This window comes from Rhipicephalus sanguineus, chromosome 10 (genome assembly GCF_013339695.2).
Source record: "Rhipicephalus sanguineus isolate Rsan-2018 chromosome 10, BIME_Rsan_1.4, whole genome shotgun sequence".
NCBI classification, from domain to species: domain Eukaryota; kingdom Metazoa; phylum Arthropoda; class Arachnida; order Ixodida; family Ixodidae; genus Rhipicephalus; species Rhipicephalus sanguineus.
In genome coordinates, this window is record NC_051185.1 from 3,247,483 (window position 1) to 3,388,500 (window position 141,018).

At 46.6% G+C, this 141,018-nt stretch overlaps 2 protein-coding genes and 1 long non-coding RNA gene across 4 annotated transcripts; 1 reads left to right on the plus strand and 2 right to left on the minus strand.

The window, feature by feature from the left end:
* Nucleotides 1–3,622: 3,622 nt before the first annotated feature.
* On the minus strand, nt 3,623–6,447 carry LOC119406264 (translocation protein SEC63 homolog). Its single transcript, XM_037672994.2, is given in 4 exon segments — nt 3,623–4,047; nt 4,082–4,274; nt 4,276–4,748; nt 4,751–6,447. Coding segments are annotated over 3 exon segments (2,301 nt in total). The 5' UTR covers nt 6,387–6,447; the 3' UTR covers nt 3,623–4,047; nt 4,082.
* A 205-nt stretch (nt 6,448–6,652) lies between these two features.
* LOC119406265 (probable phytanoyl-CoA dioxygenase) lies at nt 6,653–49,112 on the plus strand. Of its 2 annotated transcripts, XM_037672995.2 has the most exons (10): nt 6,665–6,809; nt 9,513–9,608; nt 18,717–18,811; nt 28,525–28,688; nt 33,811–33,973; nt 36,691–36,772; nt 37,860–38,041; nt 44,067–44,222; nt 45,781–45,915; nt 47,000–49,112. In XM_037672995.2, exons 2-10 carry the CDS (start codon nt 9,527–9,529, stop codon nt 47,051–47,053), a joined length of 1,113 nt encoding a protein of 370 aa, XP_037528923.1. In that variant the 5' UTR covers nt 6,665–6,809; nt 9,513–9,526; the 3' UTR covers nt 47,054–49,112. The 2 variants fall into 2 exon arrangements, with proteins under 2 accessions (XP_037528925.1, XP_037528923.1); XM_037672997.2 differs by lacking the exon at nt 9,513–9,608 and having other exon boundaries at nt 6,653–6,809.
* An 11,403-nt stretch (nt 49,113–60,515) lies between these two features.
* LOC119372273 (uncharacterized) lies at nt 60,516–74,206 on the minus strand. The gene is made up of 3 exons (XR_005179504.2): nt 73,932–74,206; nt 66,526–66,622; nt 60,516–61,028 (listed from the first exon to the last, which is right to left on the minus strand). It is a non-coding gene; the product is annotated as an uncharacterized LOC119372273 (long non-coding RNA).
* Between the last annotated feature and the right edge of the window lie 66,812 nt (nt 74,207–141,018).

Below are 141,018 nucleotides of genomic sequence, written 5' to 3' on the forward strand. Positions count from 1 at the left end.
CACAAAGCCATCACTGTAATATGGAAACAGCATGGCTTCTTCGGAGGGGGCAAGAGCCCAATCCCCCTTAAAATGAGCTTTAATGCACATGAAAGGGTGTTTTCCTGTACTGAGAATTTAGAAAGAAGTGGTCAACTGCAACTAGTGAAATCGACAACATATGGCTTGCCGTTCTGTGGCACTGGTTAGGGCATTTCTTAATTTTAATTTTTTAGGTATTGCATGCTATCAACATATTGCTTATCAGGGACGACGGCGCTTCCTTGTCGTGTCACCGTCAAAAATGCTGACGTGCTGCGAAGCCAGTGCCTAGAGCCGCGGCCACTCATTTCGCCATGTTCCGCTTGCACAGTGCATCACTGCAGTCATCAGGTTTTATTTCATATTTCGCGGGCTTTCTTTAAATACCGGAAAAAAATCGCCACGCATTACGTACGTTGCCCCGAAAAAATTTGATTGGTCGTTTTGGAATGCCCCTAAAATGTAACGAAACACGCTTGGCCCTAAAGTGAATACTAAAAAGATTTCCTGACTGACCTTGGTTAATTAACCAATTAAACACAATTTAAAAAATACGCTAACAAGCACAACATGTTGGCAAACTGTACGTCGTTGGTTTCATTCAGTTGCGGTTAACCACTTTTTAAATACTTTCATCTCGTTATGTGGAACACCTGTATATGTTGTGGACCAGCAGGTTAAATCATGCTTTAATGTTTTCCTGCGATAATTATTTTTTCCACAACATATACTACACCCCTGTGAACTTGTTCATTTTGCTGCTCCATCTCGCTGCTGTCCTTGGCTGTGTTTCCCATTACTCTTCATCCATTCCATTGCTTGAAGTGTGCTATGCATGACGTGGTCAGCCCAATTCCATTTTCTCTTACTCAGTGTCAACCAGGGTGCCACCCACCCTTGTTTGAGCCCCCACCCCAATCTTTTTATGTGACACTCATATTCTTCCATAACATGGTGTGCTGCGTGGCACAGTTGAACCTCATTCCTAACGAACACTGATACAGCCAATTATTGGTTATAGAGAACTAAATACAAGCATTGGATGGCTGTGCTTCATTTCAGTGACATTTATTCTTTTACAACAAAACCGAAAGCGCGAGAGCCATCGCCATATCGGGTGTAACGAAGAAATATTTCGTTTGTGCGAGGCTCAAAACTCGAAAGGTGGCATAAAAAGCATAATAATTATGGAAAGGCAATTCACTAGCACATATTTTTTAAAATGTGGCTTTAACATTAAAACTGTGGTTAAAGCAGCCACAGTGGAGATGATGGTGAACCACCCATAAGTAATGTGGATGTCGCATACAGGAGGCCGAGAAGCTACTACACTCGGTAACAACCTGAAAAAATGTCACCTCCTTCTGCAGAACCGCAGTGCACCTACTCTTCACCCGTGAAAGACAGTCGTGCCGGCGGTTACCACTCAAACCTTAGGCACTCTTTCTTAGCTAATGTAAATGCTACGCATATGAGTTCAAGGCTCATTGTTACTACCTAAACATTACGTTTAGCTGAACAGTGATGTCAGAATCCCTGAAGAAATTTACCAGGGCATTTATGTTTCCATCCTAGAACTAGCAACAAAATTGTGGGTCTGTATAGAAAATTTAACTGTCCGAAATGCTTGAGAAGTGCTTGACGTCATAAAAATGAGAGATTTGTGGACGGAGCTGCCATTGTTTCTCAGGTTGTCACCGAGTGAAGCAACATAGACAGAGCCTCATTAAAAGCCACCTGACGAATATCGCATCCGTATAAAGGCCCCTTCTGTCAAATGAACTAGTCTCCATCGTAATTTCACCTCATCAATTCGTCATAATTTCCCCTTCAACAGTCAATTTAGTTTAGAATGCCATGAGGAAAGAGGTAACAATTACCTAACAGTTACCTAATTACCACCTCGTGCAATCATAAGATCATCCGAATTAACCGGATTGCAGCCAAATATAACCGAGTTAACGAGAGCTTGATGACATTAAACAATGTATATGCTGGCTGGGACCAGAGAACACGTCCTAATAATCCGATTTTCTAAATTAACTAGTTGAATTAACTAGCTTTTACTGTACTTCCTAGCCCATATGTTAGAGCTGGTGGTACACAACGAGAGTGCACTTTTCGCTTTAAGGACAGTGGCAGATTGCCTGTCATGATTATTCTCTGTTGAATTCCCTTTCCACGAGTACTCTGCCCTGTTGGTAACTGACCAACATATACATTTTCTTGTACAGACTACAGTGGTTTCCAATCGTGAGCTCTTTCGCCAGGCTATGAACCATTGTCTTCTGCGTATTCATTTTTCGCCCTCTTGTAACAGTTTCTCAGTTTAGGTCTTCAATCATTATTGGCGATTCATTATACTGTAGCAAGTTTGTGAATATTTTTCGTATATTTAGTGAAAGTAAACTGATGGGTCTACAGCTACTCATGTTTAAATTTTGCATCTCCCTTCTTGAGTATTAATACCCGCTGTAGTAGCTTAGCTTACCACGTAAGGTGCTACGCTTCCAAACTATAGTTTGATTTATTCCTGGCCACATTATTCTGACGGGGCAAAATGCAAAGAACACCTGTGTGCTTGCACTAGTGCATGTTAAAGAACCCCAGCTGGTGAAAATAATCCGGTGTCACCCAACCACAGTGTGCCTCATAATCATGTCATTTTGGCCCTAGCAATTACTGTTATCTTGAGTGTTAATATGATGGCATTTTTACAGCTCATTGGCATGTTTCAAGTTTTGAGGCATCGAGTGGACTGTGTCGCAAGTTTCCAAAATATATCTCTCCCATATTTGGTTAAATCAACTGTTATACCATCTTCTCCAGCCATTTTTCTGCACGGCGCATGCCTTTCCCAACCTTGGCAGTAGAAATTTGAGCGTCTCGTTCTACTCCGATTTCATTTGAGGATGGACGACTTATGTGCAAACTGTACAGTTCTGTGTACAAGTCTACCTTCACTATGTAATCGAAATTGCTAATAATATTGCCCTGCTCATCTTTCAGTGTGCATTCTGTACTGCCCTTAACTTAAATGTGAACAAGGCTACCATGCGGGGTTACTTAAATGAAAAATTGCATAAAACCACCTAATAGTTGCAAGAACGTAGTGTGTATCATAGTGCCGAACTTTTTGACAGCTACACAGATCACGCAATTATCAATGCTGCTGTTTGCCTCAATGTTAGCTCATTACCATTGCACATCACAAAAGTAGGTCCTGGATGATCAAGGTGCATCACATTAAGACTCATCTGGTCAAGCTGTATGAAAGAAGGGAATTTTGAGGGCTAGTGTTTTTGTTTGACACAAGCTGAACGAAAGCAGCAGATAATGAAGCAAAGGAATGTCTAGGGGACGTTAATTGTGCTGTTTTAAGTGTATTGAAGTAATTGTGACATAGATCTGAAGGTGAATGACATAGAGTCACCTCTGATATTTTCCCTTTCTGCTCTACACACAGTCCAGTTGTTGCGAGCAGCGCTGCATGTCCCTTGTGTTACATCAAGACTCCTCATGACTGCAAACTTTTCCAGTAAAAATAGAATTCCCCGGAGGAAAAAAGGCCAGGCATGATAAATGTGGAAACAAGTGGGACACTTCGAAAGACCACTTTTAATAGAAAAATAATGCCGACGATTCATTGATGAAAATCCCCTTTAGTGTGACTTGTGGTAAAATGCAATCTTTGTAGCCATTTCAGTGCAAGTGGGCAGAGATCAAAGCTTAATGACAATCACTTCCACCACTCGGCAATTTTGCTCTTCCAATAGGATTGATCTAGAGAAGCAAGTAATGCCACCACCAGGGAAGAATACTTGCACGAATTAAAACAGACGCTGGACTTCGCATTTATAAGAATTATTCACAACAAGGAACCCACGCCAAAGCTTGCCTTTGTACCAAAGGCCTTTGTCCTGAGAGCCCAACATAGTTTCTCACAGTGCAACGAGTGCCAAAATCTGTTGCAGCTGCACTTGCCCTAAGGCATCGAGTACACACAGTATTCGAGGACACCGGCAGCTCAAGAAAAAAAAATCTCGCGATTGACTAACACCTCAGTCGTCATCAGAAGCCTCACTCGCTGCTAGGTCAGAGTCCTCCACCGCACTGTCTTCTTCGTCCGCCCTGTCCTCCTCGTCTTCCGAGATGTCCCACTGTGGGTGCGATTCTTGCACCTTTTGCGCAGGCTTCACATCAAGCCGTAGGTTCTGCATGACGTCCAGGTCACGGTACGAGTCACTGCGCACAATGTAGTGTGTAATGGTAGATGCCGGGCCGAGATGGAGCTGTGAACTTAAGAACCACCTCCTCCGTATCCACCAAGTTTGTTACCAGGAAGGGCACTGTGGACAGGCTCCTCTGTTTCTTGTCAACCAGGTACACCCACCAGAACTCCTGTTTGTCATCGGGGAACAGTGGGCAGTGGACACTGTGTGACCGCCGGGATTTCTTCTCGAGGTTCTTGTCCTTCTTGGAGACCTTGTGCTGGATGCTCTGCCAGTCGTCGTCCTCCTCTGCAGCTGCCGATGAAGCGTTCCGGTTTGCCGCACTGTTTCGTCGGCTTGTCTGCTTCTCGCTATGCCTTTCGTCATCACTGTCCTCGGAGTCGCTGTCCTCGTCAACGTCGACTGCGTCGTGCTGTTCTTCGTCTCGTGCTGGCTGAGGATGTGCCTCTTCCTTAGTTTCCGCCACTTGTTGTTGCTTCTTGCCTTTGTTCTGCGCGGCATTCTTCTCTTTCCCTTTCCACCCTTTGCTCCTTTCTTCTTACGAGACTTGTCCCAACCCTTGTGCTTGTTGTTTGCAGTGCTCCGCACCCGAGGCGAGTTGTCCTTGAGATCCCCAGCCGCGGCGTCCACTTCTTCCGTGCCAGATGCCTCCTCCGCCTCCGGCTGGGCGGCTTCCTCTTTCGCATTGGACAGCAGGGGCCTTCTGGTCAGCGTTGCCGTGACTGTGACGATTGACTCTGCAGTGATGACACCTTCGTCTTCGTCGTCCAACACTTCCGTGCTCACGCTGAGCACAATGAGAGGCATGTTCTCGAGGCAGGTGAGGATGTCCTCGTACTGAGCGTCGCTGAGGTTTCGGAAAAGAGTCCGCCTGTCGGCTGCCGGAAGAGCGCACAATTGGTGTAGGCTGCGAATGGACCTGCGCTTGCCGCTCAGGTGTTTCAGCAGCTCCTCCGTGACGTGCGGCAATTGTAGAAACGGGTGGCTGTGCTCCCACTGTGCTTGCACCAGCAATGCGCTCAGTCGCATGGCCGACTCGAGCGTCTCCAGGCTGGGGATTCTGGAAATGCGACCTGCCAGGCCGAGCATGGTGAGCTGCGACGCGCAGTGGACAAACTCGGCCAGCAGGGCAGGGCACTTTCGGAGGACGTAACACCTGTCCTCGTCCAAACCGGGGCTCAAAGGTATGCGAAGCATGTGCGCGTACAGCAGGGCGCGCGCCTTGATGCTGTACTCGTAGCAGAGCGGCCGCTCGCGGTTCTTCTCGTTAAAGTTTGGCAACATTTTGATGAGCGCGGGGATCTCGACGTCATCCGTTGGGCGGAGCACAATCTCCGGGTTGTGACTCTTCTCAAATTCTAGGGAGGCTGCTAAAACCATGATGACACGGCGCAGAATGAGTAGGTGACACTTGTTGATGAAATACAGGTACAGGTGCGAAGTGTCCAGAAGGACCTGGTCTTCCCCGTACTTGGCCGAGCGGTACCACCAGACACCAACCGCCACTGGGAGCGCTATCATGAAGACCGCCGCGTACAAACCGAGTACCCAGAGCGAGTTCTCCTTCTCGACGATCCACGAGGGAAGAGCAATTCCAAAAGACGTGGCCCCGGGCCCGTCCGGGTTGCCGTACGTCTCCCAGTTCTTGCGTGCCTCTTCGTCGGTGAGCGCCGCGTACGCCTTGGCGATCATCATGAACTTCTGCTCGTCGCCGGTGTCCTTGTCCGGATGGTAGACCAGGCTGAGCTTGTGGTACGCCTTACGTATGGCCCGCTCCGACGAGGACGGGTCGATCTCAAGGATCTCGTACGGGTCCCACTTGACGAAGTCGTGCTCTAGGTGAGCCACCTTGTACGCGGTTGCGGCCATGGCCACCCACCCAAGCACGAGCAGTACGCGGACGATGTTCTGTTTGGTGCGGCGCCACGGCTGGTTGACGCGCAGACGCCGGCTCTTGTCCACGCACTGCGGGCAGCGGCAGCTGCGGCCCCCTTTCTTCTCCGAGTCCGCGGCGCGCTCATCCTTCGGCCAGAAGTAGTACGTGCAAGGGATCACCACGAGCGCAAGAAACGACAGCAGGAAGTAAAAGAACGTACCGCCGCTCTCGTCGTACTGAAACTTCGCACCGGCCATGTTGCACTCGCCGACACAACCGAAAGGAGCACCACGTCTTCAGCGTTTCCGTCAATCATGACACGTGACGGTACTGCAAGGGGGCGCTATCGTCGCGTCCCTTAGCAAAAATTAATAGTCTAACGCAGACAGTAGTGCAGTTTACTTTATTTCTTGTTGCTGTTTTAGGCACGCGCAGATGACATTCGCACGAGAAAAGCTTTTTTTTTGGACCTTCAAAACTTACGACGACAGTAGAACAGGCATCATCATCAGCGTTATCGTCTGCTTGAAGCGCGTAAAAGCGCGACTCTTCCTCGGCGCTGTTGTCAGAGCGCTGCTGCTGGCAAAGACGTCGTGCTGTGGCGTTTTCGAGCGATCTTCGAGAGTACCGACGAGTCCACTGAGAGTCTGCCGACGCTCCGCTGATACTTTCTGATATCGGTAAGATTTAGTTCACTTTCATGTAGGGACAAAACGAGGGACGGTGTAACAAGGAAAGCCTTCGCGATTGGGGTCGGTGGGTCACTGTACCACTGCGTCGCGAGAAAAGGAGGAAACGATATCTTTGCAGTGCAACGGACTTTGACAGCTCAAGATACGCCAGGGCATGCGCACCTGTGCCGCTTTAGGAAATGTGCTGCACACCTGAATGTTTATGTGGCTGCGTAAAGTCATTCTGCTGGCTCTGAATGAACTTGGTGAGGTGTTTGGCAATGACGGCCAGCGCGCAGCAGTCTTATCTAAAGCGCGCAGTCGATCGCCTCTGTCAAAGTTGCGCGTATTATGCGCGAACTTTAGTGATGCGCAGAATGTGCTTGTGGCACGTCGGCGTGCCACTGCAACTGAGTGCGTAAAGGCGTTTTCTCAAGCAAGTTTTCGCGAGCATGCCTACGTGCGTGATCATTGTTTCCTTGATCAAAAAGAAAGCGGTTGGTGGGGCAATTAAGGGGACGCCTTATTTTTGCGCTTCCTCTTGCGTGCGGAGCATTGTTTGCCAGCTCGTCTGCTGCCACTTTTTTTCCCGCGTTTGTTCATGGCGACTGTCATTAAGTGCGTCAGAATTAAAATGTCTTTTCATGATGCCAGCAGCTACAAGACGTACGCTATGTACGTTTTGTCCAAGTATGCACAACACATTTATTTAGACAGGCCTCGATTTATTTAATTAGCACGTATAGATTGAGTGCAGATCATGCAAGAACTGTTTATCAGAATTACAGTGTAAATAAGTGAACGCGCAGCTCACGCGCCTCGAGGCGCACGATTTAGAAGAATGCTGTTTTACTTAGAATTGCAGAGAGCTGAGGGTAATGTATTCATTCTAAAAGACGGGGCGTGCAAACGCTGATACAAGAACTTTATAGTCACGCGAACGCTGCAAAGAGGGAACGTGCAGCTCTTACACCCCGAGGCATGCTTCAGAGGAACCCACGTTTATTATTATTTTTTTTAGTCACACAAATGCCACAAAGACGAAGTGCATAGACAGCTTCAGTTGGGCGTCCGCAGCAACCTACGTAAGCAGCTCGCGAGGTCGTGCTTACGCAGCAAAGCCTGCCCTCACTAAACGGCTGTAGCTGGATGGACGTAAAAGCTGCAAAGCGGATTGCTGCGTTGCATGCTCTGTAGACGGTATTGTGCTATGCAGCGACACCAGACGCCAGCTTCTGAAACAACCACCACCACGGCCAGGTCAAAGGGCTGTTCGCGTGTCGAGTCTCCCAAACAAGGCGCGAGAACGACACGCAGAGCCCACAAACAAACGCTACGCAGCTTTTCAAAACCTGCAGACGGCCGCAAGAAACCGTGCGTTCTCCTGCATACCGGGCATGCGTACTGTCATCTCCATTCGTTTCATGCGTCCGCAGAGCTGCTGCAGATGCCCAACTATAACGGTCTATGTTCAGCTTGCGTGCCTCAAGATACGCTTCAGAGGAACGCAGCTTTTTTTTTTTTTTTTTTTTTTAGACATGCGAACACTGCGAAGACGCAATTAACACGCAGCTGGTGCGCTTCGAGGCACGCTTTAGAGGAATGCAGCTAGCTTTATTTTAACAACGAAGCTGTTTAGCAAATCGTTCCTTGTCCGGTGAACCATAAAATTAACACCATCACAAACGGGTATGTGCCACAGAAATTGAGTAAATCCTACTACTCGCCACTGGTCCACTAAAAATGAAGAAGGCAACAGTTAGCCCAACAAATGACTGCGATGAGACGGTGGCAAGCGGAAGAGCCCGAGTACGTACAGCGAGAGAACACCAGGGAATTGGAAAGGCAACGGCGGCTGCGCGAAGACCCCGAAGCGATGGAAGGCCTACGCCAACGATGACGTGCACGTAGATCTGAGAGGCGCGAACGCTTGGTTTCACCGGGAGGTTCTGTATCTGGAGTTTGGACATCTGTGTCGTGTCTGTGACTGTCTGTGGTTTAACTCTAATCTCTCTGTGCTGAGAATCAATGTAGAAGCAACCAAATTAGTCTTCAGAATCGTACAGTTTCGACGTACAAGCCTTGCGCAGCTTAGTGCAAGCTTCGCCAATTTTTTTTAGTCATGTGAATGCCGAAAAGACTCAGTGAATGTACAGCTCATGCACCTCAAGGTACACTTCAGAGGAACGCAGCTTTCTTTCTTTTTTTTCAGTCACGCGAACGATGAACACTCAGCTTGCACACCTTGAGACGCGCTTTAGAGGAACACAGCTAGCTTTATTTTTTTAGTTGCGCAAACACTGAAAAGACTCAGTGAATGCACAGCTCGTGCACTTCCAGTCAAGTGAACGCTGCAAAGACTCAATGAACGCGCATTGAGACACGCTTTATATGGACGCAGGTAGCTTTATTTTTTTAATCACGCAAATGCCAAAGAGATGCAGTGCATGCACAGCTCGTGCCCCTGAAAGTGCACTTCAGTGGAACACAGCTTTCGTTCTTTTTTTTTTTTTTTAGTCATGCGAATGCCGTAAAGTGAATGCGCCGCTTGTGTGCCTTGAGCCATGGTATTTTTTTTGTACCGTTTTGTGATCGTGCCGGATTTTTTGCCTGATGAGGGATCTTTCACCTTAATGAAGTTCGCGTGCTCAATTCTGTGCATGCTTTAACATTTCACGATTCCTTAACCAGCAACCTTGTTTCCTTGTACAGACTGTGATTTTTCTATGCTCCATTGTCTTGGTGGTGGTTCAGCAATGTGGTTTGTCCCAGCTGCCCTGAGTCGATCAGCGGCCATGTTTAGGCGTGGTAGGTGACCTGCATTCTCTTACAGTACAATTTTTTATCATGCATGACAGCAGCAGGTGTTCTAGCTGTCTTTTTCTTCGCATATCACTCGTAGGAAAAACAAAAAGAAACGTTCCTTGGGATTATTTGTTGTCCGTCACTCTGTACAATTAAATGAAATGGTGAACACCCACCATTACCAGGGAGGATGTCTTGCGTGCAGTGATGCCTGGTTGTCTTTCATTTGGCAGAAGAATAGCGCACAGTTGGTCATGGAAGCAGAATATTTTCTTGCAAAGTTTGTATTTAGGATAGAAAGAAAATGGAATACTACAAGATGTGAATAAAACAGCTCGTTATAGTGGGATTGTACGAGATACATTTTACTACTGTTTTGAGCAGCATATATGACACAACTGAATGAATGAATAAACTCTAATTGATGACAGTCTGGCAGTTTCTTTTGTGCAGGGAGAGAGTGGATTAACCCCTTCCGTCCATGATGATGGCGGTGCCTCGGGTCCTGGGACCCGGGCTGCAGTATTTTTTTATTCTAACCTCATTACAATGAAGCCACATCTATCTGGAAAACTTTTTATTTCATTCACACGTATTGCTTACATGCTCATACGGGAAAAAGATATTTTAGGCTCAATTTATTATATTATAATCGAAGTTCATTATATCGTATTCCAACTGTGTCTACAAAGAAACATATTTCATTTTGGCCATGTTTTATCTTGTCGATTTTTTTTTGTTAGTCAACTGGCATGAGTTCTTACTCTATAGAAGTCAGAATGCTCTAAATGATAGAAAAGAGTGTACCAGTAAGGGTCATAAGTAATTAACTATGATACTTGCTTTTACAAATGAGTTTTGAGAATGCATCTTTATTCCTGCGATCGCTGCAGCTGCCACATATGTGACTTGTACATCAACTTTGTTCATTATTTGTGGGCACTGTCGTCATGAGCCGAATTGCTGCACATCAGTACATTTTGCAATGTGTTTCGTAGTCCTGAAAGTGTCGCTGATGCCAACTAGTGCAGCATTTTAACTGGGGGGGGGGGGGGTAGGGGGCGGTCAATCCCAGTGAAGCACCAAGTCTTTGAGAAAAGGCTAGTGTTTCTGACCTGGGTTTTTTAATGTGCTTGTAAATCTAAAAACATTAATACTTGTGCATTTTACTCCTCCGCCCCAACTGGCAGTTTAAATCACAATGTTGTGCTTAGTGCAGAATGCCGGTGTAATGGTAGGGCCAGTATTTTGAGACCAGCTCTAGTATGAAATCAAAATATTCCAATTTTCCCATATTTTATACTTTATGAGCTTGCCGTGTAATTTCTATAAGGCAGAAACTGTGTTCCTCCGACATACATTTTTGATGTAGTACCATGAAAATAATTAGGAAGACAAAAATGGGAGGTAGGACGACATCTTCGTATTTGTGATGGCAGCATGAATGTAAAGGTTACTTCCATATCTGGGATGGGTTTGCATGCTTAGGTATACCAAAAACATCTTTTTCAGATTCTTCCTTCTGTACATGAGCGAAATCATTAACAAAACTAATTCCTTCTGGTAGTTGACATATTCTGAAATGCATGGCAACATATTTTTGTCAACAAGTATAAGCACAGGTGAGCATAGGCGTCTGTGACAGTACCTCGTGGACTCTGTGACATGGTATCTGTGTAGTCAGTCCCAAGTGGTTTGAGGCAGTCCAGTGCGCATGAAAAACGAAGTTTGTTTGTTTATTTGTTTGATTATTGGCCACTGTGAGCCTTAGCAGGCCCGTACAGAAGTGAACAATAAGCACTTAGGTATAATTATCAACACAACATAAGAAAACACTTAAAAATAGTTATCACACTTAGCCACTATGTTCTATGTGACAAGGTTCTCTACATATTTTTTGAAGAAAAGCTAAGAAAATTTGTATTTAAATGACTTAGTGTGTTACACACATACAGATCTAACAGTATAGGAACGAGCTTAGCAATCTAGCAACGTAGCAATTTCGGGGTATTGCATAAAAAAAGTCTCGTTCAGTTCTAGCGGTGAATGCCTCAAAGGATTCGACATTCATGCAAGCACGTGGCAGATTGTCCCATTTTAATGCGATAGCGTCAAAGAGTTCGTTTCGTATGGATTCCAGTGTCGGCATCATTGGTTGTGAGCGAAAAATCGGCATTGTCCGTGAGCAAAAATTTGAGATAGATGCAAGTAAATAATTAATAAAAATCTTTGGTTCGAGTGGGAATTGAACCCAGGCATTCAGCATGGCAAGCAGGTGTTCTACTACAGTGCTTCAAATGTTTCAGACAAAAAAAAAAGAACCCTATGTGAATGTCGCGTAGTGCGAGGAGTCTCTTTAACGCGTGTAATATTGCGTCGTCAAAACCTGGGAATTGCGCAACGAGTGGGTGGCTTAAAAGCCCAGCCATTGTCGGGCATAATTAATCATCATGATCGGGAGCAGCATTGACAAAGTGTGCGTGTGGCCTTGCGCATGTGTAGTGGTTACTTCGCCAATTCGCAGAAGCAAAAATGATGGCTTAGTGGCCACTTCACAACTGTACTTGCAGTAAGCATTCTAGGATAGTTTGAAATGGCCAATGTTACGTACACATGGATTCCTTTCCTTGCGGTATGGTTGAGGTGTCCACGGAGACGAGAAGCCAGACGAGATGGTGATGCGAACGGGGGCTGATTTTGCCATCGTGGTCTACTCTTGAAGGCGAAGCTCAAGCGTCCCAAGTTTTTTCAAGTGAAGCTTGTATTACCTGACTCGTATTGGCGTCGGTGTTATGGGTGCTCGCGAAAAACTCGTGGCGCATATGTGCCTCACTACTCACTGCAGGGGCGTAGCCAGGGGGGGTTAAGGGGGTTGAGCCCCCCCCACGAAATTTTTCGATTTTGCACGTGCAAATATACACACACATATACAAACGCACACACAAACACACAAAAAGGATGACTGAACCCCCCCCCCCCCCCAAAAAAAAAAAAAAAAGTTTCTGGCTACGCTTCTGACTCACTGGTGCCCCTCTGGTGAGTGGGGCACCAGTGGGTGAGTATGGGGCATGTTGGTGTTGTGAGTGCTTGCAAAAAACTTGTAGTGCGTATCCTTAATGAGAACGAAGAGATAATTGAGCCAAGGAGAGTATAAGGGATGTTAATAGTAATTATAAGTGTCTTCGAAGAAGTTAAAGTGAGTCTTCTAACCATAGGCGGAGAGTTTTCATTTTACCGGAGGGGGCGGGGGCCCGACTTGCTCTTCCACATTTGTCTCTCACTCTCCATATATATATATATATATATATATATATATATATATATATATATATATATATATATATATATATATAGAGAGAGAGAGAGAGAGAGGAGTCCAACTTCCAAATTAAAGAATTTAATGTAACTTTAGTCTCTTAGGTGCCCGCGATATCATAATGAAGATCTGTAAGTGGAAGACCCTAGATTTATTTTTCAATTTACACAAAGACATCGATCCACATCGTAACTCTTGGCTCGAAGCGAAATTTTCGTTGACCGCATCGCTTAAAATCGATTCACGCAATGCGTGGGGCTAGGCTTTACTTTGTTAAAACATGCACCACACAGGAGACAGTAGGCTAACGCTATCACGGGAAGCTTTAATTATATGCCAGTGAGTTCACTTCAAGATGGCCGAAAGTAATTCTGAGATGGTAGCAAATACCATTTGCTACCACTACACCTTGTGCGAAGCTGCGGTTATGTATCTGGACGAGTAATGGAGTTGCTCACTGGTGGCCGAACTTTTAGTAAAACCCTTTACTGATAAATCAAAACGGCGTACAATCTTTTTTTCGGCACTTTTATAAGCAGGCATGTCGAAGGGTACCAATATGTATAGGCAACCAAGAAATTACCCGTTTTTTTATTGGCGAGTAAGTTTGTGCGAAAGCGTTCAGTGGCTGACTGTGTCGGGATTGCTCATTTTTGTGTTTTCAAAACCATTCACTACGGGGTTCAAGACAATTAGGGCGCAGCTCTTTGGCGTCCGTTCCTGCATTGAGCGGCATCGCCGTTGGCGTCGGCGGCGTAACCGATAGCACGAACGAGGACGAAAGAGAGCGAACGCGGAGTCTGTCGATATCACGAGATACTGGCCTCTAACCTCGCTTTCTTCCTCCATCGCGCGCGCTGGCCCCTCGGTCGGAGCTCGCGCGCATGCAGGGCTGGCACGTGCACTGCGGCTGGCTTCGCTTGTCGTAACGGGGCTGTGGGCGTTTCACTTGGTTCACGACAGCTGCAATGCACAGAGTATGTAGTGTGCGTAGCACTCGAGCGCTGGCAGTTTCTGTGGCAATATGTAACGAATGTTACACTGCTACAACTGCGGATAGTCAAAACTTCAAACAAAGCTGGCGTTGCCCGAACACGAGGCTGCGCTCAGCGAATTAGGCAGTATCGTAATCGCCGGTGAATTTTTCAATTTGTCGTAGCTTAAGTCGTCGCTTCAGTTGTTCATCAGCACAACATATTCTGCACGTGAAAATCCGTTTGAGGGGCATTTTTCCATTGAATGTTTGGCTTGTCATTGGCCCATGTGCTGAATGGCTGAAATGAAAAAGAAGCGGGCATAAACAGCCTCCTGTGAAATAGCTGCCAGGCAGGACGACCCGGGGACCTAAGCCAAGCTCTTAAAAAATACCCTGGGCCGGCGCCAGGGGGGGCTCTGCCCCCCAACCCCCCCCCGTACTTTCCGCCTATGCTTCTAACACTTTAATGTGATGTCAAAAAACTTGAATCCATTAAAAAAAGAGCTGTGCATTTTGTGTGAAAAAGATATGCCAGGGATTTTTCTCCGTCGAATTTTTTCCCTAGCATGGTCTCGCTACACTTGCAAGGCATCGCCATTTTGAATGCCTGAAATTTCTTTACACTCTAATCAATTCTCCCCGCCTCAACACTCTAGACAGTTATCTTAAGTTTTCCAGACCTTTATCTACGAAGAGCGACCACACCCTTAACATTGGAACCTTTTTCACACGCACTGACATGTTCAAATATAGCTTTTTTTTTTTTCCCTGAAATTTGTTTCCCACTTAAAGAATTTCTGGAAGCCTGTTCATGAATGTTCATTTGTTGATTTCTTCTTTTCCCACTCCTGCAATAGCCTCATTGAGGCTGCAGTGTGTAAATAAAGCAAAAACGATAAGACAACTTGCTGCCAGCGGGGACCGAACCTGCAACCTTTCAATAACGTGTCTCGTGCTCTACCAGTCTGCCTTTTTCACGCCGCCCTGCTGCATGCGCTCTCCCCTAGCGGAAAAGTCGCGAAACGTCTTCCCATCTCGGAGGCTTGGCTTCTGGCAATACCAGTTCTCCCGGCCCCTGCCAAACACCTACCAAAACTGCAGAGGGCAACACAGGAAAATGAAAAAGGCGCATTGAGCTACAGCGGTGGTCAGAAAGGAAGAAAGTAAAGCTTTGCTTGCCCCATTTTCTCGATGGGGAAGGGCTCCCAATTTTTTATGTGGTAGGCAGGAAAAGAGTATTTGTTAGTGTCACAGCGTGTTCTACATGGCCTGATACACTTGGTCCGATTTACTCTGGACGAGTACCGAGAGGGTGGCATCCCATAGTCGTTTGCTTCATCCTATTTGTCGTCTGCTTGTAGTGCCGTGTGCTGCAATTGTTCATTTTTTTCTTTTACCTTGAAAGGAATGGAACATCCACAGAAACGGAGCTGGCTGCACTTACAGCCAACTTTATGGCATCTTTTTGTCACTGCAGGATTTTAGGGCAGGAGGGATGTGGCACCAAAGAGAACTGCAGAAACTGTGGACTTGCATCAAGAAAGTAGCACGAGTGTAGCTGCTCTTGTTGCTAACGCTTCAGCATTCTAATTTAAGAGCTGCAGAAGATGTGAAAGTTATCACTTGCAATAGATCTGTCATACATTCCATTATTGTTGATGATGGGGACATCGTCTCTCTGCACTGGAAAATGGCCATTCTGATGGACAATGGTGCAGGTGGTGTGAGCAAACTAATATGATGAGCAAGCATTAAAAGCTTGGTAGAAAAATCTGACATCATCCACTAGAACATGGCCACATGCATGATCAAATTTGTCGTCTGCTGGCTGATCGAGCAAACACATTCCAGTAGTGAATCAGTGGCTGGGTCCGAGCTAGTTGTTACAGTGACATTTTGAAACCGGTAAGCGTACGAAGACGGGGACAAGAAGACGACAGACAGAGCGCTACTTCGAGCCAATATTTATTGCGACACAAGCCGGCCATATATGTAATTCCTTCGCTCATCACGGGTAACAGAGCATGCCTTAAAGCCAAGCTATTGGATTTTTTCTTATTCTTTTTTCCTTACGCTCTTTTATTCACTAACAATTAGAGGCATTGTTTATGTACGCACGGAAACTGGGCAACGAAGCAAAAAGCACTTAATACCATGAAAGAAAAAGTTTTTGACAGAGTTCATGAATATGCTCTCTAAGGCGAAATCGACAGGGTGAAAACAGGGACGTGAAATGAACATGGGTTTTAACGAAAGCTGGCCAGGATAAATGAATAGGAATGAAGAACAACTAATTTCGCTTAACAACAGAGGTCGTCAAAAGGTAAAACAGTATAAACAAAGAGGACCTTTAAAATATTAAAACTTAAAAGGTAAGAGCACAATAAAATGCACTAGTTTTGCAAAAAAATTCAGCAGATCCTATGCGTTATGGGAATCGGTTTCATGTGAACCAGTCAGCGAGTACTTATATGCTGTATTTTATAGCTTTGAGCCAAGCATTACAAGGTGGATCGACGTGTTTTTGTAAGTGTAGTAGCTGTGTGCACATTGCGGGCTTACCAGGCACATCGACAACACAGGCGTTTAAAGGGTAAGTTATGGTGCGACGTAACGTCAGCCCTCACGTTAAGAGTACATACGTCAGTATTATTGAAACTAAGTGCACCTTATGGTGCAATCATGTGAATATCATACATAACTTTTGCTAATGTGTTCTTCCGGGGTCGAGCAATGCTTCAATATAGCTTGCTGAATCATAGGAATAAAAATGTAATGCTTATTAGATTGTTACTTGAAATACGTGGCGCAAGGTTGTAACTGCGAAGAAACAAGAAGAGACAGAAAGAACGCCAACTCACAACTAAGTTTATTTTCATGAAGGCTTCACAATATAAAGGCTCTTGGAGGACATGCGCAGAACATTCCACTCACCGCACGTGCAGGCATGAACAGAGGAGATTTTTAAAAAGAAGATCACAATCATGGTATCTGGGAACCAGCAACAAACAAATATATCCAAATGTAAAGACGCCGAAAAAAAAAAAAACCCGAAACACAAACCTGCGGAAGGGTCGAGAAAAGAAACCAAAAAGACTGACAGATACTCCGTAGCAAAACCATCTAAAGTACATCGAGATCCAACAGTTGGAGTTCACTATTACGCAGCGAAACTGACGGCACGCTGACGCAAGAATCTCCTTTCTTCCTTATGTGAAAGGCTTGCAGTAACCCCCGCACCAGCATATCTTGGCTCCTTCCAAGTAGTCGCGTGCGATTGAACTGCGGTGTGCAGCCACACGAAGCACAGTGGAAGGGTAAATGAGACCCTGTTCCATTCCTAATTGATAAAGAATGTTCCCTTAAACGGTCATTTGTACAGCGTCCTGTGTGGCCTATGTAGACCTTGCCACAGCTCAGGGGAATTTCATATACACTGCCCACGGCACAACGCAGAAAAGGCTTTGCATGCTTCTTATCGCACGCCGCCTTGGCACCTCTCGAAGAGATGCGGGCACAGAGCCTTGAAAGGTTATTCGGAGCAGAGAAGACCATCGGCACATGGTGCCGATTTGCAACCTTTTTCAGGTTGTGGGAGATTTTGTGCATGTATGGCACAACATGCGGTCTTTTTCTCGGTCCTTGCAATGGCTCTGGCCTCGTGCGTTCCCCTTTCAGCCTCTGAAGCAACGTTTCGGACACACTGACTAAGACCGAATAAGGGAACCCGGCTGCAGTAAGCCGCGATAACTGACAAGAAAAACTATCACACACTGTGTGCTCGCATGACTTGGACAGTGCAGAACGAAAACACATAGCAGCTACAGCCCTCTTTACCACTTTCGAATGCGCAGAATCACATGAAAGAAGTCCTTTTCTTGTTCTAGGGCTGAACTTCCAACAGACATATTCTGTTTTGTTGGAGTTTTCCCTTCTCTTTAGCGCTAAATAAAGCCCTAGATTTTTATCGGTTATTATTGCAGCCTGCACTATTGCTACTGGCATGGCTTGGTGCTCTCGTAAGCACAAGAACTCTGACTCATGCTGGTGCATTAGTAGAGTTCACTTGGATGTTCTCTGGAGAAATTACAAAACTGCATAAACAAAGTGAAGGAGCTCACAATTGAACATGTCAGCTGATTCAATACGTGGACTCGGAGTTTTTGGCGCGTGTCTGTATGCCTGGCTATCACACTTCAAGGCCTTCTGAACAACTGTATTCAATAAAACTTTTGTGTGCCAGATGCGAGTTCACATTGGATGATGAGAAAAGGCAGGGCATGCAACGTGTCTGGAATTTCTAGCCTGGCGTATTGCCCATATGCGACACGAGGGGTAGTCCAGTAAGCACATAAATCACAGTTGCCACAGTGTGCTCTTCTCCACTCAGCAGTGCAATGCAAAAGTGCTGGAAACAGGTTCTGGCTTGTTTTTCATGTAAGTGTATGCTGTCTTATTCTGGTGTGATTTTGATTACACCCTCCTGGATGGCTGATCAGCTAGGAAGCATGGCCAGCAGAACAATTTTCTAACAATTGCAAATAGTTGCTTTTTGCACAGCCATCTGCATGTAAGGTGACACAGACATATACCTAGTTGTGCTTGCAACGCATGCCCACCGGGGACATTGCATGGGGCTTCTTGCAAGTGGCCCCTAACACTTGGTCAGTGAGGAGATCACCCAAAATAATTCCTTGTTTTGATTGTCTTGATTAAGATTGAGATCGGGACATGCCTCTTAGATCTTCTCTGGCATTGCTTGTCTGATTTTGAGTATTGCTGACAGAAAAATCTTTTCACGCATCTTCATTTGCTCTAGGTGTCATGGCCCAGGAACGACTGAAAACCATCGTTGGCCACCTCAAAGGTGGTGGCATTAATAACGTCATTAGCATGTTTGAGGACAAGAACATCGTAAGCCTGCTTTGCCATTTTCTTTTCTCTGTAAATGTTCTGTGCTTTGTAGTGAGCCAAGAGTGAAATGCATCATGTTGTCACAAGCGCTGTACGAGTGCATAGTTAAGCTGCCCCTTCAAGCGTCATTGATTCTTGTGATAACGTTATCCTATTGATGTCAAACCCAAATGCTGGTGACTCCTCTGACTTGTACAGGAGCTATGTGTGATGTTGTGTAGGAAACACCATATCTGCCATCTGCAATGCCCACACTCCTCGGTAGTGTAGACATTCACCTGCATAGCAGTATGTGGAAAACTGTGCGAAAAACGTAGACAAAGGAAGAAACGGACGACACAAGAGCATACTAACAACTGAAAGTTTATTGAAAAAACACAGAATATGAGGAGCAATAAAACCACGTGTGCAAGATTAAACAGCAGACAGGAACTACATGTGCGCATCAAGATACGCAATCTCCGCCTCCATCGTGCAACGCCACAGATGGCCTGGCAACACAACTATCTCCAGCTTTGAAGATAAAATAAGCTTCGACGATCTCACATATAGTATGTTCCTTGTGCCGTGCCAGAACTTTTGTTCCATGGAAAACCGGGCTGCACTTACAATCACGACAGTGTAATGGCAGATTTGTAGAAGGCTGTCCTTTCTCTGATAACCTGTGGTCATTCAATCTCTCATTGAGACGGTGGCCGGTCTGCCCGATATAACTGTTTCCACTGGAGAGAGAAACAGAATATACCACACCCTTGCCACGTTCTGATAGGCCGTCCCTGTGTTTGACTCTGCACTTAAACCACTGTGGAAATGCTCCCTCCACCTTTCTTTCAACAGCCCCGCAAATTCTGCCCAACTTATTCCTCGCGGAAAGTACTACGTGTACTCCGTACTTCGCGCCAACCTTCTTGAGGTGGTGTGACACACCCTGCAGGTAGGGGATGCTGACCAGTGCCTTCTTATCCGGATCACTCGCAACGGGGACTGAACCTTTCCGCTCGGACTTCAGGTTGCGCAAAACCTTTTCACAAAGGCGAGCCAGAACAGGCGCAGGGAAGCAGGCCTCCCTAAGCCGCCCCACCTGCCTGGTGAAGCTTTCTGCAAGAAGGTGTGGGCATGTTTTCTTTAAGGCTGCAGTCAAACAAGAAACAGCCATCCCGTTTTTCACTAGCGTAGAATGGCTGGATTGAAAATCCAAAATTTCCAACCGAATGACCAGATCCAGAAACTGCATAGCACCTTCTTTTGGAACCTCAAAAGTGAAATTTAGACCAGACCCTTTCTCCTTGAAAAGTTTCAAAGCGTCCACTCTAGCCCCAACACATTGACGGGAATCTACGAGAACAAGGTAATCGTCAACATATCTAAATTTTCTTACTGCAATATCCGTTAGGTCTGGTTCAATTTCCCTGTCCACTCTGCTCAAATAAATTTCGCTTAATACTGGGGCAACACTGGAACCAATACATAGACCAGACTTCTGAGTATAGACATTTTCACCCCAGCCGATCACAGTGGACCGTAAGTACAAGTCCAACAATTCCAGAAAAGCACCAACAGCAGTACCACATTTGTCCTGAAATAATTGCTCGTCATTATCCTTAACAATGCAGTCCTGCACATAGGAAAGGAGTTTATCATGCAGCAATGAATCAAATAAGTCCTCAACATCAATGCTAAAACCCGAAAGAAAGGCTCTAACATCAGTCTCAAGAAACTGGATCACTTCAGAAGAGTTTTTCCCATGATACGGATCCACGATGCGCAAAGACGACAGGTGCTTTTGCAGAAACCCCGAGACGTGATGCTGCCAAGTCCTACGTTCACTCACAATTAGACGAAATGGCGCACCAATCTTGTGGGTCTTCGCAGTGAAGAACATGTGAAGCAGGGGACACTTTTCATTCTTTACAGAAGCAAGAACTTTTTGCAGATTCAAATCGTTCAGTAGACTCGCCGCTTTCTTCTTAATAACAACTGGTTTCACGATCACCTTTTTCAGATTCTTGTCGACTGCCTCCTTCACTTTTTCCAAAAACGTTTCTTCTCTCATCAAAACAAAGGACCCTTCCTTATCCGCTACCAAGGGCCGGATTCCTTTCGCAACCAAGTCATTCACCAGGAAATTCAACAGTACACGAGAATGAACCCGCTCCTGCACTGAAGCCATAATATCAGCAGCCTCACCAATGCAACGTGGGCGCTCATTTTCGGCCACTTTAGCAGAGACGGATCGTGCCATCCCTAAATGCTCCGCCGCTCCAAGACGAGGTTCAAAGCAGAATTTTGGCCCTAGGCCCAACACACGCTTGTGCCTTTCATCCAGCATGCAGTCTCCCACTGTCAGCACTTTTCCAGGAGGGGGCTCTTCTTTTTTCACTTTCGGCAAAGACGGACGTAAGCCATTCCACAGGACGCATGACATTCCACAGCAATGGTCGGGCCTAGTGCCCGACCATTCCTTGTACGTGCGACTCACCCTCCCACACCTGCAGGGTGTGTCGCACCACCTCAAGAAGGTTGGCGTGAAGTACGAAATGCACGTAGTATTTTGCGTGAGGAATAAGTTGGGCAGGATTTGCGGGGCTGTCGAAAGAAAGGTGGAGGGAGCATCTCCAAAGTGGTTTGAGTGCAGGGTCAAACACAGGGACAGCCTATCAGAATGTGGCAAGGGTGTGGTATATTCTGTTTCTCTCTCCTGTGGAAACAGTTATATCGAGCAGACCGGCTGCTGTCTCAATGAGAGATTGAATGACCACAGGTTATCAATGAAAGGACAGCCTTCTACAAATCTGCCATTACACTGTCGTGATTGTAAGTGCAGCCTGGTTTTCCGCGGAACAAAAGTTCTGGCATGGCACAAAGAATGTACTATACGTGAGATCATCGACGCTTATTTTATCTTCAGAGCTGGAAATGGTTGTGTTGCCAGGCCATCTGTGGCGTTGCACAATGCGGAGATTGCGTATCTTGATGCGCACACGGGGTTTTATTGCTCCTCATATTCTGTGTTTTTTCAATGAACTTTCAGTTGTTAGTATGCGCTTGTGTCATCCGTTTCTTCCTTTGTCTACGTTTTTCACGCAGTTTTCCACATTATGCATTAACAACTCGTCCAACAGTATGTTCTTCTAAGCTGCATAGCTCAGGGCTATCCTACATGTGGGGAATTAACAGTTAGTATGAACACACAATGCAAACGCACACTGGTGGTTCACATATGTCAGTCAACTTCAAGAAGCACAAGAGAGCTTTTGTGGCCTTTTGCATGTATGAAGCTGTAGGCCAATATCCCAGGATCTTGTTCTGCGGAAGTGGTCTTGCATCAAGGTGATGGAGTTTGGTTTCTAGAACATGCCATTGAGTTTGATAGGATGGGTAGTGGCATGGAATGTGCTCAGCAGTCTCCTCACAGCTGCATACAGTGCTGCATGCCGCACTGGTGGCCATTGTAGTGGGAAAAGAATATGCATTTGTAAGTACCACACCAAATGACACGCCCAAGTTGCATTGCAAGTGGAGAGCCCGGATGGCTAACACAAGTTAGGGTCGATAGAATACCAGTGGGAGAAAGCCAGTGTATTCCATTGTAAAAGTGCGATGTGGCGAACAAGTGATTGAAGTTGCTATGCAGCATTCGTTATCCCCTTCAGGCGCAAATTATGATGCACTGTCTAGGGAGGTGTCAAACTTGCATGTCATAATTCCAAGGCTCTCAATATTACATTCCAAAAAAAAAAGAAGCAATGTGTTGTTTTAGGTTAGTTTCAGCAATCAATTATAATTAGCATGTAATTAATTATTCTGCAGTCAGTCATGTTCTATTTTAACATACTAAAGAATGATACCATAGGCTCCAAAATATGCTCAGTTAGTTTTTGGTTGTATTCATTTTGTGAAAAAAAAAAGTAATGCCCTTGATGATGGTCCTGGAACGGGACACGTCAAGCGACCCGTCGAACATTGTAGTGCCTTCACCAAAGTGAAGTCATGATGCAGCACAGTGAGGTTAAGTCAGGACATGCTGACTATGCGGAAGGTTCAATTCATTCAATGAGCAGTGCTTTCGGCCACGAGTTGACACGCCTAGCAGTGGTGTAAATCCAGAAAAATCACAAGGGGAGCACATTTTTCCATGGTGGACATTTTGTTTTTGTAAACATAGGTTTTTATTTATTATATAAAATTAAAATGGTGCTATGGAATAACGGAACAAAAAAACATTCACACCTCGGGTATTGTGCTACTGAGTCTTCTCTCAAACCGGTCGAACAGCAGTTGCAATTTCCATACAGTCTTACACAGCCGAGGGGTATTGAATGCAGGTACCACAAGAAAATAAACAGGCATTAAATATATTCTGTACAACATGAGTAGTGACCACCAAGGCAATCAAAATATGCATTTGACTAGCATAGACGTCAGGATATGATGTTTGAAAGATAAATCTCAAGGGGGGACACCTGCAGGGGGGGGGGAGGGGACACCTGCAAGGGGTGTCCCCCGCCAGCATGGATACATGAGGGTCGGGACCCCCCTGACCCCCCTATGATTTCCACCACTGGTTGCATAAACAAGTTGCGTACACAAACATAGCCACCACCACTGAAGAGTGTGGTATGGGCATCCGCAGATTTTGTTCATGAGTCTAGTGTTCAACTTCATCGGTGCTTGCAAAATAATTGGAAGGATGCGGATGCAGACAGCACTGACAGGTGTACACACATGAAGTTCTGCCTTTCAACAAATCTTTTGAAACAAGGCGCAGAATATTGCAGTTGATTCTACTTTTTATGAGCCTGATATGTGAATAAAAGAAAAGAACAAAAGTTTGCAATGAGCTGGACCTTGGAGGTCTTTGCCATAGTACAGCAAATGGCAATAAGTACAGTCTAGAAATCTGAGTTTTAGGACCTACAAAGTTGGCTTGCCTTTAAGGGTTGTTGCTCTAGAAAACAAGTCCTGACAAAAGTGCACTGCATTGTTCTACAAAATTTTGAACCAATCCAATGAAGAAAACCTACTTCTCTTTAGGAACGCCAGAGAAGTTTCAGAGTTTGTGTCGAGCTGCAATAAAGGCACGTGTGAATGTCTCTTCCGATAGACATCAATCATTTCCATACCATCAGCATTGCTAATAGCTTGCTGTTCAAGAACTTGGTGCAATAGGTTTTCAAAAAGTCTCTAGTATTTTAGTTGGTGCATTTCTGGAACTTTTTATCCGAAGTGAACGGTCATCAATTGGAATAACAGACCTCTCCTTCAAAAAGCAAGGCATGTGCATTTGTTGCAGCATTGGTTCTATTCTACACTCTAAAAAAAAAAAAAAAGAGCAGTGTACCAGTACTTCCTGGTCAGCCATCAGCGTGACAGCATTCTTGATAGGAAAGTAGCGAATTTTCGAGAGAGGAAATGCAAGCAAATCAGATGGCGATTATTGTTGTGTGCCAGAAAGACTCTCCAAAGACACCCTAGCTTTAAAGGCTGTGGCGGTGCTATATCACCCCTGTAAAGGCGACTGCCGTAACTTGGGCGCGGCCGCTGTGTTTGCCACGCACGTGCTTGGCGTAAGTGGAGACGTTCGGCCAAGGTCAGGGATGCGCTGGCTGTAACTCGAGTTTAGCACGGTGGCGCCGGCATCACCGCCGCGGAGAATTTGTCTTATTGTATGTCTTATGTATGTCTTATGTTATATTGCATTGCATGTCTTATATTGTGTATACGTTTAGCGTGTTACGTGTTACTAATTCGGCCGGCGAGCTCGCCATATATGTAAAGAAGTGGTTAATAAACCTCAGTGTTTGTTGCCCGACCGCGTGAACTGTCTCTGTGTGTTCTGAGGGCAGCGGCGTATATCGCATCAGACCCCACAAGGGACAGACAACCGCTCAGAACTCGAATTTAGATAACCCCCCTAATGGAAAGATTGTATATCGTATTGGCTAAAATGAGCCTTGCTTTTCTCATTAGACGCAGATTTATACTTTTATTTCGTCACTAAAATCACTTTTGGCGCCTCATGTGGCAAAAAAGCGAAGATGCATATGATGGTGTTGGCGTGACCTTTTACTGGTACACGCAGTTAATGGTCTTTATATCACTGTTGAAATAGATTACACTTTTTTTATTATAATATTTTCTTACTGAAAATGTGCCTATGTGCAAAATGTGCTTACTCTTGACGTATGACCCAATGCTCATGAACGGCAACACATGGCCCTGGCAATTTACTCGTTGCCGAAGCTAATCGCGGAGGACACGGGCAGCATGAAAGTTAGCTGATGGACTAGCGGCACCTGTAGACAAGTTGAAGTACCACAAGCACCTGGCCCACGAGGCGGTAAAGGGATTTCACGTGACGACAAGCATTCGGAAAACGTTTTCTACCGGCTTTTTGTTTTAAAAAACGGTTGAAAATTACAAAATGAAGGTGGTTAACCAAATTTGCACTCACTCCTGTTAAAGTAGAACGTTGAGCGTAATGAACAGTTTGCGAGGAGGGCTGTCAGGATTGCTGTCAATTCTCAGCGTTGCTGGTGGAGGCACTCGTACTTTTTCCAAAAATTCTTACAAAATATGCTCACACTTTTGCAATCAATCGCTGCAGGTTTAACCACTACTGAAGGGGAGCTTTACATTGCCCTGTAAAAAACTGCATTGAAAAAAATCTGTTGTCAGTTCCGTTAATAAAGTTTTACTGGTCTGTAAGCAAGACCATCGAACTCGTAAAAATGTGAAAGCTTTTTGAATTTGGCGACGATTTTTTACTTTTTGTTGACAGTGAGTCACATGAAGTTCAGTCGAATGCACAGAATGTTGTGATCGCTTTGTGCCGTCAAACACCTAGTGGTTTGACTGTCTTGTCTGATGTGTATACAACCGTCTCACTTACCACTCTCTGGGTGATGTGTCCTTAAAGACAGTACAGATTAGTGAAACAGGCTTCATCATTGCATTTATAGTTCCCATTAGAGCACTGCACGGGCTGACCCGAGAGCTCGGGCCCGGTCGGGCCGTCCGAAGAGTTTTTTGGCAGGCCTGGGCATGCTTTAAAGAGCCTAAATCAGGTCTTTGAGCACACATGAACGTTGTGCACTGCATGGCCCAAGGCATTCTGTGCAAACCTGAAGTGACGCATGCAAAAAGCTGGCTCTTGTAGTATACCTCAAGACAGAAAATAGAAAAACAAATGAAGTTCTAATCCTCTCTTTTCAACTGAGGGATGGGGGTTCGATCGCATCTGTGGCAGTTGCATTTCGATGGAGGCAAAATGCTAGAGCCCTGTGTACTGTGCAATGTCAATTGCAATGGCGCAGCTGGGTGGCCTTGTTTCTCTTCATTTTAACGCAAAAGTGTTTTATGCCAAGGTCCACCACGGCTCTACTGACATATTTCCGCCACGGATATGACGTAAAATATATAGACTAACAGATGGCAAAGAAAAAACTAGAAGAAAGAGTTCCATCATTGGGAGTTGAACTTATGACCCCTCACTCCGCAGCGCGCGGCGTGAAACAACTCGGCCACAGATGGCACGTTCTTCACCATACTAATGGTGTGCTATTTATATACACCATTTACCGGTGGGGGTACTCGGAGGTCGGAGGCACTTTAGTGTGTTTTCGTTATCACTAGCGAGATGGTGCGAATCGCTCGAAGGGTGCGCTTTAAAAGTTGTCACCCCACGTGTTGCGATGAGCGTGCACCTCTACAGGGTGTGGTCGCTCGTGCGCGTGCGCTTATCTCATGATGGCAGTGGTTTGTACGTCTTGTGCTCTCACCGCAAGTTTGCATTGAAGTTACAGAGAGCACGAAGGTCACTTCGCTCACTGCAGCGGCCGCTTTTGCAAAAGGAGTGCGCTGCTCACACACAAATAAGTTACAACTGTGACAGCTCACGCTCATCCTTTGCATACTTGTGCGTTCATTTCATGCGTCCTCCTTTGCGTTTGAGCAGTGCGCTTTAACTGTCGAGCTGCAACAGTCGTTAGTTCATGCTCATCCTGTGTATGCTCTTTCTGTGCGTCTCCTTTCTGCTTGAGCAGCGCACTGCAAGTTTCGAGCTGCTTGCCGTTCTTTTGCGTGACATTACAATTTGTTGCTATATTCATTTCTTCGCCCTTGTGGCGAAACAATGCACAACAAACGCTCAACTACGTCTGTGAAGACACGTTTCACTTTCGTGTTATACCGATTCCTATGACAGAGGGATCAGCCTTTTTTTTTTTCTTTCTCTTTCTCTCTCATTGTTTGAAAATGCATGGATAAGACAGTCGCACGAGAAAGGCGATAAACACAGGATGACACGCTACTAAGAACTGAAAATTTTATTCAGAACGCACATTTTAGAACACAATCCCAGTAAACCCCCAATAGGTGTCAGAAAAAATCTTGCGTGCACCAAAACGAGCACCAGTTTTGGTACACAGATACAGCGACTGACAGAAGTGGGATTCCCAATAGGCGTCGTCACTACCACATGCGAAAGATTAGGATGCGCTTTCAAGCTCAAGACTGGTACTAACACTTCGAGGGTTGCCTCTCAGGATGTCAAGAGAGTGACTAAGATACTGTATGTCCACTGGCTATCACATGCACTGCAAGGACTGTAAGGAGAATGGATGCAGGCCTCTGTTTGAAAGGACCCCTGTGGTTTACAGGCATCAAGCGAAAAGTCTGAAGAAAATTACTGAGGCCTTTCTCATTAGCCAAGAAGGTTCGAGGTGCATAAGCCGTACCTATGTGAGTTTACAAGAAAAAGAGATAGGGTTCCTACAAAGACACATGCGAGCAGATGATGTGATGCTTTAGGTAACTGTCTGTTATCAGTCGTCATGGCGGGGGTTTACAGCGATTGCGTTATAAAATGTGCATTCTGAATAAAAATTTTCAGTCGTTAGTAGCGCGTCGTCCCGTGTTTATCGCCTTTCTCGTGTGACAGTGTTTTCCACGCATTTTCAAGCAATGAATCCGAACCAACTCGCCCAATCTTTCTCTCTCTCTCTTTTTTCCTTTCCCTTTTATATCTCCCTATTTTTCTCTTCCTCTCTCTCTCATTTTCATGTGTTTGCTTGACACTCGCACCTGCTGTACACGGTAGTGCCCATTTTCTGTGGTGCATACCGACTTGAGGCGTTTTCTGGTGACACCGCACAAACTACGGCGAGCTACAAGAGCTTTGCTGTTAAAATTACCTCTAGCGTGCCCAAATCTGGTCCGTGCACACGCGGTCTTTGACTATGTTTAAAAGCAATCAACGACAAATGACAATGGCAAGACGCTCCAAGACATGCTTGAAAAAGGCTGGAGTCGCAGTAGTGCATGCCTGTGCCGGGCTGGGCCCGGGCTCGGTATCACTGGCTAGAGCCGAATAATTCGGTGCGTGCAGTGCTCTGGCTTCTGTAATTTGCTGAATTGTTAATGCATACATGGTGGGAGCATCATTATACTGAATTGACTACTGTTTTTCTGCCCAGATAAAGATGCAGAACATCAAAAACAATCGAGGGTAGTCCTAAATTTTTAGGTTTAATGAATGTCTTGTACTGTGGATTGCACAGTCCACTCACTGTACGCAACATGCCTGCTGCTCCAGGCACCTTTACCTGAATCTAGAGAGCAAAGTCTCTGAATGGACTGTTTTTGCCAGTGAAGTGGTTCATTAATTGAGTGCTCTCTTTTGCTGACTCAACTGTGTTCACTGTTCAATGCAGCTGGAAGAAGTCAACAAGAAGATTGCTGCGGCACAGTCAAAAGGAGGCTTCCGCTTCACTCTCGACAGCTGTCGACTGTCGGATGAGCAGCGACGTTTTTACGAGGACAATGGCTTCATCGTCATCCGCAATTTGGTTCCTTTGCGAGACCTTGAGGTCTACAAGTATGCCAATCAGCTTGAACAGATTGTGCTTTGTGATGCCTAAAGGCCGTGTTAGAACCATACAGTTTCTTGTACTAACACCTTGAGGGAAACGTGGTGCCACTGTCAATGTGATTTTTCATAGGGATGCTGTGCCATTATGGGAATGGTGGTATATGTGTCGCGAGGCTCGGCCTAAAACATGGAAATGGCTGCACAAGTAAATCTTCTTTAAAACAAAACCTTGATAAAGTGATATCGCTCACCCATAAATATTTTACACCAGAAGTTTACTCACCTGCGCAGCATAACCAAATGGCTGAAGGAAGAAACGGATGTCACAGGGTGAACGCACTGACCTTGTTAACCTTGACCTCGGTCGCTACTTTTTACATTTCATAAATTTTACATTGAAGCAGAAATTCTTAAAAAGACAGGGCGTGCAAACACTGACACAAGAAAGAAGTCGGGACACCACAAACGCCGACTAACAACTGAAGAGACGCACAACAGCGGAAAAGAAAGAAGGCACGAAAACTTATCTGCGCATGCCCATACAATAGGCAAACCTATCAATCCGGCACGCGTGGCGGTCTACGTGGAAGATAACTGTTAAGGCATTTGATTTCATCTTTATGCAAGTTAATCGACGGTTGGCTCACGCATGCGCTACCACTATTCTCGATATGCCATGCTTCAATCATGAGGCGCATTTCTTCAATTCTATGCCGGTACAACACTGCGCATTCATTGAATTTACCGCCATTGTGCTTCTCTTCAGTTGTTAGTCAGCGTTTGTAGTGTCCTGACTTCTTTCTTGTGTCCGTGTTTGCACGCCCTGTCTTTTTAGAATGAATACTTACCAAATAGCTCAGCTCTCTGTTATTCTAAAATTCTTAAAGTCGCATAAAACTTTGCTGTGTGTGATGCTAAGAAAAAAAAAAGTAGCTCATTGCGTGCTGCTTCAGTACAAAACAAACATTGTGCAAGCCAGGAACACTTCTGTCCAGACACATTGTCAATCTTTGCGAACTGATGCCGATCTGCATCTGATGCAGTCCAGCATTCCCGTGCATATAACAGCATTGCAGCACCATTGTAAGGAACACTATGGTTGGAACAGCATTGCATTGAACACTCTTTATGCAACTCCTGTTTGCTTGTCTCCTGCTTTGCTGTCAGCCCTTTGGCATAGCAGCAGCACTGATGAAAGATGAACTAGACAACAGGCGGAGGAGGAGGTAAAACTTTATTTGACCAAGGGATTTGGGCACGTACGTCCCAGGGTCCCCGCACGACCCCACTGCGCTATGCGTTCATGAGTTCATGCAGTTCCATGACGTGGGCGGCCCGGTCAGTGGCAATTCGTTTTTTCCTTCAGGCAGCGTCTCGTATTTGACCCCCGAAAAATTCATGAAAGTGGTATGCAAAGAGTTTTCTCGTTGAGCACCTGCTTGTCAGTAGCATCTGTCATATTGCGTTATGTAGCAAACCATACCAAAAGGACAGCCTTTACGTTTGAATTTTCAAAGTTGCGTTGTAGCTTTTGTACTTAAGATGTCACTGCCATTTCTTTCTTCACTTTTTTATGGCTGGTAAAAAGCAGCGTGATGAAAACAAGGAATAAGGAAGAGTAGAAGCAACACAAGCAGTGTTTTTTTAGTTACATTTCCTTTATTTTTTCAGTAAACTTCATGGGAGTTTACACACTGGGTTTACACACACACTTCAAAGGCATACGCATTCTCATGGTAACAAAATTCGTGTTAAAGGGACACTAAAGAGAAACAATGAATTCATTTAGATTGATAAAGTGTGCTCGCAGAACTCTTGTGTGGTTTATTTCACCACCATAGGTTTATTATTAGAGGAGAAAACGAAGTTCAAAGTTTCATTTTTAAATTTCGCGCCGAACTTTGTGATTCGTGACGTAAAATATTTCAAAGAGCATTTAACGTATTTTGGCGCCACTGGCTCGACGAAATTTCCATAAACTCGTTATGTCAAGTCTCTGGCCCCCTAAGAGGACAATGTACTTCGATTTAACCGACTAGGAACTACGTAGGCCCAAGCAGGCGCCGTCAAAAATATGTGACATCACGGCAAATGGTGCGGGAATTCCAAGGTGGCGTCGCCACCTGTATTTTCTTTTTGCGCGTTTTCTCGCTTATTAAAGGGGTACTGACACAAAATTTCGCGGCCGAGATAGCCTGCTGGATCGATTTCCGGGTACGTGCGTGTACCATCTGCGAAATATCGACAGCGAATAAAGCTTGGAAGGTATTTTATATGAATATTGAAGTTCGCGTGCGCGATCCAGCATTATAGGGCGCACCTATTGCACTGACACCCTCGGAGGTGACCCGAGGTGACCCCCCTACTTCCCATACGTAACCGTTGTAGCCGGTACAAGTTGTGATGACGTCGTAGCCGCCATTTTTGTTTTCACGCGCTCGCCGCTGCGCTGTTGGTGTCTCAACAGCGCAGCGGCGAGTTGGTGTCAACGTTGTTTGGTGTCTCAAGGAAATCGTCGCCAACAGACGACAAGGACGATGATGGCGACGTCATCGCGCAGCACGTGCGGCAAGCGTGCGAATGCGAGGAGACGACGCGAACAGCGCGGAAGTGCGTCACACTTCTGTGTGCTGACGTGATCGAGCGCTGCAGCCGCTAGGTGGTGATAGTTGCACCCGGAGGCTTGTCGTTTTTGAAACCGAAACTGACACTGGTCGGTAATGAGGAGCCTGTAATTAATTATCTGTCGCGCGCTGCAGCAAACGATGTGCCGTGGTATGACTAACAGGCCCCCAGCAACACATTGCAGCAAAAAAACGCGAGGCCAAAGTTTTTGTGTCAGTACCCCTTTAAGCGTCTTCTCGCAGCAAGCGTGGTGTTTTTAGTATCGTGGGAAGACTACTTTACTAATGTGAGAAAAATCTTTTTGCTCTTTAGTGTCCCTTTAAGACAGATCACAAATGAGGAGAAAGTGAGAGGGTGTTTGAAAGAAAAGCTCAGTGATGGCATGCACCATCTAAAAGAAACTCCTTTATCATGCTGATGGTGCACTTGTATGACCTGGCCCTCCTTTTTTTTTGTGTGTGTGTTTTGTTGGCCTCATGATTGTGTGGGTGGCAGTACAAAAGTTCTTGTTCTGTAGTGAATTCCCGGTGATGGGTTGCCAAGTAGGACGAGGGCCATGTTGATGTTCACTGAGGTGCGTGCGCTCCCCTGAGCCGGCTGCGTGGGGTGGGAATACTATAGACCATTGCTTTGATGAAAACCAACAGATAATGAAGCCAAGTGAGGTATAGGGGACACTGTTTCAACTGTATTGTAGTAATTATGATATGAACGTGAATGAAGTAAAGTGGATAAAAGGACAACTTGCTGCCGACAGGGACTAAACCTGCAGCCTCTGGATAATGCGTCCAGTACTCTACCAGTCGAGCTATGGTGGCGGTTGTCGGGTATTTATGTGCATGCAAACCTGGGAGTGTTAGCTAGCGCCGCTCGAAGCGATGATGGCGAGTGTGGAACACTATTTTTTGCCAACTGTTAGTTTTCATTAAAGTTGTGTGAAACAAAGAATTGAGCCCTTAAAAATTTCCTTCTTTCATTCGTTCATAGCAAGGTTTTCGTTCCGACAGCCTTGATGTCTTCAGGTTGTATGCGAGGGCTAATTGGTTAGCTGTCGGCTCATTAAAGGATCACATGCTACGTGACGCCAGTCCTAAAAAACAAAAGATTGGAACAATGAGGGATCGGTTTTTAAAAAAATATTGAATTATCAAGATGCATGCTTTTACGACAATATCAAAGCTATACTGGTCTCCGGATGAAGGTGTTTCTGCCTAAAACTCCAGTGTCGGCAATACACTTATCCACTCTCAGCATCATGATATTGATTCGTGAAATATTGCTTGAATTTATTCATCCTACAGTGGCAAAATATCTTTAAGGCTCCAGTCACTGCTGTACACAAGTTTACCTCAGTTTGGCAAAATTGTGGCATTTTTGTTGGTTAAAGAGACACTAAAGGCAAATAGTTAAGTCGATGTTGATTGTTGAAATAACGGTTCAGAAACCTCGTAGTGCTACTTTTCTGCCAAGGAAGTGCTTATTTTAAAATAAAATCACATTTTAGTGGTCTGCGTCTTGTTAGCGCACTTCAAATCGCCCGCCTGAAAGCGGTGTTTCTCACGTCACTGCTACCGTGCCCAACGTTGCCCGCCTTTACTACACGGTGGCGTGCACTGGTGGCGTGCGCCATTCGGGCATCCGGCAACATCACATGCATGCGGCATTTTGTCGAACTTTCTGTCAGAGCGACTTTCACGAGCGCACAAAGCACACGCGGCAGTACGCGATACCGAAACTACCACTGAGGCGCGACCACGTGAGCGAAGCAGGGTCCCGGGCGAAGCGCAGTTCGGCGAAAACGGAACCTTTGAACCACGTGTGCCGTTCCCCATGGCAACTCCAAAGAGGTTCTTTTTTCCATGAATCAAACAGAAACGAACAAGCAGCATTTTATTACGTCTGTTGATGCACGGAAGGCTCTTTTTTTATTGCAGCTAGTTTGATTGCGACTGATTAATTGTAGTCGAACTCTCTCACGTCATCGGGATTATTTTCAAAATGTGCCGCTCGTGGCGCTCATCGTGTGATACATTTAGCTTAATTTCTAGGGCACTGCTGTTGATAATATTGCCGTTTTAGACGTTGTCATACATTGAGCTTTCACTCTGACATAAATTGTTATTTGCCTTTAGTGTCCCTTTAAGTGTAATGGTAATGTTTCTCTGTTTAAGCATGTGAATGTTTGTCTCAAATAAAATGTCATGGAATTCTAGGGCTGTTTCGAAAACTGTTGCCTTACTATTTAAAAGCTATTTAAATAGTATTCTATTTGTATTCAGTTTGGTGTCGTTGCTATTCGATTTACGTGGCAATTCGGTACTAAAATTCACTATTCACACATGCTGAGTCATTATGCAGTGCATTGAAAATCGTAAAATTCTTGTCAACTTCAAGCTGACCACTGCATGAGGGTGTGCTGCCTTAAAAAGAGAACAAATTTCTCATTTGAAAGCATAGTGTATTAAAAAAGAGCAGCTTTAAGTGTGATCTTGTGTGCACCTAGGAAGCGGTTCCAGGACATTGCCGACGGCAAGGTTAAAGTGCCCGGCCTGGTGGTGATGAAGGACATCTCCAAGGTGGATGCAGACCACAGTGAGCATGTTGTCAACAAGTTGCAAGAGCTGTACATGGACGATGTGCTCTTCTCCTATTGCACCTTGCCACAGGTGGGTGTGGTTCTTGTCACTACATTCATTCAGACACTACCCAGAAACAAGACAAACAAACAAAACCGTTGCGCTGTCTTGTCGAGTAGACAGCCTGGCAGCCCAAATAGCCAATTTAGGGCCGGTGTCGTGGTGCTCAAATAGACAGCAAGTGAAGACAAACTCGGTATAAAAAGTTGCACCACTTTTTATCTTTATAGTTATTTTTGTGCAACATTTGTTTTTACACTCGCACAAATAGCTTTTCAGGACACTGGTTCCCACGTAGGCAAAGGAACTGCCAATTTCTTACAGGCAATTTGAAAATTTCCTGACGAATGTCCATTCAGAACGTGTCAACGTATTCAGTGTTTGACAGGACCCTTGATGTCCAAAAAACAGCAGGAAGGAAAAGATGGAAGCTTGCGATGAAAAAAAAATCCGTAAACCGGGGGCGGGTACTCGAGCCGATGTTTCGACTTGTCTTCTTCAAGGCTGGAACTGATTTCCTTAGCTCTCGTGTGTATATGCTTCGTGCCTTCTCCACCACAAGGGAGGAGGGGAGGACAACTGCCAGAGTGGGGGTGGGGAGTCATAAAGAAGGCGGAACACGAACTGGGTGAGTCATGAGGAAGGCGAAAAAAAAAGAAAATAAAGGAAAAGGAACAAAAAATGGGGGGGGATATACGTTTCGCTGAATGATTGTCAGTGGAAGCACCCTTGATGTGTGGCAGTAACAGAACTATTTAAACAAACATGCAGCAGGATGATATACTCCCAAGTGAGGATTGCGTAGCAGCCTGGCTCATTGCGCCAGTCATATTGCTGACGTATATGTAAAAAGCATTGAAGGCATTGATCTGATGCTCAGCCTTATCACCAGCTATCCAAGGTACGTTAGAATGTCACCTCCATGTGCAATAATACGGAAAATTTGGAAAGGAGCTCCTTTGCAAGGGTAATGAAATTGCAGACAAGCGAATCGAAACTTGAGCAACGCCAGTGGTAGAACCCCTCTGATACGTTTTTCGCTTGTGCATTTTCCCCACTTATAACAATACTCCACGAAAATTTCATTCTTATAACCGATAATTGCTATGAACGGGTTGCACGAAAAAAAGCAGAACAGGGGGACGGCAGGCTCTTGTGAGAAAACTGTAATATCGGATGAGGTATGCCAACAGACATCAGTGATAAGGATGACAAAGCTGCTGATTTTTCGGACATGCTTGAAAATTCGGACTCTTTCACGGGACCGCCACAAGCCCCATTGAGGCAATGTACAACATCTGAAGTTTTGCATGCTGAAACTCTTCCAAGTCTGTCCAAAAGTGCATTAACAGAAGCCACCGCCACTTCTGCGCCGTAGCGGATTGTAAAAGTCAGCTTTGCTGCAATGCCACAATGCTATGCTGTGAAGCACATCGTGAATCGAAAGGGGCGCTGGGGGTTCAGCAGCTTGAATTTCTCATTTTCTTCTTTCTTTTCAAGGATTCCGTTACCTTTCAGCACAGACACCCAGCAGCCAGAATTCATTGTTATAGCTGATAATGTGGCATGCATGCATTGCTGTAAGCGGGTTATTTCTCCATAGAAAACAAACAAAATTTGATGGTGCAACAGCTTCTCCTTGTTATAACCGATATATTGTTAAAACCGGTATTGTTATAAGCGGGTTCGGCTGTATAACGTTTCTTGCATCTGGCAAAGGTATGCATAAGAGTCCCCTTTTCACTCGTCGTTCCCTCCTGATACGTTGCAAACTGTCGCTGTGCTGGAGGTACGTATTTGGGGTGTTCTACTGTATTGAAAAATTTAGGAATGTATTTAAGTTTAATTACAAAAGGCAATTATACAAGTTAAATACAAAAGGTAATTGGATCCAATAATCTACTAGTATTTTGTATTGATATGTCAAATATTTTTGCCTCAGAATATTAAATGTGTATTTCACCTTGAGAAGGAGGACTACATATATATGGTGTTTCTAGACATTTATTTGTGCAGCTCGTTCATCGTCAGAGTATGAAAGAAGCTGAGCTGCAGTGGCTGTGGCAGCACGCCTTTTTTAAACAGTAGACAGTGAGACATGACTGAGTTTACAATTCAGAGTTGTGTCATCAATCTTTTGCTGTCTTAAGCTGAAGAAATTTTGCTTTTACCCTATGCACCGAATGCCTGTGCGCATAACTTTACGAGCAAGAAACCAGGAAGAGCTTAGCATAGGCTGGATGCAGCCTAAGCACGTGCCTTGATGTCCTGGACAGCAGTGAAGTGAATGAAGGAAGTGGGTGAGCAAGTGGTCCGAGGCTAGGTTTTCTCTATTCCAATGACAGGGAGCGACATATGTCGGTGCTTGTGAAACGCAGTGTGGCTGCCATTCAATACCATGCTTCTCTTGCACGTTTACATTACGTGGTGTTAGTGATTTTCGCTTGATATTTTGAACTGAAGAGGAGGGACACACAACCTAATGAAAGCTAAGGAAGGTATAGGGGACACTACTTGTATGTTTAAATGCTAGTATATTAATTATGAGATAAATGGGAAGCGGATGAAAAATCAACTTGCCACAGGTAGGGACTGAACCCTGAGAGTGCTGTCCGCCTCTCGCATAACAGAGAGATTAAACAGCTGACTTTGTGTTCATTTTCATGCAGGCTACACAGATGAATTCATTTTGTGCAATTGTGATGCTTTGGTTATACAACATAACCAGTGCACCTTGAATGTTGCAGATCCTGGACTATGCAAGCTCATTCTGTGGGCCTAATTTGACAGCAATGCACACAATGCTCATCAACAAGCCACCGGACACAGGTACTGTCCATCAGCGAGTCTAGACTCGCTGCTGTAACAAAATGTTTATAATTATGAATGCCAAATGCGAGCATGCCCCTCAGGTGCTTGTGTTCAGTGCTGTCACTAGGAACAGGCTAGCTTCAAATGGGGCACATACAAAGCACACTGCATGCACAGGTGTGTGTGTGTGTGTGTTGGTACTAAAAATGGACATCTTCATGTTTAGAGATCAAAAGCATCTCGCTGTTCTCGCAATGGTGCAAAACCCAGCATGTTAGAAAGCAAGACGGTGAGATGGGCTAGTTGGTGAACATTCATTTTGAAGCACAAAGCTTATAAGCGCACATAAGCGCTGTCCTGTCAAGTTCTTATATCTTCGGTCCTCGTTTTATGTGCACTTATAAGCTTTGTGCTTCAAAATGAATGTTAGAAAGCAGCCAACAATGAGAGGAGCAGATGCACGCAGTCTGTGGGAGCTGAATGCCAGGTGTCCACATGGTTTATCAACCCTGTGGCTTTGCCAAGGTATGCTGCTTGTAATCGCAAAGTGATGGCTTTGTGATGAACAAAGTTCTCTGGTTTTTTTTGGCAATACAAAATTTTGGGTGATACAAATATTTTCGCCCCCTTTTAGATTTGTATCATTGAGATGCGGAATTAAATGCAGTCGCATTACAAGGGAAGTGAGATAATGCACCAAGTGCAAAAAGAGTGGCTCCACTGAACCTTCTACAGGTGGTGATGCGCATGTGTGTGTGCAGCATCGGTGCAATTGGTGTTCCTTTCTGCCAGATGCCAATATTTTTGTTTCGTGTATTTGTTATCCAACTTCTTTTGTAGCCTGACAGTATCCATCTCCTATTCTCGAGTGATGATAAAACCCTGTGGCGGCACCTACTTGTGGACACCTGTGGTGTAAAGTGTTTTCGTAGTAAAGACAGTCTTTCCTGCCTGGTCCCTTCCATTCGCACTCCCCTTTGCAAGATACCAGTAGATACGCTGTCTCACTTGTGCAAAGCAAATGCTTTGAATGATTGTGTTCCTGATGTGACCATTATCTGGTACGTACTGCCACACCTACAGCTCGGCATCTGTTCTGTGACAGGGGCCCTGACATCGCGTCATCCACTGCACCAGGACCTGTACTACTTCCCGTTTCGGCCTGCAGACCGTATTGTGTGTGCATGGACGGCCCTGGAGAAAGTGACTCGTGAGAACGGCTGTCTTGTCGCCATCCCTGGATCGCACCACGGAGAGTTGCTGGAGCATGGCTACCCGGAGTGGGAGGTGTGTTAATGCTATGGTAGATCTCAAAGGAAATAACATCCTCTAACTTGGCTGCTGCACATCTGTTAAATTTAACATGTTCCTTTTAAGGGGCCCTGCAACACTTCTTGAACAGATTCGGAAGGTATTATTGCACAGCAAGCACGAATCTGCAATTTGCTTTCAGCAATAGCTGAATATCACTCTCTCTCCCCTTGGCAAACGACCATCTTTACATAATTCTAGTGCACCCCTATTTAGTCTGCTGGTAAGCTTACTGTAAGAAAACACACAACAACAAAGTGACACCGATTCTGGCACGCAGATGGAAAAGACACGACACCACGTACCTGGCAGAGGACACTTTGCATATTTGAGGCATGCTACTGTGGCAGGAGCAGGACGCAAATGGCTTGCTTTACGGCTCTGTGTCCAGTGAAGACGTCACTCTCAGCTCTTCACTGCCATTGAGTGCACTGGAAATGTCGCAAGTAACTTGCTAACATTGCACGTGGGAGTGCCTTCTGAAATGTGCCGTAAGCCCACTTCACGAGGTCTGTCAGTGCTGGCCTTTTCATTCTGGCGTCAAGGACTGACCATACCCGAGCAGCCAGTCGTTGTATCCTGTCTTTAGCATGTTTTTGAGACAAATGTCTAGTGGCTGCAGTGGTGATGTCATGCCACAGGGGACGATCACAAGGTCAGTATGGCAGGCATCTCCTCTGTGCATTCATTGACATGACACCTGAATGAGTTGAGAATGAGAGTAGCACACACGCACAAGTCCACTGCTGGCCTGTTCTTCCATAAGATTCCAATCCAGTCGATCGACATCCATCCATCCACCCTTTCGAGTGCATCTGCACCTGGAATTGCGAAGTCCATTGGCAGCATTTTGCTCTTGAAGATGAGGTAAGGCTTCAGCTTATGCCCCCCAGCCAAACTGGACAGTATTACCATCACTATTAAGGCAAAAGCCTTAGATGCCTAGTCAAACGCGGAAATTGACTGGCGGCCCACGACGGCGGCATCAGCACAAGTGATGCAAAAATCTTCATCACGTGATGACATCATCATGACAATGTCACATGACATTGTAGCTGGGTCAAAAGTGAGCCAATCACGAAGCAGGTGCCTCCGATCCTGGAGGCAGTGGAAAACCACGTTAGGTGCAGAGAGCTTTTGGAGGGCAGGATCAGTACATTGACTTGGAAGTCGTCTTGGGTGAATGCATAAGGGGCCCCGTGTTGTTAGCTGGCACGTTAATAAATACCCACGTCTGGTTGGCATTTTCAGCCATGCCAGTCAGCTGTGCAAATGCCAGAACACGAACCTTGGAAAGCAAGAGGCACCTCTTTGTACGCTTGTCTTTCGATGCAACGAAAATCCCTTGCACTTCACGAACTTGCTTATCCAGCTCCCACTGGCCTTCAAACTGAAGTGGGGAACATTAAAAGTATTTGCCATTTGTAGTGATTTGATCTTCATAACTTCAGAGGTCGTTGGTTCTTTTGTTGCTACTTTATGAATTTCATTAGAGAGTACCGAAATTCTTGGAAGGCATCCTCACTTGGTCCTGGGGTCTGGGGAATCCTTTCCTCAAAGCCTTGCATGAAAATATGGCATGCTCTTGTTTATGCCATTTGCACATATGTCTCCGGGTTGCTTGATGTGCATGATGCCGCTCGATTCACCTCTCTTGGCAAGTAAAATGACCTAGCACTTGAAAGAATGCTTTTTAGTGGTTGGCACCTCTTCAAAGTCATAAAAACAAGGTGCCAGTAGCAGCAGCAGCAACATGTGCAACACATGGAAAATTTACTTGCATGATGTTGATTGGGTTGTCTTGGGATGTTTCAGGAGGGTTCATGTCCATCTCGCCGCCTGCTTTGCAGCTGATTTCACTTTTGAGATTAGTAGTTGCAACATGCACACTAATTTGAACACTCCTTTAGCAAAGAAAACTATGGGCATTAGTATTGTGCGGTACATAGTTCAAGAGAACGACTATGTACTCGTAGAGACAGACATGGTCGTTGGCTCGTTTAATGGTCACGAAAACATCTGCTGTAATATCCATATTTGTTTTGTGTGCAAAATGCATGTTTCTCTCTGTAGTACCGTATTTACTCGAATCTCAGATGCTTTTTTTTTTCTTCAAAAAAACAATGTGCGAAAATGGGGGGGTCGGCTTAGATTCGAGTACCATGATTTGACCGCAGCCGCCACCTACCTAAAGGCCCGGCAGCGCTGGCGGCATGGCGGCTCGCCGTGCACCGATCTCGGGCTACCGTATGCAGACGGCTCTGCATGCGCGTCCGAGGCTCATTTTCGCAATATCCTACGGTAGCTGCATGGTGACGAGGTCGCTCAGGCTCGGCGCCAGAGTGGTGGTCCCCATGGCTACTCGGGCCGACCGCGTCATCTGCTTCATACAGTCCATTGTTCCGAAATCTCTCAGTTCCACGTTCGTGCAGCAAGGGTCGTCGAGCCGACGAGATTTCACGTCGGCAAGGGTGGATCGGGTCGTGTGATTACGGCGCTAGCGAATGCCACGCACTTTGACACCCTCTCTCCTCCTGTCGCGTGACGCAGAGGTGGCAGAGGCGCGAGCGCGGAGTTGGTCAGTTTTCTGGAAACGATCGTGCAGTGTAGTGGTGCCTTAAACACGTGCTTGCAACCTGCGTTCGGCCTGCATTTGAGGCATTTTTTTTTTGTTCTGGCCTTGCGATTTCAGGGCCTGCAATCGGCCTGCAATCGAGGGCGGCCTAGATTCGAGTAAATACGGTAACACGAAAAAGTAACTATCTTAGTACTGTTGGTCCGGATTATAATGAACTAGAATGTACTCTAGTGGCACGACCAGCAGGCCGCACCGCCTCTCTCGGCAGTCCGAAACGCCACGGACCGCCGCTAGGGTTTTTCGTGGCGCCACTGCACCTTTTCCTAGGCGCGACGCATGTCACTCACTACAGCGCGGCTGCCCGAATCTCGCAAATCGCTTCGTCGGCGGCTACAATTTGATTACTTTACAAGTAGCGGAGTGTTCTGCATTTTCTCGCACGGACCATGGTGGAGCAGCTGTCTGTATCTTGTCAGTTATCCCGCTCAAACAAAGACACGACCTCATGTTAAACATTCAAAACTGCGAATCACTTTGGTTGGAATTCTATATAATCTAGCTTTCTCAACATCAGTAACGGAAATTTCATGTTTGGTTGCCTTTACCGATCACTTTCTTCCTCGGGTTCAGATTGTTGTTTCTCGCGAATAAATAATGGCAAGGTTATCTTCACGTAATAAATAAAATATTGTAATTATGGGTGATATGCATAAATTAATGGACTTATCCCTGAATTCTGAGTTATTCATGTTGTTTTCATGGTTTTAGTTACGAATGTCTTATTAATGTCCCTGCTTGCTCAGTTCTTGGCAGCTCCAGCACTGTAATCGACCATGCAATGTTGTCTAATCTTTTGTTGTCCATCTCGCGTAGGAGTCTCTACAATTTGACATTACTGACAACTTCCCGTCATTGCGCGCACTGCATATCTGCCCACAGTTCTTATTCCAGCTGTTACACCAAAGACAGTTTCTATATAACAAATCATTGTTAGAAGCTGTATCTAATGCTGACTGCGTGGTTTGCTGTTTGTGACACCAATGATCCGCAGGCACCCTTCTCGCGAGTTCTAATAAAGTTGCTATCGCATTATCACTCCTGGTCGCATTCGTCCATTTCTCATCTCCTCATTTCTCTTCAGCGTGCCCATTTCCCACCTTTCGCTTTCTGGAACACATTTCTTGTAGACATCAAAACAATTCACGAAGAAACACCTAAAAGCATAGATGTCGGAAGGATTTTGTCTTGGGAGAGAGGGGGGGGGGTGCAAACCCATGTTGCACATCGGGGTGGGGCAGGGGAAGCGCTGGTGTGGCTTGCAGGGGGGGTGGGGTTGCAAGTGCCCCTTTTGCTCCCCACTGCCGACGCCATTGCCTAAAAAAATTTCTTTTGTCCATTACTAATGTGTAGCCCATATATTCATCACTATACTGTGTGTCCTATAATTTATTCTAGTTTGATTTAGCCTGTTTGTTTTGTAACAACAATATATTGTTTACAATCTTGGAAATGTCCTCTTGCAATCTTGGAAATGTCCTCTTACAATCTTGGAAATGTCGTGGAAATGTCCTCTCCAGTATATATGTATGGCACACGATTTATACTGCTCTTTTATATGTCATGCATATGTATTTCCAAATTATTCTTTGTACTCCATGTCATTTGCACTGTTTATTAATCTTCACCATTGCGCAACGCTTCCTGTATCTTTCTTATTTGCACATTTTAAATTCCTTAATTATAGTATTCATGCTAAAAACCAGCTATTCTTTGTACTCTGCATATATAAACTGCCGTAACATATATTTTTTTTAATTTATAGTTTCTACATGTCCCATTCCAGTCTTTGGCTTCGGGACCTCCTTCTACATATATCCTAGCTGCAATCTTTTAGTAATCTTTTAATCATCACAATTAATAAAGAGGTGTCCGTATTTATTTTCAATCTGAGCACAGAGTCCTCTACCATGAACTCCATATAATAAGCCTGCACCACAAATATAATGAAATAGGGCCGTAAGAGTATACGCATATAATGAGCGATTGCTGTGTAGCGATTATTCTGAGTGCGTGCGGTAAATGTGAGAAAATATGTGTACTTGGCCAAATAAAGCCACTGAGCCACGCAGTGAGCAAGCTGGCTGTTTGATGTTTGCAAGAACCAGGAAGCAAGCACAAGAGTTAGAATTAACTGCACCTGCAAATCTGAAGGGGCCTGCGACCGCCCGACAACGCAGCCAAAGCTGCTAGGAAATGTAGCAGTGGTGCCATCTCGCGGCATCCGTGTAAATAGAGGACGTGGGAGCCCGGCCAGTTGTGCCGCTAGAGTGTATTCTAGTTCACTATAGTCTGGATCAACGGTTGTCTGCTCGTTGTTTTGTTTTCTCCTATAGCACTTTCATGTGGGGCAATGCGTAGTGTACTACACCCATGCAATTTCAAACACTACATGTCCGAGTCCGTCACTTGTCTTGTACTGAGCCCACTGCGACAGAACTTGTTGAGGCATATAATTGTTTCCAATACCACCGGTACATTTGCCGTTGTACAGTTTGTCTCTTTTACGGGCCTTGCAAGCAATATCCTAGCCAGACATTGCTTGGTGTTTAGCTCATTGAATCTGCTTCAGAATGTGCGATCTGGATGTGGCTACTATCCAACGGACAAGCATTAGGTACTTGCAGATTTTGACCAGACTTGCACACAACGATAGCAGTTTTTGTGATGCATAGTTACTGCAGCTGCCACGGGATGCTGTGCTGGCAGCACACTTGTCGTTATACCGGAAGATGAGAAAAAGCTTGAGGCAATGGCGCGTGCTGATGTAGCTCTGTGTCAACAGCCCCTCCCACTTGTCCAGCACGCTTGTTGGGACAAGAGGAGAGGAAACGCACTCGGAGCGTGCAGCAAACTCTGCTCTTACTTGATGGATTCAAAAAATTTTTGCAGCAAGCGATTCGTGAGGCAGTGAACTGTGATGGTGAGGTGACTTGATGATTGCTTGGAACAGTGTTGCAGGGCCCCTTTGAAAAGGTTCTGCTGCATTTGCTTGCAGCATAGCACAGCTTGCGTGTCCGTGTGAGCACACACGGACTCTGCTGTTTTGATCACAGCTGCGTTAAAAAGGATGATGCAGTGAGCCATGGAAAGAAAAATGACCGGTGTAGTAAGCTTAACGGACAAGAAGTGAGCACAGTGAGTCGGGGAACAAACTGCTGTTGAGGACATATTAGTGAAAACCAAAAGGAAGAAATGGGCAATGCATGTAGCATGAAGGCGAGATAGCTGCTGGCCATTAACAGGCTTCCAAGAGAAGGCAAGTGAGGCGGGGATAACACAGGACCGGGTTAGTTCGAGAAACGTGGGAGAGGCCTTTGCCCTGCAGTGTTGGGCTGATGAGTAAGAGAAAGTGGTCTTTCCAAGGGTGGCGTGAACAAGATGTACCATGGAGTCAAGGGGCTGGCAGACACAGTGTTTGACAAGCGGGTCCACCTGGAGATGGAAGCTGGTGACACGGTGTTTTTCCATCCCGTCCTCATCCATGGGTCAGGTGCTAACAGGACCAAGGGCTTCCGCAAGGTATGCAGCCATTGCATGGCGACTTTGGCATACTACTTAACTGACGTGTACAATTTCTTGGCTGCATGAAAAGGAATGACACTGAAAGGAATTGCTTGAGCACGAACCACCGACTCTGTGTTTAGCGAAAGAAAGTGAGTAACTTTAGAAACAGCGCTAAAAGACGGGACAAAGAAAGGACACAAACCACGGCGCTGACTAACAACCAAATGTGTTTATTCTTCCAGTCTGCATATATATACTCCGCCACAATCTCAAGGAAACAAAAGCACAGAAACAAAGAACATAATCTCAAGAAAGTGGTCAGCAGGGCGGGCGTTAGACTGTTGTTTTCTGCCAAAAATAAGCTTGGTAGCCTGTGTCAGCAAGTAAATCGAGAGACCAAGACGAAAAGATGCAGCAAGAAGCATCGCCAGAAGTACGTTGAATGTTGGGATAGTGTTGTGTATAAGATACCTCTTTCTTGCGGCCGTTACTATGTTGGCCAAACGGGGCGGTGCGCTAATGACCGCATGCGCGAGCATGCGAACAACGTCCGTAAGCAAGCCAGAGATAGTCAATTGTCGTTTCACTGTAATGAATGTGGTTGCCAGCCATCTTTTAAAGATTCCATTTTCCTGTCGAAGTACCATGATGAACGGGCGCGTGTCATTTCTGAAGCGTATCATATCTATAATGGCGGAGAAGCATGTGTCAGCCTCCCCTCGATCTCCCTCCTTCCGAAGGAGTTGACGTTTCTGTCCGATTGAGGATTTTTTGGCCTCTGCGCAGGCTAATAAATTTTTCTTTGTTTCTGTGCTTTTGTTTCCTTGAGATTGTGGCAGGAGTATATATATGCAGACTGGAAGAATAAAACACATTTGGTTGTTAGTCAGCGCCATGGTTTGTGTCCTTTCTTTGTCCCGTCTTTTAGCGCTGTTTCTAAAGTTAATCATGAACCAACCAGCCCAAATGTGTACCTTATTGAAGAAAGTGAGCATGGGCAAAATAGGTGTTCTTTGCTTTCAGTCGCAGAAAGTACGCAAAGTACAGAAAGTATGCAAACAGACAAAGCAACAGATGCTGTACTTTCCACAAACTAATTCTTTTTGAATGTGCATAATAAAGCAATGTACCTTTCACATGCTGAGGGTCAGCCACTTCAGGAAAACGTCGTTAGATGATGACAGGGCGTGGAATACACATATTGCAGTGCTCCTTGTGTGCTGTTGTGCTGGGCATTGCTTAAATAACTGAATTTTTTGCTGTTGATGCATACATTTGTGCAGTATTTGTGACATCTGTTCTTGTTCGAGCATTGATATTGCAAGCTGATTGCTTCAATTTTTACGTTTTCCTATTGTTTTTCAGTTTTGTCTTTACAAAAGAGCTTAAAAAAATTGTTTCTGAAATTTGCTACAGCTGAATTTTCTGGTAGTGAAAAGAAAAACTATTGAAAGTGGTTCAGTGTATGTCATAAGAGCACCTGTGTGTTTCATTGGAGTACGCAACTTTTGTCGTAAGGTGCAAACAAAAATGTCATTTCTGTCGAAACAGTAGAGTCTCTGTTGCTGCCCAGGCCATCTCGTGTCACTATGCGGCCTCCGAGTGCGAGTACATTGACGTGGAAGGCTCTGTCCAGGACCCTATTGCCGAAGAAGTGCTTGAGATCTTCCGCAAACGCTTTCCAAACATTGCCGTGAAAAACTATGCGGTGAGTTGCTCCACGGTGGGTAACACTGACGTGCCTAGATAAAAATGCCAGCCCGAACTCCAATACTATCCAGCATTGGCTCGCAGCTCCTACAAGGCATAGCTCAATGAAAAGAAGCATCAACAGATTGTTCATGTTCCCACGCTCTCTCATTGATGCATCGAGCAGTTTGTCCGATACAACCTTTTCTCAACTGAGTGGGATTTTGCACACAATGCTAGAGCACATGTGACGTAAGGTGCTTCTTTCTGCATGTCTGTTTCTTTAGTGGCCCTGAGGTGTATGAGCAAAAGCCAGCTAGTTTGTGCAGCCCGGAAAAAACCATGGCACATTGTACCTACTAGCCACATTTTGTAAAATTGTGCGACACCTTGTGCACATGGCTAGGGCACCACTTCAGGCCTTTTTGTTGTGTGAATAGAGCGAGGTTTCTTTTCAGCATCAGTTTGTGAACGAGTGTCTCCGACACTGCAACCAAGTTGGAGCAGGGCAACCTGTTCAGTACTCAATCTGGCTATTAAAATAACAGAGAGCCGAGCTAGCTGGTACGTATTCATGTTAAAAGACTGTGTGGAAACACTTATCTCTTGTGTCTGGGTTTGTACGTCCTGTCTTTTGACACGGCTATGAAAGCTATCCTGAGCCAAGTGAATACAAGACTTGACCAGCACCGGCTTTGGGATGCTTGTTTCACTACCTTGCTATGTGCGGAATCGAAGGGCTCTTTATGGGGAGAGTATTTCCAGCAAATGTGTTGCCCACTAAAGAGCATATTAACACCCAGTGAAAGTTGCAAGGCGTCCCAGGATCTTAGTGTTTTAAAGGAATAGCTGCGATGGAAATCGGGCTGCTGTGATTTGCATTGGCATAGCCAGCCAGGGCGGAGGGGTTTAAATCTACCCCCAAATTTTTCACCTTTGCATGTGTATATATAAACGCACACATACACACACACGAGCATACATAAAGGGTGGTTGCCCCACCTTGTCTGGCTAAGCCCCTGGTGTTTTGTCACCTGTATGTGGTCTGCATGGTCCTTCAAGAGTGTTCACTTTCACAGGGCATAAATGCTTCTCCCTTTCAGGATGTGTGGAAGCTGAGAGCCCGCCAAGTTCGAGGCCTGGAGGGGAACCTTTAAGTGGTGCACATACATGTGCTTATTAGAACCACTTGGTAATGTTGCATCGGCCCAGTCCAATTCTATTTCAAGACATCCTTATGGAAGGCCCGACGGCTTCTGAAGGGATTGCTTCTTGTGGCATTCTGAATTACTAGACTCCGGTTAACACTACTCATGAATACGTTTGACCAACTACTAACCAAGTGCCAGAAGGCATTTTGATTGGGTGCTTGGAACCACGAGGTCAAGGTATTGACATCACAGGGGCATCTCTTGATGTAGGCGGGACTTCATAACATTCAGGTCGCACTTGATATGAGTGGACAAGCACGCTCCTTCAGACCATCTACTTGTGTCACTGCTGTTTGCGAATGAACAGTTTGGCAGCATGGGGCCCAGTATTGCCCATCTGCGGTGTATTGTGAATCCTTCCTATGTAGTACTACCACATAAAAACCTGTTATGGTTGCAAGGCAGACTGTGACATTGCAACACTCTTGGCAGCCTTCAGAATTGAACCAAGTAAGACATTGAAAGTGCAGATAGACAGCCAGAACATTTCATCATCGGGATGGTATACACGAGCTTTCCATCTGTTGGCTTCACTTGGGGCACGGCTTTCTTATGGCAGAAAAGAAACCCAGTCAGTAGCTTTTGTTGAAATAATGATCGGACACCTGAGAGGTTCCCCGCAGGGTGTACCTGAATAAGATTGCCCGCAAGAGCATTGTGTAGTGACTAAGAAGCTGCACACGTATATAATAGTGTCCTTTAAGAACTGGTTGTACCAGTAAACCTTGAGGCTGTATTGCAGCTCATTCATTCCATTCCTTGGCTTTGCTGTTAAGGACATGTTTGGACCATGGAAACAGTCTCGGACTGTGATGAGCCATCACTGACATGTCTGCTAGTTTTACTTTTATAGCTAGAGGTTCTGCAATTTGCTGTGCAATTGGCCAAAATGTTTTCATGGTAACAACTTGAACAGCACCTTAGTACCTGGGAAATTAGCATGCGAGCTTATACACAGTGATGGAAAAATCTCTTAACATAGAATTTCGTTAGAGCCAAAGTTTCGACAAGTGGACTTGTCTTCGTTTCTGCCTTGAAGAAATCCACTTGTCGAAACGTTGGCTCCAGCGACATTCCTGTTTTTTTTCATTTCTTGAAGCCTTTGTCTTCCTCTGAACTTGTGTCTTGTTTGTATTTATACACAGTGGGAAAGTTTTTTTTTTTTATAAATACTGTTCTTTGTTACTCATAGCTCTGCGCTCTAGCATATGCAGGGTTATATAAATAGCCCAGAGAAGTTCTTGCCATTGGACATGTGGATTTATGACATTTGAAACTATCTTGTAATTTTCTTTAAATAAATGTGCAAACCCTCTAAGCCTTAAAACTCGGACGTACCCAGAGCACCACTAGATAATTTACTATAATGCTTGTTTCTACAAACTCAGGAACAGATGTATCACGATGCCATGTGACATGCACTTGATTTGTTACTGCGATTTCAGTGACACCTGTTCAAAATGTCCGAGTATTTCTTAGCTTTGACATGTGTGAAGTAGAGCTTATACAACTTTGACAAAGATACTTCTTTAAAGAAGCGTCGTTTTGATATGGCTTTACCAATGACCTTGCTGTTTATGCTACACCCCCCCTTTTTTGGACAACTTGGTACAGCTGAAGAACAACTAGAGCTTGCGATGCTGTTTGCAGTGTTGGCAGTAACGCCTTACTTTTTTAGTAATTTCGTAATGTACTCATTACCTTTTCGGAACTGTAATGGTTAACGTTAACATTTTTCTCTACTGTGTTATTGTTATTCACCTATCTTCGTCTGTCACGCTATACTTGCATTGTTTCCTACCATAAAAGACTATATGTTGTAGACTGAGATTTTCAGTTCATGAACACTTTCGTGCAAGGTGTAAAGTTGAGCCAAACTTGTTTTACACTAAGGGCCAAGAATATTTCATGATGACCTCCCAAAGTGCTTTTATATGATAGCATGTGCCTGTGCAATAAGTAACCATTTTTAATTTGAACAATAAAGCAATTTGATGTTTCTGAATCATTGGGTCCAGCTTTGTCTAGAGTGCCCATGCCCGGAGGTGAACCTGGAAAAATAAAACATAAGAAAGGGGCTGTATTTCCACCGTACACAGGTCCTATCAGTCTAGGTTAATCTTCACTAACTACTGCGTCAACTACCTTTATTCCAGTCCTCTTATGTGCCAAACAAAGCCACTTGCCACATTCCCGAGTGTAGCAAGATGCTTTCTTTTGAAAAAGCTTTAAGTGTCTCACTGTGCGGCACCTTGAGTGAAACACGGCAGGTAAGTGGCAAAAAAAAACTCGCGTGGACTACGTCACTGTGACGTCACAGTACTTCGAAATTTGTGCCATGACATGATGTCACATCATGTGACGTCATCAGTTGACATCATCGCTACCAAGTGTGCAGCAGGCCTTCGCCTTCAAAAGCATAACATGCTGCAGAACTTTCTTTTTTTCATGCGCTAGGAACATGTTTAGCAAGGAAGCACCAGGGTAAATCATGGGGGGGGGGGGGGGGGGGGTTGTTTGTCAGGGGGGTTGATCCCCCTTGTGTTCAGGTCATATTTCAATTGCTTGACAGTTAAGTATAGCGCTCTTAACTTTTTTTAATGCCAGTTTATCTTGTAGTACATGTGTACCTGTGTTCAATACTCTTCAGCTGTGTTGAAATTGCGACTACCATTCGATCGGTTTTCAAGAACACTCAACAGCACAATGCAATTACATGTGATGTGAACCCATGCTCGTTTTCTTATTTTTTTAAATTTTATTTCAAAGCATGATTTGAACTTATATATAATTAAGTATGAAACCTATATTTATAAAAAAAAATAGCCACCATGGCCAGAAGTGTGTCCCCCCTCGTGGTTTTTCTAGATTTATGCCACTGCAAGGAAGGCATCACTTATGCAATGTGGCTAAAACTCACCAAAATGTTGCTACATTATTGTGGAACTAGTGCGGTCATTGAAGCCATATTTAGTAACATACCAAGGCTGAACAGTCCTTGAAAATAGTGGTAAAAGAAAACGGGCAAAAAAATTGGAATGAGCACATATAATTTTAAATTGCCCATTATACCGAAGCTATGTTCTCAAATACCCCCCCACACACAGTAATTGACAGTGTATGCAGCACGTTGGAATAACTTGAACTAGAGTGACAAGCTGCTTCATTAAAAAGCAACAAAAAGTTGGCTTTGCTATACAGTAACCCAGGAAGTGGCTACTGAAGGAACTAGCCGCCAAGTCACTTACTTTTTTTAAGCTGACACAAGTTCTTCAGCGAAAGCACTGGACTTGTTTTTATGTGACTCTTCTCTAACAATAGAAGCAGAATATGCTGTGCCGCCTTTTCAATTTGAATGTGGAAAAACAGTCCCTGTATTAAAAAACTGAGAAACTTATTTACTAGGCTTTTGCGAATAGTAAATTTTAGGTTCGAAGCGAATTTGAAGCGAATAATGATTTTGGTCGAATAATTTCGAATCGAATTCGAATAGCGTATATCACATACTATAAAGAAAAACGAGCATATTTGTCATGACTCAACCAACTTGTGCAACGTCTTTTTTTAATTGTAACAAGGCATGTGCAAATGTCATTCTTTTTGGTTCAAAGGAAGTGGAAGCAACTTCGAATAGTAGCAGGATTTGGCTTTCGGTAGAAAGCAAGTGATAACCTGTAAAATATGTTAAGTTTTGAAATTTATTATACTTGGAGCATATAAGCCGGTATAACAAGTTTTTAAACTTGAAAAATGATGAATCGATGTGAGGGTAATATGTTCATTTAACCTTTGAAGTGGGGCTTCGTGGCAGTGCGGATTTTCCCTGGAAAGGTGTATTCACGGTACAGCACTCCTCCACTGCAGTGAAACCACCTTTACAGGAGCTTACAAGCGAACAGTGCGGATTTTTTCTGAAAAGGTGTGTTCACGGTATAGCACCCCTCCCCTGCAGTGAAACCACCTTTACAGGCGGGTTACAAGTGGACTAATATACATCTATTATTTTCAATAATTTAAATTCGAATCGAAGTGAATTTGAATACTGTATTATTCGTTCGAATATTCGAAGTGCTCGAATATTCGCACAAGCCTATTATTTACAGTCATCTCATGCACTATCTAAACAAATTTAACCTTCTTTCTCCATTAAAATTTAGTGCTAAGCATGGTTATTCCACTAAAACTGGCATTATTTAATTTCACTGATAACATTTTACAGTTTATTGATGACGGGTTAGTTGTAGAGACAATGTTCATTGATCTTACAAAAGCATTCGACACTCTAGGTCATTCCATCTTCTGCATAAGCGCGAGTCTTTCAGTATTAATGGCTCACCTTTACAACTTATTTATAGCTACTTATCCAACAGGCCTCAAGTAATGTATCCTAATGACCAGTTCCTACCTACTAAATTATTTAACAGTGCTGTTCCCCGGGTTCTATACTTGGTCCATTGTTGTTGTCGCCATTTATAAATGCTTACCAGTTCTGTTTCTTGTACACAGATGACAGCACCATTTATTCACTGCAGAAATCTCTCGCCTCACATCAATGTCTTGACAATATGCATTCATGATGTATTATTTCATAACCCACGAACTGCGATTGCTTCTTTACAATGATGTTATGCCGACATCTGGTACTATTAAATACCTGGGTGTTACTCTCGACAAACACCCTAATTACAGTGGCCACACTAACAAATTCATTTGGCATCTGCATTATGATTAAAGCATTTTGCACCCTTGCTCACTGTATCACATTATAGTAATTTATCATAGTGCTAGTCTTCATGCGGTAATATATACACCATTCAGCTCTTCAACTGTCTTCAAAACCAAATTACAAAATTAGTCTTTTAGCTCATTCTGTTGCCATTTCTTACTTATTTATCAACACATTCACATCTTAACTATTCAGCAGCTGTTTTATCACGAGTTGTCACTCATTACGATGTCGTCTCTTTCATCACGAAATATCATTAGACTGCCCTACTTTTGATAACCACGTCAACAAAAATGATACTAGGTTTTCACAGTGCAATGACCTTCTGCTGCTCAGAAATTGGCGCAGCTTGCACTAAGTCGTGCAAGGCTGGGTCACAGCAGAGCTGGTGGGCACCTCCTGGCTTGGCTAGGCTTTGACCCTCTCCTACCCCTTGCCATACTATACCATACGTGGCTATGCTCGCTCTCTTTTTCTTTTTTGTCTGTTTCTTTATCACTTTCTCTATTTCTTGCTATTCTATGCTTTATTCTCTCGCCCCTTACCTTCCTCCTCAGCCTCACTTTCCTTTACCACCTCCTTGCTGTACTATACTATACAAGGCTATGCTACACTCTCCCAGTCTGCCTAGATAGCAGAGTGGTTACGATCCTCGCCTTCGGATTGTGGGTACACGGGTTTGAATCTCGCCTTGCCAAGAAAATTTTTTTGCCAAGAATTTCTCTCTTGCCCACCAGAGTTATTGCATCCCGTGCAGGGCAAATCGGCACACGTTCTGGGAGTGAAGCAGAAGAGGACGTAGATGACAAAGACGATGAAGAGTTCATGATGATGATAATTTTCTATGTACGACACACGGCAAGCCTCGAGCATAACAGCTCTGCACATCTAATTATGGTAAATTCACAGTTTGCTTCTACCGCATATCACTTTCGAATCTGTTAAAGGGGTCCCGAACCACTTTTCAGAGTAATCACTGAATGACCTCTGTGCCGGAGTGTATTGCCTCACGAATTGACTGCCGCAAGAAATTTCTTGAATCTGTCAAGAACGAGTGGAACTACAGGGATCTGTTACAAGCTTTAAGCACTCTGACATAAGCACACAGAGACGGGAACAAGAAGACGACACACAGAGTGCTCTGTGTGTCGTCTTCTTGTTCCCGTCTTTGCTGCGCTAACAGCGCTAACAGTTTCATAATGTCAGTTTACCAACTAGCTCCAACCCAGCCTCTGATTAAGCACTCTATGCAACGAGCACGCTGGAAGGTACACACGACACGTGGGAAAGAAGTGACGTCATCATGAGTACGTGTGACTAAACACAATCACTGCAATTCCTGTGTGACACACTATGTAATGTTAGCACACTATCGAGTGCAGCGCCTTCATGTGATGGCACCCAGAAACAAGAAGCACATCTGATCCAAACGCCGCTCTTGATTTATGTCGGCTATCGGCCAATAGCATGCTGTTTGACATCAAACAGCAGGTGTCGGCAGCTTCAAAGAGTGACCTCTGTATGAAAAAAAGGGTGCCTGAGAAAATGGCAACTTCGCACTCTAAACTTTCCTTGCCGTGGATCACTTAGGGTTGCCACCTTTTACCGAAAAAAAAAAAAAAAACCGGCCCTTCGACGAAGGGGGGGGGGGGTTAACAGGAGATTAAAATAATGTTGAACAATAGATGCTATGTCAATTCTTCGGCATGCAGTGCCATTTAATGTAACATTGCTTTCATTGAGCCAAATAAACCCAATGCACAAACAAAGGCAGCACACTCAGCTAACCAACTAGCCTGATTGCTGACATAAAAGTACCCGTGATTGGAATGAGGCTTCGCTTATTATTCTGAATGTGCTGCACTGAAAAGGAATCGCAATCCTTCGTTCATAAAAAAGCTCTTCTTTACGTCTGAATCCAACAGGCCCAGTGGCATTATAGACACAAAGGAACGTTAAAATGTGCATATGCCACAATAATGTTGGATATCCATGTACCATACACACGCTATTAATAATATGCTCTATTCCTTTTCTTCGTTCAGCGAACTGGGAGCGCATGCGCAATTTGTGTGTAAATGTGTCCTTCCGATGTGGAAAATAAATCAGTTGTTAGTGAGCGCTCGTCTTATGTGGTTCCTCGCTTCGTCCTTTGTGTTTTTTCCGCGCTCCCAGTTCGCTGAACGAAGAAAATGAATAACCAACTGGCCCACCTTTCGATCCTCATGCTCTATTCCAATGATTGCTAGACTTGAAGGGATCCCAGAAAGTGGTTGACTAACAGCGTAAGAGTTTTGGTGATTGACGATAAATATTTACCATCGCAGTTGTTGAAATGACGCTTATAAAACAAAAAATAAGTTGCGATATTATGACAAAAAAAAAATACGGCCAATGGCGGCCAATGTGGACCGGCAACCGGCCCGCCATCTGAAAAGCCAGCCTGGCCTGTCTAAAACCGGACAGGTGGCAACCCTAGGATCACTGCAAGATTTGGCTGAGCTGTTCGTAGCATAGCTGTCTGCCTTCCGCAGGGTTTGTTTTCTCACCAATCCCGAGGGGTGGTTCATGACCCCTTTTATATTAAGTCGTCCCTTTCATTGCAGTATTGTAAACCCAACATGAAAAAAATACTATTAACAGAATCATCTCTTCATCTGTCATAAATGGGTCGTTCCACGCCAAACAACCCAGCCATTTTGGGATCATCTCAAATGTATTTGAAAAAAAAAATCATGCTGATTTCTTGCATTGAAAACAGCATTTTGCTAGAATATTTTGGAGAAAAAAATATTTGGTCACGTGGGAGCCTTCCAAATTTTGCAGAATGTCGTCCGAGTGTTGTTTGTCAGAAAAATTATTATAAGAGTATCATTTCTTTTTCAATACCAAATTTGGTTTAGATAATAAGCAAAGGCGTTTGTGTAAGATGTTCAAAGCTCAGTAACATTACTGCAATTTTTCTGCCATATACACCTCCAGAAAATTTGCTGAAAAGTTTGCATTTTTCCCCTTATAATATTGCGCTATGTATGAATACCTGAGTAATGAATACTTACGCCACAGAAAGTATATTTTGCATTAAAAATATTTTAAGACTACTGACGTTTCAAAATTTTATGAGAAAAAAAATCGTACATTTGAGAAAATCGTCATTTTGGTCCACACTGAAATGTAATTTACACCATGTGGTGCTCCAATTAAAAATTAGCTTTACACCTCAATCGAGAGCAAATAAATAGTTCTTCTCAGATGGCAAGTTTTATCATTACAATTTTTGTTTTAAGGAGGAAAACAATTTTTGAAGTTCCTCATTGGCGGCAATGGTGAAGATGGTCAACGATGAAGTTGCCCTATGACCAAATGGGAAGGTGAAAGAGGTGACTAATAACCATTAAAAGCTTCAACTTGATGGAGGAACTTTCGGAGGGCGTTGCCGAGTTGCTTAGGTTAGATCTTAATTACGTGCACTTTTTTTTTTCTTTTTTGGCTAGGACAATGCACGTTGCAAAGGCTACATTGGCCACAAATATCGGAGCCCTTTCAAGAGTGGCCGACACAATGCATGCAGCGGATTTATGCAAGCGGGCTCACTTTGTTCCTACTTCCTACAAGACGGTTGTGGCAGCCGCAGCTTGAACATGTCGGCGTGGATATCGTAGAAGCTGTACGGGCTGTGCTCGAAGTATTCTTTAACCTTGTAACCTTCCGTCGCTCCGCTGACATTCGGCTGCACAGGCGGAGCAGACTTGGAACCGGCTGATGGCGGCTTCTTCGTGTCCGAAGTATTTTTCGGCGAGCCTTGACCCGCCGATGCCACGAAACGTCTCCCGACGGAAGCTACACCACTTGGTTGGGACCACAAAAAGCAGAGAGCTTTCCGACCTGCGTAGCACGCAGCCATATTCATATTCGGTCCGGTATATTCGGTCCGGTCCTTGTGTCTGGTGATGGCTTGTGCATAGCCAGAATAGCGCCTTTTCTGGCGCGTCGTCTGCTATGGTACTTCCGGTTCGAGGTCTAGCGCTTCAAGGATGCTGGAGGAAAGACGTCTACTTCCGCGACGCGTTTGTTACCGGTTGTCCAGTGATTGCGTTCTTTTGCAAATGAATACAGAATATTTCGCATTTCAGAGAATGAAGTGCTGTGAATGAACGCAGTAATACAGAGCACAAACGGTGGCTAGCTTAGAATCGCTCACACGTGTGAGCACATGGTGCCAAATGTCAACGACCGCCCACGACATGCTCTGTATGGAATGTATGGAAACTGCTGAGCGCGGAAAAGGCAAACGGGACAAAACGGCCGCTCATGTCACCTTGCACGTAAAACGATCGACGTTGCTTTGAAACGACGTGGTATTTCAAGTAAGGTAGAACAAGTTCGGGAGAAGATTGAATCTTGACGAAATGAAAAATCTTTGGAAATCCTTGGAATTATTCAAGGCTCTAACCGGCAAAGTTGCAGCCTTGAAGAAAGCAAGGTTCCAGCGACACCGCGTGTTCCAAGGATTCCTTTATTTCAGAGACGTCACTTTGCTCGTGCTCGTTTTTCCGCGCTGTTTATTCGTTCAAGATGGAAGCGCAAAGTTCGAGTGTGCGAGGGAATGGAAGCTCACGTAAAGACGTAAAGCGAGATGCAGAAGTGTACTAGAATTTATTGGGTAGTGCTAGTGGGGTTAGGGAGTCCCCGCGAGCGACGCTTGTCACGTTGACCGCACGAGATGGCGCCACCAAAGCATGAGCTGTAAGAAACTGGTGGTCCGCGCTGCATCGCAGCTTGGAATCGTCGCTCCGTATTTCGGTGCGTGCCCTGTAACTAGTTACCGCTGCCCACCAGAATTTTATGGCATACGTAGATTTGGTAGCGGTTAGCAAAATTGTTCAGCATGCAACATAGCGCTCGTGGAAATGCGACTACTTCTGTGTACATTTCAGCTGCTTCGATCGCGATGCCGATATGCCCAAATTTAGCCCGGTGGCGTTGCGTCGTATATTAAACAATCATTACCTTTCGCAGGAAACGTTACCGGGATTTCCGAGCGGTCAACAGGGAACAGTCGATTTTTTAATCTAGCCCACTTTGGTCTTGCAGCATCAGAAATTACAATTTATTGAAGTAAAAATCACGGCGCTCCTATTTGTTGTATTTTTACATCGTTCCGTAAGTGAATGTCAAAAACGCGACAATTTATTTTAAAGCTTCAACTACGTGAATGATTGTTCCAAGATCTGCAATTTTGTCCATTCGTGAAGTCAAGTGTCATAAAATATAAAAAAAGTATTACGTTAAGATACACCGTTTGTCTTTTCGAATAAACTACTAACATGTTTCAAGGTTCGCTAAGGACAAACACCGGTCGATGGATGCACTGTGCTGTTGAGCAATTTTTCAACAGATCTTGCTGCCCAAGAAATGAAAGCGTTGGGCTGGAAAAAGCTGTCTGTGTGCTCTTAACATGACTAAATAAAAAAGAACAACTTTTGCGGAGATACCAATAGTTTATTCCAAATTATGCAGATGTTTGCAGTTCTCAAATGTACAGCATTAAATTGTGTTTACACTCTTTCAAATTTAGTCACGAGACATAGGCCGGAACTAGAACTACGAGCACTTACTCAACTTTGCATGAAAGTTCTTCCTGCGTGCTTTCCGTGACTCATTAAAGCCTTTCACATAAAAGTGAAGCCTTGTGAGGACATACAACTTGACAATGCTGGCTGTAAGCACTTCGGAGTGCTCACTGCATCCTACACCATATGAAATCTCAGAGTTACCCAACAACATAACATCAACTATACTGTTGTTGCATAGCTTTTCCTGGTTGAAGAGAGTCGTGAAGATGTTCTCTAACTTCCTTACTGTTAAGAAAAGCACACGTGATGGATAAATCAACCCTCCTTTGTCACAAATAGCTATGAACTCATCATCTTCAGACATATCACTTGGTCTTCGCAAAAGCAAGTCTTTGCATTGAACACAATCACTACGAAAGATAAATTTGCGCGCTACATACCCATCCATGTAATTAATTAGCCTGTCATCACTCTTTTCTACGACGTAACCACTCTGTTCTGGAGATATGCGATGGAGTTTCTGTTCTGCTAAAGAAAGGTTACCCGACTCGATGAGTTTGTCAATGTCAGTTTCAGTAGTGTAAGCATCACAAGCATCGAGCAAGGAACTGACGGCCTCCTTGGTGTCCAGTGATATATCCCGTTTTACACCCAGGAGCGAAGCAATGGCGTTGACGCTTGCGGCCAGGCATTGCATCTCTCCTTTCTCAGTGAAGAAACCGAGGGCACGGATATAGTATATTCTAGGCACTATAGCACGGAGCATAACACAGCGACGCAAACAACACCGGTAACACTGCAAGAGCAGCCAAAGCAAGCTGCTGCTACTGTACCGCGAGTGCCAGGCATACAGCCCACGCTACCGCAGCGCCACCACATACATCCGGGACCTGTCAACAGCCGTCGCTTCACGCGATCGCATGGAACAAGCCCTCTCCTGACCCCACTACCCAGTAAATTGCGAGAGTTGTCAGCTTTTAGAACACGAGTAAGTGAGCGAGACAACATTACGCGAGTAAACTCAACGTCACCTAGCTAGGACAACAGTACATTTTTGCAAATGTCTTGGGCGACGTGCAACGGGAAAACACTCTCCGCTGCAAACAACATATCCATGTGTCCAGATGTGCACTCGAAGGAGTTGTGTGCACAGTAATTTAATTGTGAGAAAAAGGGATCGCTAGGCCAGGGACCACACAAGAGGAGGTCATGGGCAGGGCTCGTCTTGAACCGGAAGTCGCCGATGCAGACGGGCGCCGTAGCCCATAATCCTTTGCGAGAGTCAAAACCGAATATTCTTTGCACTCTACCGCAAGGTGCAAGCGCGTCGCCGAGCTTCTCGCAGCATTCGCCACGTGGCGGCCGCCCCTAAAGCCTTCAATGGGCCCAGACATCGCAAGACTTCGTTGCGCTGCAAAAGGCCGGTTATTAGGGTTGCCACCTGTCCTCACCGGCCCGGCCGGTTTTTTAGATAGCGGGCCACGCGGCCGGTCCGCTCCGACCGCCATTGACCGTTTTTTTAATTTTTTTTGTCATAATATCCCACTTTTCTTTTAATATCCCACTTTATATATAATATCCCATAATATCCCACTTTATATATATATATATATATATATATATATATATATATATATATATATATATATATATATATATATATATATATATATATATATATATATATATATATACATGAATATCCGACATTTTTGTGTTTTTGTGGCATATTTACTGCACACATTTTAACGGTCGTTTGTGCCTGCAGTGCCACTGGCCTGGTGGATTCAGAACACACCGTGATTCAGAAGCAAAGAAGAGCTTTTTATGGACGAAGTATTGCGGTTCCTTTTCAGTGCAGTGCATTCAGAGCAATAAGCGAAGCGGCATTCTAATCAGGGGTATTTTTATGCCAGCAATTAGACTAGTTGGTTAGATCAGTGGATGTTTTTTTTTGTATATTAGGTTTATTTCGCTCAAGGAAAGCAATGTCACATTAAGTGGCCCTGCATGCCGAAGACTTGACATGGCGTCTATTGTTCAACATTAATCTAATCTCCTGTTCAACATCACCCCCCCTCCCCTCCCGTCAAGTCGAAGGGCCGGTTTTTTTTTCGGAAAAAGGCGGCAACCCTACCGGTTATCAAAGCAATTTTTTCTAGCTCTAAAACATTGTTTGTGTTTTCAATAGCTTGTAGTGGCTGTCTGCCCCACGTGACACAGCGCCGATCGCAATTGGGACGCGCGTTTACAATTATGGAAGCTGAAAATTCCTGCAAGCGAGTGTACCAATCAAGAAAAAAAATGTTTCTTTTCACATTTTTTTTGCATTTTTACCAAACCCAACCTAACCTCACCTAACCTTATATATACCGTATTTACTCGAATCTAGGCCGGCCCCGATTCTAAGCCGACCCCCAAAATTCGCAAGGCCAGAAAAGAAAAAATACCTATTCATTGTACTTGAATCTAAGCCAACCCCCCCACTTTCGCACATCATTTTTTCGAAAATAACATCGGCTTAGATTCGAGTAAATGCGGTAGCCTTGGAAAATAATTAATTTTCCTAACCTTATATAGCCTAAACTATCGTAACTTTACCCAACCTAACTTAAAATAACGGAACAACAACCTAACGTTACCTACCCCAACTTAACCAAGCCTAACCTTATATAGCCTTTGGAAATCTTGAATTTCTCTGTTTTAGACTGTTTCGTCACATTTTAATAAAATTGGCTACGGGTCCATATTTGACAGAAAAGATAAGCCTATAAGTAAACTTGCAAACTGCCTACTACTAAGCTATCCTAGCCTAACCCAAGCTTATATAGCCTAACCTCCTAACACAAACCTAACCTATCCTTACCTAACCAAACAGGGGCGTAGCCAAGGGGGGGGGGGGGGTTGGGGGGGTTCAAACCCCCCCCGAAATTTTTCAGTTTTGCTTGCGCATATAGGCATGCACACATACAAACGCACGCACGAACATACATAAAGTATGGTTGAACCCCCCCCCCCCCCGAAAAAAATTTCTGGCTACGCCCCTGTAACCAAACCTTATATAGCCTTTGGAAATCTTGAATTTTGCTGTTTTCGACTGTTTTTCACATCTGAATAAAATTGGCTGCGGGTGCATTTTTGACGTTCAGCCTATGCTAGAATATATAGCAGCAAGAGAGTTTCGTCAGGGCTTTCGCACGCAAAATCAATTTGAAAATGCGTAACAATAATAATAATGCTTCCCTGCTCATTGCTGCAGACTATAACGACTCGGTTCGGTCGCTCCATAATAACAGAGCCTTGGAGACATATTGACTGTATCTTCGTGTTCTCTAATTGGATCATCCACTTGAAGCCACCGCTAAGTATGCTGTCCTTTTTCGCGCTTTTATCAAAATATCGGGCAAGGGCAGATGTTCACGGCACACTCTTGAAGTTGTCCTTGACGAAGAGGTCAAGTGCCTCGTAGTGCAGGAGACGGTCCCTCCAGCTTTCCACCTCGGACCACACCGCCTGGCTGTCATCACTGCAGAACCTGTAGCGCTGATCAAGTTGTTCCTCGATCAGCCGCTGCACGTACAGCACGTTGGTCAAGGGGTGGAAGCCGTACCACTCGTTTCTGTTGGGAGGACGGCGATGTTACCGAGTATCGAAAAAAAGGTTTCTTACATACTTCGTGGAACAACCGAAAAACAGAAGAAGACGCACACAGCGCTCTGTGCGTCTTCTTCTGTTGTCCTGTTGTTTTTCGCGCTATTCCTACACGTATTTACAACCAACAAGCCCAACTATCCGCACTTTAAAAAAAAAGAAATACTTGAACGTTTTTTTTTTTTCTAGCGATCGGCCAGTTTCTCTGAGGCTGGACGCTCGTGTAGAGGCACTTCGTGAAGCCGTTACATCCAACCAGCTCATGCTTCTAGTCGAGTAACAAGCTAGTGCGACAAGATACGTCCTTACCTATTTTTGCTGAACATGTATACAATTCGTTGTGTCTTGCGCAAAGGATGGGGACATTTGTCAACAGCCAAAATACTTCGTAAAATTTTTCCTCTTTTAATTAAATTACAATTTAAGAATACCGAAAGCACAAACCTTACCGTGAGAAGACGCTTGTTATAAGCGAGAAAATGCTCGAAAAAAAGATACAGGTGGCGACGCCACGATGAATTTCCCGCACCAGCTAGCCGTGACGTCTTACGGCACATTCGGGTGAAAGCGCTCTGCAGGCCGTGCTTGAAAGTTCAACAGCTCTGAGAGGAGAACAAGCACGTCGCGTTCCTTCTTCCATAACATGCGCACTTGTTCCAGTAGCAATGTTTGTTCAAGAAGGATCCGTTGATGGGCGAGTTGGTACATGTCTTGAAATATACTGAGTATGTGCAGCGCAATGGTACGAAGACAAGAGAAGACACACAAACGACATAGACTGGCGCCAGTCTATGTCGTTTGTGTGTCTTCTCTTGTCTTCGTACCATTGCGCTGCACATACTCAGTATATTTCAAGCAATGTTTAGTTGCTGTTTTACATCAATTTTTTTATAGCCTCCGTAGCGCTCTGAAACAACCACCCGAATGTACCATTAGGTTTTGACTACATCTGTTAGGGCCTACTACGATTAGAGCTGTGCACGGGCCGTATTCCCGAGCCCGAGCCCGGCCCGGGCCCGCTGACTTTGTCGAAGGCCCGCCCGAGCCCGACGGCAAAGGGCTGCGAGCCCGCCCGGCCCGGCCCGACGTAAGAAAACACAATCCCGGGCCCGGCCCGGCCCGGCTTTTTGAAGGTTCGTTGTGAAAACAAAACATCGTTTTCCGGTAATATGGCATTTTATTGAGCACATCAAATATGATGAAACGACGCACGACGAACAGTCTCTATTACACAGATTACAAAATACAAGTAGACGGCCTCATGCCAGCAACAATGTAGTTCGCTCGCCAAAGCCGTCACGTGTATGGGGTATGCCCATGCAAGCGTCAGCTTGCACGAAGGCGATCTACGTCGGATCGCTCGTCGCTGTCGCGTGCATTTTCACTCATACGGGATTTGGCCTTAAATCTAACGCGGACAGTCGCGTGGCGCCGTCACCAGCAGGGTTGCCAATGGTGGCTACTTTTCGCCAAATTGGCGAATTTCAGGGGCTCGTGGCGACCTAAAATTATGAATGGCGACATGGCGAATTTTTGGCGATTTTCGGCTTAGGTCTCCACTGAGTTATGCATCCTAAGCTCAGTGCCTTCCCAACGAATGAGCGGCAACATTCTCTGTATTTTTCTTGGTTTTAGACCCAAGAGTAGAATGTGCACATTACGCGTCATTCCGTATGTCCGTCCTGTAACTCGCGCGTATCTCCTCAATTCATCTAGAGGCAGGAGATACGGCAACGTCCCCCAGAGACATTCTAGCAAAATGTAAACCGCGAGGGGGCAGTGTTTGACTATAAGTTAATAGCTTTCGGCGCTTTAAGCTTCTCTAAAGTTTCGCTTCTGAAGGGGCTGAAGGTTCCAACCATTTGTTCCGTCAAAGCTCCAACTATCATGAATAGCTTGGCGACTTATTCACTGTTGCAGTACCCCCTAATTCAGCTCGCAAAGACTGTTTTGGAATAGCGAAGAGAGGCGGATACGCGGCTATTTGTGCAATAAAAAATAATTATTGAGGCATTTTCCACTGTTCTCGGTGAGCGTGTGCAATGAAAACAATTTCTATATAACATTTTACATTGCCTACCTGTTCATTAATAACGCATCGGATTGACGCGTGTAGATATAAGGGACTATAAGAAAGGGTCGGTGACGTCCTTTTTCATATTAGTTCATACTGAAAAGGTGTAAGACTCACTAATTATCGGTTCCTGTAAGACTTCTGTCGTGTTACCTTCAATAAACGTTTTAATGCTTTTAATTCATACAAGGGTACGTATAAAGCTGTCTACAAACAACGCTTTCGCAGTTTTCGCCCAATGTTTACCACACTTCTACCTTTGAAACGAACGGGCAGGGATGGAAGGATATCGTGAGCGTTTCATTCATTCACCCTTGCGCCACCACGCACATCTTGCGGCTAGTCGGAGAAGCAGCACCATGCACTCCCATGGTGAAGCGGGCCATACGACTGGCATTGAGAAACGTCCATATAATTTAAGGGTCTTGCATGGTACTATATTGTACGGGGCTATACGTCAGAGGAAATTGTTATTACTAGGTATGACGCACGTATCTAGAATGGCGACTTTTTCGGCGAAATTTGTAAAAAAAATGGCGACTTTTGGCGACTTCTTGCTCGTCGTTTGGCGACATTTACTCGAAAGTCAGTGGCAACCCTGGTCACCAGCTCAGGTGGTGTTACTTCTCTGTTTGTCGGAGTGCAACAGAGGCAGTGCTTTACCTGCTCCCCTTTTGTTTAAAGTAGCGAATGGAAAGGTAAAGCGGTAAAGGGCCGTCGCGGAAAAGGCGCTGTATGCGTGCTGGAAAACAATTCCCGCTCATTCTCTATATTTTGGGCTTGAGTCGGGCTCTGCGCCGGGCCCGAGCCCGGCCCGATAAAACTCCAAGTAGCCCGAGCCCGGCCCGGGCCCGAGGTGAAAACACGTCGGCCCGCCCGAGCCCGGCCCGCGGGCCGGGTCGGGCTCGGGCTTTCGGGCTACCCGGAGCCCGTGCACACCTCTAACTACGATATCGTTTAGGGGTAAAAATTATTCATTTTGTGTTCTGAAGGACCGATAATGTCTTAACATAGGAAGCTTCAGAAAGTTTCATTGAACTAATGTGGCCAAAATAAGCAAAAAAAATCTGAAATTCGTGACGTCACACTGATGTTGACGCACTAAAGTATCGGCGCGAAATTCAGAAATGAAACTTTGACCACCATTTCCTCTTCTAAAAATTATCCTACAATGGCGAAAATAATGTCTGCAGCTGTGAAATAATCTTTACAAACTGATTTAATGTTTCATAGTAGTGTCTCTTAAGATCAAGGTTAAGATAAAGTGGTGAAAGAAAAATCATGAAGCTGACTGCATTGCGGCCACCTGCCGGGGTGAGCATAACTTACAAGTATGAAAAACCGTTCTGTGTTCTTCAAAGCGGCTTTGACCACCATAGTGAGCACAGCAACAACCGATGGCGATTTCGGTTCTTATTAGACAGCTATATTGACACACAGAGGAGAAATGACGGGGATTTTGTGATAGTAGTCGCACAATCAAGATAAGCGCTATTAACACCTCAGCTCATGCGCACACAATGCGCGTCATTCAAACCAATTATGTTCCCACTTAGAAATGTCCTTCAGCGATACGCACCAGCTTGTTACTCTCCCACGGTCTCCTTAAGCGTTGAACACTAATGTACCCAATCCATCGGTGTTACTGGAGGCAATATTTCAAAACGAAATAGCATATACTCGTTATTTTGTTGCACTCGACACCATAGCACCTTTGCGCGGCATGGCATATAGCCCCATAACAACACTGTAAACAAAAACAGCATAGCTTAAATTCATGCTTGTAGTGCGCTGCCAGTGGACACGGACGAGAAAAAAGAAACAGGGAAAACAACACAGGGTGATGCGCAAACTCACAACTACTTTATTTCGATCATGTACAGCCTTATGTACGTACAAGAAAGAACACGAAATGACGGGGAGGGGGGGGGATGGTGGTTCAGTGATAGGATGTAGAACACAAAAAATAAGAGAAATAAACATATCAGGGTTTCAAACAATGTTTATTTCTCTTATTTTTTGTGTTCTACATCTTATCACTGAACCACCCCTCCCCGTCATTTCGTGTTCTTTCTTGTACGTACATAAGGCTGTACATGATCGAAATAAAGTAGTTGTGAGTTTGCGCATCACCCTGTGTTGTTTTCCCTGTTTCTTTTTTCTCGTCCGTGTCCAGTGGCAGCGCACTACAAGCATGAAGACGTACCAACTAGCCCCTGTTGCCGCCTTAATAGCTTAAATCTTATTCTTGAGAACTGACAACCACAAGTGTATAATTGTTACGGAGTTTACAAGAGGAAAGAGGAAATGAGATCAGAGCTTTTTTTAGCACGAAAGTGTTTTATGCCAGGGTCCACCAAGACTTCAGTGACGTATTTCCGTCACGGAAATGGCGTCGAAGAAAGGTACACGAATAGATGGCAAAGAAAAAAGGTTCCGTCACCGGGCATCGAACCCACGACCGCCCGATCCGCAACTACAGATGCCGGACACGCTATCCACTACGCCACGGTCACAGACTCTAGAGGCTTTACAAACGCGCCTTTTATATCTACCACTCTCCCGGTCGGCGGGGTGGTGTCGCCCTCTGGGAGCGGTAAGGTAAAGTAATTCGTCATTACTATGGCCTCCGCGATTAACACCTGCAACGCGTACACGTCCGGCCCATTCGGCGCGTTTTCAATAGAAGTTCAATTTTTTCAATGCCTTAACACGCCGCGAGGTGGCGACCTTAGCCCAAGCGTCGTAAAAGCGTCGGCCTCGCTTTAGCCTCGCTCATAGCATCACGCTAATAAAAACCAAAAATGGCTCTGCGACACGCGCCTGCCTTACCTGACTGTAACGCCGCGTTCCCCGCTCAGGCTCTCGCCCCGAGAAAAATCGCGGCCGGGCTACCGGGGCGGCACGACGCGCTTTGCGTTTCCCTCTAGTCTGGCCGTGGTGTTCAATCACATTTTAACATGCCGCGGGATGGCGACCAAGTTCTGCTTCCAATATGCGACGCTCTTCTGGCTATCACACCTCGTTCTCTGATTACGTGTTCACCGTTAACTACTACAGCTACCACAAGGGTTTGTTTAATCATTTAGCATGGATGTTAGTCATCGGGATGGAGATGTAACACCAATCATCAAAGTATGTGCATACACGTTAAACGGTGCCATTAGCTGCCAGACATCAATACACATTTTACAAGCTCCCCTTATATCAAGGTACAGTAAACATTCAGTTACTTCTGTAAGGGCACGCTTTACTTTCGTGTTATTGCGATTCCTATGACGGAGGAATCAACCATGTTTTTCTTTTTTCCTTATTTTTTTCTTCGCGAGTTTTCCGAGAAGCCGAAACAACTGCGTTATGGTGTAAGTTTATTGACAAAACCTTGAGATACCTCGTGATGGTTGCCATGTCTCTGTAGACGAAGAGAAGGCGGTGCTCCTTCGAGGACTCGTATATACTAGAAGGTTCTGTGTAGAGGGGCCCGTTTCCTGCAGACATGGCAGTGAAGCATGGACCGAAGAGATGACATACATTCAAAGGTAATAGGGAGGTTATTTCAAGAACTAACTGCGCATAACTGTTTCTTCTGCTTTCCATCGTTTACTCTTAAGAAAAAAAAAAGGATGAGGTAGCCTAATGTTAGTATATAGTTACAACCTGCGACGGCTCTTTTAAAAGTACCATGTTCCCTTATGGATTCGCCTAAAACGACTCGAAGGCAAAAGCCTTCCTTCTCAGTCGACTGTATTGTATCGTTTTTTTCATTAATAGTACGTCACCAAGTGCACGTAATCACTAATCAGACAGTACAGTCCGTAACTTTCAAGGGGCCCCGCAACACTTTTTTTCAACGTGGTCAGAAAACGCTGCCGATCGGCAGTCGAGGCTCCCGAGAACACGCGAGCCAAACATTACAGCGAAGCACGCGGCCTGGAATTTATAATTAATTGTCAGTCAGCTAGAAATCGTTCCCTGTTCTTTCTACAAATGATGACCGCCCCATATACCTAAATTCACGGCCATGGGCTGACTTGAGCATCGTGAGCTGCAAAGTTACGGAGGCTGCCGCGTGGCCGCGCTCGCGACCACAGTGAAAGGAAGCCGCGCGTTCGAAGAAAAAAAAAAAGGGCTCAATGTGATGACGCGCGCGTGACGTAACTTCTTTCCCTCGTGTCATCCCTCCCTGCTTAGCTTCCAGCGCGCTCGTCGGGACGAGAGGAGAGAAAGCAATTAGCGTGCGACAAATCTCTGTAACACCGCTGGTACTTGACGGATTCTAAAAAAAAAAAAAATTGCGGCAGTCGATTTGTGAGGCAATAAGCTCCTTCAATGAAGCCATTCGATGGCCACTTGGAGAAGTGTTGCAGGGCCCCTTTAATGGTTTATCCTAATTGCTCAGCGGGGCCAGTTGTGCTCTCACAAGGCATACGGCTGTGAATGCTCGTCACTGCGTATAAAGTACGTGTCGCACTTTAACCTTGTTGTTGTGCTCTTCTCACTGTGTGCAGCCGAAACTGTGTCGTAATATATTGTCGCTCCTGAATTATGTACAATGGGCAGGGTTGCCAATGGTGGCTACTTTTCGCCAAATTGGCGAATTTGAGGGGCCCGTGGCGACCTAAAATTATGAATGGCGACATGGCGAATTTTTGGAGATTTTTCGGCTTAGGTCTCTACTGAGTTATACATCCTAAGCTCAGTGTCTTCCCAACGAATGAACGGCAGCATTCTCTGTATTTTTCTTGGTTTTAGACCCACGAGTAGAATGTGCACATTACGCGTCATTCCGTATGTCCGTCCTGTAACTCGTGCGTATCTCCTCAATTCATCTAGAGGCAGGAGATACGCCAACGTCCCCCAGAGACATTCTAGCAAAATGTAAACCACGAGGGGGCAGTGTTTGACTATAAGTTAATAGCTTTAATCTTCTCTAAAGTTTCGCTTCTGAAGGGGCTGAACGTTCCACCCATTTGTTCCGTCAAAGCTCCAAATGTTCTGAATAGCTCGGCGACTTATTCACTGTTGCAGTACCCCCAATTCAGCTGGTAAAGACTGTTTTGGAATAGCGAAGAGAGGCGGATACGCGGCTATCTGTGTAATAAAAAAATATTTATTGAGGCATTTTCCACTGTTCTCGGTGAGCGTGTGCAATGAAAACAATTGGTATATAACATTTTACATTGCCTAACTGTTCATTAATAACGCATCGGATTGACGTGTGTAGATATAAGGGACTATAAGAAAGGGTCGGTGACGTCCTTTATCATATTAGTTCGCACTGAAAAGGCGTAAGACTCACTAATGATCAGTTCCTGTAAGACTTCTGCCGTGTTACCTCCAATAAACCTTTCAATCCTTTTAATTCATAATGTTCGCGTAAAGCCGGCTACAAACAACGCTTTCACGGTTTTCGCCCAACGTTTACCACACTTTTACCTTTGAAACGAGCGGACAGGGATGGAAGGATATCGTGAGTGTTTCATTCATTCACCCTTGCGCCACCACGCACATCTTGCGTGTAGTTGGAGAAGCAGCACCATGCACCGCCATGGTGACGCGGGCGATACGACTAGCATTGAGAAACGTCGATATAATTTAAGGTTCTTGGATGGTACTGTACTCTACGAGGCTATACGTGAGAGGAAATTGTTATTACTAGGTATGACGCACATATCTAGCATGGCGACTATTTTGGCGAAATTTATAAAAACAATGGCGACTTTTGGCGACTTTTTGCTCGTCGTTTGGCGACATTTACTCGAAAGTCAGTGGCAACCCTGACAATGGGCAACGCGTTAGTAACGGTCGCTACCTTCTTGTGTACCATTAGTAGCTCTTACTACCTTTTTTTTTTTCAGATTGTAAGTTTATACGACTACCACCTGCATCTCACTATACAGGGTGTCCCAGCTATCACGCAGCACGATTTAAAAAAAGAGGAACGGCGTTACGCGAATCAAACCTACAGCATATTGTTCCTAGTACACTACAGTAGCCACTGCTATTTTTTTCGTTAATGAGGTTTAATTAATTAGTCATAATTATATTTGTAACTCGAGAAGTACTCGCCTAATTGTCAAAATGTCAATGAGGCGTATGTAGGCATGTTCAAATGGCATCTAACTGCGCTACTTTCAACAACGTGCTAATTGCGCGCTCATTTTTTCCGCTTGATCAAGAAAGCCCGCGAAATATGAAAAATGACACGTGACTACGCTCCCACCCGCAAAGGAAACCAGCGCCCTCAAATAAGCTTACTGCAAACAACCGCTTTGCCTGTTGCCTGTTGCGAAAGCCAGCGTTCCGCATTTTGGCAAGGGTACAGGTCGGGCGCCAGCGATATGCGTGCAATTTCGCTGGGATTCATTCCGTTCGATAGTACGCCGCAATCATCCGTATCTCACGGCCGACTGTTCTCATTGATAACGCGGCAAATGTTCTGATTGCGGCCTGACTCTGTAAAGCCAAGCGGTGCGTTTCTAGGCCGGAGAGTGGCAGATAGGGCGATGCGTTTTTTTTTCTTTCTGCATTTTTCCCCTTGATACTGTCTGCCTCATAGGGAGCCTGTTTGACGGCGCTGGTTCCCGACGCGCGCAACACTCTAGTCACGTGTCATTTTTCATATTTCGCGGGCTTTCCTGATCAAGCGGAAAAAATGAGCGCGCAATTAGCACGTTGTTGAAAGTAGCGCAGTTAGATGCCATTTGAACATGCCTACATACGTCTCATTGACATTTTGACTATTAGGCGAGTACTTGTCGAGTTACAAATATAATTATGACTAATTAATTAAACCTCATTAACGAAAAAATAGCAGTGGCTAGTCTAGTGTACTAGGAACAATATGCTGTAGGTTTTATTCGCGTAACGCCGTTCCTCTTTTTTTAAATCGTGCTGCGTGATAGCTGGGACACCCTGTATAAGGTGAATGTTGTGACAAGTAGTTGCCACTCTTAGTAATTACTTTTTAAACGATACCTATACTATCTAAGCCAGGGGTCTCAAACACGCGGCCCGCGGCCTCACACAGAATAAAGTTTTGGAACATTGCTAAACAGTACTCCCATTATTTTCTCGCCTATTGCCACTAATATCGCGTTTTCGGGTAAGCTATAGAGACGCGTGTCTGGTCTCGATCATTTTTCTTTTTCGTGAGGCGATCACATGTCCAGCGTGGAACTCTATATTTCAGGATCGGCGTCTAGATTTTAGTCGTTGTGGAAATCAGCATCGGTATGTTTTTCGAAACCTGACGTCAACTAATCCCCTTCAGAAACGACCCGTATATGGGATATGGGAAAGGCGTTCTTTCAAATGTTGTTGGTGGTTCTAAGGAACAGAAAAGACGCTTATTTCTGCAGCCCGATAGGGAGCACTCTTTCAAATCGCATAATGAAGTGAAATATATCTCAAGGTTCACGGTGGATTGTGACGATGATGCTGCAGGAATATTTTGCCATATTTAAATTATATTCAGGACAATTTTCAACTAAACACTGTAAAGTTGCACTTCTAACGTTAGGTGACATTTCGTTCGAACTCTCTCTCTCTCCTAGTAGTAGTGGGCTTGTCGGTGCTTGTTCAGTATCAATAGTAAACTTGGCGCCACAAACACGACCCCACAGGAACACCTAGACAGGACGTTCTGTCTATACATGTGCTCCTTTGTGTTCCTGCGTGGTCGTGTTTTTGGCGCCTATAGTCATGGGCGTCCGGAGGGGGGTGCAAGGGGGGCGGCTGCGTCCCCCCCCCCCCTTGGAATTTCGGATGACTTTTTTTTATGTAGTAGCAATGAGCTGCGCGGCTTCATTAGCACACTCAGGTCCCGCACGTCCGTGTGCAATGCCCTGCAGTAGTGCGAGCCAATTTTTCACGTCACATAATATCTTGCCGGTCATGTCAGGGCAGTGAAAGAAAGGCAGCCTGTTCTAGAGGCCCCCCTCCCCCCTTCCACACTCCTGCGGATGCACCCCGCTGCAAAAAGTTCTGCGGACGCCCTTGCCTATAGTTTACTATTTAGAATACCGCCTGCATTGCGGTTATGATTAAGTGGGGGTGTATTTTCCGCTTTGGCTGTGCGCTTGACAAGACTTGAAAGCACTACAAGATGTAGTCGCTGTCTTTGAAGGCGCCTTATTATATGGAAGGCCGGTACTCGGTGCCGCACTGCTGGACGTACGCAACGGAGCCCGCTTTCAGCTTTCACACGTGTCCGCAAGTAAGAAACTGCGCGGATTGCGAAACTAATTAGAAGTGGCAAGCCACGCGTGTGTGCAGCTTCCGCGAGGAAGATTTCTGCTGCGAAGTTCGGCGGGGAGCAGAGAGCGCCATCTGCAGCCCGGCTTTTCTCCCGCAAGATGCATGGCCCACGTGTTTCCACATCGCCCCAAAATTACACCCTTCCAATCACGAAAAAAAGAAAAGGCAGCTGGAGAAGATGGAAGCTTGTGATGAGAAATTCGTACACAGAGGGCGTCCTGGAGCCGACGTTTCGACAAGTGGACTTATCTTCTTCAAGGCTGCTTTCCTCAGCGCTTGTTTGTGCTTCTAGAGTTGCTGTACATGCTACCTTTAGAGTTACTGTACATCATCATCATCATCATCATCATGTATTAACCCTTAAAAGTGGGGGTATTACATAAGGGGGGAGCATACATAAGAAGAAGGAACGTTCAAACAGCCATGAATTAAGTAAATACAATAAAAGTAATATTTAGAAAGAAACGAGGTGAAGTGCTAAGACAGTCAAAATGCACAGGGACAACAATGCACTCAATGTAAAAAAAAAAAGAAGAAACACTCAGAATACGTTGCGCATCAGCATTCAAGAAGTTTGTTAGTGCATTATTGGAAACTTCATGGGGTTTCATTACTATAGTTTCATTACTACAAGGTCAGGTAAACTATTCCATTCTCGCAAGAAAGTTATTGAAGGGTTTGGTAGTGCCGTGAATTCGTTGAAGGCTGAGGGAGTCTGACAGGCGGCGTGAAGAAGCGTGTCGCGTGCGAAGTTATAATAGAGCTTTTGAAAGAGGCATAAGCGAGAGATTTTTCGGCCAAGTGCTGATGATTTGATGTCCAAGGATGATTTGATGTTTGTAACGCTTAGCCGATGGTCGTACTGAGACGTAATAATTCCGGGCTGGGTGGTTTTCGAGCTCAACAAGGTACGCTTGATGAGGATTCTATATTGCCGATGCGAATTCTAATTTAGCGCGGATAAATTCCTACGGATCACAGGGGGCTGACGATGATAGTGACCGTCTAGTGAATCCCAGGGATTTGTTAGTTGCAGTAACCAGTTTATGAATATGTCCTCCAGGCGCGTAGCCAGGGGGGTGGGGGGCCCTAGGGTCCCGCCCTCCTCCCCTCCCCGAAAGTTTGGTGAAGTAGGTGTTTTTACCAAAAATAAATAATAAAAAAGGTGTTTTTCTCAAATAGTCAAGGTTCTCAGCAAGTGCCCCCCCCCCCCCCCCCCCCCGAAAAAAATTCCTGGGGCCCTGGTCGTGACCATGTAAGCTTGCTAGTGATAGTAACGCCGAGGTACGTACGATTTAACCAGCTCAACAGGAGGAGAGTATGATATGAGAGAGTGCTTTCGCGATACGCACATGAACTATGTTTTTTGACGTTTAGTTGCACGGGTGCAGCATTTTCAATGGGGTCAAGCTGTAAAAGCAATTGTTCGTTATGCGAGCTTATGCGGCGGTGCAGGATCGGCAAAGAGGTGACGCCAGGTGATTAATGAAAATTGAAAACAAAAGGAGTCCGAGGACGTTGCGGTACTCCAGATAACACTTCGATGACTGTATACAGCTAGTGACGGTGCCCGATCACTGTGATCGGCCAATTAGAAAACACCGGATCCATGACGTGATTAGTGGATGGATGCATAGGTTCTCGCGGACGCATGCGAATACTTTTCCCATTTGGAATTGCAGTCCGAGAGTTTAGCTGCCCGAAAAAGGCGCTTCTTTTTGTTGTCGTGCTTCCCGAGGGGGCTGGTTTGTCGGCATCGCCCCGGATACGGACAAGTATTTTCTGTTCGTAAAGGGCTCTCTACACTTCGCAAGGAAGCGAGCTGCTTAAAGTGCACATAAATTCCTGATCCGTTTTTGAAAAGTCTGCCTTTTTGTAATTTCGGATATGTTTTGTCGAAGGCTGATTAGTGCGTACCTGAAGGGTGAGGTCAAATTAGGCCATCAATGGACATTGACGATTGAACAGCGTCGGGGTTGGAAACTAAATCAAGAATATTAGCGCCACGAGTCGGCGTCGATACCAAGATAGGGACGCTCCTATTTTATCCCAGGAAGGTTAAAGTCACCGCAGAGGATCAAGTCACTTTTCGGAAATGTAGCAAATGAATGCAAGTTGTGCAAGTACTTGACCAAAGATTTATCGCAGTCAGACGACCGTGCGATAATAATGTTTGAGCAAAAACGAAAAGACATCTCAACGCAAATAATTTCTTGCTCGTTGATGGTTGGTACGGCAGAGGATGATACATTAATCAGTAAAAGAATGCTTAGGTCGGCGACCTCGGCCGAAGACGAGAAAAATAAATAATGCTCGAGCTCGGTGCACGGGCAGCTGCGTTCAAAAGGTCGGCACCGCTGGTTATCGACAGTAGCATTCTGTTCGTGAGGGAACATGCGGGGAGTCGTTCGATTTCCCGCATCAATAAAGCTGTTTCCATCCATTCATTCCCCGCATGTTCCCCGCGTGGGCCTCGCTCCGCTAGTTGCGGCTAAGCCGAGGGCGCATGCGCACTCGCTCTGCTTATCACAGACGCACCGTGAGTGATGCGAGCCAAGCCGTATCCAGCAAGGTGCGCCCTAAGGCCACACGTGTTGACCACGATGTCGCGGCCTCCGACGTGGCCGCGGCAGGTATCGTCTTGGGTCTTCTTGACCAGCACGTGAGCCGCGTGTAAATTGCGGTGCTCGAACTGGAGCGCCTCCTCGGCGACGGCCAACGCCAGAGCCACTTGCTGCAGCACACTCCGTATCTGCAGTGGGCTGTCAAACTGAGGCCGGCATCATGATTAGATTGACAAAGCAGTATATGCGTAATTTCTTTCAGCAGCACAATCGCCCAACGCAATAAGAGCACAAACATTGACAGTCCCTTCAACCCTTTTTACGAGACATTCGTGAAGCTGCTTTCTCCTCAGCCGAAATTGGGCCAAATTGGACTAAATGCAGTCGTTAAAAACGGTTCGTCCAACAGCGTGTAAATGCGAGACAGTGCGTGTCGTGCGCGAACGCCCGGCAAGAAAGGGACCAACGGGGAGTGTAGCTGCGCGCCGATCGCCTGCTGCCGCGCAGCACTTCTCGGCCCTGTCGGCTAGCACGATAACGAGCTTTATGGGTTGTACGCCAGAGTGAAAGCGAAGCGGTATTACAACGAATAGAAGCTGTTATGAGAGTCATAAGTGCGTAGCCAAAAATTTTTTTCGGGGGGGGGGGGGGTTCAACCATGCTTTATGTATGGTCGTGGGTGCGTTTGTATGTGTGCGTGTATATATACCAAGCAAAATTTTCAATTTCAATTTTGCTTGGTATATATACCCGCACACATACCCCCTTGGCCCTGATGAGAGTCAAGTTCAACTCGCGCCGGAGCGAGCGCGCTCACCTACGTTTCTTCCCTATCGAGCTGCCGGACCCGAACAAGCGCAAGCCTTCGAGCCCGGACAGTGGACACCGCGGATAACTCGCTTCAATGCGCCGAATTAGGAAGAACTACGAAGAACACTGTCAGCGCTAACAAAAGTAAGCTATCAGCGGTTGTATTCCCGCAGTCACCGGCTGCACGTCGTCCGGTGGCCGATGCGAGTGCGTTGCCGGTGCAGGCGAAAGAAACGTTGCGTAGAATTTGTTTCACAGAGGATAATGTCTTCTGGAATAAAGGACAGTTCGAACTGTGTCTTTCTCTCCATGCGACAACTGTTGTCAAACATATTTAGCGTGTAGGTTCGAGCGTTGATACGAATCAACGTGCGGACGGCGGTGTGCAGCGAGCGACTTACGAGCACGGTGAAAGAACCGTGCCTGCGCGCCGACGCCGCACAGGAGACGCATGTTATCGCCAGCGGTCGTTTAACTTATAGCCGGGCTCCTCGTAAAGGCCTAGCGACGTTGTCCCGGCACGCCGGCGTTCCTGCGTAAGTGCCGCTTCTATGTTTGTGTGTGCATAAGTGCATTTTACGGACTTGTGCACCAGCATTGCTAACGCTCGTTCGGCCGATACGATAGAGTGCCAGCTGATAATTCGTATTCGCTGCCTGAAAATGCATTGGACATCCTGCGGGTTCATATTAAAAGATCGGTGTGTTGCGGTGCTACGAATGAGCCCAAGCAAATTTACACGTACGCTACGAATGTTTATTGTTTTATTACGCCGAACACAAGTCTGCCACCGGCACTACATGGCAGGTCAAGATACTGTGCCTATATATAGCTGATGGTTGGTTTTCGGCTGCGTAACGCGGGCGGTCGCTGTGTGTGGTGTTTTACATAGTAATGGTTGTGTGTGGTTGTATGTTTGTGCACGTGGCACAAATACTGCATCATTCAATGCTGATTCAGATGGAAATACCAAGAATTACGCCTATATAGCGGATAATCGCCATCCCCCCCCCCCCTTTTTTTTTTCTCGGTTAGTCCAGACGGTTCAACTGTTAGTCCCTCTGGAGCATTCTACGAGGATCAACATTTAAACCAACCGGAGTAAGTGCTAAAGAGTAAAAGTTGAACCCCTGTAGTTACTCCCGTAGTTGGTCCAAAAATGGTTCAAAATCTGTGGCAGCCCATTTAGTCCCCTGAAGGATCATTGCCATACCCATTTTAGTCCTTTTCGGCAGAGTGTATAGCTTTATACCCTCTCTGCACCTGACCCGTTGTTGCGCTACTTTCTGGATCGGGTCACCTTTGACGAACCGACGATGTCACGTGGTGACGTCATATGACTCACGATGCCGTCGCATATCACGGATGACATGTCATGGCGTCATCTGTAATCACGTGATACTTCTGGTGCAGTTCGTGTCGACGCCGCGGTCTGTCTCGCAAGGTACCATCAGGTCTCGCCAAATCTCGCAATGTCCCTTGATTCATGAGACGTATAAAGTTCTCGCTTTAATGCGGGTTTCACGCTCGGTTTCCGGTATACGAGAGTCAAAATAACATGTGCAGATCCAGGGGAGATGTCAAAGGGGCCCAGCAACACGCACCTTACGTGGGCAGCTGAACACGTGACTCCTCGCGTGATAAAACACTGCTGCTGATGAATCGTAAGAACAATAATTGTTGTGGTTTTACATCCCAAAACCACAATATGATTATGATTGACACCGTAGTGAAGGGCTCCGAAAATTTCGACCGGAGCCAGTTCCGAATCTATAATTGTACCCGGGCATTCTGCCCCGACCGAAAATGCGGCGGGACTAGATCCCGCTACTTTCGGGTCAGTAGTCGAGCACCATAACCACCGCGGCGGGTTGCGTATGAATCGAGTTTTTATACGACGGGCAATGTGTTGCTTAGAAACACCGAGTGAAGAGAAGTCAAACATGTGCACTGCTGTCACGGCTAAGAAAGGCCACTGAGAGAAGGCATTGGCTGGGACGCCGACTGCGGCACAAACCTTTGTATTGGTTGAACAGCTCTTGTGCGCGTGCACCCATTACCAAATCCACATGGCGTGGAACATAGTTGTATTACACAAATGCATACCACTGCTTATGCTGCTGCTGCTGATAAATAGTGGCTGAGTACGCAGGTTTAAAGCAATACGTAGCGGCACGCGCGACTCCTCGCCAGGTAGAAGGCACGCTTGGTTATTTCTTGAACGATAAAGCACGCACCTGGAACCGGTGAAGCGGAACACCTCCGTACGACATGTGCACAGCCAGATACGGGCTTCCTGTGTGAGGAGTGCGTATAAGCATCGATAGGGAGTATTCTTATGGGAAACATTACGATTAGGCCGGGGTAAAAAAAGGGACAGCCCGGCTACACACGAATTCTCAACAACGGTAATTTTGTATTGTCCACTTAGGTTCCCGTTTATGTCATAATAGGGGCTTTTAGCTTGTACTATCGGCGTCAAATGAAACGCGAACAGCGGCCAGCCTTCTCAGTGGTATAGTGCACGCCGTCCAGTCCAGTTTAACAGCACTGCGCATATGCGCACCCGTCCACGGTGATGACTGGACGGCGCAATGCTTGCCGCTGTTCGCGTTTCATTTGACATACCGGATGGAATCTGCGCAGGCACGGGCCTTTGCGGAACGTAGACTTGTTTTCACGGACCGTAAATACTCGCCGGATACGTTTTACGTTTGCGGCCATAGCTCGCGAATTCACCTTCGTTCGTGGCTACTCGCGATATCCGCTTTTCGGAGACTCCAACCGCCGAGTCAAAATAAGCCCAAGTGAGACGGCCAATTACAACCACGTTTGATCCGGATTACCGAAGCTAGAGTAGAGTGTCAGGGGATTGCTCGGAACGGCCGCAGCACCAATGTACACAAAGTGAAGCCCAAACAGGGTCAATCCGCTTGTTGCGCTGCGATCGGTAGTCTCCACTGTGTCGTCGTTTAAGAACTGCGCGCGGCACCGCCAAAGTGGCGCAGGTGTAGAATGCCCGCTTCCCACTCAAAAGGCCCGGGTTCTAATTGCAGCTGTAGATGGTGGGTTTTTATTCTTCGTGTCACCTTTTATAGCTGTATTAGTCTTCCTTTGTTTCTTAAAACTAGCTACTGTTGCTACGTATTGCTGCAAAAAGTAACGTAACATTCTGCCTTAAAGGGCAGATAACGGAGCTGAAAACTTAAGTTTTTTTTTTTTTCCTGGAGTAAGATAGTTTTAATTGAAGACACTAGGCCAACACTAAGAAAAAGAAGAGTAAAGGGTTTTTTTTTTTTCGAGCCTGGTGGCACACTTGTCACCGCCCCGTTATAAAGGGGACGCTCGTAGCATCCATCCATCCATCATCACTGTCAAATTTCTTCTTTTTTACTTCATATTTCGCGTTACTTTTTGAAGCAACACGTAGAAACTGAAGCTAGTTTTAAGAAACAAAGGAAAACCAATGCAGCTATAAAGGTGACGATAAGAATAAAAACCCACCATCTACAGCTGCGATTCGAACCAGGGCCTTTTGAGTGGGAAGCGGACATTCTACCCCTCCACCACTTCGGCGGAGCCGCGCGAAACTCTTAAACGACGTCACATTGCAGACTACCGATCGCAGCGCCACAAGCGGATTGACCCTGTTTGGACTTCACTTTTCGAAGCTCGTTCCGAGCACTCCCCTGTTCTAGTACACTCTAACTAGAGTAACCTACAATACCGAAGCCATAAACGTGAGAGGCCTCAGGCAGGCAGGCAAAGAACTTTATTATTATCCGGAGGCGGCGCTCGACCCCCTTTAGGGGGTGACACCGGTGGGCCACTCCCACGACGGGACGGGGAGGTTAAACTCCACGGCCATGTCGCGGGCCCTCTGGATGGCCCTAAGCTGGTCTCCTTTGTCTTGGCTAGTGAGCAGATAGTTCCAGTCCGCCTCCGTAGAGGGAGACTCGCTGCTCTCGCGCAACGCAGGGCATTGCCACAGCATGTGTTGTAAGGTGCATTTGGGGTGGCCACAGCGCGGGCACCCCGGCTCTATGCCATCCATGTACTTGGAACATTTTAAAGGCGATGCATACGCCTCCGTCTGTAACAAACGTAGAGTGATTGATTGAGCCCTGTTTAAGTGTGGGTGCGGGAGTGGGTACCTCCGCCTCTCCAACTGGTAATGTTTGCAGATTTCATTAAATGTTAACAACGGATCTCTGAAGTACCAAGTAACGTCCTCAGCCTCCGATTGGTTCTCCCCGACGTGGAATGTGAGACCTCGCGCCCGGGAGTGAGCCAATTCGTTGGCATTGAGGATGGTTCCGTGTACGTGTCGGCCAACGTGTGCCGGGAACCAGATGATGTGCTTTTGGTCTGACCAATTGGCAGCAGAGAGAACGCGCGCTGCTTCCCGACAAACCGAGCCCGTCATGAAAGCCCGTGCGGCTACGCGCGAATCTGTGTAAATGGCGGTGCGGTCGGTGGCAGCGAGAGCTAGTGCCACAGCGACCTGCTCGGCGCGATCAGCGTTTGAATTTAATAAAGTCATAGACGACAAGTGTTCGCCTTTGAGTGTTGTGACTACCGAGACAAAGTGGTCCGTATTGCCGTATTGCGCTGCGTCTACGAAGGCCACGTTACCCTCCATAGCGGCTGCGGTACCGAGTAGGGCTCGCGCCCGTGCCTGACGTCTCCCCACATTATGTGTGGGATGCATGTTACGTGGTATCGGGAATACTGTAAATTTCGCGCGCAGCTCTTCGGGGAGCTGTCGCGGGCTTTCTGGGGTTACGGGAGATTTGAGCCCGAGGTGTGCTAGTAAACGTCGCCCAGCTGCAGTGGAAGACAGCCTTACAATTTGAGAGACTTTTTGAGCTTCTACGATTTCGTTGAATGTGTTGTGAATGCCTAGTTCGTTGAGCTTGGTCGTGCGGGTGCTGCCCGGTAACCCGAGCACCTGTTTAACGCACCGGCGGATGATCACGTCCAGACGGCGTACGTCTCCTTTTTGCCACAGGTGGGCGGGAGCCACATAGTTGATGTGGCTCATGAGAAACGCGTGGAACAGTCTGCGGAGATTCTCCTCAGACAGTCCCCCGCGCTTGTTAGCTACTCGATTAATTAATTTAGCCATAGCTTCCGCCTTCTTGGAAATGTGAGTGATACTAACGTCGTTATGGCCGTTGGCCTGAATGACCATGCCTAGAATGCGGACTTGGTCCACCGTGGGGATCGGTCTACCGTCCGCCGTCAGGACGTTGATCTCCGCGTATGCGTCTCTGCGCGCCTTGTATTTCGGGCGGTAGAGTAGTAATTCTGATTTCTCGGCCGATAGCGAGAGGCCGGCCTGCCGTAAGAACGTTTCTACCGTGTTTACCGCTTCTTGCAATCGCTCCTCGATATGGCCGTCGCTGCCGCTCGTACACCAGACGGTGATGTCGTCTGCGTAGAGGGCGTGACCGATGCCGTCGATCTGTGAGAGTTGTCGCGACAGAGCGCGCATGGAGAGGTTGAACAGGAACGGTGAGATCACGGCCCCTTGGGGTGTGCCCCTCGGTCCCAGGTTGAACTGCTTCGAGCCCATCGAGCCGAGTTGGATTGTAGCTGTCCTGTCACGTAGGAACGAGCTAACGTAATTGTAGAAACGCGTGCCTAATCCTGCCTGTGAGGGTGGATAGGTGGTGCCATCCAGCGGGGCTGAGATGTACCAGACAAGCACAAAATTGTTCTTGTAGAAACGTGGTGCGTTCTACTGCTGGTGTAAATGCTTTGAAGCGGCGTAATTACAAATGAGTTGCCTCTTTAATCCGTTTTTCCCTAAAAAACACTAGGCGAAAAAAAAACGTGTCCATGACTGTGGTTGCGCGAAGCGTCACAACATGTCGGCACCATCGTTCAGTAACCCGGTTATGGCGGCTAGAATTCTAGCCACCCTAACCCGGTATTCCTGCACCTTTTCACAGATGGCTCCCTGGGCGCCGTCATAATCAACTCTTGGCTGCGCTAAATAGGCGTGACCCCCCAAAAAATGCACTGCCGACATCAGCCTTTGTACTCCCGCGCGCAGCCCAGCATGGCGGCGTTTTTTCTCTCCTGTGAAACGCTAAAAAACCTCTTTTGCGATTTTGCCGCAGTGGTGACTGAATCTTATCTAAGTTAAACATAGTTTGAGTGCAATTGCCATCATCATTTAGTGGTTTGCGCAAACGTAAATGTATACGTTTACGTAAGTACGTAAACGTTTACGTATGGGAAGCTTATGCTAAAACATGCGTTCCGGTAACACGTTAAACGCAATCTGGTATTCCGGTAACGTTAAAAAAGTATATGCATTAGCTAAAAGCTCCTATTTACTACAATTTAATTTAAGATAACTCCGCTTTCGTAGGGTAATGTCACCTGCGTCTAATCGAACGGGCGTCATTTATACATCTCGTAGGTTAACGTGAATAGGGTGACCCCGAAATTCTTTACGTGGTTGATGGAGCGACGTGAGAAGTTAAATTATTCCGAGGATTTCTGTGACAAAACCACATTTTGAAACACGTAGGGTTCCGGTTAAAATATGGAGGTGATGAGGCCGTGGTCTGCAAACAAAGGTATTGAGATTGGAGCGCAACACCACCACGGCATGGTCTTCCGAGCATTCTACGCTGAAAGTTGCGCATCTTTCATTTTGCTTCCAATTTCAAAGCCATGTAAAATAATTAATCATGCTCATGCTATCTCCAACGCATTCCACGGGACCGTGGCTTGCGCATCTTCCATTTTGCTTCCAATTTTAAAGCCTTGGTAAAATGATTAAACATGCTCATGCTATCTCCAACGCATTCCACGGGACCGTGGCTTGAGTCATGACTCATTTATCATCGGCACGATCCGTGGACCTACGCAAGATGTTATCAATTCCTGCAGCGGTACTTTGTGCTTCGTAGCTTGAGAACGCTCCATGCTCAAAGCAGTGTATACCTTCACCAGTGCATCGTTTGTTTTCGGCTTGACGCAGTTCCCTGGGGTACGAGTCGAAGACGCACACCACCCTGCAAATCGGAAGGACAGCCTCGTTCAACACGCACGCTGCAAAGGTGAGCCAAGCGCACGACATTCGATTTGTATCGACGTATGCACGCATCGAAGACGTTCGAGTCGTCTTAGGCGAAGGCATAAGTCCAAGTTTTCAACGTAGCCGCATCTGGTGCACCAATTCTGTATTACACGTCGGTATTTTTATTCTTGCAACTTGTTTCGTCATCAGAAGGAAACATCTCAGCAGTCAGGTGATATGCGGGAAGCGTTGACGGTTAAATATTTTGGTACTTTGTGAAAGAATACGGTCTATACTATCCTAATAAAATGCTTTGTTGGGTGCGATGGTTCATTCTGTAATAGGTTGAGCGCAAATGGACGGGACACAAGAAGATAAGATGAGCGCTCGCGTAGTCGTCTTGTCTTCTTGTGTACCGTCCATTCGCGCTCAACCTATACTATCTTGTCATTGACGCCAGTGACATCGACGGCTGAAATCTCACGAATCAAAACATTGCTTTCCGAAATGAATGCCGAATATTTCGAGAAGCGACCACGGATGACTCTCCGCTGATCTTTACCAGCCGCTCAGCAAAGTGGGCACCCTGCGGGATCCCTTCCCTGTCCGAGAGCCACGCAAGGCGATGTGAAGGCAGTCGGTACACGACAGCTGGTGCGGCAGCAGGAAACGGAAGAGTGGGTGAAAGCGGCCGAAAGGAACATCGTCAAGGAACCAGGGAATGAAAAAAATCGTGAACACGGGCTGGAGCCGACGTTTCGACGAGCGGACTTGTCTTCTTCGAGGCTGCAACTTCACTTGGACACCAAGGCTGCAGTTGCAGCCTCGAAGAAGACACCTGCCGAAACGTCGGCTCCGCGACACCCCGTGTTCACGAATTTTTCACTTCTTCCATCTTACCCCGAACTTCTGCCTTCTTTGGAATCACGAGGAAGCGTTGGCGGAGGCATGCTCTGGGGCGCTCGGCACTGGAGCTAGGAACTATATGGCTGCAAACGCAATGCATCCTCTGCAGTGCAGCACGAGCACATATGCATCTGCAGTGTCCGGGTATTCACCCACCCAGTAAATTCGCAAAAAGTTTTGTTGTTTGCGATTACTTGCACGTCATCTGTGGTAAGGAAGTGCGAATTCCTCAGGGAAGGCCTGCTCATGCTGCTCTGGTACGTAAGCATTATATGCCATGCAATAAAACGGCTTCGGCACAACACTGCTGCCCCTCGTCCCCTGCTGCGTCCGGCCCTTTACGAAAAACAGCGTGGGGGCGCCGTGCAGCCAAGTCTCGGTAACAACCGTGACGCGGGGTTGCAGCAGCACTACTTGAAATGCTTCAGCTTTATTCACGATACTTCGGCTATTGATATTTAGGCGCTGGGATAGGTCATGTGTGCGGCTTGGGGGAATCACGGTCGTCTGCCTTTACTCGCCTGTTTTGTAATTCACCCCAATAAAACGCTAACAACGAATAAATGATTAACGACGGTGAAAAACATGACCAAGGGAGACAACAGCCTTAAAAACGCTACGCGTGGCCATCTAGGAAAAAAAGTTTAACAGGCGAAAAAGTTACAGTGAAATCTAAGATTCTAAAAAAATTTGCTTGAGCAGTATACATAACGCACTTTGTGATAATGTAGATAATGATTGCGGCGTTTGTTATAAATGTGGTGCATGGTTCCATGCTCGGTGGTTGTCTGCGATACCGATATTAGCCGATATTAAAAGATTGTTTGGTTTTGTGCGCATTGTGGTGGCGCTGTGATATGCATGCCTATGTATTGGCTTCTTGATCTCAATATAAACAGTTGGTAGTCTGCGCTCTATCCTCTCTCCCTCTCCCGTTCTTCCTGCTAGATTTCCGTCGACACCCGCACTCATCTTATGCATTAAAAAAAAAAATTAAGGACGGGGTAAGAACATCCGAATCCTCCCACCCCCCTTTTCCCTGGATCCGACCATGGCCACATCAATTTCTTCAGGTTTCAGAAAAAATAATAATTTGGTGATTAGTTTGGCGCACTATAAATTTTACCAAATGTTGAAATTTAAATGAATGTTAGATGCGAAGCAGCTTTTGCGCTGGGCTGTGTCCGTAGTTCCATTGGCGACCATCCGTTTCTACCACCTAGCATAGCCAGCTGAGCGCGCGCTCGCGCCAAGAAGTCTTCTGGCTCTTGTTCTTCGACCGCCTTGATGATGATACGCGCAGAACACTTCAGGGGCCCGGGCTGCCGTATGCTGTCCTAGCTTGGCGTAACGCAAAAAAAAAAAAAATCCGGCAGATCCCACGCACTGTGGGAATCAATGTAATGCGAAGCAGCCAGCAAAGAGCTGCATACATCGCCTTGTTTGTCTTTGGGCCAAATGAAATCATTCATACCATGGCATCTAGCCCACCATATATCGCATGTTTGCCATGCACGCATGCATGCACAGTCTAGTATACACCATGCCAAAGAAACGTACATTCTGGTATATACAATGCATGACCTGTCGTTTATGTTCATCACGCACTCGTGTCATACCATACCAATTTTGGTATATATCCAGTTCCATGGCAGTGGCATGTAAATCATACCGTACATGACATGCATAACATGATTCGCATGGTTTTCATGTTACCACCTCTCATTTACGTCACATCGCGCAATACCAATTTTGGTGCATATCAATCTAGCGAAACGGCCGCGAATGCACCATGAGCGTGGCATGTAAATCATGACATACATGGCATGCATGTCATGGTTTTCATGTTACCACCTGTTATACATGTTCTTTATACTGTCACATTGCGCAATACCAATTTTGGTATATCAATCTAGCGAAACGGCCACGAGTGCGCCATGAGCATGGCATGTAAATCATGTCGTACATGTCATGCATATCATGATTTTCATGTTACCACCTTTCATTTACGTTCGTCATACAGTCGCATCGCGGAATACCAATTTTGGTGTATATCAAGCTAGCGAAACGGCTGCGAATGCACCATGAGCGCGGCATGTAAATTATGACATACATGACGTCATGTCACGGTTTTCATGTTACCACCTGTTATTCATGTTCGTCATACAGTCGCGTCGCGCAATACCAATTTTGGTATATATCAAGCTAGGAAAACGGCCGCGAATACATTTTGAGTGTGGCTTGTAAATCATGTCGTACATGACCTACATGTCATGATTTTCATATTACCACCTCTCATTTACGTTCGTCATGCAGTCGCGTCGCGCAATACTAATTTTGGTGTATATCAAGCAAGCGAAACGGCCACGAGTGCGTCATGAGCATGGCATGTAAATCATGTCGTGCATGATATGCATGTCATGATTTTCATGTTACCACGTCTCATTTACGTTCGTCATAGAGTCGCTTCGCGCAATTCCAATTTTGGTGTACATCAAGCTAGCGAAGCGGCCGCGAATGCATCATGAGCGTGGCATGTAAATCATGACATACATGACATGCATGTAATGGTTTTCATCTTACCAACTGTTATTCATGTTCTTCATACAGTCGCTTCGCGCAATTCCAATTTTGGTGTATATCAGTATACTGAAACGGCCGCTAGCGCACATGAGCATGGCATGTAAATCAGGTCGTACATGACTTGCATGTCATGATTTTCATGTTACCACCCCTCGCTTACGTTCGTCATACGATCGTGTCGCGCAATACCAATTTTGGTGTATGTCATGCAAGCGAAACGGCCGCGAATGCACCATGAGCGTGGCATGTAAATCATGACATACATGACATGGATGTCATGGTTTTCATGCTACCACCTGTTATTCGTGTTCTTCATACAGTCACATCGCACAATACCAATTTTGGTATATATCAATCTAGCGAAACGACCGCGAGTGTGCCATGATCTCGAGCGTGGCATGTTACCACGTGTCAGTTATGTTCGTCATACAGAAATGTCTCGTCATACTAGTTTTCATATATATCCCTTCATTTAAATGGCCGCGAGCGCCCCGAGACCATGTCATGTAAATCATGCTGCACATGACATGCGCGTCATGATTTGCATCTTAGGACCTGTCATTATGTTCGTCATGAACTCTTGTCACGCCGTACCAATTTTGGAATATATGAAATTAACGGAACGGCCGCACTTGGCCGCAAGAGCCCAAAGGCCGTGGAATGTAAATCATGCTGTTCATGACATGCATGTCACGATTTTCTTGATATGACCTGTCAGTTATGTTCGTAGTAAGGCTATGTTATGCCACACCAATTTAGGTATACATCCGATTAACGAAACGGCCAGGAGAGCACAAAGTCCTAGGTGGCTAGATAGATAGATATATCAAAGTCGCAGAAGTTCGCTAAGAAATGCTTCGCATTAAAAAAAAAAAAAAATGTGTGCTGGCACGCGCTAGCGCGTTGGGGCCTGTGTAAGGTGCTGGGTAAGACGCTGTGGCCTCTCCTCATTACACTCTCTCAACAATCATGTGATGGCGTCGGGGAACGAGATTCTACTGACGCGCGATGAACCAACGCGTTGTATTCTATAGTCAGAACGCGCTGGCAGCGCTAGCGCGTTCGGGCATGGATAAGACGCTGTGGCCTCTCCCCCCTGCGCTCTCTCAGCAATGACGTGATGGCGTCGGGGAACGAGATTCTGCAGACGCGCGATGAACCCGCGTGGCGTGCTCCAACAAGAGTTCGGGACGAGTAACAGCAACAGCAACTACAGTGAATTCGTGGTGTGCTCCACTTGCAAGGACGCGTTAAAACGGAAATTTAAGTCGACCCATGCGCCGCTTCGCATCCCCACATGGTTCCAATTAGTGGGAGATGGTGTAATTTTTTTTTATTTGTCAGAGCATCACACCTTTTGTGACAATTCACAACATCCTGTCCCTTCATGAAAGCTATTCTCCTCGTTAAAATAAAGTGGCACTCAAAGTGCTGGAAGCAATAAATGGCGGGGCTATTCGCTTTTCTGCTCTAGTGCAGTTATGCGGAAATTGTTGACATGTAAACCAACGGGAAGAATTCATGCACTGCTACATCAGCGTAGAAAGTGTGTAGTAAAATGAATAAAACGTACCTCTTTATTTCGAGAAAGGCATCTGTGTAGTGTTGCTTTGATGTTCTCAAATCGGAGAGTTTCCTGCAGGGACAACACATACGGCTTGAGTTACATGCATGTCGGACTCCTTTCATTTCTAGCCACCTTCACAGCGAATGGCCGATACGGCAAAGACGTATCCTCACGTCAGCCTACGGCGAAGGGCAAAAATTTTTTTAGGAGCGAAGCTCCTTAGGCCCGCACCCCGCCGTCGCCGTTGAAGCTCCCTTCTCTTAAAGGGGTGGTGCCATCAAATTTCGAGGCTATAACAAGCCTGTTGTGGGTTTCCTCTGTATGCAAGGACACTCCACACGAAGGGTCGGACAGAGCAAACGTTTAGAATATATTTTAATTCACTTTCAAAGTGTGCCTAAATGTCCATTCTCCATTCGAGACCCATCGCTATAGCGCGCCAACACTGACGTAGCTCTATAGGAGGGGCAACGAAAGTTGTAGTGACGTCACACCAGATCTGCTGTGGGGACGTGAGTGACCTCAGTACCTCCGCCACCTCTGCAACGCACTATCAGCGTCAAATGAAACCCAAACAGCGGCAAGAATTCGCAGTGGTATAGTTCGCGGCCTACAGCCACCACCATGAAGCATCCGATTCGGCAGCACTGCGCAGATATGCGCGCCTGTCCATGATAACTGAACGCTTGCCGCTGTTTGGGTTTCATTTGACGCCGATAGTACGTACCGGCAAAGCATCGGTTGCTGCATCACTCTCCGAGTTTCGATCGCTTCCTGGCTAAGTGCTGCACAGCCTTGTGTGGTCACGTGACCAAGCCCCCTACACTGCTACGTCACTGCCCAACCTCGGCGCCCAGAAACCGAAACGGAAAGTTGTCCACATAAAAAGGCGATATTAAATTATTTAGCGAGAATACATGAATCTTGGTGCGTGTATCATGCTTCCTGTAGCTATAGGGAGCTTGCACGAACGGCGGCGACGCTATGCACTCTGGGTAGGCAGCCATTTTTTTGTCATAGCCGACCGCGGAGTGCAGTGGCGCAGTCGTGTTTGCAAGCGTTGGCGTAGCTAGCAGGTGTGATCAAGAGCGAGCGCGACGCAAATTCAACTCCAAGAAGCGTCGTGCACGATGTCAGCTACACTGGAAGACTACACCCCAACGCTGTGCCGAAAAGACCGCGAGCGGTACGAAGAAAAGACGAGACTCTACGGGCTGCACCCATTCACGCTCCGTCGGACGACTGTGTAAGCGATGTGGACTTGTGGCCGCGCGTCGACATCGCCGATATTCACGAATTTCTCGTTTTGAGGACGAGTTTTATTACCGGGGAACAGCTGAAGTCGAGAAAGGCCCTCGAGGGCCACAGTTACGAGTGGCTGGGAGCCATGGGCGAAGAAAGTCGCCGCCGACACCGTGATCGTCGTCACTCAAGTAAGACGTGTTAATTATTTGACTTTTTCGTAGGTGCTGATGTTTATTTCTCTGCGCTGACTTGCGTCGGCTTTACGACAGATCCGCATTAACCCCTACTCACCAAGAGCTTACGGGAAGGTGCCGTTAAATTTACGCTACACTTGGCGTAAATGAGAAATCTCAGAGGAGCATCGAGGCAAGAACAAGGAAGCAAAACATGTGTGTAAAACAGTACGCTTATTGAACTGGTCGAATCACAGCATTAGCACCTACGAAAAGTCAAATAATTAACATGTCTTACTTGAGTGACGACGATCACGGTGTCGGCGGCGACTTTCTTCGCCCACGGCTCCCAGCGACTCCTAAAGTGGCCCTCGAGGGCCTTTCACGACTTCAGCTGTTCCCCGGTAATAAACCTCGTCCTCAAAACGAGAAATTCGTGAACATCGGAGATGTCGACGCGCGGCCACAAGTTCACATCGCTTACACAGTCGTCCGACGGAGCGTGTATGAGTGCAACCCGCAGAGTCTCGTCTTTTCTTCCTACCGCTCGCGGTCTTTTTGGCACAACGTTGCGGTGTAGTCTTCCAGTGTAGCTGGCAGAACGCTTAGAGCAAAGAACGCGCAAACCACAAATTTGGTGGCACCACCCCTTTAAGCATCGCTTTGGGTTGCAGTGGCCGGTGATTTAAGAGGAAATGTTTAGGCCTTGAGCGGCTTGGTTCTAGCGCACCAGAAACTCGAGGTTAAAAGAAATAAGCTCTGTGCACAACTGGTTATAATGGTCGTCTTCACTTTCACCATTTTTATCGTGAATTGTGAAATGACAACCATCATCCTAGCGCACTACGGGCGCTTCGTCGAAGGTAGTAGCAGATGCTCTCCCCACCCGGCGCCGGCTCACAAAGACAATAGCGTTTTTGAGTCAGTCCGGTATTCCGGTAACGCGAAGGCGTAGCGTAATACCGGATCGCGTGTGCCATAGCTGCCACCACGTTAAGTGGCGCCACCTATGGAGGATAAAAACAACTAAAAAAGACGTAATCTATGTCCTCTGAGATTCCGGGATTGCCCCTCGCTAAGGCTATGGCTCTCCAAAACGGTGCCGAATCGACACGAATGTTTTGGTGTCGAAGCTTAAGGACATGACTCTGAAGCAAATAAAAGCATCAGTTCGGAGCTAACGAGCTACAGAGCGCACGACGGCCACTTGATAGATCCGAGGTGGACGACAATCGCTTTCGGCGGCGCAGCCATGTCTACCGGGCTCGTGCATGTGCAGTTCACACCCGGTACCTTGCCCGGTATTCCGGCGCTCGCAAAGCATTTTGCGTACATTCGGTGTGCCGGACCGACTCCCCGCCGCATCACCGCTCGCACCCCTCTCCCACCTGTCTTTCTCTCACTGCGCTGCACGCGCCGCACTCAATCGCTCAGTCATTCCTGTCACCGTGCGCAGCAGACGCTCTCTGCACCCGCTCCCCACCCTACCACCTTCATAAAAGCCAGCAGCGAGATCAGGCGCATAGTCGCTTGCGTCCCATTTCTAAGGAGCTTCGGTCATCGGTTGTATTCGTACACGGAACAACTGCTAGTTTTTGTAAAGAGAAATGCGCAAACAAGGCCAACTGAACAGTTGCATTGTAGGGATTATGCCATCGAAGACGTCTTTATGCGTGGCAGGCAAGAGAGATACGTTGTGTTTGAGCTTAGCGGCTGGCCACGCATCGTAATTGCGGCAGGTGTACGGACCATGCTTCTCAAGTTATTGGGACGAACCAGATTGCGAGATCAATTTTAGAAGCTTATAAAGAAGAACGGTGATACTACAGCGTCTTGCAGAGACTGAAAAGCGTTCTTTCCATTTTCATTTGCGGCCCTAGTTTTTTGTGGATTGTCTAAACCGCAGGCTGGGTGATCACAGTGAACACGCTCACACACGCATTTTCTTCTCTGTCCGCGTTCAGTTTGATTATAATCATCTGCCCGCCAACGCGCTTTAGCTGGCGTCAGCACTGAGAAAGTGACTTTTACAGCGAAGCGCTATTTGGTCGCTACTTTTCGCAGCGTTCTGCTCACACAAAAATGAGGGCCGATCTCAAAGACAGTGCAAGGAAGCGGGAAGCACACTGCGCTGCTCCTCCGGGATGTCAGTTGACACCCCCAACATGATGTGAAAACACCACTTAATTGGCCTCGCGGGTTTTCCTGCCATCTAGTGGATGTTTCACATCATGCGCCATATGATGCTTTCGCGCTTGTTGACAGTAACCCCCCCCCCCTCCCCCCTTTGAGCATTTGTAGTAGTGGTTCACCACAGCATCGCCGGACTTTCGCATGGCCGGGATGGTGAGTCAAATATTTGTCTTCTCATGGCCAATATGTAGCTGCGATTCACTCTGGAAGGCACAGGCAGCTGTGCTGACATTGTGGGGGTGCTATCACGCCCTGTAAAGTCGTTCGCGCCTCATGGCGCACGCGGTTTGCCGCCTTAGCATTAACAGCCCCCGCGCGAGATGTGGCGCTGTGCTCGCGCGATGTTCAGATATTTGTATAGGAAGAGCGTTGACACGCACACACAGTGGAGAAAGAGAACTAGGAGGCTCACCAGTAAATATACGGCTGGCAGTGTAAACGACATGACAACAAAGAGCGTTAAACGAAAGGTCAGAGAGGCGGAGAGGACTTACTGGATGGCAGCGACAGAAAAAAAAAAAAATAAAAAATAAAAACCGGCTCCAAGTAACTACCGAAAGGCCAAAAAAAGAAATAAGGAGGGAGGAATTTTATGCTAATTCGATGGGAAGCGCTTTACTGTTTGAAGCGAGATCGGATTACCTTAGAACGCGTAGTTATAAAGCGAGATTCAGTAAGGAAGAAGAACAATGCACGTGCTGCGGGGAAGATAAGGAAACGGCGGAGCATGTTCTGATTGAATGTGGAGATATACACCCTGGTGTACGTTTGGGCACGGTCCAACATGAAGCCTTGGGTTTTAGGGACAACAATGAAAAGCTGAACAGGCCCGCGATAGAAATAAGTACACTCTAAGAAAAAAACCGAGTAATTGGGGAGTATTTCTGCCACACAACGATAATCGTCATCTGGCTTGCTTGCGTTTCCTTTCTTGAAAACCCGGCTCTCGTCACTTTCCTATCAAGAATGCTATGTCACGCTGATAACGCGCGCGCCGTTCGTGACCGGGAAGTGCTGGGACCACGGTGATGTAATGCGAGGAAAGTACGCGAGGTGGGTGAAGGTTAAGTTGTGGGGCAGAAATACTCCACAAATACTCGATTTTTTCTTAGAGTGTGAGAGACGGCTTGAGTATTGGTGGCCGAAAACTAGAGAGAAAGGACAGAAATAAATACTGGGAAAAGTAAGGAAATTCGGCCGTAAGGAGCAGACAACTGGGCTGTGAATTTTTGTGTTTGTTTTTCCCTATAGTAAAATTGATTTAATCGTAGTACAGAACGCATTACGCCAACCTAAAAAACAGGAAGAAAAAAGCTTTTTTTTTTTGTCGAGACTGGTGGCACACGCTCCTCCCCGTTATAAAGGGGACGCTCATAGCATCCATTCAAAAGGGGACGTAGGCTTAGCGCGGTGGCGCCGGCAGCGCCGCCTGGGAGGTTAGGCCGGCGTGCAGGAAACAGCAGCGAGTCTGTTTGGGGTTTGGTCAGTTTGGTTACAGTGGCTAGAATAGTTTGGTAGCGGGCGTGGATGGACGTCTCCCGCGGTGGGGCCGTGGGGCACGATACCGCGGCTCATTTTCTGCGAGCCCCTCGTGGTGAGTCGAACATCGGCGACGCCGCATTCGCGGTACATTGTGTGTGTTATGTTTTCTGCGTATTGTATTGACATTGTATAGCATTACTTTGCGTGTGTTACGTATTAGATTCGGCTGGTGAGCTCGTCTTGTGTAAAAGCGGAGGTTAATAAACGTGTGCGTGTATTGTTGCACGACCGCGTGAACTGTCTCCGTGTGTTCTGAACGCGGTTTCATATCAGACCCCACAGCATATAGCACTGAACTTTTTATGCACCGCAAGATGATTTCTCTGCGTGAAACATGACAAAGCCAGTTGGTTTGCCGGAAGGGTCTTTCGAAACATTCGGTATTAAGGAAATCTCTGCTTACACTAATCGGCAAGGTTACGCAATAGCTACCACAGCAACTACTCGTAGCAGTGCTGGTCGGCGAGTGTTTCGCAGAGCGAAAACAGGTCCCCTGCTCACGTGGCTATTACGGTCTTCGTTAAGAGGTGATCCCAGGAGCTTATCACGGAATCGATCCTCAGGAGCTTGAGCGCACTGTCGCCCTTGTAACTGTGAACGCGGAACACTTCCTCCGAGAGCCTTGCTTGGCCAACGCTCGTGAAGTGGTCTGCTCCCCTGTCAAAGAAAGGAAAAAGTTCGCCTGAGCATCGTGCGGTGCCGACGGCGTCCGTACAAACGGCGCGTCGTGTTTGCAATCAGCCAACACACACATATATATATATATATATATATATATATATATATATATATATATATATATATATATGTGTGTGTGTGTGTGTGAAGCTTAATTCAAGAATTTGTTATCATAAATCGTTCTTCAATACACCACAGGTATGAGATTATGATTTATACTTGACACCCTCCAAAAAAATGAAAGTGATCTGGCGTAAGCTGCGATTAACAGTAATAATCTTCGCATGCATGCTCTTTAACAGACGTGATTTACAGAGCTGCGATATATATGTTTAGCGCAGAGTTTGTAGACTTTGCTTCTCACTGTCTTGACCATTTGCAAGAACTGTTTTGTGTCTCCAAGTCAAAGTTCTACTCGCTGCAGTGTAGTCGGTGAAATGACTATCCTGTCCCTTCTGTTTAGAAGCCATTTAAGACAGTCTGTCGGGATGAAATAAAGAAAACACAAGAAATGCTGACCATGAAATGCTTTAAAAGAGTCTACGGAAGCCTTGCCCATATAAAACACGAGGCTCGGTCACGTATACGGACTCGCCTCGTCGAGTGAGTCTATGGATGTAAATAGGACTCGCGACTACTGATCAAGCCTGGAATGCAGCGAACATGTCGTCGAAGAGCTGGCTGAACGCGATGGGCGATCGCTGGTGGCAGGCCGATAGGAGGTCTCCGAAGCCAGTCCCCGCCTGCGAAATGGAAAAACGAGTGCGTCACAACAGATGATCACGCCGGCCGCGGCGGTTGACAAGAAGGATTACCGACTGCGGGATACGTTCGGTTCACATCTAGCATGCGACTTAACGAGCTGTGACGCATATAGTGCTCGTTGTTTATTGTTATTAGCCACGTCATCGTCGTGCCTGCCGGGCCAAATAATTGTCTGGCCGACTGAGACGTGATAATCTATACACGCTTAAAGAGCGTCGCCAATATGAGTAAAGAGCCTCTTTCGGTACTCACGCGGATCTGTGCTGGGCTAAAAGGTGACTTCGCTTCAAGCGTCCCCGGTGACACGGAGCAAGCATCGCAGTCCTGGACTCGTTGCTTCTGCCTCGAGCGGCGCATGTAGGCGACGATGAGCATCAGGAATGTGCCCACCACAGCGCCAAACATTTGCATCCTGAAGGGCAAGCGCATTATTCACTGCCCCATTTTCGAAGCCTTCGCTGCACATATAAACTGCGGTTTGTCACCGCCGTGTCACTGTCCTTCCGGACGAAACCGAGAGATGTGGTCATGAACACGCATGCGCCCGTTCTCTTACTTCGTTTATGTCCTCTGTCGTTGTAGAGTAATCGGAAAGAGGGTGTAGCCGAGGCGAGCAGTCCGAAACAGGTCATAAATACGACGCTGCACCAACTCCTGTTGAGTCTTGTCTACATTGACCGCGCTGACTCCGCGGTTTAAAGTGCTTATTAATTTGGTAACTTTAAAGAAGACTGCTGCACATGACACTCGCGCCGTGAATAAACTTGTGTGTCGACACTTGGTCCTCGATACGACGCCATGGCCGAATCACCAAGGTCAGATCACAGATCCAGCATGGATAAGCGTTTCTGGTCCCACTGGCGGCGTTTTCTTCGTACATTTTCCTAAAGCCCAATTGTAAGCGCAAGTGATTTTCCCAATCACTTATTTTTTGGCTCCATGCGGCTAGCGAAGACTGCCTGGGTAGCCACAGATAATGGCTTCGTGGCCGAGCGCCCGACCGGTGTAAATCTAGATAGATAGCAATTTTAATTTTAACTCCGGAGGTGTTAGTCTGGTTTACAGCCTGGCCAGCTACTCCAGGTGTAATAATTATTGGGCTTTCACGTCCAAAAACCACGTTATGATTAGGAGAGAGGCCGTAGTGGTGGGCTCGACCACCTGGGGTTCTTTAACGCGCACCTATATCTAAGCACACGGGCCTCAAGCATTTTCGCCTCCATCGAAAATGCGGTCGCCGCGGCCAGGATTCGATTCCGCGACCTGCGGGTAAGCAGTCGAGCACTATAACCACTAGACCACCATGGCGGGTGCTACTTCAGGTGTCGGATGATGACATATGCTATATACAATGACCACATCTGCACACAAATCCTGATCTTGACTTGGAGGGAGGCATGTGTGGCCGAGTGTAATTTAGTATCCCATGGCAGAAAGAAATTTAAGGTGTATGGGGCACATGCCCAGTGTGCCACCCCCTGGCTACGCCACTGGAACCCACTAATAAATTCTCCAGAAGGCAAAATGGCAGGCACACACAAATCTATTCCAATATCTCGTAGAGGGATTTCTAAAATGTTTCTTTTTTGCTGTAGTAAATCGCCCACAGGTCAAAAAGAAATTATCTATTGTTTATGGCTCACCACAGAGTGCGCAGAAGGAACCGGACCAGACCAGTGCTGGTAGAAATTTAGTCTCGGTACCCGACAGCGTAGCCTCGTAATAGACACTTCCAGTTAACGTGTTTGACAATATTATCTCCGCCAGGAGTTTAACACAGGTGATGATATTCAGTGGAGTTAGTCAATGGAAAGCCTGCAAATGCTTTCATGATGCAATGAGAGCAGCCCTGACGATGAAGGAAAGTATAGGTCCACGTGCTGACGACTTCGCTAAGGCAGTTTCGCTGAGAAACAATACTTGACGGCTCAAGCTGTTCTCACATACGCCTAGCTGCACGAAGCGCTACGTGCGAGTCGGCACCGGCAGAAAGGCAGACAGCAGCTTACCGTGACCGACCACGACAGAAACAGGCTTGTTTGTCTCAGAGAAAATGGCTCAAACCCACTGTTTGTCACAGCGAATGAATTGTTCTTGTTTTGTCGCCTATGGGAAACTGGTTCATATCCACGAGGGTGATTGCCTTGCACACTGTAAAGGGAAATGAGTGAAAAGCATTAAGTGAAGCAATACCAAAAAGAAAGAGAAGGACGCGACGCGCTGTAAATAAAAAGTGAAAGTGGTAAAAGATCGAAAAAGGAAAAAAAAATTGTTTCCAATGGTCGGTAGCATCAGCAGCGTAATCTTCCGGATGCTTCAATGAATTTGTGTGGCGCAGTCGAAATAGCACTGCGGCTTGCACCAAACTGATCGGCTCCATACGACAACAGGTTAGATGTGGTGAATGTTAAACCCGGCCTACCGTTTCAAGAAACATTCTGCCGATCGAGGCGAAACAGCGGCATGAGAGAAGAAAATTATCTTTCGTTTCCGGTTCATTGCAAAGTTCAGAAAGAAACTTCGTTTGTCTGACCCACTATCGACGATTGATCAAGAGGCGCATGCCGAGCATAGAGTTGTGAAATATTTTAGAAGCTCCGAAAGCTTAATTAACGATAGAAGTTCAGCAACGAAAGACCCAAATGCGAAAAATTAAATTTTGCTCTAAGCGGCTGTTTTCAGTAAGGCCATTTCTCGCATACAGACAATCTTATACGTGGTGTTGGAAGCTCAAAAGGCTCCTCACCTTCTTTGAGATGTCTGTTTTTCAGCTAAGAATGCTACTAGGTGTTACGATCAGGACATCAACTACCCAAATAGCAAGCGAAATTTCTTTCTCAGAATACTGCTTTCCCTGTCGGAATGATCGACGCATTTGAGGGAGCGAGGCATATAGAGTGTATGTAGACACGCATTATGTCGTCACAATGCAGCACTGCCCAAGCCAACATCGGCCTTCTTTCTTATTATGCGAGTACATACGACAGGCTTCAGACACACATTGGCAGACCTGTAATCTTCTAGCGCTCATTATCGTCTCGATTACAATTTCATGTGATAATTCCGATGTCTAGCCTTACGTATTTGGAGGTTCTTTTTTATTAGATTTGGAAAACATTTTTATAGCTGACCGGAAAGTGGTCCCGAGAAACGTCGGTTCACTTTCGACAAAAAAGACCCTGGTGAGGGAACACGAGGGAAGAAGCGCGGAGGGAGAACGCCTGCCGACTGGTCTGACGCGGCAACCTATCTGCTTCAGTGCCGGTGGATTGGCTGAGTCTTGGGTGAATTTTGCCGGTGATAGTTCAGTCACGACACATATTATTTGTTTAGGCAACGGAATCCGTGCTAATGTCTAATTCGTCTCCTGGCCAAGGGCACAGCCCTTGGTCAGCCTCTTGCCTAATGATGATTTGCCGTTGGAGTATTTCTTCCGCAGTGGTGTTAGCAGCATCCCTGTCGCGCTGGTGCCTTCGAGTGGCGGCTTTATCAGGCTCAACAACCCGAAAGCTGTCCAGGCGGAGCTTCAAGTCATGACACCACACTTCCAATCGATAAGCGACGTACGTCAGTTTGGAAGAGGTGGCGTGGTCTGTAGGTCGTCAGATCGTTCATGCGTTGCAGATCTGCTAAAGTGCCAGACATTCGCATCGGTTCCGGTGAGTGCGTTTATCCCGCCTCATTTAGCATGCACCAAGGGTATCGTTCGCGGAGTAGACTCTCGACTAACACCAACTGAGACTCTGGAGAAGCTGTCTGATGCTGGGGTCATAGCGGTATACCGGTGTAACCGCACAGTGAATGGTGAGAAAGTTCCACTGAATCGGTTATTGCTACCTTTGCCGGCACCTCTTGCCCATCAGAGTTGAAAATATGGCCACTTATTTTCAGAGTAGAACGTCTTGCTTCTCGTCCTCTTCAGTGTCGCAACTGTTGGCGGTTTGGCCACAGTGTTGGTGGTTGCAAATCAAATTCACGCTGCCGTGTCTGTGGTGACAATCATCCGTCTAATGAATGCACTGCCGAGATAGAAAAGTGCTGTCTTTGTGGAGGAAACCATCCCGCGGATATTCAAACTGTACGGCAAGAGCAAATGAAGTTCAGCTGCTCGAAATAATGGACAGACGCCGTTGTTCGCGGCGAGAAGCTATAGCAGTTGTTAAGGATAGGGCCTTTGGATATGCTGGAGTTACTGCGAGGCAAGACCCTTTAAATGAGACAAAACTTTTGAACATCATTGAGGCAGCAGTAGAAAAAGCAATGTCGAAGGCGATGGATCACATAATCACGACTGTAACTGAGTGTGTCTCGCAAGTGTTCTGCTCTCAAGTGACACAGCTACTTTCAACAGCTGCAGTACCGATGACCAAACCGACATCTTGTGCAGCAGCAGCAGTAGCAGCAGAGACGTCTAATTCAGCCCCACAGCGGAAACCCCGAGCAGATAAAACGGCTATTCAATCCGAGCCCTCCACCTCAATTGAAGTAGAGTCACAGGATGAGATGGACATTAGCCATGACAGCAGGCGTCATAAGCGAACTGGATCTCCAGTAAATTCTCCTTGCCCAAGTTCAAAGCCCAAGAAAGGAAATGCTAATTCCAATCCAGTTATTAAAGAAAGTATCTTGGAAACGGTTGTTGCTGAAGTAATTCGTTCATCAACATAGATACCTTGAAAGTTCTACAGTGGAATTGTCGTTCTTTGTTTTCTGCTTCGCGGATTTACTTTGCTTAGTTAACCAATTAAATCCCGACATAATAACATTGCAAGAAACCCTGGCTTACTCCCAATAAAAATTATAATATTAAAAATTTTCGAACATTTCGTTTAGATCGCCTTCACTAGGTGGTGGTGTAATGATACTGATATCGAAGAAATTTTGCCACACAGCGAGCATAGCTTTTCAATTAATGTCCTCGGAGTGTGAAATTTTGGCAATAGACCTCAGCATGCCAGGATACCGACCTTTTTCCATTATAAACGCTTATTTTCCCACGGGCGTGCATAATACACACAATTAGATAGTGTTCTAGCCAACTGCAAGACTGAATTAATCCTTACTGGTGACTTCAACTCCCATCATGTTTCATGGGATTTCGAACAGACTCTGCTGGTACTCTTCTGTGGGACTGGATCATACATAAAAAATCTTGCCTGCGTAAATATGAGGCAGCCTACATTTCTTCGTGGCCGATCACGGTCAGTGTTAGATCTGACATTCTGTAGCTCAAGTGGTTCCGCTGAAGTCTTGGAGAACAATTGATTTCGCTTCAAATAGTGACCATCTTCCTGTGTACTTTGAAATTGCATGTCCAGTGAAGTCAATTGAAAGAAAGAGAAAACGTTGGTTAATTATAAAAAGTTTAAAGACTGCTTGCGTTCTAACATTAAGGCAGTCTCCAATGGTAGAAATGAGGAACTCGGTAAGAACGTTTGCTCAGTGTTAGAAATCTCGAAAAACACATCGGAATTTGTTATAGCTCGGCTCAACCAAGAATACTTCAACTAGCCGATGGTGGAATACGGAGTGCACACGGGACTACAGAAGAAGAAAAGCTGCATGGAAAAGTCTTATACACATCAGAGTCCACGAAATTGAAAGATTATCAATTCATTGCGGCCACATTTAAACGTACTGTCTCACGCGCGAAAGAGGAATATGATAAAAATCACTTCGAGTATTTGTCTAAATCGAAAAACAAACGGGCATTGTTTAATTTCCTTCGTTGTAGGAAGAGAATTCCAATACCAGGGAATTTTGATTCAATAGTTTATACCTCGCAAGAATTACAAGATTCATTAAATCTATTGGCTCAGGGACTTGAAAAGAGGTTCACAACACGCCTTCCTAATTATGTTTATACACCAGCGGTTTCGGATTACTTAGAAGTATCGACTTCCGAATTAGATCAGGCCATGTTAAAATTGCCAAATGCAGCACCAGGCCCTGACGGAATTACAAACACAATGTTAAAGATAATATACCAGGAGTACCCGAATGACCTTTTAGGTCTTATAAACTACTCCATTAGGAAGGCATGGATACCTTATGATTGGAAGATTGCCAAAATTATACCGTTGCTTAAAAAACAAGGGGCAGGATATAATCTCGACAACATAAGACCGATTGCATTAACATCTAATGTAGTGAAACTTATCGAAAGGGTCCTCCATGGTCATATAACAAAATTATTAATGAAAAACAATTGTTGAGCCCGTGTCAAATTGGCTTTAGATCTGGATATTCAATATGGCACGCACATATAGACCTTGAAAGTCGACTTCACATTGCCCGGCACAAAAAGCAGCACGCGGCTCTAGTTACTTTGGACATATGTAAAGCATACGATAGTGTTGGAGCATTCCGTTTTAATTAATCAGTTGCGGTGTCACGGTTTCCCTACTTATATTGTAGCATGGGTGACGGAATTCTTAAGCGGAAGAGAGTTTTATTGTTTCCAAGATGGCTTTTCGTCCGGCAAACACAAGCAAACGCGAGGTGTGCCTCAGGGGTCAGTTCTTTCACCAGTATTATTAACATCTTGATGTGTACTATCCCCATTCGACCAGGGGTGCAAACCTATGTTTATGCTGACGACATTGCGTTTTTTGCTATGGCCAATGACATACATTGTCTTTACAATATCTTGCAGGCATACTTGAGTCAACTTGAAAATTGGCTGGATGGTTTACACTTGAGTCTGAATTCTAAAAGTGTGCTATTCTTGTTTTCCCTGTTAATGACCATGTGAACATATCTCTTAATTACAAGCTACAGGATATTCCACAAGTGATTCATTAAAATACCTTGGAGTTATATATAACGAACATCTAAATTGGCGCCCTCATATTGATTATGTCGCGACAAAAGGAGCACGTGCAATGGGGCTTTTGCGCAGGTTGAGCAGCCGTAGATCTGGCATGAGAAGGAAACGCACTCTTGTTGGTATACAAAATGTACATCCGGCCGGTTTTAGAATTCGGCTGTGTTCTTTTTTCCGGTGCGCCAGCATACAAGCTTCGGCCACTAGTTCTATTAGAGCGAGAGGCTTTGCGGCTGTGCTTAGGCCTTCCAAAATACGTTGCAAATGCTGTTTTATACCTGGAAGCGCGAACGCCTCCCCTTTTATGCCGTTTTAACCTTCTGACGGTACAAACTTTCTTAAGGTTGTACGATTCCCCTTCTAACCATTCTCAAATAGTTTCATCTCCGATCCCGACTTATTTTTCTCCGAGCATTGGCCAAGATTCCGCAAACCGCAAATTATATTTGTTCAAAACGCTACTTGATTCACTAAATGTGCAAATTCGTGATGTGCTTCCTATGATTATGCAACATAACTCTCCAGTAATTGTCTACCATGATATTTTTCCGAACCACGCAAAATTATTACCTTATGGTATTTTAAACGGGCTGTTACAAGAGCACCTAAGTACTCTACCAACGAATGTTGTTATTGCAACGGACGCATCGCAATCACAGGAAAGAGCTGGCATAGGAATATTTTGTCCTCAACTTGACTGGTCTTTTTCATTACGGTTGCCTGATTTTCTTCCTGTTTTTCTGGCCGAATTTATGGCAATAATATTAGCTTTACGCAAGTTAAGTATTTCAGTTAGAGTAGTTGCAATTGTAACCGACTCTTTATCTGTATGCTCTTCTCTTTCCGCATCTGGTGAAACGCCCATACTAAAGCTTTTTAAGGTACTAGTTCCCGCTCATCTTCAATTTGTTCATTTAATATGGGTTCCAGGACACAAAGGTTTGTTGTTAAATGAAATGGCCGATTCTTTAGCAAAGGCGTCGCTTTTGGCGCCAATTATTCCTATTTTCCCGATAACATATTACATCACGATGGCAAGATTTCGCTCACTAACGTTTAGAAAAAGTTTCTCAGACTCAGCATTGACTGCTTCTCGAGAGTATAAGCACCTCTCATTTTCCTGGCGCAGCGATTTATCCACGTCAAGAATAATGGAAGTAGTCATCACAAAATTTCGTTGCCGCGTTAGCTCCCTCAATTTTTACTTACACAGAGCAGGTTTAGCGATTTCCCCACTGTGCCTTTCTGCAATCAGGAGGAAACAATCGATCACTTCTTTTATCCTGTCGACGGTTCACGACACTGAGGAAAAAAAATCATAGAACCACCTCTTCGAAAGCTGGGCCTAGAATTATCTGAGCCGGTTATACTTTCTTTTGGGGCCACCACTCTGGGATACAGCAACAGGGATGTTTTCTTCGCCATTGAGGAATTCATTCGACAGTCTAAAGAATATCTATCTAAATTCTGCCTGAGTAAATATTTCATTACAGATAATTGAAACATAAATTCATTATATTAGTTAATGATAGCTTCCACGAACGACACTCTTCAAATAATATTAGCAAAATTCACCCTCTACTCGGCCAATCCCCTGCATTGGGTATGAGCCATGCACAGAGGACAACAACAACAACAACAACAACACGCACACAGCCGGTGACGCGCGCTGCGTAGCCACGACCGAGCCACGCCCCTGCTTTCCTGGCGACCGCCATCGCAAGTGCGCGGTCCTGTGGCCAGTCAGCCGACCCATTCCACCCCGAGGCTTTCGGATAAAAGAAGGCAGCGCGACTTCTACGGCAGTCTAGGAGAACTGACGAGTGGCAAGATGGCGCCCAGGCAGCGACCATCGAGCGTTCCCAAGAAGACTGCGCCGCGCCGCCGGCTCACGGCGACCGCGGCCCAGGCATTGCCAAGTTCTGAAACAGCCTCAACAACGCCGACGCTTTCGACGAAGAGAACGGTTTCGAAAAAGCCGATCAAGCCAAGAAATGCGAGGAAAGAGTCGTCTTCTCCCGCGTCAAGCACCGCATCTTCCTCGGGTCGGAGTGGCGGTAAGCGCAGAAAGCGGCGTCAGTCACGTAGCCGCGCGTCTCATAGGAGCCACGAAAGTTGCAGGTCGTCCACTTGCAGCAGCGTGGTTACGCGCACTTCGTCAGACCTCTCGCGTCGGGCAAGCAGCGCCTCATTCACTACGAACAGCTCGAGTTCGGGAAGTACCAGCACACCGGTGAGCAGTACAACAACGGCGTCGACTTATAGAAGCACGACAGAGCGCAGTTCAACGCTCACGGCGGGTCGGAATAAGCGCTATGCACGACGACACCGACGTTCGGAAGGCACCTTGAAGCGGGCGACGCTTAAAAAGCGCCGCTCCTGGTCGAGCAGTACGCCTAACACGTCTAGTAGCTTCACCAGTGATCGCATTGTAAAGCGCCGCCGCAAAGGTGTCATCACTCCGTCGAAAAAGCCGAAACGTTCGAGCGGTTCGTCTGGAAACACTTCCGGTGCCATCAGCGACACGAGCAACCGGGAGCGCCGTCGAAAGAAGCTTGGAAGGGGTCGTCACTCGACTCGTTCTTCATCGACCAGCACGACGCCGAAAGCAAAGAAAAATGTGAGGAATGCCGGGAAAGGTCGTGCGAAGACGGGGAGATCCTCCGAAAGACCTGCCGAGGCAGACGAAAAGGAGAAGGGTCCGTCTCAGCCTGCAAAGGAAGCCGATTTTCCAGATTTCGTACCCTGCTTCGTAGATTACACATTTTCGCCTCCGGAGGACCTTCGATACATTGTGATAGAGTAAAAATAGGACAGCATTCGCACGAAGCAACTTGGATCGGACGATGCTGCCAAGGTTCAAAATTTGCTAGCTTTCACGGTTTCATGCAGTGAAATCTTCCAGAAATCATAAGTTTTACTCGAAGTAAAAGGCTGCCTGACGCGAGGAGCGTAGTGGGCGCATTTAAGCGCGACTGCGTCAGAGCACATGTCGCAGAAATTCCCGTGTCGGTGTCTGTTGTGAGCGAATATCGGCGTTGTCTGTCAGCGGAAAATCGCGATGAATGTAAATGGACGCAAATAACCTTGGGTCCGAAAAGGAATCGAAGCAGACTTTCTGCGTAACAAGCAGGTGTCTTATACAGAGCCACGCCAGTGCTTGGAGCTGGTGAGTTTGAAGGTGGATCGACGTGTTTTTGTAAGTATAGCAGTTGTGTGCATATCGTGGCCTTACCAGGCACGTCACTGACTAAAGGGTAACTTATAGTCCGATGTAACGTCGGCGCTCACGTTAGAGAACGAGGTGCACCCTACGGTGCGGTGATGTGAATATCACACTTCCGTTAGCGTATTCTTCCGGGGTCCGGCAACGCTTGAATATATCTTGCTGAATCATAGGGATACATATGTAACGTTTATAAGACTGCTACAAAAGCGGAACCAACACTGAAACCACAACTGGCGTTAACCCAACATGAAGGCTATATCATAGGAGTACATTTGTAATTGCTTTAGTACATTTGTAATTTCGTTATAAAATTGAATAACCCGCACTGCAACCACAATTAACGTTACACCGACATTACGCCTGCACAGGGTCTTTTTCCAAAGCAGTTTCAAGACCTGGCGTGGCTCTGTACCTGAGTGCCGCGCAGAAGGCTTCCTACTGGGATCCTGATAAGTTTATTCCTTGCGTTCGGCGGATCAACGCTGCCGATGTCGCTTTTTCTTGACGCCATCGCATTTAAATTACCAATGTCTGTTCTCGCCGTTCCTGGGTAGATATAAAGTGTCAATCAACTGCGGCGCATACCCACATACCACGGCATAGGCGGAGAGTTTTCATAATAGAACTTTTTGTTGGGCTAGTTGGAGTCTGTCCTGTCCTTACTTTTTTCCTTGAAGGTACGCGTCTTTTTGGTTTTTCAGGAGAGTTTTCATTTTACCGGAGGGGGCGGGGGCCCGACTTGCTCTTCCACATTTCTCTCTCACTCTCCCTATATATATGTATATATGTATGTATGTATATATATATATATATATATATATATATATATATATATATATATATATATATATATATAGAGAGAGAGAGAGAGAGAGAGAGAGAGAGAGGAGTCCAACTTCCAAATTAAAGAATTTAATGTAACTTTAGTCTCTTAGGTGCCCGCGATATCATAATGAAGATCTGTAAGTGGAAGACCCTAGATTTATTTTTGAATATACACAAAGACCTCGATCCACCTCGTAACTCTTGGCTCGAAGCGAAAAAGGTCGCCTTCGTTGACTGCGTCGCGTAAAATCGATTCACGCAATGCGTGGGGTTAGGCTTTACTTCGTTAAAACATGCGCCACACAGGAGACAGTAGGCTAACGCTATCACGGGAAGCTTTAATTATATGCCAGTGAGTTCAATTCAAGATGGCCGAAAGTAATTCTGAGATGGTAGCAAATACCATTTGCTACCACTACGCCTTGTGCGAAGCTGCGGTTATGAATCTGGACGAGTAATGGAGTTGCTCATTGGTGGCCGAACATTTAGTAAAACCCTTTACTGATAAATCAAAAGTGCGTACAATCTTTTCTCGGCACTTTTAGAGGCAGGCATGTCGAAGGGTACCAATATGTAGGCAGCCAAGAAATTACCCGTTTTTTTTTATTGGCGAGTAAGCTTGTGCCAAAGCGTTCACTGACTGGCTGTGTCGTGAATGCTTTGTATTCTCAGTATCATTTTTGTGTTCTCAGAACCATTCACTACGGGGTTCAAGACAATTAGAGCGCACCTCTTAGGCGTCCGTTCCTGCGTTGAGCGGCATCGCCTTTGGCGTCGGCGGCGTAACCGATAGCGCGAACAAGGACGAAAGAGAGCGAACTCGGAGTCTGTCGATATCACGGGATACTGGCCTCTAACCTCGCTTTCTTCCTCCATCGCGCGCGCTGGCCCCTCGGTCGGAGCTCGCGCGCATGCAGGGCTGGCACGTGCACTGCGGCTGGCTTCGCTTGTCGTAACGGGGCTGTGGGCGTTTCACTTGGTTCACGACAGCTGCAATGCACAGAGTATGTAGTGTGCGTAGCACTCGAGCGCTGGCAGTTTCTGTGGCAATATGTAACGAATGTTACACTGCTACAACTGCGGATAGTCAAAACTTCAAACAAAGCTGGCGTTGCCCGAACACGAGGCTGCGCTCAGCGAATTAGGCAGTATCGTAATCGCCGGTGAATTTTTCAATTTGTCGTAGCTTAAGTCGTCGCTTCAGTTGTTCATCAGCACAACATATTCTGCACGTAAAAATCCGTTTGAGGGGCATTTTTCCATTGAATGTTTGACTTGTCACTGGCCCATGTGCCGAACTTTAAATGGCTGAAATGAAAAATAAGCGGGCATAAACAGCCTCCTGTGAAATAGCTGCCACACAGGACGACCCGGGGACCTAAGCCAAGCTCTTAAAAAATACCCTGGGCCGGCGCCAGCGGGGGCTCAGCCCCCCATGAGGCAGTCTGGGGGGGGGGGGGGGGGCAAGCCCCCCAGCCCCCCCATACTCTCCGCCTATGCACGGTCCGTGGTATACGTGTACTACGACCGCTCGGTCCACAACAACAGATGCCGGGCACGCTATCAGCTGCGCCACGGTCACATACTCTAGAGGCTTTTTATACGCGCCTTTTATATTGTCACGTGGTCGTGACGTCGACGAAGACAGCAGTCAGCACGTCCGAGATGAAACTCTTTATTTGGCCGAACTTGTGGCCGGGAAGCTGAAAGTCAAACTACAGCGATACACTGATAGCGGCGAACAGAGCGTCGACCGTCGATCAACTGACAAGCGGTGAAGCGCATCGTCATTTATACATGTGCCGTCGAATATTCCAGCGTTATCGCTGGTTGTCGCGCATGTTCTAGAATAAGCTCGAGCGTTCGCGTCTTGCGCGTAATCTTAACAAAACGATCTACTACAATCGCGAAGCTTCTCGAACACAGCGGCGTGGACAGCGTCGAGTGTTGATAACCGTCCTTGCTGGTCAAACCCGAATACAAGAAGTGGGCGTGGCATTATCTACCACTCTCCTGGTCGGCGGGGTGGTGTTGCCCTTTGGGAGCGGTAAAGTAATTCGTCATTACTGTGGCCACCGCGATTAACACCTGCAACGCGTACACGTCCGGCCCATTCGGCGCGTTTTCAATAGAAGTTCAATTTTGTCAGTGCCTTAACACACCGCGAGGTGGCGATCTTAGCCCAAGCGTCGTAAAAGCGTCGGCCTCGCTCATAGCATCACGCTAATCCAAACCAAAAAATCACAGCATATCCACGGAGTGAATGATGATGAGTCGGCGAAGCTGCGGAGGTTCATCGGTAAACCGTGAATCTTCCGTGAATTCTGCCCAGTACATCATCACCGACGTGAGATCGGGCGCGTTTATACTAAAGGTTCGATGAGTTATGACGACTTGCAGCTCACTTTAATTTTACATGTACGCTGTGAATTTTCATTGTTTAGAAAACCATTGCTTTAGAAAAATCTGGCGTCTTTCGTTAAGCAGCTGGCGTCTTTTCGTTTTGCTTTAGAAACATCTGGCGTTCTTTCGTTCTGCTTTTACAAAACATCTGGCGTCTTTCGTTGGTTTATTTCATCAATCAACGGCGTTTTGAACAAAATTTTTATTGTTTAATCACGCACAGGAGAAATCTCACCAGGCACTACCTTGGAGGTAAACAATGGCTGCTAATGGGAACGAGAGACAGAAGAAGTCGGCTTTTAGCTAACACTTACACTTCTACTTCTACTAACGTTTCCTACTGGAACATACCAATGGCTGCTAATGGGAAATGAGAGGCAGAAGAATTCGGCTTTTAGTTAACGCGCACGCTGCGAATTTTTTATTGTTCAACAACGCACAGGAAAAATCTCCCACCGGCACCACCTTGGAGGTCAAAGCGTAAGACTTGTTACGGACTACGACTACTACTACTACTACGACGACGACGACTACGAGGGACGAACGGGTGCCGCCTTAAGGAGCTTCGCCCCTAAAATAGCTCTGCGACGCGCGCCTGCCTCACCTGGCTGTTACACCGCGTTCCCCGCTCACGCGCTTGACCCGAGAAAAATCGCAGCCGGTGGGCGGCGCGATGCGCTTTGCGTTTGCCTCTAGTCCGGCCGTGGTGTTCAATCACATTTTAACATGCCACAGGATGGCGACCAAGTTCTGCGTCCAATATGCGACGCTCTTCTGGCTATCACACCTCGTTCTCTGATTAAGCTTTCACCGTTAACTACTACAGCTACCACAAGGTTTTGTGTAATCATTTAACATGGACTTTAGTCGTCGGGATGGAGATGTACCACCAATAATCAACGAGGGTGCATCCACGTTAAACGGTGCGATAGCTGCCAGACATCAACGCGTCTTATCCGCCTCGTGCGCTGCTGCTTTGAGCTGTACTGGTGGCGCCACCAACGGCGAACGGTGGCGAAAGGTGGATACGCGCGGCTCATAGTAGCCGTGGGCAAAGCGCTCGTTACTCGCCGTTTTTCTATTAATTTTTCATTCTGGTTTGATATTTGTACTGCCGACGCTGCTCCACTAGACAAAAATGCTGTTTGTTACGTCACTTGTTCTATATTAACGCGATAGCGTTAAAGAGTTCGTATCGCAGAAATTCCGCCGTCGGCGCAGGCGCCGTTGGTTGTGAGCGAAAAATCATCATCTTGTCCGTGACCGAAAAATCGAAAAAGCTGCAAATAAAATAATAAAAATGTGGCCGAGTGAGACTCGAACCCAGGCCGTCCGCCTGGCAAGCAGGTGTTCAACCACACAGCCACGCCTCTGCTTGGAGCTGCACTGAAAGTAACTTTCATGCTTCCCAAAAATTCACAGCATATCCACGGAGTGAATGATGATGAGTGGGCGAAGCTGCGGAGGTTCATCGGTAAACCGTGAATCTTCCGTGAATTCTGCCGAGTACATCATCACCGACGTGAGATCGGACGCTTTATACTAAAGGTTCGATGAGTTATGAAGACTTGCAGCGCACTTTAATTTTACATGTACGCTGTGAATTTTCATTGTTTAGAAAACCATTGCTTAGAAAACATCTGGCGTCTTTCGTTAAGCAGCTGGCGTCTTTTCGTTTTGCTTTAGAAACATCTGGCGTTCTTTCGTTTTGCTTTTACAAAACATCTGGCGTCTTTTGTTGGTTTATTTCATCAATCAACGGCGTTTTGAACAAAATTTTTATTGTTTAATCACGCACAGGAGAAATCTCACCAGGCACTACCTTGGAGGTAAAGAATGGCTGCTAATGGGAATGAGAGACAGAAGAAGTCGGCTTTTAGCTAACGCTACGAATTTTTTATTGTTCAACAACGCACAGGAAAAATCTCCCACCGGCACCACCTTGCAGGTCAAAGCGTAAGACTGGTTACATACTACGCTACGAGGGACGAACGGGTGCCGCTATAAGGAGCTTCGCCCCTTAAAGTGGGTTCATCGCAACTTCGAAAACGTTTCTCGCGTATAATTGCTTCTTGCTCCTGGTTTAAAGCATGCTACCCATTACATAAGGCACACACCTTAGTGCGCGCATTCTGTTAAACACTCTTAGTGTTCGAAGTGCGCACTAGGGGCAGGATATCGCTATCGCGTTCAACTCTTAAAGGCGAAGCTTGAGCGTCCCCCAATTTTTAATTGTTTTATATTGACAGGCCCCGTTTTTTTATGCGTGCGCGCGATGCACTGCGTACCTCTCTTACGTGCATGTGTCCAAGTTGTTTGCGTGATCTGTTAACACAGATGAAATAAAAACTGTTGCAATACAAAACAGCATTCTTGTTTTATTGAACACCCCAAACAGTACAACAACAGTGAATACTATGGCTGTATGCCTGTGAAGAAACACACAAAAGACGCGTTTTTATCTTCGCCCAACACTCGTAGCACTCTACTAGGCCAAGAAAACCGAAATCTAACTTGCTGGAACGTTTTAACAGCCGTCACAGAGCTGCATAATAATGCGTGAAACTACTTTAGAAAATGACCAACAAACATTCACACAGCGTTTTTTTTTTCTTCACAGACCGTGTTAACATATCAGAAAGTTCTAACTGCATTGCAATCACATATTTCGGAATATCTAATCACTTTCACCATTGAAGCCACAATCCTCTAACACATGCGCTTTAAATTGAGCATGGCATTACTCAGACATATATAGGAAATGCGCACGCGTGGCATTAGTCAGATTTATTTAGGAAATGCGCACGCGTGTAATGTATCTCGTATGCTAGATTCTCCTTTGGTACGTGCAACTCAACATAAAATGCGATTCTAGAAGTAATGTTCGTGGAGTAGCGAGCATATAGAAGGGCGACTACTTACAGCTTCACTTACCTTTGCAAAAACGGTATTCCAATTGCAATACAATATTAATCGACGCAACAACGATAACAACACACTTGTTGCTCACAGGCGTATCAGGTTGACGCGCGAGGCCAAGCGTGGTATTTTAAGTGTAGCACAATCGTGCGCGCACAGTACGCTAGAATATTCTGGCACAATGCCGTCAAGCTTGCAGTCACTTCAGCGGTTCCCACGATGTAGCACCAGTTGACTTCCTCGCGTCATCAGACTGCTGCGACGTCGAGAACTACACACACAGCTGACTTGGAAAAACGCGGTCTTGCAGGAAGCCATCTTGTTCAGCAACCAACGGACAAAAGTACACAACTGAGGCGTCTGAAACATTGCCGCTGATGAGATGGCAGCTGAACGAAATCAGGGTTCATCGTCCGACGTGTGGCCACCGCCTTACACAATATTAACGTTGCAACGTCCAAGGAAGACGCGACGAAAGCGACGAGCCCAGCCGGTCTTGTCGGGTGCACTGTTGACTGCACAGTGCACAGCGCGCGCTAGCGCGCTCTCACGGTCTCCGAAAGAAATAAAAGAAAGTGGAGAGAGGGGTCACCTGGAGCATGGCATATCGGTGGAAGCAAGAAGAGATGTTGCATCGTCGGTGTGGCGTATTGTCGAGAGATGGCGCTAGTTTGTTTTTGCGCAACGGAATCGCAAACTTCATTCAAAATGCATGGGATCCTATGGGGGGTTGGGAGAGGGTGCAATCGCCTCAGCCGAGCGGTGGCGCCACCATACCAGCGCACGAGGCGTACAGCGAGACCTGGTCGGTTGTCGATCGTCGATCCATCCGGCGTACCCCGTAGTGTTCCCTTATCGCACAATAGAGGGCGCTGTCCCATAGAGATGCATGCAAACTGCAGTTGGGTGACGATATACTAGATGGCGCTGTACGCATTCTGTGTCATCTCCATTTCTCGTCTTGTTTCCGAGAGGGCGCTGTCCCATAGACATGCGTACAATATGGCGGTTGGGTGAAGGTACGCTAGATGGCGTTGGCGGTGCAGCTGCTCTCCGATTGGCTGCTGCGCGGGGATCTCTCATTCCCCGGATCGTCGCCGTACGAGTGCGCTTGCCGGATCGTGCTGCTTGGCGGACCATGGACGACGAGGAGCGCCGGGTGCGGAAGGCCGCTGCGGCTCGTGCTCGTCGGCAGGATCCCCAAGTGCGAGCTCGAGAGGCCGCCGCGAAGTGAGCGCGGCGCCAGGCGGATCTCGAGGCGGTGCGCGCCCGCGAAGCTGCCGCCAAGCGCGCGCGGTGTCAGGCGGATCCCGAGACGGTGCGCGCCAAGGAGGCCGCTGCGAAACGTGCGCAGCGAGAAGCGGACCCGGGACTGCGAGAGCGGGAAGCGGCTGCGAAACGTGCGCAGCGATATTACTGCTGGGCGAAACCACTGAAGATTTCACGATGTAACCATGATTGTTTCAGGAGCTTCGCCCCAGACTCTTCATCATTCACCCCGTGGATATGCTGTGATTTCTTTATTTATTCCTGCTCTCCACTTCGTCGAGCAGAGTTTGCTGACAACGTTCGGCACTGCGGAGGCAGAGGCCGTTCATGATGATGATAGTTTTCTGTTGACGTTCGGCTCCAGCTTGGGCAGCTCTGCTGTGAAAATCCGCCTCGAGTGGCCATGTAATTTCTATCGCAATAAAAATAAAGATTAAGTAAAGAGTAGTCTGCAAATGTTAGGGGGGTGCGAATATTCGAGTTTCGAATTCGAATCGAATAGTATCTAATCGAATAATTCGATTCGGCTTTCGAATAGCTAGTATTCGAAGTTTCGAATAATTCGACAGGACGAATATCTACAACGCGACAAAGGCCAATGGTGGAACTTGGTTAGTGTGGGGTGGCAAAAACTAACGCTAACGTCGCTACAGCTAGGTCTTTCGTAAAAACTTTCACCGACATCCTGGCTCAAAAGCGAGCGCATGCTGATCTTAAAGGAGATTATGTCATTTCCGCTCGTAGAAAAACACGAGAAAACTGTCAAGCCCTTCACAACTTCGTTCCCGAAACGGAAGCACTGACTTCTTGCGTATAGTTCGGTCGCGTATGCCGCAAGCGCCGTAAAACGTCCTGGCCTTGGCCTGCGAAACCCTCGGTCATTGGTTTTGCTTATAAAAGATTGTTCACGCTGGGCAGTCTCCAATGCCGCACCGAACTACTCGTTCAGAAACTTCCATCGTTTCGGCACTCAGTTAAAACGCTGCTGTGAATGGGCGCCCGAAGATTTTTGGGTCCAGAGCACGAATGAAGTGAGATGAGCCGTATTGCGCGACCATCGGGAAAAAACTAGCAGCTGTACCATCATCCTCTGTTCGGAGTGGCGCTGCTGACTGGAATGGCGGTTCTTCTATCAACATGCTTGCGCGCCCATAAAAACTGAAACAAAAGCCACTCTCGAACAAGTGCGTAATAAAACTGTCGTGACGCCGTAGCGTCCCTCATTTTACAGCGAAAGCTGTTATGAGATCATTTCACCGGCTGTTTTTGGCGCCGTAGTTGTCCGCCGCCGCCGCCGCTGCCGCCGCCGCCGCCGGTGTCCGTAACCAGTATCGCTCGAAATAAGAAAAAAATTCCAGGATGGAACGAGGTTCGAACCTGGGCCCTCTGCGTGGGAGCCCAGTATTCAACCTCTCAGCCATGCCGGTGCTTGAAACTGCTTTGCAAAAAGATCCTATACAGGCTTCACGTCGGGAAGGAACCACATTAGCATATGCAATATAGCGTGGTAGAAGAGTAAAATAAGCACCAAGCGTCGCACAATGCGAATTCTGTAACCAGGCGTCACACAATGCAAATTGCGCAACGAGTAGGTTGTTGAATGCTTCTAACCCATTACAAAGGGCTCTGCCATAATTCTTCATCGTCATCAGGCACAGCAGCAACAAAGTGCGCATAATGCCTTACATGCGTTTAGCAGGTACCACGGCTCTCCGTAGAATGACGAAGAATGGCATAATGCCTACTTTCCTACTTCTCAAAAATTACAATGATTTATAGCATAGTGGGTTCCTCGCAAGTGCACTTGTATTAGTTGCCAAGGAAGCCCATAAGCGCATGATCCATTTCCTCGGGGTCTCAGTAAAATTACGATGATTTATAGCGTAGTGGGTTCCTCGCAAGTGCACTTGTATTGGTTGCCAAGGAAGCCCATAAGCGCATGATCCACTTCCTCGGGGTCTCAGTAAAATTACGATGATTTATAGCGTAGTGGGTTCCTCGCAAGTGCACTTGTATTGGTTGCCAAGGAAGCCCATAAGCGCATGATCCACTTCCTCGGGGTCTCAGTAAAATTACGATGATTTATAGCGTAGTGGGTTCCTCGCAAGTGCACTTGTATTGGTTGCCAAGGAAGCCCATATGCGCATGATCCATTTCCTCGGGGTCTCAGTAAAGTTCTTCGCCACCCAACCCCCGTCTCTCTCACACGTCAGCGTATGTTATACAGCATCACGGGAGAGGGAAATAGCGACCGGGCGTCATCCAATGCAAATTACATAACTGGTGGGCCGTTTAAAGATTCCAACCCATTACAAAGGGCTGAGCCATAATTCTTCATCGTCATCAGTCGTCGCGTCAACGAAGTGCACATAATGCCTTAGAGACGTGTAGCTGGCGCCTCGCTTCTCCGCAGAATGACGAATAATGGCTTAGTAGGTGCTTCCCAACTTCACAAAAATTGTGATTAATGGCGTAGTGGGTACCTTTCTAATGTACTTGTACTGTATTAACGGGCTCTAGAAACGCCGCTCTTCCAGCTTTCGCTGGGACTGTGCTGCGGTTTTAGCGCAGGCCTGGCGTTGTTTTCTTTGTCTTGCCATAACTGAACACATTTCGTGTAAATATACTATTCGATATTCGATTCGATATTTTTGGCCACTATTCGGCACTATTCGCACAGCACTAGTAAATGTAGGTACATGCATGCATAGCAAATTCTTTGGCCCGATATGTCGCCAAACGAAAACACGCGCAGGACTGCGCTCACATTTCGCATTAGGGTGTATCGTAATTGTCGCTAATCTTTTTCTTAATCGGTCTATATCGACTCCCCTGTGTTGTCTATCAAGCGCGTTTGACAAATCGTTTTTAGATACCCTGGCCCACTTCCGGAGCTGCGCGAAAAACACACGTCCAACTCTGAAATGGATCTGTCACTCCCCAACGGTCGTTGAGGCCAAAGCGGCCCTCACAGTGCATTGTGAATTGCAATTCAGCTGGCAATGAATTAGCAAGGAAGTCAGGCCTCGTGCGTGGATTCTGAGAAATCCAGAGCCACGTGTGACACGCAGCGTATATTATTGTCACTACACGTGTCTGCTGCTGTGCTACCGGATGTTCACCGGAAGCCGTGTACCTTTGGGACACGCTATTTTCGTTTCACTCGCGTATACCATTATATATGCCACGGTGGGCTAATTTTGGCACGATGCCTGATTCCAATCGCAGAGTGACCGTTTGCGATTAAATAATGTACACTCTGCCCGTTTTTCAAGACACTTTTGATGTTCTCTCTTTTCGTGCTGCTGGCTTTAGACCTTGTCGTTTTTCAAGTTGTGATTCAACAAACATGTACCGAAGGGGGCAGAGGGTGCGGCAGCCCCCCCCCCCCCTCCCCCCGGGGCCAAGTGCACCTTTACTCAGTCCCACCAGTCACTCGACACAGATTTTTGAATTAGCACAAAACAGATTTTCAGCACCTCTGATATTGCAATAAAGAAACTTCCTACCTTCACCCCCGGAAAGCGCCAAATGCAGGCCGTTGTGAAAAGCACGTCATTGCTTCATTTTCATTTTTGCATTTTCTTTTGGATTCGACCAACCAAGAGGGGGGGAAGGGAGATTGCAACGAACCTTGCCCCCCCCCCCCCCGCCCTCCGATGGAGAATCCAGGGGTAATCCCACGAGGGAGAAACCGGCGGGTAGGGGGATTGCGGATCACGTGACAGCGACGTCACGGATTAGCGAATGCGCGCGACCCCCCCCCCCCCTCCCCCCGCGCCTCCTCGGAGGAGACGGGGCCCTTTTCCCAGACAGGACAAACGATCGCCCGCGATGGGGGAGAAAACGGATTTTCGGCATGTGTTTGACATAGTTGCCGACTGCAGCAACCGTTTTGGAATCGCTTTGCGGGTTTGTTGGCCGCAGCCGCGATGGCCAAACTTAGCGAAGATGCCGCTTTGTTTTTTTTTTTGTTTTTTTTTTCGATCGTCTGAGAACATTTGTCCGAGCCCTGCTGAAATTGAATGCTGTGTGAGAGGTGATCTTCAAGAAGATGGCAGAGTGCTACCTCCACTATGGCCCATATACAGTTCACTGATACTAAACTTTTTTTTTTCGAATGGGGCGATTTTTATGAGCATTTTGACGTTGGCAGTTTTCTTGAGCCTGTTTAACCCGACGTCGCCGGTTTTCTTGAAAATAACGACTCAACAAAAAAGAAAGCATAACGTATTCGTTTGTAGTATTATATTAACGATGAAAAGCGGTAAACAACACGATCGGACGAAATTTCTAGACGTTTGGTGGAGCGTCTCTTGCTCTCGCACACTACAAAGTTCTCGTGCAGAAGGCCCCGGCTCATTATACGTAACTTTAGAGATCTCTGTCACGCATCGAGAGGCGACATTTCTTCCGTTCTCGTGAAAAAAAGAAAGACCAATAAAAAGCTATGATAACTGCACTTCTTCGTTAACACAAAGCCGACCAACATCGAAAGGTGCTTCATTTAAATTCCTATTACTCGACTACATGACCAAAGTCTCACAGATTAGAAACAGAGTTGACTGATCCCTATGGCTGTGCACAATTTCTTCAGCAGAGGAAAAAAAAAAAACGTGGCTTATACCCATTTCATAGGAATCGGTATAACACGAAAGTGAAACATGTCTTCACAGGCGTAGTTGAGGGTTTATTGTGCATTGTTTCGCCACAAGGGCGAAGAAATGAATGCTTAGCAATAAATTGCAATGTCACGCGAAGAACGGCAAGCAGCTCGAAACTTGCAGAGCGTTCTAAAGCAGAAAGGATGCACGAAAAGAACATACACAGGGCGAGCGCGAACTAACAACAGTCCCAATTCTTACTTCTTTGAGTGCGAGCAGCGCGCTCCTTTCGGAAACGCGGCCGCTGCAGCGAGCGAAGTGACCTTCGTGCTCTCTATGACGTCAACTGAAACTTGCGGTGAAAGCACAAGACGTACAAACAACCCCCATCACGAGATACGGGCACGCGCACGAGAGACACCCCCTGTAGAGGCGTACTCGCATCACAACGCGCAGGGCGACAACCTTTACGCCCTGCGCGCTCTTCGCGCCATCTCGCTAGTGATAACAAGAACACGGTGAAGCCACCGAGCTTTGAATACCGCCAACGGTAAATGGTGTACTATATAAATAGGGACTTTTATGTTACCGGATACCGGATGGAATCTGCGCACGCGCGAACCTTTACGGAACGTAACTGCTTACCGGATAACTTTAAGTTTACGGCCCTATCTCGCAAATCCACCTTCGTGGCTACTCGCGATATCCGCTTTGCGGAGACTCCAGCCGCCGAGTCAAAATAAGCTGAAGTGCGAGCGCCAATTGCGATCACCTTGTTTCAGACAGATTACCGAAGCTAGAGCGAGCTAGAATACCGAATCGGTAAACGTGAGAGGCCTAAAGCAACTGACAGGCTGGATATGTGGCGCCATTTAGCGGGGCGAAGGTGAACCAGGCAAACACAAAATTGTTATTGCAGAAACATCGGGCATTCTACTTCCAATGTAAATGCCTTGCAGCTGCATAACTACGAATAAGTTGCCTTTTAGATGCAAATGCATCTCTTGCTGGGGGATATGTCCCGCGGCATGGTAGTCCGCACTCACACTACGCATGCGCAACTCTCCTCCTTCCCTCTCTCCAACATCTGCGCGTTACTCTCTCCACTTCTCTACCAGCACCTGCTTGCGCTTCTCCTGCGTTCGCACTTCTGCTCTCGCGGCGCATGCGCTACTCTCCTCCTCTAGTCTCCTCTCCTAAAAGTGGTAGAGCGCTGCGCGCGTTCAGTCCAGCGCTTGCTTCGGTTGATTCCTCTGAAATGCGGGCTCGAAATGCCGAAATTTTCTCCTGCGCAGCGCCGCGATGAGCGCCAGCGCATGCGCGTCCCCTCCCCCTCTCGCTCCTCTCCTACGCTGCCTCCCTCTCGCGTGCCTTGTCGACCGCGTTCAAAATTCTATCAGCGCCGCGATGAGCGCCAGCGCATGCGCGTCCCCTCCCACTCTCTCTGCTCTCCTACGCTGAATCCCTCTCGCGCGCCTGTCGACCGCGTTGCCCGCTCACCCTGTGAGAATTAATGGCCAGCCTAGAGGGAAGACACGACGCGCGTAGTGTTCCTCTTCGCGTTCCACGGCGCGCGGTTGGTAGCATGCCCGAGGTCGGTAGCATGCCCAAGGAACGCCAACGGAACGCGATCGTGCAAGTGCTCCGGCTTCGCATCGCCTCATGGTCCCCTTTAGCGGGAGATGGTGTAATTTTTTAATAATTTTTTTCCCTCAAGAACACTAATCGAAAACAAATGTGTCCATGACTGTGGTTGCAGGAAGCGTCACAAGATGTCGACACCACCGTCCGATAACCCGGTATTGCTACACTACTTTGCGTATACCGGGGTACTGCACACGCTAAAACATCTCTTATGATTTCGCCGCAGCGTAATTCAATATTATCTAAATTAAATGTAGTTTAAATGCAGTAATCATCACCATTTAGTGGTTTGCACAAACCTAAATGTGTGCGTTTACGTTCGTACGTAAACGTTTACGTATGGCGAGCTAAAACTTTACTAAAACGTGCGTTCCTGTAACACGGTAAGCGCAGTCCGGTATTCCGGTAACACAGTAACGTTAAAAAGTATACGTACAAGCTAAAGTCCCTAATAGCTCACCGTTAGTAAGCCGATGAACGTACGTTCTGTGGCCGAGTGGTTTCGCATCGCGCGCTGCGGAGCGAGGGGTCGTAGGTTCGGCTCCTGGCAACAGAACTTTTTTCTTCGCCATCTGTTAGTGTATGCTTTACAACGTCATATCCGTAACGGAAATACGTGAGTGGAGCCGTGGTGGACACCGGCACAAAACACTTTCGTGTTAAAGAAAAGCCGCCGTCAATGACCTCGCGAAGAATGGCACTTGTTGTCAGCCCGGGCTTGCGACAACAAAAGCACCTGAAATACTCAGCGTCGCTATTTTTTTACGCGCATTCTGCGAAATGCAGCATCGCACGTCTCAGTAGCCTTGTACAAGCCACCAGAGTAGTCTGGTCTCGCTCTCCGGTCGCCTCGTCCGTGTGAGCAGGGGACTTTCGAGGGGAATTGTCCCCTTCAGCTGACGTCACTAAGCCCCCGCCCTTATTCCCCTGCGGATTTCTCCCTCGTGTGAATGCCGCTTATGACACTCATCTATATTTTGACGTTCAAGAACCCCAAGAGGTGAGTGGGGGGAGGGGGAGGGGTTAGAAAAAGCTTCCAATTGTGCTGGATTGGAGAACATTTTCAGGTCTTGTAGCCATGGTGACGATTTACATTGTCAACGTTGGGCAACGAGGTTTATCGCATTTGCTTACTCGGGTTTGTTCGTTTTTTTCTTTTCTCTGCAGGCTCGCACGGTGATATCGTTTGCTGGAAGTAATCTCGGTACACGGGATAGTTGGCTGCGGTCAGAAAAAGCAGACACCGACTACGAAGACAAAGCTTTAAAAAAAGTAAAACATGAGACGTTTCTATTGACTAGGGCACTGCTTTTCATTGACTGATGTTATGAGGCATGCTAAACAGATGTTGTTACGTATATATTGTCTGTACCACTCAGCAAGGGCGCCTACCATTGGCGTTACCAGTAAACAGCGTAAAGAAAGTAAGTTTCACCGCAGGGGGAAAGCAGTGAATGTGATAGCAAAAATCACACCATCTCCCGCTAAAGGGGACCATGAGGCAATGCGAAGCAGCTCTTCGGCATGTCGAGCCCGAGTTTCAGAGGGGGAGGGAGAGGGGGAGGAGGCGTGGAGAGGGTAGGCGCATGCGCAGTAAGGGCGGTCACGCCGCACACCACCGGTTTGAACTTCGCCATAAGATGCTTCGCATCTAAGTTGGAATGCTATACGAAGTAAGGCTAGCAGCTAACTCCTTTAGGATCCGAGGCGGTGCAACTCTATACAAAACGCTTGCGTAAGGGAACGCGACCGCTGCAGCGAGTGAAGCAACCTCCGTGCTGTCTATCGCTTCAACGTAAAGCGCGCGGTGAGAGCACAGCAGGTATGAGCCGTCTGCTGTCGAGATGGCGACTGCGCCCGTTCGATCATAGTTCGCAGTTCCCGCCAAAGCGACGCAGCCCGCCCCCCCCCCCCCCCTTCTCCGGCATCCCTCCACGCGCCTTCGCGTGACGGAGACGGCTGGTGCGTTTCATCTCTGCTTGAGACGTGGCAGCTGGAAACCCTCGCACGATTTCACTCGCACATAAAACATATGAAGCGATGTTATCAATTTGGACCTTATGCGAAATATGAAGGCGAAAATGCGTCTCGAGTGTCCTTAAAGGACCTTTGACACCGAATTTGGAAACGCGAGATGCTTGTGTTGTTTCATAGTCTTGCATGCGGGGGCACTTCTGACCGATTATGATTGACGAGCGTTGCCTTTAAGATATTTTAATTTGGTTTTAAAGTAAGCCTGAGTGCTCATCTGAACTTTGAACTCCTATCAACATAACCACTAGTATGACGTAGACGTAGGCCCCTTGTGACGTTGCAGAGGGAAAGCAAGTACTGTCGACGTCACAGAGAGAAGTGTTAAAAACCCTCTAGATCTGCTGGTATTATTTGGAACAGTGCACCGCTCGGGCACCTTGTGTCTTTGCATCGAATACGGAACACTGGACCGCACTGCTCGTCAGCACTCACGCTTGTCAAGCGCTCCTGGCAAGCATGGATGGGGTGAGAAGAACTTTTGTAGCGTTAGCTACACTTGCCTAGCCGGAGCAGGTTTCGCGTGGGTCATCATGAGCCGTGCTGCACATGCGCGAGGATGAGTGCGGAGCCGGCATCTCACGCGCTCTCCGCCATCGCCGCGCGCGGCTCGCCACGGCTGGTGGCGGAGAGCGGGAGGAGTGGCGTCGTATCCGGGTCCTCTGCGCGCGCGCAGAGCAGCGCGCGCGACTCGCCGCTGCTGCTCTGTGCATTCGAGAGGGGTGACGTCGCTGCCATGGCGGCGCGCAGCTATTCGCCTTCGGTGTGCAGTCGCCGTCTGACAATGCGCTGGTGCCGCTTGATAGCGCCTCTGACTGGCGTTTTCAGGCGGGTAACGCCATGGAGAAGGAGAGCGCAAATGCTGCTCAACGGCGCAGAAGAGCCGAGAAGCTTATGTCATCGGATCCCGAAGTAGTTGCCTGGCAATTAGCGGTTCAGCGTACGAAGAATGAACAGAAGAAGGCTAATAATCCTAGACAATCTGGAAAGCTCAGAATAATCAGCTGAACCTTTGGCTAACCCTACGTATATCCTGGCATAGCCGAGCTAAGCCACTGCAATTTTTTGTGTTCGCCTGTGCGCAGGTATGCAATGTCTTCCTTGTCGCGAAGGTTATTTACGTGTGTCAGGTACTAAACGGCTCGTGATATAAAGATCAGGCTGTGCATACAGTATTCGCCACTTTCGTGTGGGGGCATCAATGGGAACCAACGCGCCAGAAATAATCTGTTTTCTCCCTTCTGTATCTGCTGGGATAGTGCATTTGTTTGTATACTAACTTATGCCTGTTTTTGTAGTAGGTGCGTTGCTTATAAATGTACCGTGCTTGTAATTAGCCAAGCCATTTAAAAAATACCGCTTTATTGTTAAATTCGACGCTCTGACTTACTAATGCTTAAAGTTTGAAAAACAGGACATAGGCGAAAACGTACTCTATTTTCGGAAAAAGACGTAATTCCATTCCCATTCCATTCCGTGCAAAATGCGCTTAATTCCATTCTCATTCCATTCCTCCAAGCGTTGTCCCCACTCCATTCCGGGGACGCGAAAATGTGGAATGATTCCGGAGTCATTCCGATTCTGGTGGGGCAACTCCGCAGCACTGGTGGGAAACATTAAAGCACACACACTCTTTGCGCTTTAGCATTGTCTGATGGCTGGATGTTATTTTACTCTTCTGCCACGCTATATTCCATATGTTAACGCGATTCCTTGGCCGACATGACGCCTGTATACAGTGTTTTTGTGAAGGAGTTACAAGCACCAGCGTGGCCCTCTGGTGGAAGACCCGACTGCCACACAGAGGGGCGCGGGTTAAAATCCCATCCGATCCTAGAAATTTGTTTCTCATTTAATATTTTCTGATATCACGCGATAGCGGTCATGGACACCGGCGGTGGCGGACAACTATGGTGCCCAAGTCAGCTGTTGTGATATCATAACCACTTTCGCTGTAACAAACTTCAGCGCCGACAAAGCCCTCTCCACTTTGGCCTGCGTGACAGGCGCGCAAAAGTCCACTTGCGTTAATATAAACATCTCTGGTGGCCACTGTTTTCGTTTGTCGCACAATTACAACATATTGTGAACAATATGTGTCCCGCATCCTTCACTGTCGCCAGCTCGCCCGAGTGAACACTGAGGCAAGACAACAGCACCGCAAGAGTCTCCATGACGCGTCTCACAGTGCTGTGTTCTTCCACCCCGGCGACGAGGTGCTACTCCGGACACCAGTTCGCACTCCTGGCTTGTGCGACAAATTTCAATTGCGGTTTCTTGGCCCATACACAGTCTTGGAGCCGACCTCTCCCGTTAATTATCGCGTCGAACCTGTTATTGCTCCAACTGACCGGCGCCGTCGCGGTACCGAGATTGTGCATGTATCTCGTATGAAGCCTTTTAACAGGCGTTCTCCGTACCTTTAAGTTGCGGCCAGGATGGCCGCTTGCCCGCGGGGGAAATTAGTGTGGGCATTTATCAGGCCCTTCTTCATCATCTGTACATTATCATCATCGCATGGTGTTCTTCATCATCTTCGCTTGTGGGGATATATCTTGAGCTTGTTCTGTGCCTCGGATGTGTTCGGTTCCCTAAGGCTCGAAGGCTTATTAAAGGCGTGTCAACTGCGACGTCACAATATCTTTGCTTTGGAATTCCTGCCTGAGGTATGCGCTAATACTGTACCCTGAGATATGCATAATTGCTCACGTTGCATGAGCTCAGTTGTTCCGGATTGCGAAATTTTCTCGTGAACCGAAAAACGATTGAAAAAATTTCGGTTTCACTCGGGAACGAAATGAAAGATGAAGTTTCGTTTACGTTTTCGTTCCGATAAAAAATATCGCTTTTTTTTCCTTTTTCGTTCCGGTTTTCATTCCGTTCCGACACACTGGCTCCAAGTACCAATATCTCCCTATTTTCGAAAGCCCTACGTTACTGGCATTATTACTTTGGTGAGAATTTCAAATGTGCTTGGTGATTTTTTTGACAAACAGAAACATCTAAAGTCTCCTGTTGCAGAAAGCGCAATTCTGTCCAACTGCCTCGATTATTTGCAAAGGCAGGCGGAACTTACACGATGAACTGCGAAGTAGTTGGTCAATTAGTCAATTAGAAAGGTTGCATTTCATTTGTATAATACTTGGGGACACACGTTTCAACTGCGGAGTCTAAGCCAAGCAGTTACAATGTTTGAACCATTTAGCAGAAATGTTTTCTCTGCACCGATCACTTGGAATACGCGGTGAATACAAAGAATGTTCTGCCATTCTGCATCATGTTTTCACTGTGAAGCTTCCGTTTACGCGGTAGTTTGTTCATTCTAAGCTGTATCATCCAATCTTCGGTAGAATAAGGGACGCCTGAACTAAGCGAGATTTGCATAGAGCAACTGAGGTGTAATCACCATCGTATCGCGAAAGATCGGCAACACTGCCGGCGCAGGAAAAGGCAGACGCGTACTTGCTGTGACGTCACATAACGACACCGGTGTTCGTTCTAGGGGTTCTCGGGTACGCGTAAGCAGATGCAATACTTCGTGGCAGAGGAGTAACATAACAGCCAGGCGTCACACAATGTGAATAGCGTAAGCAGTGGGTGGTTTAAAGCTTCCCACTGATCCCAAAGGCCATAATTCTTCATCATGCTCGTCGTCATCCATCACAGCAACAGCAATGTGTGCAGGTGCGCATATTGCCTTAGAGGCGCGTAATGGGTGCTCTTCGTAAAATGGTATGATTTATTGCGAACCTAGCAACTGTGCTTGCAGTATAGGCCGAGAGGACCGCGATGAAGAGCTGCAGCTTACGCTGTGACTTGTGCTGCTGCTCACGGACGACGCCGCCGACGGCGCATCTCCTGCGGCGCGTGCTTTGTGGCTGCGCTATTATGGCGGCGGCTCATAGCTGCGCAACCACGAGGCCGATTCTACTCTGTGCGACGGGCATCGAGTAAATTACACGAGGCGACTCCTTTGCCATCGGCTCGCCCGAATAAAGTACTCATCCGTCCTTATAGGGGATTACAATAGCGCTCCATTCGCCGCTGCTAAATATATTTGTGGCGGTTTTTTTTTCTCTCTAAAAGAGCAGAGTCCATTTTAACTGAAGCTGAGAAAAACGCAGATTTCAGCTACTGGCAGTATGGTCGGGCCTACTCCAACAACTTTTTGCCAGTGTGCTCATGTCACCAAAATACCTCAAATCTATATTGCGTCTAAAAAATATATAGCCCACTATCGTCGGTATTCAGGACTGAAATTTGGATTTGGCTCTTATAGGTTGGAACAGTTCATAACTGGGCTTGAATTAGCTCGTAAGCGAAGTCTAAATCGCAGCGAATGAATGACATAGCAATATTGCGCGACAAGATTAACATCATCCTTGTGCTTCCGTCGGTGTCGTCCTTTGTTGCGTAGGCGATGACTAGACTTGTAGGACGAGTGGTCCTTTTAGGCAAAATGCGCACCATTCTGGACGGTGGGCGGCGTTTTCTTGCTCTTGCACTGTTAACGAAAATGTAGCCAGCTGGGCGGGTCTTGGGGGATGATGCTCCCGCCTAACTCCGGTGACCTCTCCCCAACTCGAACACATTGGAATGTACCGGAATATATACGTTCATTCACCGCCGTTCTCCTCCCGCGGGCGATGGAGGGAGGAAAAGGGCGCCCATTCCCTGATTATACTCCGGTACTCATGCCGCAAATACTCCGGCGGCATCGCTCAGCGGCTTTCACTGGCTGCTGGAGGAGTGACGTAGGCAGCCTCGCCGGGCGGCCGGTCCCCAGAAACCATTGTTAAAGATCTTCCCTTTCGCCCGAATCGTCGCGGGGTCTCGACCGACACTTGCTTTCCCACGATAGAGGTTGGGTTACTGGGACCCCTGCGTATATGTTGTGGGAAAGAAATGATGACCCCCCTTTGCTGGACCGGACGGTGCAGCTAACAGGAGGGAGAGAGGGTGGCCGGCGCGGGGGAGTCGGCGGCCGAGGAGGCGTTCAAGCAACGATCGATGAAGCATCCTGTTTTAGCTCTCTAATATCCCGGTCACACTGGCAAATTTAGTGTCATTTTGAGCGAGTACACTTACGCCACCAGAATGTCACTTTGGCGGCGCGCTGCTACACGAGAAAGGGAAGTGTACTTTGGAAATGATGGCAATGGCGATGGTTAACTAAGTAGAACAGCAGATATTTGTTATTACAGGCAATGTTTCTTAAGAAGTAATGTATTATAGCTATAAGCAGCCTTTAAAATAAACTTTAGGTACAAACGCGGCGGATGCGGCCGTTGCACGGCGTGTGCTCGGCATGCCCCTGGCGGCCGTCGCTCTAAACTGCCTGAGAATGAGAATAGTAAAGTAGTTTAATGTGGTATAGTGTGGTTTAGTACATAACAATATTCCTAATAACGAAAACGATAGTTTAAAAAACACTATGAACTCAACCTCGGATAATAACTTACTTGTTATCGAGCCACTGCTAACGAGGCTACACACTCCGTCTCGGCGAAGTGACGTTGGCGAACGCACTCAACGGCAAGTGCGCTTTGCAGCGAGTGTCACTTAGCATTCCCGTGTGACAGCGTGTGAAAGACACTTGCTGCGAAGTGCACTCCCTCAAAGTGCACTTTAAGTTGCCCCGTGTGACAGGGGTATAACAGTTGTAAATATGTAAAAAAAACGTTTTGTATCATTTGGTAGCCTAGCGTCATCGAGTTATTGAAATCGAACCCTTTTATAACAACCAACATGGCACAGGCCAAGCCACTCGAATCGAAGTGCAGCGAGGACTGTGCGAAGCCTTCGGCTGCGTTCGGAAAAAGGAAATCGTTCTGTGCACGTTGCGGACATTAAAAGCGACTACAAGTGTCAACGAAGGTTGTCATCTCATCGACAGCAGCAAGTTGCGGGAACCTTAATCGCGTGATGGTGCCGTGCAGCAAACGACGCACTGTGATCTCGCGAGTGGCGAACAAGCGGGCGGTCGCGGGTGCGTCGCAAACCTGGTGAGTGAGCTCTTGTTGAATTATCTGCGCAATTTTTGTCGAAAAGTGCTAAAATTGGGTACTGTTATGTTGATAACCAAAGAGGATACCAAGACTAGGTTGGCACAGTAAAAAATCCAGCGGAAATTTCGAAAACGCGTTGTTTAATTGTACCACGTGTTTAAAAAGAAATATGGATAACTGCGGTAACTTTGAACACAGCACTGTAATATTTGGAGCGCGGAGTGACCCTAGAGATATGCATTGATGGAAAACATCATAGTTGTGGGTTAATTCAATAAAGAGTTGTGAAGTGTTATAAGTAAACCTAATAGGTGTAAAGAGATATTTTTGGTTTGGTTAGTATAGATAAAGGGTAATTTTTGTACGCTAAACGCCAGGTCGAGGTCTATCATTACGTGTAAATAATCTTGGTCTTTCATGAAAACTAAATTATTAGAACATGAAATACTGAAATCAGTATTAATTTTTTTATAAATTTAGCGAATTGAGCTACAGAAAGGTGTTTGGTACAGATTTTTAGAACGCATATACGTGCTCATTTTGGTGAAAAAAATTATTTGATATGATAAGTGGTATCCGAGATATCAATATAGAAATGTAATTGACACATCGGAGAATGTGGTCCGTCCATAACGAGAAAGGGAAAGAGGGGACTGACTAGACCAGTTTGTGGGTGACGGGAAATGCGAAAGGAAGGCAGGGGTCGCTTGGCACAAAAAATTACACCATCTCCCGCTAAAGGGGACCACGAGGCGATGCGAAGCCGGAGCACTTGTACGATCGCGTTCCGTTGGCGTTCGTTGGGCATGCTACCGACCTCGCGTCGTGGAATTCGAAGAGGAACGCTACACGAGTCGTGTCTTCCCTCTAGCCTGGCCGTTAATTCTCACAGGGCGTGCAGGGAACGAGGTCGACAGGCGCACGAGAGAGAGGCAGCGTAGGAGAGGAGAGATAGGGGGAGGGGACGCGCATGCGCTGGCCCTCATCGCGGCGCTGCGCAGGAGAGAATTTCGGCATGTCGAGCCCGCATTTCAGAGGAGCCAACCGAGGCAAGCGCTGGACTGAACGCGCGCAGCGCTCTACCAATTGGAGAGGAGACTAGAGGAGGAGAGTAGCGTATGCGCCGTGAGAGCAGAAGCGAGAACTCAGAAGAAGCGCAAGCAGGTGCTGGTAGAGAAGTGGAGAGAGTAACGCGCAGCTGTTGGAGAGAGGGAAGGAGGAGAGTCGCGCATGCGTAGTGTGAGTGCGGACTACTATACGCCGCGTGCGGATTACCACGCCGCGTTACATACCCCCGAGCAAGAGATACTTCGCATCTAAAACTGGTTGTGGGGCGTTTGATGTTTCGTTGGTAGGTTATTGTCTGTCGACCCCCCTTCCTTGTTTGGGGTTATTGTGGTAGTAATGGTTTGAGCATACAAAAAAAAAAAACGCTTATTTCTGCAACCCATCAGAGAGCACTGCTCAGCGTCGTTGGGGAGAGGGGAAGGAAATGGTATATGAAAGATAAAGGAGAAAGAGAGGGCAACTTCTTGAGAAATTAGCAGTATTTTCCGTGTTCCTGAGGGGGGAGGGTACAATTGCGCTGCGGCTTTTTTTTCTCTTTTTCCGTCCTGCTGCCAAGGACGCGTATATGTAGTTTTTTTTAGGGGGTAGGGGAGGGGGGAGGTTAGGAGGCACTATTAAATCTCAGTTTATCTCCCCTACAAGATAGTTAAAACTTTCAAGATGTTCACCTTCAAGTAGAGCGTCTCTGTGAATAAAACATTTCTCTCTATCTCTCTCTGACGAACAGTGTTCGAAGACGGGACATAGTTTGGAGCTGGACAATGCAACGACGCTGGCCCGTGAACAAAAGAATGAAAAAGGAAATTCCTCGAATCCTGGTGCACACATCGTGATGCCTCGGTGTGCAACACCATACGTGGTCTCCTGCCGGACGTTTTCAAGGACCTGTGTGTTGAGTAGACTGGTCGACATCCTCTCATTTCTGTCAGTATGTACTGAAGATGCAATTGGCATAGGTGGCGTAATGTTTGTACCTTTTATTGTTAATTTGTTTCGTTAAGTGAGAGTAATTGTTTTTATTTGTGCTCGAGGCTGTAAGTTTGGAAACTATACATGCTCACGCGATAACTATTTTTTAAAAAATGTCCATTACGAAAAGTTTCGCGACAGAGCGGGCGCAGCAAATTAAGAAAGAAAGGTACAACGCCAACTTGCCCCGAAGCCTCTTTTGCAAAGCAGAATACAGGTACGCTTTTCTTATGGCGCGGCCGGAAGCAAACTGTGAGCGCTTAATATGCGGGAAGTAGGACGATAAGCACAGATTAAAATGCAACTGTAATAACCAGTAATAATATTTTATAAAATTAGCAAGTTAATCGGGAGAGGTATTCGTGATATTTTCGTCGAGAGTACCGAAATTCGCTCACTTTAGTGAAAAAAAAAATGGTTTTGAAAGATTAAGTAGAAGTAGAGGTATCGATTTAGAAATGTATGGAAAAGTTTCGCGCGTTTTGCACTTTGTTCGCGGCGCGGAGGTGTGTTTTAGATGCGAAGCATCTTACGGCGGAGTTCAATCCGGTGGTGGTGGTGTGCGGCGTGACCACCCTTACTGCGCATGCGCAAACCCTCCCCCCACACCTCCTATCCCCCTTACCCCTCTCCATTGCCCTCTCCACTCCCCCTTTCCACTTTCCCTCTCCGCTTCTCCTTTTCCCCTCTCCCCTCCCCCCTCTGAAACGCGGGCTCTACATGCCGAAACGCTGCTTCGCATCGTCTCATGGTCCCCTTTAGCGGGAGATGGTGCGATTTTTATCACAGAGCGGCTGGCTGACACCAGAGTACATGGGGTCTCCTTCTTGATATTGACTTCTTTGTGATATTGTCTTCTTTGTGTGGTCCGCTTAATTAGCGCTGCTCTGTCAAACGTTGTCGTTAATTTTAGTATTGACTATTCTGTAAGAACCTGGGTGTTCTCATGGACTGGCACCCTGTGTGGGATTTAATGAGTATCTGTGGCTTCAGTGTCCTCAGTTTTCGTGTCTGTGGCATGATTTACAGTTCTCATGTAATACTTTTTTGCTAAATAATGCAGGAAGAAATCAGCTGAACTTTTGCGTCGTCAATGGATCTGATGGATGGTCCGTCGTGGATAGTTCCCGTCGACTACGCTCCCCGCAAGAACTACGGCCCGCCGTAGTGAAAGAACAGCAAAAAAAAAAAAAAAAAAATACTCCGGAGGCGCCACGCAATAACTCGAGCCAGCCGGAGTAAAAGCTTTACTCCGGAAGTCCGCAGTATAAAAACTCTGATTTGGGGGGGGGGGGGGGTCGCTAGAGGACACGCATTTTACTCCCACCTGGGAGTTTTTTTTAACAGTGTAGCGCTATAGTTCTCTTGGTGACTTTATCACATAGCAATGACGCCATGTGATGAAGTCACCATGTGACGTCATGATGACTTCACACATTTTGGCGATCTGTGATGTCATGGTGACGTCATATGATGACGCCATCAGGTTATGATTTTTTGCATCACTCGTGTTGACTCCGCTGACGTGGGACGCCGGTTAATTTTCGCGTTTGATGAGGCGTCTAAGGCTTTCGCCTTAATATTTTGGCAATCTGTGACGTCACGATTACATGGCGTCGTCGTTTCCTCGCAGCTAGGAGTTCACGTGTGTTTTTCTGTTCGCAGACGGACGCAGACGGAAACCGCATTTGAAGCGGGTGTTCCTCCGCTGTAACAGAGGCGACAGTGACTTGCGCGTCTGTTCTTGCGCTGGTAAAATGGAACAATCTCACAGATTGCTTATATTCGCGCCGAAATATTCCTTCCGTGTTAGTTAACCTCGCTGATATATCCTCAGCATAAAACGTAGAGGAAGGAGCAATTGTTCCCGCCGATGAAAATTACAATGTTACCCTTTAAGTGTGCCTTGAGAGAGCAAAGAAAACCCGAAGAGGAAATCATTCGATGACCAGTCCTTCAGGTCTGTCTACAATTATCAACAACCTGTCACGAACACGCACTTTTGGTTTCACGTATTACAGCGCTTTTCGCACAAATGAGTTGCCAAGTTTCGTGCCGATGATGTGAAGCTGCCTTGTATAGACGACTTTCCGCAGCAGGTTTGTTCAATCAAAACTAGATGGCGCCACCGCATCGTGGCCGTCCCCCTGCCGTGGCCTTTGGCAGCGCTGCTCAGTATGTCTCAATCCGCGTCGCGTCGTCTCCTCGGCGTCCTCATAGCACATACAGTTTCCTATAATATTTACTAGAGGGAACTATGGCGCTACACTGTTAAAAAAAACTCCCAGGTGGGAGTAAAATGCTTGTCCTCTAGCGACCGCCCCCCCCCCCCTCCCCCCCAATGGGAGTTTTTATACTGCGGACTTCCGGAGTAAAGCTTTTACTCCGGCTGGCTCGAGTTATTGCGTGGCGCCTCCGGAGTATTTTTTGCTGTTCGACTTAGAACAGAATGAAGACGGCTTTCGGCTTCGCGTCGACTCATAAGGGACTTGAATAATACTTCGTTTGGGCCTAGTTGGTCCCTTATGCCTGAGGTAAAAGAATATTAATGAGAACTAACAGACAATAATGCCAAGGAAAGTATAGAGATGTTATTTGTAATAATCGTGATATAAATGTGAAGAAAGTAAAGTGGACGAAAAGATAACTTGCCGCCGGCAGGGACCGAACCTCCAACCTTCGAATAACGCTTCCGATGCTCTACCATTGAGCTACGGCGGCGGTCATCCCCCCGTCCACTTTATAGGGCATATGTGTGCATTTACACCTAGGAGTGTTAGTCAGCGCCGATCGCAGCTATGGCGGCGAGTATGGAACACACTTTTTCACCCTTTTGGCGTCACGTAAAAGAAGCAGCGCGAGACGCCCGATAAAAAAGACACGGCACAAACAAGCGCTGACTATCAACTGCTTTATTTCTTGGGAAGGCAAATGCATATATATGCCCAAGGCAGCCTCACAGCGCATGCGCACACAGCAGCAGTTCTAAACAGAAGTGAAATAACGATAAAGTCGGTGATAGACAAGAATCTGTACTCAGATGAATGGAGGGACAAGGATGCATCGCTGATACAAAGCTGAGCTCTTTTCCTTATGTGGTAAGCTTCTAAAGCCATCCTCGCTTCTGCCTAGGATCGACGTCGCTTCAATTCGCGCTTCACAGTTGCTGCAAGAATTATTATGTGCCACAAAATGGGCTCCTTTATCAGCGTTCTTGTTAAACCTGGTGTGCATGTTCCCTGAGCCGCTCGTTGACGCATCTCCCCGTTTGACCGACGTAGGTCTTACCACGTGAGAGCGGCATGGCATAAACCACGCCGACGGCACACGGTATGCGGCACCGTGTCGGATTTGGCATCCTGCCCTGCTCACACCGCAGGTGCGGGAGCATAGCTTCGAAATCTTGTTCGGCGCAGACAACGCCACAGGGACACCATGTCTGCCAGCAACTTTCTTAAGCTGAGGAGTGACCCTATGACGATAAGGGACCACCACTGGCCTCAACTTTTCACGTAGGGCAGCCGCCCTCTTTGTGGTTTTCCTTTTCAGACTCAGCAACTGCAGTCAGAAGCGACCTAGGTTAACCTGCTGCCAAAAGCCGGCTTATATGATTAGTGAAGCTTTCTTGCATCTTGTGAGAGCATCATTTTCTAAGAGCCGAATCCATGGCAGGCATCGCAATTCCTCTCTTTACAATTTTTGACTGCGCTGATTTAAAAGGCAAAATATCCTTCTTAGCTCGTGGCTGATAAGACCAACACACACATGTCGTTCACAGAATTGAAGCTTAAGTTCTAAAAACTGCAACATGCCTTCCTGAGGAAGCACAAAAGTAAAAACAAGACCATGTCCGTGTTTAGTAAAATCATCTAAACTCCTAGTGACTAAATTTTAGCAGGAAGAGTCTAGCGATAACAAAACCAAAAAATCGTCTAAAGAACATGGCTGATCCCTCTGTCATAGGAATCGGTATAACACGAAAGTAAACGTGTCTTCACAGACGTATTTGAGCGTTTGTTGCGCATTCTTTCGCCCCAAGGGCGAAGGAATGACTGCTACAGCAACAAATTGTAATGTCACGCGAAGAACGGCAAGCAGCTCGAAACTTGCAACGCGCTGCTCAAGCAGAAAGGACGCACGGAACGAACATACACAGGATGAGAGCGAACTGTCACATTTGTAACTTATCTCTGCGTGAGCACCGCGCTCCTTTCGCAAAAGCGGCCGCTGCAGTGAGCCAAGTGACCTTCGTGCTCTCAACGCGAGACCAGTCTTGGGCACTAACTAGTTACTAGTAACGCGTTACCAGTAACTACTTACTTTTTTTCAGTAACTTGTAACTGTAACCAGTTACTTTTCAGTTGGAGGAACTTGTAACTGTAACACTGTTACTTTTTTCACAGTAACTGTAACGGGAAATACCGTTACTGTTACTTCTGTTCTTATAAAAAATTATCCAATAGCGACACTCGTTACAGGCTTTTCACTTTTTCGAACTTTATTATTTACCATATCCTCTCCAGCCCTCAACTTTTCAGAATTGGGCTCCCTCCACAGTTTAGGAGAAAAGGTCACTAAAATACGATGACCTTCCCTGCAGAAGACCTAGGTCGGTGGTCGGTCATTAACGCATCATGTAAATCAAGCATGTTGCAACTGAACAGTTTGCTAAGTTCACGTCCGTTTTTTTTTTTTCGCCATATATGCCTTCTTTTTCTCACTTGAGCATCTAGCTCCGTTCTTGGGTGGAGGATCAGTAGGACGCCATGTTAATCGTGTTTGATGGGCGGCTAGAAACCAGCAGAACGTGAAACGGCTAAGAGCAAGAAATACCGTGAACTAGCGAAGAGATTCTTTAAAACTTCTTTGGAACTGGTGGTAAATTTTTACTCCGACTTAACGCAACAATTATTAACAAATTGACGGACGTTTCGCCTCCTATGCAGGTGGCATCCGAAAAAAAAAACATGGTTGATCCCTCCATTATAGGAATCGGAATAACACGAAAGTAAAGCTTGCCCTTACAGAAGTAACGGAATGTTTACTGTACATTGATATGAGAGAGTTTGCACAATGTGTTTTGATGTGTGGCAGCTATAGCACCGTTTAACGTGGATGTGCCCACTTTGATGGTTGGTGGTACATCTCCATCCCGACGACTAACGTCCCTGCTAAATGATTAAACAAACGCTTGTGGTGTAGTAGTTAACGGTGAAAGCGTAATCAGAGAACTAGGTGTGATAGCCGGAAGAGCGTCGCATACTGGACGCAGAACTTGGTCGCCATCCCGCGGCATGTTAAAATGTGATTGAACACCACGGCCGGACTAGAGGGAAACGCAAAGCGCGTCGTGCCGCCCCAGTAGCCCGGCCGCGATTTTTCTAGGGCGAGCGCGTGAGCGGGGAACGCGGTGTTACAGCCAGGTGAGGCAGGCGCGCGTCGCAGAGCTATGAGCGATGCCGACGCTTTTACGACGCTTGGCTAAGGTCGCCACCTCGCGGTGTGTTAAGGCATTGACAAAATTGAACTTCTATTGAAAACGCGTCGAATGGGAGGGACGTGTAACGCGTTGCAGGTGCTAATCGCGGAGGCCACAGTAACGACGAGTTACTTTACCGCTCCCTGAGGGCAACACCACCCCGCTGACCGGGAGAGTGGTAGATATAAATGGCGCGTTTGTGAAGCATCTAGAGTCTGTGCCCGTGGCGCAGTGGATAGCGTGCCCGGCATCTGTCGTTGCGGACCGAGCGGTCCTGGGTTCGATGCCCGTTGACGGAACATTTTTTCTTTGCCATCTGATCGTGTATATTTTTTCTACGTCATTTCCGTGACGGAAATACGTCACTGAAGTCTTGGTGGACCCCGGCATAAAACACTTTCGTGTTAAAAAAATGCTTCTTGTAACTTTCTGTCCTGTCTAAGCGCGCTGTTTCATGTTCAAGATGTACCAACTGGCCCGCGAACAATCATTGTTACAGAGGTCGACCACTCCACCAGTCACACGTCCTTGGAAATGTCTGGGCAGGGGTCGAAGCCGATACGCCGCGGAGAATGAACCACGATTCTAGGATTTTTCGTTTCCCTCACCTTCGTTCACAAACCAGCGTCAGCATTGTTCAGCAAGCTCCGTCTTGCCCCGCCACGGTGGTCTAGTGGTTGATAGCACTGACAATTGGACGAGTTGGTACAGATGCATGGCTTCAGAACGGCGCAACAAGGAAGACGAAAAGACGAAAGATCACACGAACACAAGCGCCGACTCACAACTAAAGTTTATTCCATATCACAGAGCAGATATATACACACACGTGGCTACACAAAACGCCAAAAAACAAAAAGAACAACCAAAAGCCAAAGCACGTTAACCATTCAGGTACAAGATTTCTTTATCCTGTAGCGCAATCGAGGGACAGCTGATACAGGACTGTTTTTTATTTTGAATGTTCCATGCCTCGATTACTTCCCGAGTCGTCTTATCATGATGCCTTGAAATAATGCTAGTGAGGCTAAACTGAGGCGCGCAGCCGCACTTCTGACAGTGCTGAGAAATGTGCGAAAAGCTATCACAACGTAGGTTGGCCGCATGTTCCTTGTTACTGGGGAGCGCAAACCTTGCCATTCCTCTCATCAAATGACGACGCTTTGAAGGAGTGCATGTCGAGTGCTGATTTTGTGCATGTTGACACCTTCTTTGCACGGGATTCACCATATGGTGTGTCCATGTGTATGATAACTACTACAGCTACCACAAAGGTTTAATCGTGATCATGGACGTTAGTCGTCGGGATGCAGATGTGCCACCAGGCGTAAACATGGTTGCATTCACATCAAACGGTGCTATAGCTGCCAAGCACCAATAGACATTGTGGTATATCAGTGCTCTCGTATATCAATGTAAAATAAACATTCAACTACTTCTGAGAGGACACGTTTCACTTTTGTATTATACCGATTCCTATTACGGAGGGGTCAACCGTGTTTTGCCTTTTTTATCTGCAGCCGCATCAGTAATGCAGACTTGAATAGTTTTTCATATTCGTGTATTATCGCTGCAATGAAAGGAACAACTTGCCTATCTACGATGGATAATATTCCCTCATTAGGCCTGAAAGAGAGACCACAAGGAGCAAATGTGAGAACGGCTCACACTTGCACTGAATTCTCGAACGTACTTACACCACTTTCTTTGTTACAAGCGTTCAATGACTTTTCTGAAACCTTTGTCGGTAATAAACTATAAAAAATAGTGATTAATCGGACGTTCATTTGTAACTCGTAAATACGATGGAGGAAACAGTTTCACAGACCGACAGGAAACCTGACCTCGTAAAAACTTGTTGCCACCGTTGTGTGTGTGTGTGTGTGTGCGTGTGTGTGTGTGTGTGTGTGTGTGTGTGTGTGTGTGTGTGTGTGTGTGTGTGTGTGTGTGTGTGTGTGTGTGTGTGTGTGTTTGAGAGGAGCGGTGGAAAGAAGGAAATGACGCATCCTGTGGAGTGAAATATAGTTTTCGATATTAACATTTTTACCTGGAATGCTAACACCAGCCTGACTGTTCGAAGGAAACGAAGGATATTTTTAGGTGCTTCAGCGGCACGTCATCCATGTCGGCGCAAATAGAAAATGATTAGATAGATAGATAGATAGATAGATAGATAGACAGACAGACAGACAGACAGACAGACAGACAGACAGACAGACAGACAGACAGACAGACAGACAGACAGACAGACAGACAGACAGACAGACAGACAGACAGACAGATAGACAGATAGACAGATAGATAGATAGATAGATAGATAGATAGATAGATAGATAGATAGATAGATAGATAGATAGATAGATAGATAGATAGATAGATAGATAGATAGATAGATAGATAGATAGATAGATAGATACTTTCCGACAATGCGAGTTGCATTTCTCGGCGAGAAATAGTAGCCATGAGATGGCGCCACGCACAAATGTCCCCTAGTGTGCCTCGATGTGTGCGCCCCCCTTAGGGTGTTGCCATTCTTTGAAGGGGCTGATGCCGCCACGACGCCATTTTTTGCCCCGCGTCTCGTGCCTCTCAGCGCAGCTGCCGTAGAGGGGTGAGACGCCGGTAAGAAGCCGTGGGCTAAAATATGGCAGCCGCGCCGCAGTAGACGCCGCAGATGTCCTCACCCTGGACAAAACGCGCAACAAAACGCGCATCAAGGCACCCTAATGTCCCCAGGATTTGGAAACATTTGCGCGTGGCGCCATCTCTTGGCGGTAGCAACAGCGTCCTGCCATAACTGAATGGGAAATAGGCGAAAAAAAATCGTATCTCTTGAAAAAAAGCAAGCTATCAAAAACGACTCTGGGTTCTGTACAGTAGAGACCTACTGGAACGCTTTGGTAAAATTTCAGTATCGCACTACGAAGCGTGTGGCTTCCCAGGACAATTGAGCACCGCCCATTAGAAACACATGGGGCCCTATTGTGAAATTTTAAACGCTTCGGGAAGCCACGCGGTTTGTGCTGCGACACTGTCACTTTAACAGAATGTTCAAATAAATCTCTACTGTATAGAACCGGGAGTCGTTTTTGACAACAAAGTTTTTTCGTCGGATAGAATTTTTTCGCCTATTTCCCATTCAGTTACGGCAGGCCACCGCAGTCACCGACGAGAGATGGCGGTACGTGCCTGGTCATAGACATTTATTTATTAACGCAGCCTGAGGGTATATCGCGATTCCGTTATTTATTTATTTATTTATTTATTTATTTATTTATTTATTTATTTATTTATTTATTTATTTATTTATTCGTAGACACGCTTCGCACGGCCAATCCGCGGTGGCGCTGCTGTATGGTGTAGCGCAGCTGCATTTGTTTAGTGCTAATCACATTGACGTCAGCATTCATCCAGAGACGCGGTTGGTTGGTTGGTTGGTTGAAAAAACTTTATTTGGGTCCTGCAAGGCGCGCGTCAGCGCGCAGCGGGCGAGGTCTCTGCCAGAATTTTTTGAACGTGTAGTGTACACCATTGAAGAAGTGTTGTCCTTACCCGCCACGGTGGTCTAGTGGTTATGGTGCTCATTGCTGACCCGCGGTTTGCGGGATCGAATCCCGGTCGCGGCGGCCGCATTTCGATGGAGGCGAAATGCTAGAGGCCCGCGTACTTTGATTTAGCTGCTCGTTAAAGAACGTCAGACGGCCGAAGCCTCCGGCGCCGCAGCGTCCCTTGTAATCATATATAGCCCCAACGGTTATTATTAACTGTTTCCCTTGCCTCGTTAAGATGATCCAATGCGTCTTGACTGTATCCGCAACTCCGTTATGCACCCTCTCCCTCATAGTTCTCGCTCATACACGAACAATCCTTCTTCGACGGAATGACGTGCGAGAGGAGATATTTACAGCAGCCTTTCATTTTCTCTGCTTTGTTTTATCTTCGGCCGCACTTCCGCCACATTGCATTAAAAAGAAGAGAGAGAAAGCGCCCTGCATAGCATAAAAGTTGCAAACGTACATCGGCTCGCCATATCAAGCACTGTGCGAACACCGAAAGCAGCAGCGATGGAGACCTGCTGGTGGTAAGCGCTTTCAATACTGTAGGAGCTACGAAATGGTCAAGGCCTAGTGCAATGCATTCGGCTCCGTCGATTTAAGTGAAATCTTCAGAAATTATTGCTCATTCCTTGTTCTATCAGCAATAAATAAGGTTTTATCTTATCTTAGAAACGCTGCTTCCAGCAGTTTGAGATGAAACGAATTTCATTGTACTAGACGTTATCACGGGCCAAGTCGGAGCAATTATGCTCGCCTATTTAAGTACACAGGGCCTAAAAGCGGAGTGTTTCCTTAACTTATCCCGGGACGTTATCAGCGTGCGGTTCTCAATTTGTGTTTCAACTCGCGTGCAGTGTGTTCTTCCTTGCAACGTTCGCCGTGGCAACCACGGGGGCGGTTTCTTGGAGCCCCAGGGAAGTGGACGCCGCCATGGAGATAGCTCGGGAATCCCTGCAGGCATACGCGGAGGCCCACTCGGCGCGCATGCGCAGAGACACAGCTGGCAAGCTCAATATCTCATTACGTTTTGGAGGGCAGCGCGAAAGCAGACGTTCCTTTGGCAAGCGATTTGGGCGAGTTGGTTCACGGTTACCTGAGGAAAAGCAGCGCAAGAACCTGGACGAGCGCTGAACATACAGCTGAATATTTATTTCATTTACGACGTGTTTCAAAGCGTAGCTGGTCTTAATTCCTAGCGCTTATGTGCCACAGATATTGGGCAAGCCCCACTACTGCTCCCCTCTAGTCCATAAAGAATGAAGAATTCGTCCTCCCTGCGTTTCCTTTTCATCTATTTCTCTCCGTCCGCCGGAACAAACTTAAGTGCCACAGATATTGGGCAAGCCCCACTACTGCTCCCCTCTAGTCCATAAAGAATGAACACTTCGTCCTCCCTGCGTTTCCTTTTCATCTATTTCTCTCCGTCCGCCGGAACAAACTTAAGTGCCACAGATATTGGGCAAGCCCCACTATTGCTCCCCTCTAGTCCATAAAGAATGAACAATTCGTCCTCCCTACGTTTCCTTTTCATCTATTTCTCTCCGTCCGCCGGAACAAACTTAAGTGCCACAGATATTGGGCAAGCCCCACTACTGCTCCCCTCTAGTCCATAAAGAATGAACAATTCGTCCTCCCTACGTTTCCTTTTCATCTATTTCTCTCCGTCCGCCGGAACAAACTTAAGTGCCACAGATATTGGGCAAGCCCCACTATTGCTCCCCTCTAGTCCATAAAGAATGAACAATTCGTCCTCCCTGCGTTTCCTTTTCATCTATTTCTCTCCGTCCGCCGGAACAAACTTAAGTGCCACAGATATTGGGCAAGCCCCACTATTGCTCCCCTCTAGTCCATAAAGAATGAACAATTCGTCCTCCCTACGTTTCCTTTTCATCTATTTCTCTCCGTCCGCCGGAACAAACTTAAGTGCCACAGATATTGGGCAAGCCCCACTACTGCTCCCCTCTAGTCCATAAAGAATGAACAGTTCGTCCTCCCTGCGTTTCCTTTTCATCTATTTCTCTCCGTCCGCCGGAACAAACTTAAGTGCCACAGATATTGGGCAAGCCCCACTACTGCTCCCCTCTAGTCCATAAAGAATGAACAATTCGTCCTCCCTGCGTTTCCTTTTCATCTATTTCTCTCCGTCCGCCGGAACAAACTTAAGTGCCACAGATATTGGGCAAGCCCCACTACTGCTCCCCTCTAGTCCATAAAGAATGAACAATTCGTCCTCCCTGCGTTTCCTTTTCATCTATTTCTCTCCGTCCGCCGGAACAAACTTAAGTGCCACAGATATTGGGCAAGCCCCACTACTGCTCCCCTCTAGTCCATAAAGAATGAACAATTCGTCCTCCCTGCGTTTCCTTTTCATCTATTTCTCTCCGTCCGCCGGAACAAACTTAAGTGCCACAGATATTGGGCAAGCCCCACTACTGCTCCCCTCTAGTCCATAAAGAATGAACAATTCGTCCTCCCTGCGTTTCCTTTTCATCTATTTCTCTCCGTCCGCCGGAACAAACTTAAGTGCCACAGATATTGGGCAAGCCCCACTACTGCTCCCCTCTAGTCCATAAAGAATGAACAGTTCGTCCTCCCTGCGTTTCCTTTTCATCTATTTCTCTCCGTCCGCCGGAACAAACTTAAGTGCCACAGATATTGGGCAAGCCCCACTACTGCTCCCCTCTAGTCCATAAAGAATGAACAATTCGTCCTCCCTGCGTTTCCTTTTCATCTATTTCTCTCCGTCCGCCGGAACAAACTTAAGTGCCACAGATATTGGGCAAGCCCCACTACTGCTCCCCTCTAGTCCATAAAGAATGAACAATTCGTCCTCCCTACGTTTCCTTTTCATCTATTTCTCTCCGTCCGCCGGAACAAACTTAAGTGCCACAGATATTGGGCAAGCCCCACTATTGCTCCCCTCTAGTCCATAAAGAATGAACAATTCGTCCTCCCTGCGTTTCCTTTTCATCTATTTCTCTCCGTCCGCCGGAACAAACTTAAGTGCCACAGATATTGGGCAAGCCCCACTATTGCTCCCCTCTAGTCCATAAAGAATGAACAATTCGTCCTCCCTACGTTTCCTTTTCATCTATTTCTCTCCGTCCGCCGGAACAAACTTAAGTGCCACAGATATTGGGCAAGCCCCACTACTGCTCCCCTCTAGTCCATAAAGAATGAACAGTTCGTCCTCCCTGCGTTTCCTTTTCATCTATTTCTCTCCGTCCGCCGGAACAAACTTAAGTGCCACAGATATTGGGCAAGCCCCACTACTGCTCCCCTCTAGTCCATAAAGAATGAACAATTCGTCCTCCCTGCGTTTCCTTTTCATCTATTTCTCTCCGTCCGCCGGAACAAACTTAAGTGCCACAGATATTGGGCAAGCCCCACTACTGCTCCCCTCTAGTCCATAAAGAATGAACAATTCGTCCTCCCTGCGTTTCCTTTTCATCTATTTCTCTCCGTCCGCCGGAACAAACTTAAGTGCCACAGATATTGGGCAAGCCCCACTACTGCTCCCCTCTAGTCCATAAAGAATGAAGAATTCGTCCTCCCTGCGTTTCCTTTTCATCTATTTCTCTCCGTCCGCCGGAACAAACTTAAGTGCCACAGATATTGGGCAAGCCCCACTACTGCTCCCCTCTAGTCCATAAAGAATGAACACTTCGTCCTCCCTGCGTTTCCTTTTCATCTATTTCTCTCCGTCCGCCGGAACAAACTTAAGTGCCACAGATATTGGGCAAGCCCCACTATTGCTCCCCTCTAGTCCATAAAGAATGAACAATTCGTCCTCCCTACGTTTCCTTTTCATCTATTTCTCTCCGTCCGCCGGAACAAACTTAAGTGCCACAGATATTGGGCAAGCCCCACTACTGCTCCCCTCTAGTCCATAAAGAATGAACAATTCGTCCTCCCTACGTTTCCTTTTCATCTATTTCTCTCCGTCCGCCGGAACAAACTTAAGTGCCACAGATATTGGGCAAGCCCCACTATTGCTCCCCTCTAGTCCATAAAGAATGAACAATTCGTCCTCCCTGCGTTTCCTTTTCATCTATTTCTCTCCGTCCGCCGGAACAAACTTAAGTGCCACAGATATTGGGCAAGCCCCACTATTGCTCCCCTCTAGTCCATAAAGAATGAACAATTCGTCCTCCCTACGTTTCCTTTTCATCTATTTCTCTCCGTCCGCCGGAACAAACTTAAGTGCCACAGATATTGGGCAAGCCCCACTACTGCTCCCCTCTAGTCCATAAAGAATGAACAGTTCGTCCTCCCTGCGTTTCCTTTTCATCTATTTCTCTCCGTCCGCCGGAACAAACTTAAGTGCCACAGATATTGGGCAAGCCCCACTACTGCTCCCCTCTAGTCCATAAAGAATGAACAATTCGTCCTCCCTGCGTTTCCTTTTCATCTATTTCTCTCCGTCCGCCGGAACAAACTTAAGTGCCACAGATATTGGGCAAGCCCCACTACTGCTCCCCTCTAGTCCATAAAGAATGAACAATTCGTCCTCCCTACGTTTCCTTTTCATCTATTTCTCTCCGTCCGCCGGAACAAACTTAAGTGCCACAGATATTGGGCAAGCCCCACTACTGCTCCCCTCTAGTCCATAAAGAATGAACAATTCGTCCTCCCTGCGTTTCCTTTTCATCTATTTCTCTCCGTCCGCCGGAACAAACTTAAGTGCCACAGATATTGGGCAAGCCCCACTACTGCTCCCCTCTAGTCC

What these genes read in the sequence shown, in the direction of transcription:
- LOC119406265 (XM_037672995.2), top strand. Translation starts at nt 9,527, where the DNA reads ATGCTCCATTGTCTTGGTGGTGGTTCAGCAATGTGGTTTGTCCCAGCT. An exon ending in TGTTTGAGGACAAGAACATC is followed by an intron (nt 18,812 to 28,524) that starts GTAAGCCTGCTT and finishes TGTTCAATGCAG; the next exon opens with CTGGAAGAAGTCAACAAGAA. An exon ending in TTGCCGTGAAAAACTATGCG is followed by an intron (nt 45,916 to 46,999) that starts GTGAGTTGCTCC and finishes TCTCCCTTTCAG; the next exon opens with GATGTGTGGAAGCTGAGAGC.